The 142,835-nt window shown below is 39.2% G+C and overlaps 10 protein-coding genes across 17 annotated transcripts in view; 5 read left to right on the forward strand and 5 right to left on the reverse strand.

Moving 5' to 3' along the window:
* Window positions 1-6,364: 6,364 nt before the first annotated feature.
* Window positions 6,365-13,845, forward strand: LOC310736185 (vitellogenin-like; the record flags this gene model as incomplete). Its single annotated transcript, XM_083559558.1, has 27 exons — window positions 6,365-6,404; window positions 6,518-6,538; window positions 6,614-6,765; window positions 6,861-7,112; window positions 7,207-7,368; window positions 7,458-7,606; window positions 7,687-7,837; window positions 8,470-8,627; window positions 8,703-8,868; window positions 8,955-9,080; window positions 9,273-9,491; window positions 9,580-9,797; window positions 9,885-9,982; window positions 10,081-10,205; window positions 10,322-10,423; window positions 10,519-10,650; window positions 10,878-11,064; window positions 11,166-11,268; window positions 11,370-11,555; window positions 11,685-11,941; window positions 12,016-12,392; window positions 12,610-12,645; window positions 12,763-12,828; window positions 12,924-13,127; window positions 13,227-13,378; window positions 13,482-13,620; window positions 13,702-13,845. The coding sequence occupies 27 exons, from the start codon at window positions 6,365-6,367 to the stop codon at window positions 13,843-13,845; spliced, it is 4,122 nt and encodes a 1,373-aa protein (XP_083415684.1).
* Window positions 13,846-18,895: 5,050 nt separating this feature from the next.
* LOC310736186 (vitellogenin-like) lies at window positions 18,896-26,104 on the forward strand (the record flags this gene model as incomplete). Its single annotated transcript, XM_083559559.1, has 27 exons — window positions 18,896-18,941; window positions 19,041-19,061; window positions 19,149-19,300; window positions 19,396-19,647; window positions 19,741-19,902; window positions 19,995-20,143; window positions 20,236-20,386; window positions 20,504-20,661; window positions 20,744-20,909; window positions 20,993-21,118; window positions 21,348-21,566; window positions 21,652-21,869; window positions 21,963-22,060; window positions 22,164-22,288; window positions 22,392-22,493; window positions 22,581-22,715; window positions 22,921-23,107; window positions 23,208-23,310; window positions 23,399-23,587; window positions 23,716-23,972; window positions 24,066-24,451; window positions 24,800-24,844; window positions 24,934-24,984; window positions 25,229-25,432; window positions 25,520-25,671; window positions 25,753-25,891; window positions 25,970-26,104. The coding sequence occupies exons 1-27, from the start codon at window positions 18,902-18,904 to the stop codon at window positions 26,102-26,104; spliced, it is 4,122 nt and encodes a 1,373-aa protein (XP_083415685.1). The 5' UTR covers window positions 18,896-18,901.
* A 7,100-nt stretch (window positions 26,105-33,204) lies between these two features.
* ctbs (chitobiase, di-N-acetyl) lies at window positions 33,205-36,476 on the forward strand. Its single transcript, XM_083558606.1, has 7 exons — window positions 33,205-33,431; window positions 34,712-34,850; window positions 34,966-35,174; window positions 35,258-35,429; window positions 35,522-35,619; window positions 35,878-36,039; window positions 36,135-36,476. The coding sequence occupies exons 1-7, from the start codon at window positions 33,318-33,320 to the stop codon at window positions 36,321-36,323; spliced, it is 1,083 nt and encodes a 360-aa protein (XP_083414732.1). The 5' UTR covers window positions 33,205-33,317; the 3' UTR covers window positions 36,324-36,476.
* A 148-nt stretch (window positions 36,477-36,624) lies between these two features.
* Window positions 36,625-41,086, reverse strand: spata1 (spermatogenesis associated 1). The gene is made up of 12 exons (XM_083558572.1): window positions 40,615-41,086; window positions 40,202-40,308; window positions 39,776-39,893; window positions 39,594-39,647; window positions 39,158-39,500; window positions 38,872-39,013; window positions 38,724-38,778; window positions 38,370-38,484; window positions 38,140-38,265; window positions 37,861-38,039; window positions 37,025-37,123; window positions 36,625-36,940 (listed from the first exon to the last, which is right to left on the reverse strand). The coding sequence occupies exons 1-12, from the start codon at window positions 40,648-40,650 to the stop codon at window positions 36,830-36,832; spliced, it is 1,485 nt and encodes a 494-aa protein (XP_083414698.1). The 5' UTR covers window positions 40,651-41,086; the 3' UTR covers window positions 36,625-36,829.
* Window positions 41,087-43,889: 2,803 nt separating this feature from the next.
* On the reverse strand, window positions 43,890-53,701 carry rpf1 (ribosome production factor 1 homolog). Its single transcript, XM_083558609.1, has 9 exons — window positions 53,382-53,701; window positions 49,031-49,087; window positions 48,810-48,890; window positions 48,638-48,733; window positions 48,337-48,490; window positions 47,792-47,874; window positions 47,413-47,594; window positions 44,435-44,561; window positions 43,890-44,329 (listed from the first exon to the last, which is right to left on the reverse strand). Exons 1-9 carry the CDS (start codon window positions 53,613-53,615, stop codon window positions 44,288-44,290), a joined length of 1,056 nt encoding a protein of 351 aa, XP_083414735.1. The 5' UTR covers window positions 53,616-53,701; the 3' UTR covers window positions 43,890-44,287.
* Window positions 52,120-65,559, forward strand: uox (urate oxidase). The gene is made up of 9 exons (XM_083558618.1): window positions 52,120-52,210; window positions 60,120-60,191; window positions 60,326-60,538; window positions 61,138-61,254; window positions 61,432-61,510; window positions 63,225-63,411; window positions 63,508-63,631; window positions 63,722-63,805; window positions 65,196-65,559. The coding sequence occupies exons 2-9, from the start codon at window positions 60,174-60,176 to the stop codon at window positions 65,268-65,270; spliced, it is 897 nt and encodes a 298-aa protein (XP_083414744.1). The 5' UTR covers window positions 52,120-52,210; window positions 60,120-60,173; the 3' UTR covers window positions 65,271-65,559.
* Window positions 54,491-58,671, reverse strand: dnase2b (deoxyribonuclease II beta). The gene is made up of 6 exons (XM_083558610.1): window positions 58,445-58,671; window positions 58,178-58,346; window positions 56,334-56,412; window positions 55,790-55,951; window positions 55,392-55,589; window positions 54,491-54,986 (listed from the first exon to the last, which is right to left on the reverse strand). The coding sequence occupies exons 1-6, from the start codon at window positions 58,546-58,548 to the stop codon at window positions 54,652-54,654; spliced, it is 1,047 nt and encodes a 348-aa protein (XP_083414736.1). The 5' UTR covers window positions 58,549-58,671; the 3' UTR covers window positions 54,491-54,651.
* Window positions 64,928-77,348, reverse strand: samd13 (sterile alpha motif domain containing 13). 3 transcript variants are annotated; one of them, XM_083558662.1, is made up of 5 exons: window positions 77,186-77,341; window positions 70,728-70,853; window positions 69,402-69,444; window positions 67,542-67,653; window positions 64,928-67,000 (listed from the first exon to the last, which is right to left on the reverse strand). In XM_083558662.1, the coding sequence occupies exons 3-5, from the start codon at window positions 69,437-69,439 to the stop codon at window positions 66,857-66,859; spliced, it is 294 nt and encodes a 97-aa protein (XP_083414788.1). In that variant the 5' UTR covers window positions 69,440-69,444; window positions 70,728-70,853; window positions 77,186-77,341; the 3' UTR covers window positions 64,928-66,856. The 3 variants fall into 3 exon arrangements, 2 of the variants coding, with proteins under 2 accessions (XP_083414788.1, XP_083414787.1); XR_014536343.1 differs by lacking the exon at window positions 69,402-69,444 and having other exon boundaries at window positions 65,190-65,560; window positions 65,597-67,000; window positions 77,186-77,348; XM_083558661.1 differs by lacking the exon at window positions 69,402-69,444 and having other exon boundaries at window positions 77,186-77,348.
* A 1,579-nt stretch (window positions 77,349-78,927) lies between these two features.
* Window positions 78,928-95,472, reverse strand: prkacba (protein kinase, cAMP-dependent, catalytic, beta a). 3 transcript variants are annotated; one of them, XM_083558593.1, is made up of 11 exons: window positions 95,012-95,472; window positions 91,512-93,498; window positions 88,972-89,033; window positions 88,761-88,889; window positions 86,295-86,393; window positions 86,126-86,208; window positions 85,909-86,035; window positions 85,722-85,817; window positions 85,495-85,617; window positions 85,167-85,331; window positions 78,928-82,998 (listed from the first exon to the last, which is right to left on the reverse strand). In XM_083558593.1, the coding sequence occupies exons 2-11, from the start codon at window positions 91,690-91,692 to the stop codon at window positions 82,873-82,875; spliced, it is 1,191 nt and encodes a 396-aa protein (XP_083414719.1). In that variant the 5' UTR covers window positions 91,693-93,498; window positions 95,012-95,472; the 3' UTR covers window positions 78,928-82,872. The 3 variants fall into 3 exon arrangements, with proteins under 3 accessions (XP_083414719.1, XP_083414718.1, XP_083414720.1); XM_083558592.1 differs by having other exon boundaries at window positions 91,512-94,918; XM_083558594.1 differs by lacking the exon at window positions 91,512-93,498.
* Window positions 95,473-98,872: 3,400 nt separating this feature from the next.
* Window positions 98,873-142,835, forward strand: part of ttll7 (tubulin tyrosine ligase-like family, member 7) — a 55,612-nt gene continuing 11,649 nt past the window's right edge. For 3 of the 4 annotated variants that reach the window (XM_083558458.1, XM_083558459.1, XM_083558457.1), the window contains exons 1-17: window positions 98,873-99,083; window positions 113,175-113,488; window positions 113,668-113,799; window positions 115,302-115,423; window positions 116,488-116,555; window positions 116,731-116,889; window positions 119,372-119,588; window positions 119,825-119,989; window positions 123,097-123,255; window positions 133,395-133,489; window positions 134,212-134,359; window positions 135,115-135,188; window positions 136,652-136,787; window positions 138,758-138,844; window positions 139,746-139,941; window positions 141,240-141,574; window positions 142,319-142,453. In XM_083558458.1, coding sequence (XP_083414584.1) covers window positions 113,464-113,488; window positions 113,668-113,799; window positions 115,302-115,423; window positions 116,488-116,555; window positions 116,731-116,889; window positions 119,372-119,588; window positions 119,825-119,989; window positions 123,097-123,255; window positions 133,395-133,489; window positions 134,212-134,359; window positions 135,115-135,188; window positions 136,652-136,787; window positions 138,758-138,844; window positions 139,746-139,941; window positions 141,240-141,574; window positions 142,319-142,453 — 2,253 coding nt within the window. In that variant the 5' untranslated portion in view covers window positions 98,873-99,083; window positions 113,175-113,463. Of the gene's footprint in view, window positions 99,084-113,174; window positions 113,489-113,667; window positions 113,800-115,301; window positions 115,424-116,487; window positions 116,556-116,730; window positions 116,890-119,371; window positions 119,589-119,824; window positions 119,990-123,096; window positions 123,256-133,394; window positions 133,490-134,211; window positions 134,360-135,114; window positions 135,189-136,651; window positions 136,788-138,757; window positions 138,845-139,745; window positions 139,942-141,239; window positions 141,579-142,318; window positions 142,454-142,835 lie in introns of all 4 variants that reach the window. The other variant, XR_014536331.1, reaches the window with a different exon arrangement.

Below are 142,835 nucleotides of genomic sequence, written 5' to 3' on the forward strand. Positions count from 1 at the left end.
CAGCTTTGGTGGGCAAGGCTTACATGGCTGCAGGTCAGGCTGCCGGCTGCCTGCACATGATGGCTCTGTTGCAGGCATACCAGGTTGATCTGTTAAGTGAGTCAGACAAGGGGTTAAGTCCAGGGGCTTATGAGGTCATGTTATGGACCTAGCTCTCAGCGCCACAAAGGAGACCGCTAGAGCTGTTGGCCGATCCATATCAGCCCTGGTAGCCACAAAAAGGTATCTGTGGTTCATCCTGTCAAAAATCCCTGACAGGAAGAGAGCTTTCCTTCTGGACAATCCGGTGGTTCCCACTGGCCTGTTCAGTGATGCCATGAGCACTTTCAGGAGGCAAAGAAACAGTCGGTGGCATTCCAGCACTGCCCCCCTCGCCACTCCCATGGGGCTGCTCGGCGTTTGCAGCCTCAGCCCAGCACAAGCAGGCACCATGAAGCCCAGAAACTGGAAACTAGGTCTGATGCCAGCTGCGTCCAATATGGGCCAATTTGAACATGATATCTCTCCACTGGTGGCTCAGAAACAGAGTTTCTCCTGGAAGGGCAACCCACTTCACACAGTGAAGGTCATGCAGCAAGCCCTATGGGCCTTAGACATGTGGAGAGAACCCGGGTTCCTGTTTAAGGGCCCCGTGTTGGAAACTCCTTGTCATCATGAAATGACAGATGCCTCCCTCACGGGGTGGAGCAGTCATGAGTGGGTCTTAGTCCAAAGTCTATGGAGCGAGCTCCATCTCACATGGCACATCAACTGCCTTTGAGAAGCACTTTCTCCCAGACACGAGAGACTGCCAGATGCTGATTCTTCCCAAGGGAGCTCTTCTCTCTTAGGCAGGGGGCACCCTTGTTCACTCCCACCCGGTGTTATAAAGGCTGTGGCTGTGACAGCTATAAGCCGCGGGTCTCTCTGCTGAGGTTGTAGAGATCATCCTCTAATCCAGAGCTCCCTCCATGAGGAGGTTTTACACAGAAAAAAGGTTTCTGTTCACTGTGTAGTGAGAGCACCACTGGTTGGACCCAGTCAACTGCCCGTTCAATTCAGTGACAGAGTTCCTTCAGGGACAGTTCACCACAGGGTTGTCTTATTCCACCCTCAAAGGTACATGTTGGCCATTGCAAGTTCTCGTGCTCAGCTGGTTAAGCAGCAGCTGGGCAAGCACCCTTTAGTGACATGTTTCCTCCATGGTACCCGGAGGCTGAAGCCCTGGGTGTGACCTAGATGCCTGTGTGGGACCTGGCCATTGTTTTAAAGTTTACCCCAAAAGGCATGGGGTTCCAATTTCATGGAACAAATATAAAAATTTAGGTTGTAAATATAGGTTAGTGATTCTGATAGCAGAGAAGGCCTTGCTGGCCCTGACGGCCCACCACTGATTTCATATATATATATATATATATATATATATATATATATATATATATATATATATATATATATATATATATACAGTATGTATGTGTATACATACTATATATACTATATATATATATATATATATATATATATATATATATATATATATATATATATATATATATATATATATATACACATACACATACTGTGTGTGTGTGTGTGTGTGTGTGTGTGTATGGTTCAACTGGTAAAATCTTCTCTCAGGGTAAGAGGTAAGTATACTTCAATGCTTTTCTCTGTTCTGGCACCAAAGTGGTCATCTTTAAATGATGTCCCTTCCACACACCCAAAAGTATTCTTAATAAATAAAAGCATTCATAGAAAAAAAAATTTCTATGGTATTTTATGTACAAATTATTGTCCCTAATGTATCTGAAACAAAAAACAATGATTAGAACATAATATAAAGTAAAAATAAACAAATGGACCCTTTATGTTACCGTTGAAAGGAGAATGGTTAATGCTTGAAAGGAGAATCTCCTTCAATGAGAACACATGTGGTCACAATACTATAGTAAACCGTACATTCACACGAATGCTGCCTGTATGAGGGATACTTGTCAAATAAGAACTAATATGCAGGAAGCTCAACTCGAGCTGCGTCGCAATGCTTTGGAAATGCATCTGGGGTGTCTACGCTCTGAAATAATTTGTGTAATCAGTCAGTCAAAAATGGACGCGTGGCATCACAAGCGGGATGACGTCATGTCTAAGGAAGCCACAAAAGCGCATGGAGTAAAGCTGGCTCCAGTTTCTGTTTGTTAATAGGGCGCTCTGTGTGTATTTCATGTTGAATTGTTTGTCTATTGTTTGTCAAAAAAAAAAACTCCAGCCTCTGGAGCCAGGGAGATGACTGTGAGCACTGTGCTCACGTCAATGCGATTGCTCCACTACCGAACGGCATGGCTCACTGAGGCAAAGGTTTGCACCAGTTCCTGGGGCTCACAAATTGGCATCGCAGAGGGTTTCGAGATGAGCTTGTCTCTTTCTCCAACCTCACCTGCTCAGTCCAGCACTTGCTGCATGATTGCGCCACACTCATTCCGCCGCGAATGTTCTTCTCCCATGTCTATGCGAACATTTTGCTCCCAGAGAGCACTCCTCGAGGGGGGTGCTCTCACTCCTTGTGGTCCTGGACCTGCCCGCTAAGGCGAAGCAGTGCGCTGATACTAGTAAGCGCTTTTTGCACCTACCTCACAAACTACGTATTGGGGTCTGCCTTTTTTCCGAACCTGCACACCGGGGAGTCCAGGTCCTGGCTTAAGCCATAATTGGCCCACCTTCTTCTTTGTCCCCAACGTAGTGGGACTGGACATGCATGGTTATGGATCGATGCCCCGGGTTGAAGTATACACTGGCCAGCTATCTCTCCCCAGATGTCGCATTACCCCTTAAGACCCTGACACTGCCCACCAAGGACCTTTGTAAAGGTGGGTAAGGTGGGGCTGCTCAGCAGGCGCAGTCCCAACCACAATCTCAACCCAGCAATACCCATCGGGAGCTGCAGAAACGAAGCGTCGCAATGTGCTCTACCCCTCTATGGGATCCAGTGCAGCGTTTGGGTCCGAAGCCCCGTGAGGTGATGGATCTTAGGACTGTCATCTTCAATTAGAGTGCTTTGACCAAATGATCCTAACAGGACATTAAGGGGTTGGCCGCTTTTCTTGGTGCCCTCCCGCTTCAGCCCCTTGAAGGACCTAGTTTGTTAACCCTGGCACGAAATGTGCTTCAGGGCATGGCCAGCTCCAGCAAGCTGTCTCTCTTGATGCCACACGAGCTGCAGCAGGGCTTAGTGATGGCTCTAGGCATACCAGAGGTCAGTCTTGAGAGACTGATACTCCTAAGAGACTACGTGGCAGCCTGGCAAGCCTGGTCTCAGTGGTTCCTGCGCACTGTAGAGCGAGGCTATATGATTCAGTTCGGGTCTCGTAAGCCGCATTTCGACAGGGTTTGTCCCAACCGAGCAGGCTCTGGTCATGGAGCCAGAACTGAGCACTCTCCTGAGGTGGTTCCTCCATCAGATGAGAGTCCGGGTTCTACAGCCAGTACTTCATAGTTCTTGAAAAGGATTGTGTTGCATCCTATTCTAGATCTACGTCAGCTGAACCATTCATTAATGTGCCTCAAGATCAAAATGCTGACTCTCAAGCAGGTCATCTCTCAGATCAGATCCTATGACTGGTTTGTCACAGTAGATCTAAAGGATGCATACTTTCATGTATCCATCCTTCATTCTCACAGAAAGTCCCTGGCATTCACTTTTGGGGCCAAAGCTTACCGATACCAGGTTCTTCTGTTTGGCCTTGCTCTCTCATTCTGCACCTTCACGAAATGTGTGACTTCAGGGCCTCCCCATCCTCAACTATATTGATGACAGAGCAGTCAGTGGTTCGTCATCAAGATGTCACTCTCGCACACAAGCCACTGGGGTTTTGCATAAACGCCAAGAAGAGTGTGCTTTCTCTATTACACGAAGCAGTGTCCAATGTTTCCACTACCCTCCATACTATCAAGGTCAAGCGGCGATGCTTAGTGCCTTAGATGTTTAGAGAGATCCCGGATTCCTATCTCAGGGCTCCATGTAGGGAGTATCCGGTCGTCGTGTTTTGCTTACTACACCCAAGGTCTATGGGACGTTACCAACCTACTGTGGCATATCAATTGCCTAGAAATGCTGGCCATGCTTTTAGCATAAAATGCTTTATGATTTATTCTAGCATCTAGAATAAAAACATTTCTTCTGGACCACTTGTTGATCCCGCCGGACAATATCTCAATTGTCTCGTTCATCAACAATCAGGGAGGTCTGCGCTCGACCCCTATACAGGCTGGCATGCCAGATTTGACTGTGGGCCCAAGGGGCATATATCCCGGGCTGGGTAAACAAAGCGGCAGACACCCTGTCAAGACAGGGGTTGAGACCCGGGGAATGGCGGCTCCACCCTCACGTAGCAGAGCAGATTTGGGAGAATTTGGCAAAGCCCAGGTCGATTAGTCGTGTCTCAGGAGACGTTGCACTGTCCCTTACAGTTTTCCCTCACTTTCCCAGCCCCTTTAGCGTTGCATGCCTTGGCAGGCATGGCCGAGGCGTGGCTGAGCAGACCATGGTAAACGGACCTGGTGGCCCTCCTCCATCAGCCTCCATGGGAGATTCCTCTGAGGGATCTCTTCTCTCTCAGGGGCACAATTGTTCACCACTGCCCAGAATTTTGGAGGTTGTGACTGTGGCCCTTTAGGGGCCATAGCTTCGAGGCTCTGGTCTCAACGCTGCAGGCTGGTCCACCCCGCTGACCCTTGTCAGGTTCTATACCCTTGCAACTCCTGGCCCCTCTGTTCTTTGTCCTAGCTTTGCTTATACACACTGGGCAGGGACTGGGCAGTCTGGCATGACATAACTATCAGCCCGCTTGAGCACTACCGGCATTGCCACCTCCATCACCGAGGAACCACCCCCTTCCAACCTGCTGCACAGAAATGGCATCTATCTTTCTAACACTTATAAGGACGCCAGAAACCTTCAATCAGTGCCAGATTGTTTTCAACGCTTGCCCTGATTATGCTCCAGCATATTTCACTGTTTGGATTTATCCTTCTGTTACTGAACTGTTTCCGCCTGACTATTCTGTCCTCTGGCTTCCCGACCGTGCCTGTTTTCCGGTTTTCACTCTCCCCTCAGCGTTATAGTTTGTGGCCCTGCTCGTGCTCAACGTGCTTCGGTTCCCGGCTCAGCTTTGCTCAACGTGCTCCGGTTCATGGCTCATCTCTGCTCTGCTCGCATTAACGCGCTCAGACTTCCGGCTTGGCAACCTCGCGCTCCGTGCGCTTTGGCTCACTGAAACAGCTCCCTGAATCGGCTCCTTGAATCGGCTTCCTGAATCGGCTCTCTTCGCACTCTGCACGCTCTCTTCTCTGGCTTTGCATCCACCCTGCACGCTCTCTTCTATTCTTTGCATCCACCTTGGCTCCTAAACCTGAACTGCTGACGCTGACGCAGTTATGGTTTGTGGCCCTGCTCGTGCTCAACGTGCTTCGGTTCCCGGCTCAGCTTTGCTCAACGTGCTCCGGTTCATGGCTCATCTCTGCTCTGCTCGCATTAACGCGCTCAGACTTCCGGCTTGGCAACCTCGCGCTCCATGCGCTTTGGCTCACTGAAACAGCTCCCTGAATCAGCTCCTTAAATCGGCTTCCTGAATCGGCACTCCTCGCGCTCTGCATGCTCTCTTCTCTGGCTTTGCATCCACCCTGCACGCTCTCTTCTATTCTTTGCATCCACCTTGGCTCCTAAACCTGAACTGCTGACACATAACCACGTTTGAGTGCAAGTTGTTCGCATGTTGTTCGCATGCAGCTCGATGTTCACAATGCAAGGTATTGTTCATAATGCCTGTAAGATTTTAATAACAATTTTTGCTCGTCCTGCACAGCATCCATAAAGCAAGTTACTCATAATCCATGGTTTCACTGTATGTAAATCATCAGGACACCAAACGGAACTTTTACTATGTTTCCACACGGATGGTTTTAATTGGCGGATGTGTGCACCATTGCGGATTTTGGTGCTTGATTTGTGGATTTTATCTTTTATATTTATTAATTTATATTTTCAATAAAAATGGTCAAAGAGAAATGCTTAATAACAATTATATATATATATATATATATATATATATATATAAATTGTTATTCATATTGTTCTTAAAAATATTAGAAAAAATGTACACTTAAATATTGTTTAACAGGAATAAATGAAATTGGGTCTTTTAGACATTTGCTCTATTTTACATGTTGGAAGGGTAGGGTAACCTGACCTGGAATGATTACTTTGTATCAACTAAGATATCTAGTCTACAGTACATTAGGTAATGATCTACTTAAAGAGACAATTAATCAGCAAATTTCCTACAATAAAAAGACAGGCTTTTGGTGAATTCATTACAAACTACGAGCCATGAGAGCTGTTGTGCTTGCCTTGACTGTGGCCCTTGTGGGTAAGTAATAATGTAAATTTGGTTATTATTTGGTGTTATTATTCATTTTATTTAGTAGCCAGTAGAATTAAGTATTTCATAATATATTTGTAACATTTTTGTTTTTTGTTTAGCGAGTCATCAGGTTAACCTTGGTAAGAAAAAAAAAACAATATTAAAGCACATTGTAGCATTTATATTAGAAAAATATTAATAAAATATTTCATCAGTTCCAGAGTTTGCTGCGGGTAAAACCTATGTATACAAGTATGAGGGATTGCTCTTGGGTGGTCTGCCTCAAGAGGGTCTGGCCAAGGCTGGTCTAAAAGTCAGCAGCAAGGTTCTCATCAGTGCTGTGGCCCAGAATTCCTTCCTCCTGAAGGTAAACATTATTTTCTGAATAGAAGTTTTACAAAACAGATGTCTGTAACATGAACCTAATATAGCAAATTAGCTTTTTGTATATTTAATTTATAGCTCCAAGATCCTCAACTCTTTGAGTACACTGGAATCTGGCCCCAGGATTCTTTCGTTCCTGCTGCAAAGCTCACCTCAGCATTAAATGCTCAGCTTGTGATTCCCATTAAATTTGAGTATTCTAATGGTGTGGTGGGTAAGATATTTGCCCCTGCTGGAGTCTCTGCTACTGTTTTGAATCTGCACAGAGGCATCCTCAACATCCTTCAGCTCAACCTCAAGAACACACAGAATGTGTATGAGCTGCATGAGGTAAAAGCCTAAATATGAGTAATAATTAGTATATTACTCTATTAAAATTCTGTTCTGAAATGTCATCTTAGCTAAATAATTTTTATACGCAAAGGCTGGACCTCAGGGAATTTGCAAGACCCACTACATGATCACAGAAGATGTACAGACCCATCAGATTTCTGTAAGAAAGTCTAAAGATCTGGACAACTGCCATGATAGAGTCAGAAAGGACATTGGACTAGCTTACACTGAAACCTGTGAAGAGTGCCAGCAGGTAAATTCAGAGACTATCAGATATTTCATGTCTTTGAATTCTTAAAAGCAAGTATCAAACATAATTATTGAGTTATGTTCTTATCACAGAGGCTTAAGAGTCTGACCGGGACTGCAACATTCAGATACATCCTGAAGCCCACAGATACTGGTGCACTGGTTTCCGAGGCTACAGTTGAAGAGGTCCATCAGTTCTCACTCTTAAATACATTGATGGGAGCAGCTCAAATGAAAGCCAAGTATGATCTTGAATATTTACATAATTCCTGAATATAACTTTTATTTAGACATTTCAATAATATTATGAATTTTATTTCAGGCAAATTCTGAATTTACAAGAGGTTCAGAATTCCCCAATTGCTCCCCATGCCGGTGAATACTCAGTCCGCGGATCCCTGCAGTATGAATTTGCAACAGAACTTCATCAAACCCCAATTCAGCTTCTAAAGATCAATAATGCACAGGCCCAGGTATCATTAAGAGCAAGAGAAAAATAATTGAATATTGACTGATTGATGATTCAACTGTAGGTATATGGCTATAAGTTGTATGTTTTTGTAGAATACAGGGCCCAATATGGCCAAACTTTTTGTTTGCCTTAGCTCTGCTAAGAAATATACAGTAGATTCTAACAAAAAGAAAGCAGACTGGTTTATTTACGGCTAGTTTGGCCAATATTGATTTGTACATTTAAAAGTGCATCTGGTTATATTATTCAGAGAGATTATGTTCATTTATATGTTAATTCAGAAGTTATATTTATAACAAAAACTTTTAATTTGCCAAGTCCATTCAGGATGTTGCTAAACTTACTGTATTATTGGTTTCAGTATAAACATTTGGCACTTCAATTGGAATCTTTGTGGTAAACACAGACAAGTTAAAAAAATGTAATTATTTACTAAATATAAGCTATTATACTAATTAATAATAATATTAGAACAATGCTTGATCATTCAGATTAGCAGAATGGAGTGAACTGTTCTTAAAATTAAATAATTTACTTTCATATATTCAGGAAAATGAAGAAACATATAACTATATAAAAATGATAATTTTTTTTAACCGACAAGAGTTCAATTAAATGTTTATTCTTTTACAGATTGCAGAGGTCTTGCAGCATCTTGTTGCAAATAATGCGGCTATGGTTCATGAAGATGCTCCTCTGAAGTTCATCCAGCTTGTCCAGCTCATGCGTGTTGCTACCATGGGGAATATTGAAGCCATCTGGGCTCAGTACAAGAACAAACCTGTTCACAGGTAAAGTTATTTTTAATATTACCATAAAATTAAAATAGCAGATTATTTGCTTTTTTAAAATCTGTATTTTGACAGACGTTGGATTTTGGATGCGCTTCCTGTTGTGGGTACACACGTAGCCCTGAATTTCATCAAGGAGAAGTTTCTTGCTGATGAGCTTGCTGTCCCTGAACTTACTCAAGCCCTTATAGTTGCTTTGCACATGGTCCATGCTAATCCAGATACCATCCAGCTTACTGCTGTAAGTGCAAAACTTTGTATGTCTCACTTAAGACAGCAGAACCTTGTATAAGTATTATAAAATATTTTAACCTCTTTTACCATTAGAATCTGGCTTCAAACCCCAAAGTCAAGAATATTCCAGTTCTGCGTGAGGTGATCATGCTTGGTCAAGGTTCTATGGTTGCCAGATACTGTGCTGAAGTTCATTCATGTCAAGCTGATCTTCTTAAGGTAAAGCTTCTGTTCACTCATGCGCATATGTTTAAACAATTTAGCAATGTTAAATTATTGTACTGATCAAAAAGTAGTAAATGTAGTTTTCTACCATCTCTTGCTGACCACACAATATCTACAGTTATGGAAGAATTTTCACTTGTGCTGTGATACAAGAGTAAAGATGTGTTTCTTGATTTTGATTAACAGCATATCCACGAGAATGCTGCTGAGGCTATTTCTAAGGCTGATATTCCTGAAATCAGACTGGCTCTTAAGGCTCTGGGCAATGCTGGCCACCCTGCCAGCCTTAAAACCATCATGAAACTCCTGCCTGGATTTGGAAGTGCTGCTGCTTCCATTCCCATGAGGGTCCAGATTGATGCCCTCTTGGCTCTTAGGAACATTGCTAAAAAGGAGCCAAAGTTGGTTAGTATGGAGTGATGTATAAACACAGTAGCTGTTGTAAATGGTGGCTTAAGTTTTTTTAATTATGTTATTTATTTATTTATTTCAGGTTCAGCCAGTGGCACTGCAACTTTTCATGGACAGGGCACTACATCCTGAACTACGCATGGTTGCCTGCATTGTGCTCTTTGAGACAAAGCCATCAGTTGCTCTCATGGCCACTCTTGTTGGTGCTTTGGAGAAAGAGACCAATATGCATGTTGTCAGTTTTGCTTATTCCCACATCAAGTCTCTGTCCAGAAGCATGACACCTGATAATATGCATGTGTAAGAATGCTGTTAATTTTAGTACTACATTTAATTCATAGGTGTAAACCCAATCTAATGGAAATATTTTTTTTTCTGTAATTGCAGGGCTGCTGCAGCAAATGTTGCCATCAGGATGTTGAGCCCAAAACTGGAGAGACTGAGTGAAAATTTTAGCAGAGCCAACCATTTGGATCTTTATATCTGTATGTTTGAATATGTTTTATGATTGCATTTGTATGTTTAAGACAAAAGAAATTTCTTGCAACTACAATTGTTTTTTGTTTTTTTTTCTTGGTCCAAGCTCCTTTCATGGTTGGTGCTGCTGGTACTGCTTATTTGATCAATGATGCTGCCACCGCTTTGCCCAGAGCTGTCATCGCTAAAGCACGAGCTTACCTGGCTGGAGCTGCTGCTGATGTTGTTGAGGTAGAAATAGCATGTCTTCAAAGGTGTTGCTGAATTTGTTAAGATTCTGGAATCATGGTTTTGTCTAGCACTGGCACTGGCATTGGCACTGCCATTGATTAGTTTATTTCAACCAGGTTGGTCTGAGAACTGAAGGACTCCAGGATGCTCTACAGAAGACTCATGCTGCAGATGAAAAAACTGATCGCATCACTAAAATCACACGTACCCTTAAGGCCGTAAGTTTCTTTTAGCAGTGTATAAATTGTTTGCATTTGCTGTGTAGTTTAAGCAAATTTATCATGTATGCATTTTGCTTTGTTTGTACTCTAAGTTGATGGACTGGAAGTCTTTGCCATCAAATCAGCAGCTGGCATCTATCTATGTCAAAGTTCTTGGACAGGAAATTGCTTTTGCCAGCATTGACAAAAACTACATTGACAGAATCATTGAACAAGCAGCACAGGTAATTTTATTCAATCCTTACAAAAAACTGTTCTGTATGGTTAAAATGTAACATAGAGTGCAAATGTTATATACAAATGAATAAACTATGTCTCATATTCACGCTTTTTTTCAAATATTTATTGTTGTATTGTTTATTGGTTTTACTTGATGTACAGGATATACACTAGTGTCTAATTTTAATTATCTTAAAATAAGAAATTAATTAAAATCTAATGTAATGCACAGATAACCACTGGATTACATTCCCGGGAAATGATGAAAGAGGCTTTTAAAGCAATGCAGAAAGGAATTGCCTTCCAGTATGCCAAGCCCCTGCTGGCAGTTGAGATGCGTCGCATTCTACCTACTTGTCTTGGTGTGCCAATGGAGCTTGGTTACTACACTGCTGTTGTTGCTGCTGCAGCTCTCAATGGTATGGCTTTTGTTTTGTTTGTTTGCTATTATACCAATGTAAAACACAAATATATTAGTTTGACAAAATTATTTCCAATTCGAATTAATTCCTTTTAATAGTTCAAGCAGCAGTCAACCCTCCTTTACCTGAGCATCCAGAGACTCTCACTCTTGGGCAGGTGATGAAGAGCAATCTCCAGCTGCAAGTTGAGGCCAAACCAAGGTACACTTTTAAAAAGACACACGACAGATAAAATGTTGGGTTCTATGAAGCTAGTAAAGCTAGTGAAGTTCATCTCCTTATTAGTTTTATTTTGGTTTCAGTGTTGCCCTTCAGACATTTGCTGTAATTGGAGTGAACACCGCCCTAATTCAGGCTGCTGTTATGGCCAGAGGAAAGGTACACACTGTTTTGCCAGGGAAACTGGTTATAAAGGCAGACCTTCCAAAGGGCAATGTAAAGCTGGAGGTTCTACCTGCTGCTGTTCCTGATCATATTGCTACTGTCAGGTGAGAGTATGGCAACTGATTTTTTTGATCTGAATTTTTTTATTTTTTAAATAGAATCTGATAAAAACAACTTAGAATAAACAACTAAAACTTTTTTTTTTTTTTTGTAATTGACTCTGGTTTCCTCAGCTTTGAGACTGTCGCAGTGGCAAGAAATATTGAGGACCTTCCCAATGAGAGAGTCATATCTCTGGCACCTCCAGTGCCATCTGATGCTGCACAGAGATTGATACCTGCTTCAATTCAGAAGTCTGTGTGTACTATTATTCCTCATATTCAAATCAAAGGATGCATTGAAGTTGCCTCCCAGAATGCTGGCTTTATGGAAGCAAATCCTCTGTGTTCTTTTATTGGAAGACACTCAGCTCGAATTTCAGTGGCGAGAGGTAATTTTCAAATATTTGATTGCAATTAAGTTCATATTCAGTTTAAAACATAAAAAATACTGTTTGTCTTTCAGCTGATGGTCCTGCCCTTGAAAGACTGGAGTTTGAGGTACAACTTGGCTCTAAGGCAGCTGAGAAGCTTGTAAAACATGTCAACGTTGTTAATAATGAAAATCAAGAAGAAAGTTCCATCTTGTTAAAACTGAGGGAGATTCTGGAGTCTGGAAGGAGGAGAAATAACTCCAGTTCAAGCAGCTCCTCGTCCTCTGTAAACAATAGCAAGGGTGTGAGAGGCAGTCAGAGAGTGAGCAGCAGCAAGAGTGGCAGCAGCAGTAGGAGTGGCAGCAGCAGCAGGAGAGGTGGCAGCAAAAACAGTAGTGGCAGCAGCAGTAGGAGCAGCAGCAGAAGTGGAAGCAGCTCTAGGAATAGTTCAAATACTCGACTGAGCAAGGTAAAACATCAGTGTTTGTCTGGGGCCTAATTAATTCACTGTATAAAGCACTATATTTAGCAAATGAAAAAATTTCTCTATATTTTTATATCCATTACAATTACAATTATATAATATTTTATATAATTATTATACAATATATATAAAACATGTCTTTTGCATGGCAGTTATGGCAGTTAACAATGTTTTTTATGATTTTTTTTATGAATTTTCTTAGGATAATCGTCAGTTCCAGAAATTTCATAAGAATCAGGTATCTTAAATCCCCCTCAATTATTTTAAAACTGTATACATTGTCATTTGTTGTTGTTGTTTTTTCAAGGATTTATTGAAAAAATAAATATGTTTGCTAAAAATTTTTCCTTTTTAGTACATGACATCACAGGGAACATCTAAAGCCAGCAGCTCGTCTAGCATTGAGGCTGTGCAGAGAAAGGTACAATAATAATAGTAGCATGACATCATAACATCTGAATCTAGCATTTTCTGTATGAATTCCATATTTATATAAGTCCATATTTATAATTGTAGGCTAAGTTACTTGGAGATGCTGCTCCACCTGCTTTTGCTATCATTGCCCGTGCTGTCAGATCTGACCGCAACCTTGGATACCAGATTGCTGCTTACTCGGACAAGTCCACTTCAAGAGTACAATTTGTGTTTGCCTCTATTGCTCAGAATGACAAATGGAAGATATGTGCTGATGCTATATTCCCAAGCAAGCATAAAGTTGCAGTAAGTTGCTATGAAAGCTCTTAAGAGAAGTGTTTGCATTTCCTTTATTCAGATTATTTAATGTTGAACTGTTACACTGACCAAATAATCTTCCATTAGGTTAGAGTTGCTATTGGTGAGCAGTGCCAGGAATATTCTGTAACTGTCAAAGCTGAAACTGGTCTGCATGAGGCACATGCTGCTGCTCGTTTGCAAATGGACTGGAACAGAGTACCAAGAATTGCAGATAATGCTATTCCCTATTTCAAGAGGTATTCTGTCAACAAGATCAAAATGACAAATGTATTGTAATGTAGAAAATTTGACTTAAATTTTTTTTCTGTCTTCTTCTCTTTCTTCTTCTTCTACCAACAGGGCAAGGGAGTACATCTATATAGTAGCTCCCCTGGCTGGATTTGATGCTGATAGAGCTAATAATAATGAGAGACAGATCAACGTAGTTTTTGCTTTACCCACTCAAAAGTCTATGAACGTTATTATTAGGACTCCAAAGGTAAGAAGTACTGTTTATTAAGTCTTTGCATGGTTTATAACTTGTAAATAAATATTTAACATTTTATATTTGTTATTTCAGATGACACTGTCAAAGCAAGATGTGTCTCTTCCCATTGACCTGCCTATTGAACAGGATGGAACCATTCCAGCTCTCAAGAATTTGGACATTTGGGCCATTATTGAGAAAAGTCTGAATGAAATCCAAAACAGATGGCATATGTGATTTTAAATATGTATATTAAGTGAATGAAATAAAGAGCATGAAAAATGACAAAATGTTTTCTGTTTGTGTGTCAAACTTTTTTTCATTAAATTATCTTAGGTTTAGTAAAGAATTTTTTCCATTGCACTTTTTTCTTGTATGACAAAACTTCCAGATCATACAGTACATAGTGATATTTATGTTTTGGTCCATTTAAATGTTCTTTAAAACTATGAAATAACGATCAATGACAGTATATGTCACATTTGCAATAAAATAAGAATAGTAAATATTAAATAAGCATATTGAGCATCTTATTCATTAAATTTGTGAATGCTTTTATTATAAAAGCTATACTTTTATTTAGCAGGTTGTGCCTCAGAACAGATCTGAGGACTGGTTTGTCACAGTAGATCTAAATAATGCATACTTTTATGTATCCATTCCCCCTTCTCACAGGAAGTTCCTTTCTGCATTCGAATCTTAAACTCTATCAACGATTGGATGCGATTAGCTTAATCAGAGCACTAAGTGATCCTGCATCGAGATGTCATTCTTGCTGAATGCCGAAAAGAGTGTGCTTCCTTCATTACAGAGAACCACTTATTTAGGCATCGTATTGGATTTGACACTTTTGCATGCGCAGCTATCTCCTGCCCGCATTGTGACCATCCTTACGGCCATCAGGAGGATCAGAGAAGGGCAGTCACTCACTTTCAAGCAGTTCCAGAGACTGCTGGGGCTTATGGCAGCAGCGTCTAATGTGGTTCCACTTGGCCTCCTGCACATGAGACACCTTCAGTGGCTCAGGACCCTAGGGTTCTCTTGGAGGGGCAATCGGCTCCATACAATCAATGTCATGCAGCGAGCCCTAGATGTCTTAGATGCCTTAGATGTCTGGAGAGTTCTCGGTCCCTCACGAGTTGGGGAGTGGTCATGAGTGGCCGCTCAGCCCAAAGCCTATGGGGAGGGCCCCATCTGCTGTGGCTCATCAAAGATGCTGGCAATGTTTCTAGCTTTGAAGCATTTCCTGTCAGACTTTAGAGGTCACCATGTGTTAATCCGCTCAGACAACAACTCAGTTGTCTCATACATCAACCACCAGTTGGGTCTGCGCTCATGCCTCCTGTACAAGCTGGCACGCCAGATCCTTCTGTGGGCCCAGGGGAAGCTGCATTTTCATGTTTAATTATCTGTGTTTGGTAAACAATTTTTCGCACATTTATGACAAAACTTTCAAATATTAGTCAAATCAGAGCTCTCACTTGTATTCTGCACTCCTACAATAGTAAACGATTGATATAGAGAACTTTTTTTACCATGCACTTTTAGGGCATTAACAGAATTGTGTTGAGTATTTTGTCATGCTGTTAAAAACTCAATTCAATATCAATAAAAAATTTAACATTATCTATTAAATTTAATATTAAATATATGATATTTTATCGGGCATTTTATTAATTAAATCAAAAAACAATTCATGAATAAAGTAGCTCCAGTGCATTAAATGTAATAATCTATATTCAATATTTTAATTGCAAAAATTTCTAAGAAATAAATATTTTCATGTAGCATGCAGTAATGTTTTTTCTAGTGTGTGGTGAGAATATTGTGTAAGCCTATTTTTAAAATTATAATACATTTTTCTCTTTTGTTTAATTAATCTGCTATTCATGATATAGTTAGGGGTGATCTTTTCAGCATTTTCTGATTTCCAGTCTCACACAAATCACAGACAGACAGGAAATAATTTAAAAACACACCAAGATCATCTAAGCTCAGTTGTCATTGCCACAACACAGAACACTTTCTTTTACCCTGCCCATGCCCTTCACCAATGTCTGTCTATGCCTTGTTGCCACATACTACCACTGCCTAAATCATATATAGAGCTACCCAGCCTGCAATCATATTTTCCCAATCCTACTGGCAGTTTCATCCACTAAACTGGAAGCAAACCGGAGCACCACATTTTATTTATATTATATATTTTATAGATTAAAATCTGGTTTCACTTCCTCCATTGCCAAAGCGACACGGGCCACCTCTCTTCATGGTTTGAGAAATTTTTTTTTATTATATCTGCAGTCCCCCCGCCTCTAGTGATGTCCTTGACTTGCTTTATGACCCTTAAAGAGGCCTGAGTATGGGCAATAATATGAATAATTGATCCCCCAATAAAAATTTGGGAAGTCAAAAGGGCCATTTTAATGACTGGATTGATATCCTTGAACATGTAGCAAATTTCTCTGTGTTAACTTTCCAAATCTGTGGAGTACAGTTCTCAAGTCAAGAAGTTCATGTTTAATTTAACATTCATAATGATGTTCATGTTTAATTTGTAAATGTTCCTAGACCCAATTTTCCATTATGACATTAAAGATGGCACAAAGCTTGTACCCATACACATATAACAATTCAAATCACAGTTTCATGTCACAGATCATACTCCATGGCAAGACTGAGCACAGCAACAAGACACTAGGTAGTTATACTGCATCAGCAAGGTCTCTCCCAGGCAAAGTTTTTAGAGAAGCCTGGGGTTTCAAGATATATTTATTGTACAGTCATAAGTCTCCTGGCATCCTATAGGTCATCTTGGATAATTTGTAGGAGGAACCTCAATCAGTAAAAACAAAATTCAAAATGTTCTTGATGTGAGAGGAAAACACTCAATTGTAATACGTGTAAAAGATCATTTAAAGTCACTCTGAATAAGGGCATATGCCAAATGGCATAAATGAAAAAGTAAATATGTGTCAGGGAGCACCCTGCGTCTTCACCCGCACATGCCCTGCCCGCACGGAGCTGCTCGACTGATTACTAACACGGCACACCTGACTTCCATTACCCACACACGCATATAAGCCACTCATGTTCACCCACACTTTGTCCGTTGTTGTTTTCCACAAGTCACACTGTCTGCACCGCGATTCTCTGCTGCTGCCAGCGCCGCGCTTTCCCCAGCGTGGTCCTGTGGATTCTTTACACAAACTGCCGTTATCTTTTACAGGAATATACAGCTTCACTACCAGTGTGTGTAATTCCTGCCTCTTTTTGTTCATTAAAGAACTTTGTGTGCGCATACTTCGGCTTCCGCCTCATTCTCCGCATCACAATATGAAAGTTTACACATTGGGGCTGTCCTAGCTGGGGAATTTGCTACAACACGAGAAAGTCGACCCAGGCTGTAATAGCAGCATTCGGTTACACAAGTTTGCACCGGGAAATAAACTGTTCACTTTGCTTCCCATGTTTAGCTCTAAATTACTTGCCAAGTGGTAAGGGCCATTCAAGGTCACATGACAAGTTGGGAATGTCAACTAAAAGGTCAGGCAAATGGATAGAGGTTGCATGCTGGAAATTGACCACCAAATTATTTAAATTGTGGATCAAAGTGGTTTGCAAGGTTTTAGAGAGGAAAAGGCCCAGACTTGAGCGATAGCTGATATTGGCTCAGTCTACACCTGTACCATGTGGAAACATTCTCTCACTGACCCAAACCATTGAGGGTGAAGAGCTGCAGCAAGTATAATTCTGGCATGTTTTTGCCAATTCCTGGTCACATTAATATATTCAGATGTCACCATCGATAGTGGTGTGCAGCTTCCAATATCTTTTCCCCAAGCACAAAAAGGGAAGGAACACATGGTAATACTTGATATGGGTATAATTGAGGAGTCCCATAGTGATTGGTATATTCCAGTAGTCTTAATGCCTAAGGCAGAGGGTTCTGTCTGGTTCTGTGTGGAAAGAATCAATGTTACATCTAAATTTACATCTAAAATACATATCAAATACCTCACACTGATGAACTGCTCAATTGATTAGATACAGTTTGCTTTGATTCACACTGAATTTTTGATAAATGTATATTGTCAGGTGCTTTTGATTCTAAAGACTAATGACAAATTGACTTTCCACTCTGTTTGGGTCAGTTTATTTGATTAAAATAAATAGATTACTTTTATCAGCTTGTAAAATTTGATAAAAAAAACAAAACAAAAAACACTAAAAAGAATTACAAATAAAATGAAGAATTTTGATCTGAAAGTGAGATCTATGTATAGCATATCATAACACCAAAGACTATTAGATATCATTTAAAAAGAAAAATAATTTTTGTGACTTAAAAAAATGCTACCCTTAACATTAAACATTCATTATGGCTAAGATGCATACAACATGTTTATATTCTACTGAATTATCAATTATCTGAATAACTGCAAAATTTGGTATAGAAATGTACAATAATAACAAAATTATTACATCTGTTGTTATGTTTATTCTTCCTAAAATGGACGGAATGTTGTGCCTTCTGGCAAAAAAAGAATCCTGATTAGGCAACTATATGTTTAATTAAACAGGGCAGTGGTGAGGTTCAGGTCACATTATTCCATGTGTGGTTCAGGTCACTTTACTCCACATTATCTTTCACTATATATCAAGATGACATTGATAATAAATATGTTTACTCAATTATATAATTATTGTTTAATTATATTATTATTAACTATTTATTTAAAAATTATAAATATTGAATCATATGGGTAATGTTAAAGACTGATTGTTGTCTGAATTACTAAAAATTCTGAAAAAAGTGTGACTTAGTTTTTTTTTTACTAAACCATCAAAAAAAAAGTAAATTGCTAATTGATAATGTACACTACATGTGTTTTGAATATTTATTGTAATTGTTTACAATTACAATAAATGTTATGTTATAAATGTTATTGTTTATTACAGTTGTTCACATAACTTTGTTTATGGTTACTGTAAATGTTCAATATTATCAAATCAATTAACATAAAAAAATAATGAAAACAAATATTTTCCAAGAAACAAATAGATGAAAATTTTAATTAGAAATAAAAAAGATTCTGTACATTGGAGCTATCTTTTCATGACAAAAGGCTAAGGCAACCTGACCTAAAATGATTGTATCAGCTGTGAATTCAGATCTAGGTAACAGTACATCAAGTCTAGTTAATAATTTACAGTTCAGGCACCAATTAGTCAGCAGAATTTTTGCAATAAAAAGATGCATTCTTTGTAATTTCATTGCAAACCACCAGTCATGAGAGCTGTAGTCCTCGCTTTGACTGTGGCCCTTGTGGGTAAGTCATTATTATTTATAAAATAAAAATACAAAAATGCGCAATGTTTCACCATTTCAGAATATAAAATATAACATGTTTATTTCTATTTTCATTTAGCAAGTCATCAGATTAACCTTGGTAAGTAATGGTTTTAGGAATAAATTTAAATATTTAGGAATTTTTGTTATTTATTTCACTGAAATTTTCTGTAAAAAATTTCCTCAGTTCCAGAGTTTGCTGCAGGTAAAACCTATGTATACAAGTATGAGGGTTTGCTCTTGGGTGGTCTGCCTCAAGAGGGTCTGGCCAAGGCTGGTGTAAAAGTCAGTAGCAAGGTTCTCATCAGTGCTGTAGCCCAGAATTCCTTACTTTTAAAGGTAAACTTTTCATTTTATGCATGGATGGTGTAACAAAGAGAGTAACATGAACTGTGTTGCAAATAATTATTTTAATTTTAATTATTAACTCTTAGCTTCAAGATCCTCAGCTCTTTGAGTACACTGGAATCTGGCCCCAGGATTCTTTCGTTCCTGCTGCAAAACTCACCTCAGCATTAAATGCTCAGCTTGTGATGCCCATTAAATTTGAGTATTCTAATGGTGTGGTGGGTAAGATATTTGCCCCTGCTGGAGTCTCTGCTACTGTTTTGAATCTGCACAGAGGCATCCTCAACATCCTTCAGCTCAACCTCAAGAACACACAGAATGTGTATGAGCTGCATGAAGTAAGACCATAAACATGAGTAATAGTTACTGCCAATGAAATTGAAATTCTATTCTGAACTGATATCTTAACTAAAGCTATTTCATTCTCAAAGGCTGGACCTCAGGGAATTTGCAAGACCCACTACATGATCACAGAAGATGTACAGACCCATCAGATTGCTGTAAGAAAGTCTAAAGATCTGAACAACTGCCATGATAGAGTCAGAAAGGACATTGGACTAGCTTACACTGAAACCTGTGATAAATGCCAGGAGGTAAATTCAGAAACTAACAGTGATTTCTGTTCTTGCATTTTAATTCTATAAAACAAATTATACTTAATCATTGAATTATGTTCTCACCACAGAGGCTTAAGAGTCTGACCGGGACTGCAACATTCAGCTACATCATGAAGCCCACAGATACTGGTGCACTTGTTTCTGAGGCTACAGTTGAAGAGGTCTATCAGTTCTCACTCTTAAATACAGCAACTGGAGCAGCTCAAATGAAAGCCAAGTATGATTTATATCATTTATCTGTTACATTTGTTAATATCAGAGAGGTAATCGACTTTGCAATAATTTTGAGTTGTTGTTTTTTTTTTTCAGGCAAATGTTGAATTTACAAGAAGTGCAGAATTCCCCAATTGCTCTCCCTGCTGGTGAATACTCAGTTCGTGGATCTCTGCAGTATGAATTTGCTACTGAGATTTATCAAACTCCAATTCAACTTTTGAAGATCAATAATGCACAGGCCCAGGTATCCTTATTAGTTTATTTTAATATATTCTTTGGTTTTCCTGTTTTTTTGATACCTTGAGAAAATTGATACTGGTTTTGATTTCAAGTATTTAGTATTAGTATCTGTATTTTACAGATTGCAGAGGTCTTGCAGCATCTGGTGGCAAATAATATGGCTATGGTTCATGAAGATGCTCCTCTGAAGTTTGTCCAGCTTGTCCAGCTCATGCGTGTCGCTACTTTGGAGAACATTGAAGCCATCTGGGCTCAGTACAAGAACAAGCCTGTTCACAGGTGAGGTTGATTTTAATATTGCCATAAATAAATGTGACAAAAGTAGAGATTGTTTGCTTTTCTAAAATCTTTGTGGTTTCAGACAGTGGATTCTGGATGCAGTTCCAGTTGTGGGTACACAAGTAGCACTGAGATTCATCAAGGAGAAGTTTCAAGCAGATGAGCTAGCTCTCTCTGAAGTCACTCAGGCCCTTCTTGTTGCATTGCACATGGCTACTGCTAATCAAGATACCATCCACCTCACTGCTGTGAGTGGGATTCATTCAACTCAAGTATTTCATGTCTAGCAGAACATGTTTAAATACTTTAAACTATTTCCTTCATCCAACAGAATCTGGCTACAAACCCCAAAGTCAAGAACATACCAGTGCTGCGTGAGGTGATCATGCTTGGCCATGGTTCCTTGATTGCTAAATACTGTGCTGAAGTTCCTACATGTCATGCAGATCTTTTGAAGGTAAAGCTTTTGTTCATTCCTTTACATTTGTGTACTTAATTTATGCAATATTACATTGCTCCTCTGAAAGAACTTTTATATATAAACATTGTAAATAAACAAATAATATAAAATATTTCCTTAAATATATTGTTGTCTTAACGTACACTTACAGAAGAATAGCTTACATGTTAAATACATGTTAAAGATGCGTGACAAATCAAATTCTGCATTTAAACTTTTAAATTAGCCCATCCATGAAAGTGCGGCTGAAGCTATTTCCAAGGCTGAGATTCCTGAAATCACACTAGCTCTAAAGGTTCTGGGAAATGCTGGTCACCCTGCTAGCCTTAAAACCATCATGAAACTCCTGCCTGGATTTGGAAGTGCTGCTGCTTCCATTCCCATGAGGGTCCAGACTGATGCCATCTTGGCTCTTAGAAACATTGCCAAGAGGGAACCAAAGTTGGTTAGTATGGAATTATATCTGAACATAATTGCTTTCATGAACGATCCTGTCCCTGGATCGTAATCATTCTATTTCATTGCTTTAGGTCCAACCAGTGGCACTGCAACTTTTCATGGACAGGGCACTACATCCTGAACTACGCATGGTTGCCTGCATTGTACTTTTTGAGACCAAGCCATCAGTTGCCCTATTAGCCACTGTTAGTGGTGCTTTGGAGAAAGAGACCAACAAGCATGTTGTCAGTTTTGCTTATTCTTATATGAAGTCTCTAACCAGAAGCATGACCCCTGATAACATGAATTTGTAAGACAAAATTACATATTATTAATAATAATAATTTATTTATTGTTACAAAAATCTAGACAAAATTTATATTTTTTTCCACTGATATTTTAGGGCTGCTGCAGCAAATGTTGCCATCAGAATGTTGAGCCACAAACTGGACAGACTGAGTGAACATTTTAGTAGAGCCAACCATTTCGATCTCTACATCTGTATGTTTCAATATATTTTTATTATTGTATAATATTATGTTTCAGGAGGATGAAAAATTTAGTTTTGCCACTATAAATCTTTGTATAATTTTTCTGTCTTAAGCTCCTTTCATGGTTGGTGCTGCTGGTAGTGCTTACCTGATCAATGATGCTGCTACCATCTTGCCCAGAGCTGTCATTGCTAAAGCACGAGCTTACCTCGCTGGGGCTGCCGCTGATGTTATTGAGGTAGAAATATGCCTTTTTACAATATCTGTAAATTTGTTCAAAAAAGTAATAATAATTTCTACCACTGAAATGGCATGTCCTTTTCTCCATTTATTTCAACCAGGTTGGCATAAGAACTGAAGGTCTCCAGGAGGCTCTAAAGAAGACTCCTGCTGCAGATGAAAATGCTGATCGCATCACTAAAATAATATACACATTTAAAGCTGTAAGTTACCATCAGTAATGTAGGTATTTTATCTTTATTCATTCATTAGGTTTTAATTATACATATATGTCCTTTATCTGTTTGAAGCTGATGGACTGGAAGTCTTTGCCATCAAAACAACAGCTGGCTTCTGTCTATGTCAAAGTTCTTGGACAGGAAATTGCTTTTGCCAACATTGACAAAAACTTCATTCACAAAATCATCATCGAACAAGCAGCACAGGTTCTTTTCATATTTTCAGTTATTAATTTCATTTAAGCAAATAACCTAATATTTTATATTTAAGCACACAAACGCTTTATTCAACTAAACATTTAATTAGTAATATGCATAATTTTTTCAACAAGAGAAACATTCTTAAAAATAACTGCAAAAAAAATGTAATCTCATGTTAAATAGAAAAATAGAAAATGGTTTACATCTACAGATTACTACTGGATTACGTGCTCATGAACTGATGAAGGAGGCTTTTAAGGCATTGCAAAAAGGCGTTGCTATCCAGTATGCCAAGCCCCTCCTGGCAGCTGAGGTGCGTCGCATTCTCCCCACTTCTCTTGGGGTGCCAATGGAGCTTAGTTACTACACTGCTGCTGTTGCTGTGGCATCTCTCAATGGTATGGCTTTCTTGATAGTTATAACATGAACTGAATGTCATGCATCTTATAAATAATGTTCACTGATTAACGTTTCTGATTATTGCATTCATTCTTTTAGTTCAGGGGTCTATTACCCCTCCGTTGCCTGAGCACCCACAGACTCTCACTCTTGATCAGTTGATGAAGAGCAATCTCCAGTTGCAGGCTGAGGCCAGACCAAGGTTCGCTTTCTAAAAGAAATTTTACTAATAGTTTAAGTTCTATATAGCTATGGAGCTTATCTACTTATTTGTCTTGTTTTGCTTTCAGTGTTGCCCTCCAGACATTTGCTGTAATTGGCGTAAACACTGCCTTCCTTCAGGCTGCTGTTATGGCCAGGGGAAAGGTACACACTGTTTTGCCAGCAAAACTGGTTGTAAAAGCAGACCTTCCGAAAGGCAATGTAAAGCTGGAGGTTTTGCCTGCTGCTGCTGTTCCTGATCATATTGCTTCTGTCAGGTAAGAGAAAGACCATGTTAAATCTTTACCTCAACATGAAAACAAAATCACTGTAATAGGTGATACATTAACAGCTGACTAAAAAAACAAAAAAAGATCATGCAAGTTAATTGACTTGATTCCCTTAGCTTTGAGACAGTTGCTGTGGCCAGAAATATTGAAGACCTCCCTAATGAGAGAGTCGTATCTCTGGCACCTCCAGTGTCTTCTGACGCAGCACAGAGGTTGATTCCATCTTCAGTTCAGAAGACCTTGTGTGCTGTTTGTCCTTATCTTCAAATCAAAGTATGTCTTGAAATTTCCTCCAAGAATGCTGGCTTTATGGAGTCAAATCCTCTCTATTATTTTATTGGACGACATTCGGTTCGAGTTTCTTTGACAAGAGGTAATTAGTAAAGTCAAAGGAATTGATTATTTAAAAAAAATTTAATCTTGATTTGATAGTAACATTTAAGTAATTCTCTTGATTGTTTTTCAGGTGATGGTCCTGCACTAGAAAAATTGGAGTTTGAAGTACAAGCTGGATCAAAGGCTGCTGAGAAACTTACAAAGGAAATCAGCTTAATTAATGCTGAAAATCCTGAAGAAAGTACCATCCTGTTGAAACTGAGGGAAATTCTGGAGTCTGGACCAAGGAATAAGAACTCCAGTTCAAGTAGCTCCTCATCATCTGTCAAAAACAGTAAGAGTGCTAGCAGCAGCAAGAGTGGCAGCAGCAGCAGTAGGAATGTCAATAGCAGCAGCAGGAGTAGCAGCAGCAGCAGCAGAAGTGGCCACAACAGCAGGAATAACAGTAGAAGTAGCAGCAGCAGCAGCAAGAGTGGCAGCAGCAGCAGAAGTTCCTCCAGTGCTCATGTGACTAGGGTAAGTCTTCACCAGGTCACGGTTTTAGATAGGAGGCATGAAACTTGAACTATGTACAGCATTATATTTAGTGAACAGAATATGTTATCATGTACAGTAACATCTATAGCCTTCACATGCATTTGTAAAAAATAAGATAAATGTTATGTTAAACAGCAACAAAAAGCATTAACATTAAAATCAACAACAATAACCAGCACCCTTGTTTGTCACTTTGAGCTATATAATTATTCAAATATTACATAATACAAAATACTAAATGCAAATATAAATGAAGTATAAAATTTGCAATGCAAAAAAATATATGCGCTTAATTGGTGAAATGACTTTTCTTTCATTCTTTCCTAGAATGCTAATTCATATGGTCAGTTCTGGAAGTTCCATAATGATCAGGTAATTCCAAAAACAATATCTTTTTTATTTATAAAATTATTAAATATATATTAATGTTTCTATATTTGCCTTAGTACTTGGCCACACAGGGTCGGTCAAAAGCTAGCAGTGCCTCTAGCATCGAAGCTGTGCAGAGACAGGTAAAACTACATTTTTATACACACACACACACACACACACACACACACACACACACACACACACACACACAACACACACACACACACACACACACACATATATATATATATATATATATATATATATATATATATATATATATATATATATATATATATATATATATATATATATATATATATATAGGATGTAATAGATACACCCACACTGTAAAAGTACTAAGGTCCATATTTATAATTTCAGGTTAGACTACTTGGAGATGCTGTCCCACCTGCTTTTGCCATCATTGCTCGTGCTGTTAGAGCTGACCGCAAGCTAGGATACCAGCTTGCTGCTTACTTGGACAAGTCTACATCAAGAGTGCAGGTTGTGTTTGCCACTTTGGCTGCAAATGATAAATGGAAGATATGTGCTGATGCTATACTTCCAAGCAAGCATAAAGTTGCTGTAAGTTGCTACAAAAGTTTCTTAAAATACATTCTTTATATATAATAATGCTTTATTGTTTATACTAAGGAAGGACTTTCTCATTAGGCCAGGTTTGCTATTGGTGAGCAGTGCCAGGACTATTCTGTAACTGTCAAGGCTGAAACTGGTATGCATGATGCACATCCCGCTGCTTGTTTGGAAATGGGTTGGAACAGAGTACCAAAAATCCTAAATAATCCTGTCCACTATGCTCAAAGGTATTAAGTCAAAGCAATTTACATTAAAACTTTCAAATGTAATATTGCAAATAAATCTTCTTTCTCTTCTTCTATTAACAGGGCAATGGAGGACATCTCAGTTATAGCTCCCCTGGTTGGATTTAATGCTGATAGAGCTAACAATAATGAAAGACAGATTAACCTCATCCTGGCCCTACCCACTGAAAAATCACTCAACATTCTTCTGCGGACTCCAAAGGTGAGGAAAATAATTGTTTTTGCATAGTTTGATGCTTAAAAATAAATATTTAACATTTCAATTTGGTTTGCCTTCCAGATGACAATGTCAAAGCGAGCTGTGCCTCTTTCTATGGCCCTGCCTGTTGAACAGGATGGAACCATACCCGCTCTCAAGAATTTGGACATTCAGGCCATTGTTGAAAAATGGCTACGAGATATCCAACAAAATTGACTTAATTGATTACAAATACAAAATACAAAAATGTAAATAAATTTAATGAAATAAAGCATATCCAAAAGACAAAAATGTGTTTTTAGATATGTATTTTTTTTCCCTTCATTGTCTGTGGATAGATAAAGGTGTTTTTTTCCATAAAATTTTGTGACACTGGCCAAGTCCTTTTAGAGAGAAAACAAATATCTAAGTAGCTATAGCGATGAAATTTATTATTTTAGTCATATTAAAACTTTAATAATAGTTAACACAAATTTTATTCATCAGATTGATTAAATATAGACTATATTCTAATATTAAAATATACTCAACACTTATCTTAAACCTCAAATATGAGAATGACTGAATATTCCTTTTGTGTTAAATGTGAAAGGGTATTTCGACTTTAAGCTACTCTAAATTCTTTTCCTATTTCGCCCACAGTGGGTGACTCCCAAAGAGCCTTGATGAAATGATTGTAAAATACCTGCAATCTAAGTTCGAAAACAATTGTTGTTCTCTAATAATAAATGTGGACATTTCATGTCTATAAATTCAGTTTATTACAGTAATAAAAAATATATAATTTTTTATTTTGGCATAAAACTGTTTAAAATCTGGCCTGGGTTTTAACATACACAACAAATTACTGCCACTTTGAGAGGACATATCAAAAAATCTTTCAGTGTTCATAAAAATGTATTCTGATTTAGCATATTGATGATGTGGAAACAATGGGCCCTATTGTATATAAAACTCACATTCAAACTCCACATAGAAGAGCACTTCCACAACTCTGACCCCAGACGCATGTGGAAAGGCATCCAGACCATCACAGACTACAAACCTACAGCTCAAACTCAACCAACCAGCAGTGCCTTCCAACCGGACGAGCTCAATCACTTTTTTGCTCATTTTGACCAAAGCACAGGACATTACACAACAACCACGGACTCTTCTACTGCTTACAGCCCACTTTCACTCTCAACAACGGACGTCTATTCAGTGTTCAGCAGAGTGGATGCACGAAAGGCAGCTGGCCCGGATGGCATACCGGAACGTGTTCTCAGAGCATGCGCTGGACAACTGGCACAGGTTTTTACTGACATTTTCAACCTGTCACTGGCCCAAGCCACGGTACCAACATGCCTGAAGACCACCACTATCATAACAGTGCCTAAGCACTCAGCTGCTAAATGCCTGAATGACTTTCGCCCAGTTGCACTCACCCCCATTGCTATGAAGTGCTTTGAGAAACTGATCCTGAATCACCTTACTGCAGGCCTACCACCTACACTGGACCCATACCAGTTTGCCTATCGCCCGAACAGGTCAACAGAGAATGCCGTTTCCACAGCTCTTCATTCTGCTCTCACCCACCTGGATAAAAGCAACACATACATCAGAATGCTGTTCATTGACTTTAGCTCTGCGTTCAATACAGTCCTACCCACTGTACTGATCACTAAGCTCAGTGAGCTGGGTATCTGCACCTCCACTTGCAGATGGATTCTGGACTTTCTCACCAACAGACCTCAATCTGTCAGGTTGGGAAACCAGGTATCCTCAAACCTCATTCTGAACACTGGCATACCGCAGGGCTGTGTTCTGAGCCCACTGCTCTACTCCCTGTTCACCCACGATTGTGCTCCTCTGTATAACTCCAACATCTTCATCAAGTATGCAGATGACACCAGCGTGGTCGGCCAGATTGACAACAATTACGAATCGGCCTACAGGGAAGAGATCCATAATCTAGCAGTGTGGTGTGCCACCAACAACCTGACTCTCAACGCCACGAAGACCAAAGAGCTTATTGTGGACTTTCAGAAATCCAACAGCAGGAGACATCTAAATATCAACATCGATGGAACTGAGGTAGAACGAGTCTCCAGCTTTAAGTTCCTGGGAGTTCACATCTCTGAGGATCTGACATGGCAGCAGAATACTTCAGCCCTGGTTAAAAAAGCACAACAGCGCCTGTACTTCTTGAGAAGTCTCGAAAAAATCTCATCTGTCCACAGGGATTTAAACGAGCTTCTACTGCTGCATCATTAAAAGCATCCTGACCAACTCCATCACCGTATGGTACGGAGGCTCTACTGTGAGTGAACGAAAAGCCCTGCAAAGGGTGGTCAAAACCGCCCAACGCATCACTGGCACCCAACTACTTGCCATTGAACACCTTCACCACAGCAGATGTCTGCGCAAAGCTCACAACATTATCAAGGACTCTTCACATCCCAGTCACAAACTGTTTAACCTCCTTCCATTACGAAGGAGATACAGGAACTTGCACACCAGAACCAGCAAGTTCAGGGACAGCTTTTTTCCATCCACCATCACACTACTGAACTCAACACTACACCGCTAATCACTACAAAACAAAACAAAATGAAACACTGTATATAACCTCTGTGCTATACATGTACATACTACATATTTTTCTATAACTAATTACATCTGCACTATTTTTAATCTATGTATCTTTATATCATTACTGTAGATTATATCATTACTATAGATTATTCTGCCCAACATTTCATTCATTTGTGTATATAACCTGTGTGTATATATATTTACATAGATATTTATATATAGTAGACTGTTTATTCGACTTGCTAATTACTCTTCAATGCCATAGCCTTAAGAACCTTTCCTGTACTTCCTAATGAGGTCCACACATTTCTGCACTGTTACTGCCTTATATTTATTCACTGTACATATGCTCCATATATATATATACTCAACTGGTTATTTAGCTGCTAATTCTAAAATGCCATAATTTTTTAACCTTCACTTCTGCACATTACTCTCTAATGCCATAGCCTCAGAAACATTCCTGTACTCTAAATTGATGTCCACACATCTCTGCACTGTTACTGAATTTATATTTATTCACTCTACATATGTTTACATATTTATCACTTGCTGTAAATATGCCATATATTTATCTGCACTTTTGCACGACTGCTACATTTTTGCACTTCTGGTATGTGCCAAACTGCATTTCGTTGCTGTGTACCTGTACTATGCAATGACAAAGTTCTTTCTTTCTTTCTTTCTTTCTTTCTTTCTTTCTTTCTTTCTTTCTTTCTATCTATCTATCTATCTATCTATCTATCTATCTATCTATCTATCTATCTATCTATCTATCTATCTATCTATCTATCTATCTATCTATCTATCTATCTATCTATCTATCTATCTATCTATCTATCTATCTATCGAGGGACTCGTGACCACTCTGGCGACATCTGCTGGGCGAAAAACGCTAGCTACTTTCACATTCATTTGTCCCTTAAAACCAGACCTCTTTCAGGTTACCAGCAGATGTTTTTCTGAGTAGAGCAAGCAAGTGTTGAACACAAGAGCCATCACCTACACCCCTTGCTAAAAAGACTTTCATGCTGTAGCATGCTGATTGCTAACTCTGTCTAAAGCATCCAAACCTACAACCATATAAAAACTACACTGCTCTCACTCTTTGAGGAATAAAAATAAATATGCAGCAAACAGGAAGTGGAAAATGCAATATATACAGTGGGTACGGAAAGTATTCAGACCCCCTTAAATTTTTCACTCTTTGTTATATTGCAGCCATTTGCTAAAATCATTTAAGTTCATTCTTCTTCCTCATGAATGTACACACAGCTCCCCATATTGACAGAAAAACACAGAATTGTTGACATTGTTGCAGATTTATTAAAAAAGAAAAACTGAAATATCACATGGTCCTAAGTATTCAGACCCTTTGCTGTGACACTCATATATTTAACTCAGGTGCTTTCCATTTCTTCCGATCATCCTTGAGATGGTTCCACACCTTCATTTGAGTCCAGCTGTGTTTGATTATACTGATTGGACTTGATTAGGAAAGCCACACACCTGTCTATATAAGACCTTCCAGATCACAATGCATGTCAGAGCAAATGAGAATCATGAGGTCAAAGGAACTGCCTGAAGAGCTCAGAGACAGAATTGTGGCAAGGCACAGATCTGGCCAAGGTTACAAAAAGATTTCTGCTGCACTTAAGGTTCCTAAGAGCACAGTGGCCTCCGTAATCCTCAAATGGAAGACGTTTGGGACGACCAGAACCCTTCCTAGAGCTGGCCGTCCGGCCAAACTGAGCTATCGGGGGAGAAGAGCCTTGGTGAGAGAGGTAAAGAAGAACCCAAAGATCACTGTGGCTGAGCTCCAGAGATGCAGTCAGGAGATGGGAGAAAGTTGTAGAAAGTCAACCATCACTGCAGCCCCCCACCAGTCGGAGCTTTATGGCAGAGTGGCCCGACGGAAGCCTCTCCTCAGTGTAAGACACATGAAAGCCCGCATGGAGTTTGCTAAAAAACACCTGAAGGACTCCAAGATGGTGAGAAATAAGATTCTCTGGTCTGATGAAACCAAAATAGAACTTTTTGGCCTTAATTCTAAGCGGTATGTGTGGAGAAAACCAGGCACTGCTCATCACCTGTCCAATACAGTCCCAACAGTGAAGCATGGTGGTGGCAGCATCATGCTGTGGGGGTGTTTTTCAGCTGCAGGGACAGGACGACTGGTTGCAATCGAGGGAAAGATGAATGCGGCCAAGTACAGGGATATCCTGGACAAAAACCTTCTCCAGAGTGCTCTGGACCTCAGACTGTCCCGAAGGTTTACCCTCCAACAAGACAATGACCCTAAGCACACAGCTAAAATAACGAAGGAGTGGCTTCACAACAACTCCGTGACTGTTTTTGAATGGCCCAGCCAGAGCCCTGACTTAAACCCAATTGAGCATCTCTGTAGAGACCTAAAAATGGCTGTCCACCAATGTTTACCATCCAACCTGACAGAACTGGAGAGGACCTGCAAGGAGGAATGGCAGAGGATCCCCAAATCCAGGTGTGAAAGACTTGTTGCATCTTTCCCAAAAAGACTCCTGGCTGTATTAGATCAAAAGGGGGCTTCTACTAAATACTGAGCAAAGGGTCTGAATACTTAGGACCATGTGATATTTCAGTTTTTCTTTTTTAATAAATCTGCAACAATGTCAACAATTCTGTGTTTTTCTGTCAGTATGGGGTGCTATGTGTACATTCATGAGGAAGAAGAATGAACCTAAATGATTTTAGCAAATGGCTGCAATATAACAAAGAGTGAAAAATGTAAGGGGGTCTGAATACTTTCCGTACCCACTGTATATAAAATGATTATTGATGGAAAAAGATAGAAAACTGCATTTTTAATTCCTTTAAAAAAAACAGTATAGACTAAGGCAACAATTTCTGCCATTTGTCATGGAGGCAATATGACTTTATCAAGAAGGAAGTATCTCAATTATAGGGGGAGGAGTTACCACTTGTATTTAAGTTCCTAACTTTTGTGTTACCATTTATCCTTCCTTACTGAATAAGAATTAGATATAGATGTAATAAACTAGACATCAGTCTGCAGAACTCAAACACTTAAAGCTAAGCAGGAAACAATAGTAACTATAAAAAGAAGACAAACATTTTTAAAATAAATAAAATTAGGAGTCAGTTATTAGCTAAATATTTAGTTTTTCCATAAAAATGCACAATCTTTCATGATTGTAGCTCACAAACCTCTTTTTAGGTGTGTATCTCCTATTTCTCTTTTGCATGACAGTCTTTAATTATTGCAAAAGTGTAAAGGTTCCTTTTTTTTGCTCCACTGGTGAAAATAGATTATGCTTGCTCTATAGCGTGTATAGCTCAGTTTCCTGAACAACTTCCATATTTTGAACTAAATACTATGTTTTCAAGATGTATCATTTGCCATAACCATTTCAAATTTGACGCAGAAAACACAGAAGAGCTGCACAATACCTATACTATAAAAATATAGTTTTTATTGTTATTCAATACTAACAATTACAATTTGTGTACCAAAATTTTAAGGAAAAAAAAACTTTTCATTTTGCAAACGTTTTCTCAACCGATTTAAAAAAAATATATATATATATATATATATATATATATATATATATATATATATATATATATATATATATAATATATATATATATATATATATATATATATAATTTATTTATTTATTTTTTTTTTACACATTTTGCTAATTATGATAAAAGATATTCAAAAATATTCAGAATTTATTTTTTTTATTGAATGCAAGAATACATTTAATAAAACAAAAAATGAAACACTTTTATTTAACTGGTCTTAGTATTATAATGTGATTTTGCTATAACAGCTATAAAGATTGAATGTAACATTTCTTTTAATGTAAATACAGTTCCACACAGCATTTGAGTAAATACAGTTTCACTCTGCATTTGAGTAAATACAGTTTCACACTGCAGTTTAGTAAATAGTTTCAAACTGCATTTGAGTAAATACAGTTTCACACTGCAATTGAGTAAATACAGTTTCACACAGCATTTGAGTAAATACAGTTTCACACTGCAATTGAGTAAATACAGTTTCACACAGCATTTGAGTAAATAGAGTTTCACACAGCATTTGAGTAAATACAGTTTCACACTGCAGTTACGTAAATACAGGTTCACACTGCATTTGAGTAAATACAGTTTCACACTGCGTTTGAGTAAATACAGTTTTACACAGCATTTGTGTAAATAGAGTTTCACACTGCATTTAGGTAAATAAAGTTTCACACAGCATTTGAGTAAATACAGTTTCACACTGCATTTGAGTAAATAGTTTCACACTGCATTTGAGTAAATACAGTTTCAGACTGCATTTGAGTAAATAGTTTCACACTGCATTTGAGTAAATACAGTTTCACACTGCAATTGAGTAAATAGTTTCACACTGCATTTGAGTAAATACAGTTTCACACTGCAATTGAGTTGGCAAACGCTTTTAAATATGTAGGAACATATATTAATTCAATTAAATATATTACACTCATTCCCGTGGGCTCACCACCTGCAGGAGGGACCGTAAGGGACGGTGCTGTGAGGATTGGGCAGCAGTCGAAGGCGGGGACCTGCTTAGACTGCTGCCCCCGCGACCCGAATTACGGATAAGCGGAAAAAAATGAATGAATGAATGAATGAATATTACACTCGAATAATACTTTTGAATGTTTTCTATTTATAAATGATTGGTTGAGAAACATATTGTCACGTGTGTGAAACGTTTCGTCACCAGTTGCACTCCATATTCGTCACCTTTCGCACTCCATATTAAGGAAGTAAGCAGCGTTTTGGCTGATCCATGATTGCCACAGCTTTGGGGGAGAATGTGGCTGGTTGTGTGGCTTGTGGTCGCCCTGAGTGTTTCGGGCTCATCAGGAGTTTGTCCGTGCAAACAGGAGGATCTCTGTAAACCGGTTCAACAACAACATGAGTTCGAGGTGAAGTTATTAAGGGTTAACTGTTTTTCCGACCGTTCCGAATACATATTATTGTGTGAACAGATCATATATACAGCGTAAGTGATTACAGACGGAAATATATATACATGTCTGTACAGTAACTATCCAATATTAATGTTCATACCAATTTAAAAGGACCAACGCGTCTATTTGTTTGTTTAAATCCCGGTTTATCAGCAGCATCTGCATTAACAGGAAGCGGAAATAACAGATTTTTCTGGTCCGTGTCATTCATTTCTGTTAAGACCAGGGATGGGCGAAACAATACTAAAGTATTAATAAAAGTGATCAGGAGAATCGGCTTTCACAGTAAAATGTTAAGCAAGGAAGTTTATTACTGGTTTCCAAACAAAACATGAGTTGTTGCTTCTGCTGTCATGTGGATGTCATGTGACTGTCACGTGACAAACCATCACATCTCGGATCATATCGGTTTCCTGTACAGATCCAACTGTCATGTTTCACATGTATGTTTATGAGATAACTGTATAGTCCTAAATCACTTAAAAGTTTTGAACTGTTCATGAACAAACTGGAGGCTCTCTGGAGTGGTGTTTCAGTGGTTAAGACACTGTATGAGTTATGATGAGTTCAATCCCCAGCACCTCCAAACTGTTACAGCAAAGATCTTTAACCCAATCTACTTCAGGGCCACTATATCATGACTGACACTGTCCCTTGACCCCAGATTTCTAACAAGATGGGTTATACAAAGATCCATGCAAATTTTGCTGCGCTGAAAGGTTTTAATTATTTTCAGTTAAATAAAGGTGTTGTACGATAGCATTATTATGCTCAGATTACCTGACTATACATTGTTCCTTATAGAATTCTATTACACATTTGTGTTATGATTGCTTACACTACTGTCGTTCAATCACTTGAAATGCACAAGCAAAACGCATGTATCAATATAACTGCACACTGCTGACTCATCTATCGGGTACCGAGCTTGAAAGGTGATTCAGAAAGGGAAGTTTTCTTGGATTTCTTTTTAGTTTGTTTGTTTGTTTGTTTGTTTTATTTAATTTCTCCACACTGGTTAATGTGCTGACAAAATGACAAACATAATAACTGAATGGGGGAAAAAAAAACAAGAAAAAAAGTTTGAATGCAGGAAGATAAAACTGATCCTGACATTTGAACATGTTAATAATGTATCATGTAGTGGTCTATTGTGGTTTAAGACTTGATTTTATTGTGTGAATTAACATTAACATCCACCTAGTACTCAGGTGTGTTTTATTCTTCTTCTACAGGTTTTCGTGTTTGATGTTGGAGGTAAAGAATGGCAATTCTATGACTGGTCCATGGTGACAACAGTTGCTACTTTTGGAAAATATGATGCTGAGTTAATGTGCTACGCTCATTCCAAAGGGGCGAGAGTTGTATTGAAAGGTAAAGGTTTTTGTAAACATGCCACCGATTAGCTTATTGGGAAGCAGTCATCAGCATAGATGAATAATTATTATGGCCATAGAAGTATAAACCTAAACAACTTTTTTTTTTACAGGTGATGTACCCCTTTCAGATATTGTGGATGCTGCCAAAAGGAAAGCTTGGATCACAGAAAAAGTCAATTTGGCTAAAAGCCAGTTCATGGATGGAATAAACCTTGACATTGAGCAGGCTGTAAATGAGTCAACCCCTGAGTACTATGCTTTGACAGCCCTTGTCAATGAGACAGCAGACATGTTCCATAGAGAAATTCCCGGCTCTCAGGTTGAATGCTACAGAAACCACAAAAGATGTCTATCATTTATCATTTCAGCAACTAACATCTAGTAATTTTTTATAATTCATAGGTATCATTTGATGTGGCTTGGTCACCCAAGTGCATTGATGGGCGCTGCTATGACTATAAAGCGATTGCAGATTCCTGCGACCTTTTATTTGTCATGTCTTATGATGAACAGAGTCAGATATGGGGGAACTGCATTGCAACAGCAAATGCACCTTTAAAACAAACACTGACAGGTAATACATATAATAGTTTTTATAGTTGTTTGTTTTGTTGCAATAATGCTTAGTAGCAGCAAAACCATATTCTGTTTTGCTTTGTTTGACAGGATATAATCACTACCTGGGGATGGAGATAGATGCAAAAAAACTGGTTATGGGGGTTCCATGGTATGGGTACGACTATGTGTGCCTGAAGTTGTCCGAGGTAAATAAAAAACAATTCAATATGTAGCCATTGTTTTAAATTTGAAATAAAATCAAATGTGCTCGGTCTGCATCCTTGCTTTCTAAACAGAGATGAAGTGATTAAAACATGACTATAACTATAACCGCACATTTTGATTGACCTTTTAAGCAGGTTTTTGTTTTTCCCAACGGCCTGAAACAGTTTATAGATGAAAAAAAGTGCTGTATTTAAATGTTCTGTTCGAGTTTTTATTCGAGTTCTGTTGCTGTCTTATAGGAAGATGTCTGTACAATATCTAAAGTGCCTTTTAGAGGAGCTCCTTGCAGTGATGCCGCTGGAAAGCAAATTCGTTATAGCTACATAATGAAACAAATTAATAGCTCCATGTCTGGAAGACTATGGGATGACCGTCAACAAGCTCCTTTTTACAATTACAAGGTCTATCGCAGCGAAACACAATCAAACCTTTAAATGTTTTTAATGTCCTATAGTGACATATTATATTCTTAAATTTCTCCGTTATCATTTTACAGGATAGCAAGGGTATGATCCATCAGGTGTGGTATGACGATCCGCAGAGCATTATACCGAAGGCTGCCTACGTAAAACAGAATAGTTTGAGAGGGATTGGCATGTGGAATGGAAACTGCCTTGACTACAGCGATGACCCTGTCGCCCAGGAGCAAAGCGCTGAAATGTGGCGTGTGCTTATTCAAATGTAAAATTCTGTGTTTGACCGTCTCTTTTCTTCTATCCAGATGACTGTTTGTCCCAGATCAACTAAAAGACATCTTGTAAAACTCAATTTCACAGTTTTTTTAATAATCAGTAAAAATAAGATCTTTATAAAAAAAAATAAAAAATCTCTGCATTTGTCATTTTTGCATTAATATTTCTTTAGGTATACAAAGATTTACAATGGATCTTAAAGTTTGAATAAAGAATATTGGGTTTTAAAAACATTCAATTGTAGCGGATTTTAATATTGAACACCAGACATCGTGTATACTTTAATTATGTGCATATAAATATTGTTTGTGTTGTGATCTAGTCCAGTTCTAGTTAGTCTTGTGTAGTTTGCTTTCAGAAAAAGGGTTAAACATTTGTGTGGTACAGTGAGTTATATTAGATTTCTTGCCAAAACTAATTTTAATCAATCAGGTTCACAAAATGTATCTATATCTACAATCAATTTAAATTCTGGAAGTTGCAGGACTAAACATGGACGTTATCCAAGGTCAGAAGAGCATGTAAGAGGTCCTGCAAATGAGCAGTGAGACTTCTTCTGCATTAGTTCTGCTTTCAGGGCTTGAAGTTCTGTGGTAGCCTGGTTCCTTAACTAAAATAAGCAGAACAAAAACTAAACATATATACTCGTACAGGGATAAATCTGTATGTGGACAACATGGAGTAATTTGCATACCTTCATTTCTGTGTCAAGTTTAATTTTAGCATCATCAATGTTTTTCTTCAGGTTGTCTATCTCACAGCTTTCAGTCATAATCTGGATTATCAGGTCATTCTGTGAATATTAGCACTTTAGTTGTTGTTCTGGGTTTGGTTTATGCTAATGAAATGTAATTAATGGAGGATAAAAAATGACTAAATTGTCTCTTTGTAAAGCATGTCTTTTTATCATCCACATTTTAAATACATTTTATTCGTAAGCTTTATCACTTCAAAATCTATATACATTTATATAAAGAACTGAGGCGGATGTTCCGCTGTGGCGACCCCTAACGGGAGTAGCCGAAAGTACAAGATAAAAATGTATTATTGGATGCATCATGGACATGCAAGTTGTCTTTGATAATGTGGTAGAGTTTAAAGTTTTTTTTTTTTTTTTTTTCAGGTTTCGTTTAAATGGCACCAAAATAACCACCACCAGCTGATCTGTGGCTATTCTATAAAACCTTTACACTTTCCAAACTAATACATGTATAAATTCTTGATTTATTGATAAAGAATAATCTTGATTTTCTTGATATGTATTTATCTGAAAAATTAGTCAGTTCTGTACATTAGTAACCTGACTGCCAGTTTATTTTAATATTTTACATTTTATGTTATTAATTGTTTGTAAATCTTGTGTGTATAGTAAATTATAAGCAGTATTCCATTCTATTTTTACGATTCAAATAATACATATACCATGTAGACACAGTTTGATATTTTCCAAATGAATATTTGTATCTCTACTGAAAAACCTAAAATTTTTCCATTTATATATATTTTTTGCTGAGAAGTGAAATAGCTGACCTTTGTACTTAAAAGTTTTCCTGCTCGTCTTTGTTTGTTTCGTCCATCTCTGGCTTGCAGTTGCTGAAACAGTTTGTTGTAGAATGTCTCTAGTTCCTCTTGAAGGCCTTTTAAGGTTTCTTCCAGTGGTGCTGTTGCCTTTTTGGTGTCAAAATACTTTTTCTTCCACTTGTCTCGTGCTAGGATAGGAAATATTTTAGTATATCTAAGAGTATGTGATTTTTACGAGTTCAGTTAGTGCATACCCTTTACCTTATCATTTTAAAAACTAGTGCGTACCTTGGTTCCTACTATGTCTATTCAAAGCTAGCAGTTCTTTTCCTTTTCTTAGAAGTTCTTGTCTTGTTCTTTCTAGCGTTATTCTTTCTTCTTTGGCCAGTCTAATTTCCTTCAGCAGCTCACTCCCTAGGTAGGTAATCAAATTCAAATGTATTCTTTACTATATTAAATATTCCTCATCTTTAGTATTAGATTGAACTAGAAAGATTTAAGATGTTGTATAATCTCACTGTTGGAAGAAAGTTCAGGAGTGGGCTTTTGCATGTGCAGAGGCTGGGAAAGGGCACTAGGAGCTGAATCAGACATACCGGGAACTATAGTTTTGTCTCTACCCACATTGACCTGCTGTGAAAAGGGAAAAAAAAACAACAACACTTTCTGCAATAAAACCTTTCATGCATCTTCATTGCATGGTGCACAGGAAAGAACCCCCTGCTAGAATCTTATCCAGCCCCTAAAGGTCAAAGTGTCTTTACAAGGATCAGGCATTTATGAGTACAAAACTTCCCAGTTCTTCTGGGAAAACTATTCAGAAATGTGTTCATGAATGTTAACTGCAGGTTCCCCCAACTAGCATATTTTACCTTATCACTTTGTTTCTTTCTGGGTGGCTTCAATGGTGGGGACAGTTTGGATGTCCTAAATTGTAGAACATTGTGGAAAAACTTAGAGATCTTTTCAGTTAATAAGTAAAACACATTTTAATACTCAGTATTACTTTTATAATATTACCTTCCTTGCGAGTAAAAAAATCCAGTATCTGGACCCTCCTGCACATCTGGTAATCCAGGATCTTTGGTACCATTTCTTTTGTAACAAGGCTTTATCTCATTTTTCTCAATTCCATTTGGAGTTTGTTTGATGAGGGACAGTTCTGTATTAAAAACATTTATACTGCATTTATTATTTGACATACAAATGTTGGGTAACTATTTAATATAAATTTATTATAACATAAAGAAGCTAAATATGAGTGTTTACAAAATAAAAGCTTTATTCCCTAAATAATAACTGTTACCATGTTGCTTTGCAATGAACTCCTCTTGGACATTCCAACCCTTTTGGGGGTCTTCAGTCCACACAGTGTCTTCACATTCCAGAGAGTCTTCCTCCTTCTCCTCAAAGGAGCTGAAGTTACTCTGATTTTCTAAACTATGGGTTTGGGCAGTTTGTTGGGGCTCTTGTTTGATTAGTGGGAATTTAGTAGGTTCTTTTGTCTGGCCAGGTGCAAAAATGGGTTTAAGAGGGAAACATGTCTGAGAGTCAGTGTTGTAAAGAACAGTGTCTAAGCTTAGAGATCTGGAGCAAAGGCTATTAGCATTCTTATCAACTGGTAAAAGGTAAAGCTCTGGGTAAGGAGACTGAAATATAGGTACAGTTTAAAAAGATATATATTATTAGATATTCCAGTGGTATAAAAAGCTGCACACATGCCCATGTGACAAGATACTTACATAAGGTGGAGCAAAGGATTTTGCTTTTAAGTCTTTCTCTTGTTTGGCTTTGACCTGGTTTTAAAAAAATATATATCCAGACTTTGCATATTAAATACACTTTGTATAGTTTTGAGTAAATATTAATTCAACTGTAAACATCTGTATTTATAATTAAATGATTATTTCTGCAGTCTGCTCACCATTGCTAAGCTTCTCCCAACACATTTTAAAAAGCAATATCTGTCCACGATCCTGTCAGGTCCAAGCAGTGTCCCAAGCTCTTCTCTAATGGCCTTGAGATTTATGTCTGGAAACACTCTGAAATATGAATATTAACTTTAATGTTAGGTCCAACTTGACAGTATTTATAGGTCTTATGGATTTTTAATTACCCATAAAGTCAAGTGACCAGTCAAACAAATATAGCAATAAGAACTCTTTATATTTATTATTTATAACAGCTTTGATAATGAAGGTTTACTATTTCCACAAATGTAATTCAATGTTTGTTTAAAACTATGGTTTCCAAACCGTCCCACATGCCAGCGTGAATATCTAGTAATCTATGCACCTTACATTATATAATATAAAAGTATTAATTAAGCTAATTTCATGTGCCTATTCACCTGATAAATCCTGCTGATATGAAGCTGTCTATGGCTTCGACTGGCACTTTATTCAACTTTGAGTTCCACTGCTCATCTGGGACTAAAAACACATGGAGCTCCAGGCACTGCTCCCAGCATCATTATGCAGAAATAACAAGCATTATAATAATAAATATCATGTTACACGATCCATAAGGATTAAAAAAATCTGTTTATAAATCGTCAAGAAAATATAATCAATTGTACATTTTGTTTTACATTTACTTTGAAAATATTACAGGTCTATAGGAAATCTATGAAAAAGCATTATATTATCTAGTATATTTCATAGAAAAAATGTAACAACCTTACTAACATTTTTTCATAAAAAATATGAACTGTCAGTATTTTGAAATTAGAGTAAAAAACAAGCCTGAGCTCTCATGACATACCTCTGAAGTTGTTTTCTCACGCACGTAACAGTTCATTGTGGTATATTTTCAAAGCTCCTGGATACTCTTCAGGATGCAGTGACCGAATTTGGATTTAACTAGCTGCTACTGAATGTGCCCTGTTTACACACTGTCTCGAAGTGGGAGAGTCCTAAGTAACAATCTTGTGTACTCAAACAGTTCATTTAATGGTCTCTGTCTTTTATTCACACCAGTGATTTATTCATATGGACAGAAGGAAATTGAATTCTATCAAATTTGTTTTATTTAATCTGCCATGTACATGCAATATTGAAACATGTTACAAGATATATTTTTTAATAATGTAATCCAAGTACTTAAATTGAGTTGTTCTAAACAATAAAGAAGAAAGCAAAGAAATAAATATTACTACAACTACTACAACATTTCTGTGAATTACTAAACTACTGTCAATTTCCCTTTGGAATGAATAGAGTATCTATCTATCTATCTATCTATCTATCTATCTATCTATCTATCTATCTATCTATCTATCTATCTATCTATCTATCTATCTATCTATCTATCTATCTATCTATCTATCTATCTATCTATCTATCTATCTATCTATCTATCTATCTATCTATCTATCTATCTATCTATCTATCTATCTATCTATCTATCTATCTATCAGTAGTTTCCTTTTATTTCATTATTTAAAAAATCTTGGCATATTTTTATACTAGTTTGCAAATAATGTTAAATACAAGAAGAATGTGTTCTTTTAGTTTTAACATTTTAAATGTTTGTACTGATATTTTCACTTGATTTTCCCCCTTAGTGAGATCAGGTACCGATGAAGGGTTTGGAGGTCTGGGGTTCAGATGGTGTTCACTAGATGATCCCAAATGTGTTTAATAGGTTTCAAGTCAGAGCTCTTCTTTAAATGCTCACTGTGTGCACAGGAGAATCATTACACTGAAACAGGTTTCGACCTCTTGAAGGAAAATAGTAAACCTTCAGCACACAAATACCGTGCCTTGCAAAAGTATTGACCCCCCCCCCCTTGGCAGTTTTCCTATTTTGTTGTCTTACAACCTGGAATTAAAAAAAGTTTTTTTTTTTTTTTTTTTTTTTTTTTTTTGGGGGGGGGGGGGGGGGTGTTTGTATCATTTAATTTACACAGCATACCTACCACTTTGAAGATGCAAAATATTTTTTATTGTGAAACAAACAAGAAATAAGACAAAAAAACAGAAAACTTGAGCATGCATAACTATTCACCCCCCCAAAGTCAATACTTTGTAGAGCCACCTTTTGCAGCAATCACAGCTGCAAGTCTCTTGGGGTATGTATCTATAAGCGTGGCACATCTAGCCACTGTGATTTTTGCTCATTCTTCAAGGCAAAACTGCTCCAGCTCCTTCAAGTTGGATGGGTTCCGCTGGTGTACAGCAATCTTTAAGTCATACCACAGATTCTCGAATGGATTGAGGTCTGGGCTTTGACTAGGCCATTCCAAGACATTTATATGTTTCCCCTTAAACCACTCGAGTGTTGCTTTAGCAGTATGCTTAGAGTCATTGTCCTGCTAGAAGGTGAACCTCCGTCCCAGTCTCAAATCTGTGAAAGACTGAAACAGGTTTCCCTCAAGAACTTCCCTGTATTTAGCACCATCCATCATTCCTTCAATTCTGACCAGTTTCCCAGTCCCTGCTGATGAAAAACATCCCCACAGCATGATGCTGCCACCACCATGCTTCACTGTGGGGTTGGTGTTCTCAGGGTGATGAGAGGTGTTGGGTTTGTGCCAGACATAGCGTTTTCCTTGATAGGCAAAAAGCTCAATTTTAGTCTCATCTGAGTACCTTCTTCCATATGTTTGGGGAGTCTCCCACATGCCTTTTGGCGAACACCAAACGTGTTTGCTTATTTTTTTCTTTAAGCAATGGCTTTTTTTTGGCCACTCTTCTGTAAAGCCCAGCTCTGTGGAGTGTACGGCTTAAAGTGATCCTATGGACAGATACTCCAATCTCCGCTGTGGAGCTTTGCAGCTCCTTCAGGGTTATCCTTGGTCTCTTTGTTTCCTCTCTGATTAATGCCCTCCTTGCCTGGTCCGTGAGTTTTGGTGGGCGGCCCTCTCTTGCCAGGTTTGTTGTGGTGCCATATTCTTTTAATTTTTTAATAATGGCTTTAATTGTGCTCCGTGGGATGTATAAAGTTTTGGATATTTTTTTATAACCCAACCCTGATCTGTACTTCTCCACTTGTCCCTGACCTGTTTGGCGAGCTCCTTGGTCTTCATGGTGCCGCTTGCTTGGTGGTGCCCCTTGCTTAGTGGTGTTGCTCTCTGGGGCCTTTCAGAACAGGTGTATATATATATACTGAGATCATGTGACACTTAGATTGCACACAGGTGGACTTCTGAAGGTAATTGGTTGCACCAGATCTTATTTAGAGGATTAATAGCAAAGGGTCAATAGTTTTGCAAGGCACTGTATATTCTTTACATACTTTTGGTTATATTACGCATAAAATTAGTTTACATTTTGTTAATTAAATTTCATTAGTTACAATATGTATGAAAGGTGATTTGCAAATAAAGATAATGATAATAAGCACCATTATCAACATTATTTGTTAATTCAATATTATTTCCCACATTTATACTACATTTTTATATCTTAGCATAGAAAATGACAATTGATCGGTTAATAAAGAGAATATTGTTTATAAGCATAGAACACTATTTGATCAAAGAATTTATTCTAAATAAATACAAATACAGATCTGTATTAGCAGCTTATTTAAGAAAGGGAAAACAATCCACTGGGCATCTGGTTGAAATGTGTATCTGTAGTTGACTGTAGATGAGGGAAATTCCCACTCTAAAGTGATGCTGAATTTTTGTTTGCAGTGTTTTTCATGTGTTCCACGAGAAAAAACATTATTACATAATAGAACATTACATAATTCCCCAAATGAGAATTGGTTGCCCTTTTGAGTCGGGTTTCTCTCAAGGTTTCTTTCTCATAACATCTAAGGCAGTTTTTCCTTGCCACAGTCTCCACGGCTGCTCATCAGGGATAAATGCACACCATTTACCTCAACTGTTAAAATTCTGTAAAGCTGCTTTGAGACAATGTCTGTTGTAAAAATCACTATAGAAATAAAATTGACTTAACATGAATCATGTGATTGTTGTCATTAATATAAAATAACTACATAAATACAGAATAATCACTTAGGCTAACATCTTAACATGTAGATAATTTGAGTTGTAGTCTACTTCGTATGCACAATATTAGAATATGTTTATGAATTCAGAGATGTTTTTAATTCTCGTACTAAAATTCTTGACACCACAAATTCAGTCAGTCATTTTTGGAGATGGAAAAAAAAAAACACTAAGCCATAATACTTTATAATACAAACATTCTTTCTTGACATGTAGACAGTCAACATCAGACATGATGATATACAATACAGTGACCAGTTGCTGATCTGAGACACACTCTGCCATCAAACTGCAAGAAATATCTTCAAATTAATTTTACTATTATGTAAAACTCCATCTGACCTGATGATCTGACTTGCATTAAGTGATGAAGTTCTATTTTTGTATTTTTTTTTACAATAACAAGTCGACTGGTTGCACTTTAAATATAATCAGCATCATCTCGTCAGGGTGACGTTTTCTTTTCCATTGTCTTTAGAGATGGAATTTTCTCCTGCTGCTGTCCATTTCATGGCGCTGAAACACAAATGTCGGTTTTTGGTTATTGAAATCTTCTTAAAATATACGACTCAGCAAAACATATGACAAACAGATACATGGCAACGCTCCTTATAAACTCACCTTATGAACCCATTCGTACTCCCCGAACTTGGAGTCAAATGTCCCTTTCTGCAGAGAGCGGAGCTTAAGAGTGAACCGGGGCCCCAGTTCCTGAATACCCACCTTCTTCTCGTTCCTGAAAATGTACCTAGATGAGGCAAGATAAAATGTTCATATAATAAGCGAAATATATCCTAATAAATGAGTTTTGAGAAAACAAACATACTTGCCAGATGAATATTTGCACATTTAGTAGCTTGCTAACAGGATAAGTCTAATACAAATGTGATGTACAGTGGAACCCAGGTGTACGAGGTTAATTCGTTCCTGAAAACCGCTTGTGTTCGCATATGCTTTTACTCGCAAGTAAATTTTCTCATAAGAATGAATGTAAAAGTGTTTACCGTATTTTCCGGACTATAAAGCGCACCCATATATAAGCCGCACCCACTGAATTTGACAAAGATTTTTATTTTGAACATAAATGAGCCGCACCTGTCAATGAGCCGCAGGTGTCTACATTGAAGTGTAACAGAGACTGTTAAAGACTGTCTTTCGTTAAAGCCTGAACTTTACACAGTGTCTGTTACACGGTGTAACGGGTGAAATATGTTGTGGCTCCTTTAAGAGCAGAGCGGTATTTTGGGAATAGCTTGCCGCCACATTTTTCCGATATTACTGCATGTGTGCAAGACCGAGGAATATGTCCTTATTATTTTCTGATGCTCATTTCTAAGTTTCTTTGACTAACCCGTAACGCTGTTGCCAAGAAAAATAAAAAAGCACGAGTTTTGGAAACCTGTCTGTGCTTATATGATTTCTGTTGCAACTGGAGTTAGCGAGCTATCCCTTGACCCTGATACAACGCGTTACGGCTTGTATCTAAACAGTAGCATACTAAGAAAATCATTGTTCACGGTCTTCCTCCTTCCTTTCACAACCATTTCTCTCGGGAGTTTATCTTTTGGCATCGTCGTGTGTTTAAAAATCTCCATCGATGGAAGTTTTTTCTTCCGATGCCGTGCAGCTCAGAACACAGGTGAGGTGCGTTTTTTCGTTTCCGTTCGGAAATTCCATTGGTCTAATGTTATGGGTTTCAGTTTTTTGGCTTGAAGTTTGTGAAACCGGGAAAAACCCAGGAAAAATGCATAAATTAGCCGCTGCATTGTTTAAGCCACGGGGTTCAAAACGTGGGGAAAAAAGTAGCGGCTTATAGTCCGAAAATACGGTAATCTGTTCCCAGAACTCAGGCGAATTTTAGCCCTTAAAAATGTTTTATGCCTAATTTAACACACAAATATACTTGTAACAAAGTATAAACATGAAAAGTAATAAATTATAAACAAAGAAATAAATAACTTTTTTTGTGTTTGTACTTACTGTTGAACTAGACATATTGCATATTGCAGACAAAGCAATGCAATATCATGCTTTCCTACTATTTTTTTTCTTTATTTCAATAATTATTCTTTTTACAACCTTCTTTCCGGAACTATCACTACACATCTTCGGACTTATGATGCTAAATTTATAGTGAAAAAAAACAAAAACGTTTAAAATCAGACTAGAATGCACTTAGAACAATGTCTATGAAGCGACTGAGCATGAAGCGTGGGGATGGAGGTGACGAGCAGAATGTGTGACTGGAACCAAAAGCGGAAAAAAAATGCTCGTCTTCTTCGACAAAAAAAAAAAAAACCAAAAAAAACAGTGGTGGACAGTAGAAGTAATTGTAATATCGTTACTGTACTTAAGTGGTTTTTTCGTGTAACAGTACTTTACTGAAGTGTTTTCATTTGGTGAGACTTTTACTTTGCTGCATTCCAAAGTCAATGTTGGATGTTTTGGGGACAAAGTTAGAGAGGCCTGATTGAGATGGTTTAGGCATGTGCAGAGGAGGGACATGGGGTATATCGGTAGGGCAATGCTGAGGATGGAGCCACCAGGAAGGAAGAAAAGAGGAAGACTAAGGAGGAGGTTTATGAATGTGGTGAAAAAAGACATGCAGGTAGTTGGTATGAAAAAGTCAGATGTAGACAACAGGGGGGGTATGGAGAAGGATGATCCGCTGTGGCGACCCCTAATGGGAGCAGCCGAAAAAAGTGTGATGTATCTTTAACTCTGCCCCTTTTTTTTAAATCATAGGACACCAAAGGACAATAAACAAGCAGAGAAACTATGCATAGGCTACGCAACAGTACTGTACAGTACTCACTATAAATGAAATATTTCTACGAGTTTACACAAAATTCAACTCGCTATATTCTTGCAAATGTTTTCTGTGTGTGTTTAAAGAGTATGTGAGGATGATTTACGGCTTAACCAATAAAAAAAAAATAAAAGCATTTCTAGGGTGCCGTCCATTTATCGGGGAATTTCTTTTTCGCGGGCGGTTTTGGAACGTAACTACCACGATAGACGGGGGACGACTGCATCATTATCGATATCAACGGTACTTGTCTTCAAAAGTACTTGGAATCGGATTACAAATAAAATAATTGCTATCACCCATTCCCACCATTAATGAATTGGTGAGCCTTTATACATAAAGTGAGTTGATAAAGTCTTGTAACAAAAATTATAATAAGAACATTATAGCCATAATAAATTATAGTAGTTTGGATACTTAAGTAAGGCAAATACTTTTGTCCTTTTACTAAAATGAAAGTTTAAAGGGAGCACTTTTACTTTTACTGGAGTAATATAAACACAAGTAATAAAACACAAGTACATGGTTTGTGCACTTCGTCCTCTACAGCAAAAAAAAAAAAAAAAAAAAAAAAGAAGTAGAAGAAAACCTAACATTTCACATTCATTGGATTCCTTAGAATCTACCACATCTATTAATTTTATTATTAAAGAATTTGGATATTTGAACTTTCTACTAGTTTCATCTCTATTCTCTTCAGTGAAGTATGGAATGAAGGAAAGTTTTGCAAGGTCAAAGAATCATCCCTCCATCCATCAAAATATTTATCACTAGTAAGAGGTTTGAATACCTGTGAAACCTGAAGAATATAAAATCTCGCTGGTTGTGGAAAGTGGCGACCTGTCGACCAACAAACTGTGGTTCCTGAGGAAATAATGCCGCAAACATACGGCCGATGCTGTGACCCAGTCTGGTGGTGAAGTTATTCAGAATGATCTCGGGGTAGTGATCTGTTGGGTCCTTTCCCTTTCTCTGTTTAGTAAAGAAAAATTCAAAACAGTTGCAGTGAAATTACAGTAAAATGCTAAAATAGTGCTTAATTACACAAATCTGAATGCAAATAACATTTTTAAAACTTTATATAAACGTATATCGGACTCTTCTAGATGGGGTGCAACTGCAAAAATAATGGTACTTAATGGGGGGGGGGGGGGAATGCAATTACAAACCTTCATCTCTTTTCGGAGTCGAACACTGCTGACTTTAAAATGTGCAGTTGGTCCATCGGGAAGGTGACAAAGAACCAGACCATCTTTGAGAATTTCAGGTTAAGGAATAAAATCACGAGGGTGTGTTTTTTCTTGGTATGCAGCAGAACCATGTAGTCGAACGAGTAAGTTCGTTCCACTATAAGAGAACCTGATAAGCACTTTATTCCTTTGCACAATCATTTCTGCACAACTTTATTTGCACAATTAACTCTGAACTTGCACAGCACAATGCCACTTTATACCACACCACACTGCACATGAACACTTTAAAAACAACCACACTAAATCACGTTAATTTGTATTCTGTCAATATCTGCCATACTCATTCATGTATATACATATATTTTTCGATCCTTTTACATTTTTTTATCCTTATATTCTATTTCTTTTTTTGTGTTTAAATGTTGGACACTCGTATAAAGCATTTCACTGCATGTCGTACTCTGTATGGATGTGTATGTGACAAGATTTGAATTTAAAAATCCCCCCCAGATAAAGGATACTTGGCACTTTTCGGTCCTCATTGATGACCATAAGGTAGGTGAAGTCTCGTGATACACACTGAGGAATGATTCTCTTCAGAGCAAGACCTTTTCTGTAGTACACGTGTGCGTTCGGTATGACAGTCGCAAGCTGCTCACAAAACCGGACAGTTCTCTGAAATAAACAGGCAGTGTATGTTACAGCGTGCAGAGGTCATGTATTTTCCCCATGTGGACCAGAATCGGACATCTTGTGGAAAATTCATGCCTTTACAAACTGGCGCTGGAAATACAGTAGTCGTGACGGCAATAAGAAGCTTACCCCTCTTGGTCTGTCTGAGGTGGTGATGAGAACTTTAGGGTTGACCAGTTTGTTGAAATATGCTGAAAACTCATCAGTCCCTTCATCAAAAGCCACCTGAGAACACAAGCAAGTTTGTTAAAATGAAAATCAACACACCAGAAAGACACAACGCTCAGAGACAGATTTGCACCTCCTCGTCCTCTGGGTCCACTGTCGTCTCATCGTAAATTCTCTGATTTTCAATCGTCTTTGGAACTTCTTTGGGCGGCGCCTGTGTGTTTGTGCGTAGAACAAAAAGGGGAAAAAAAGAGAGAGAAAAATTAAACGGGGATTTTAGTGGTGTATGCGGTCATGGATTTGATGATGAAAAGCGCTAAAAGATTAACATGAAAGTTTAAAAAAGGTTCCTACCTTGTCACCAAGTGCTTCTCTCTCCTGTTTTCTTTTCTTTCGCAACTGCAGTTTTTGCTGAGATGGAGGGAAACACAAAATGTTACTCGCCATCGATCAAGTTTTCAAATCGTGGGGCGATCGCGTTTTCTTAGTGGCGGCTCCCATGATTTGGAATTCCCTCCCTCCTGATCTCACATCTGAAAGAGAATTCTCTACTTTAAAAGCTAAACTGAAGACCCACTTATTCACCAAAGCCTATGTTGTGTAGTAGAGGGTGAGCTTAGGCATCTACGTCCTAACGTTTATTTTAATTGTTGTATTTAATCCTTTTTTGTTTCTCTTTTGTTTTAAGTTCTTACGATTTCATTCTTTTTTTATGATTTTGTATATTTTAGTACTTTTATGTTAATTCATTTGTATCACTATTTTGCACAAGGCCTCTTCACTTTGTTCAGCACCTAGGTTCTACCTGGTGGATGTTAGGTGCTATATAAATAAAAGATTGATTGATTGAAGTTCATCGTTCCTTTGAACACACTCATAGCGGTCACCAGCACATGCACATTTGGGAATTGGTACATACATAAATTATTTCCAGCTTAGTTCTTATTTATTGCAATTTCAAGCCTGTGAAGTAAAACTGCAGTTCAAGGTTCATTTACTCTCAACTTGTTGATCACTAAAATCATGGTGGTGTTGGATGTAATGAGTTGAATTTAATATACACAATATTATTATTTACTCTATAATCTTTAAGATATGGATGAAAATGTTTTTGTTTTATTTTATTTAATGGTATGTTTGTTTTCGTTACCACTTTAAGGAAACGTGTATGAGCTTAATTCTAAAAAGTCATTCTGAAGTACTGAATATGATGTTTTTGTTTTGTTGTGGATAATATTTTGGCTTTTGTTTTTTAGTTGTATTAGGTCTTGATAGTCCACTTGTGATTGGATGGATGTGTGAACATGGTATTACATTGACTTTCCTATAAAACCTATGTTTAGAACATTAATGAAGGTTGCACAACCCTGGTAGGTCATGCCCAGGATACCATGGTTGCCTCAGACCACACAGACCACATGCCTACTGTTGAACTTGCATCACTGATACACTGGCGATAATGCAATATATGAATCCACGGCAACTTAGGCATGCATTTAGGACAGTCTGGTGAACTCTTACAACATCACCTCGCACTCAGACAAGTTGTCAGTCATTATGCTGCTTGGTCTTTTCAAAATAACTGCAAGATAGTTCTTCTATTAGACAGTTCCAATCTTCTATTATGGTGTAGAGTTTTAAAATGCCTAAAGGCAGTGTGAATCATCTGGATAAACTATACCATGATACAAAACTCGTTTTATTTGTATTTTTGTTAATATTCACTGAACCAATCACCTGGAGGCCCAAGAGAACCAAATATTCACTGAACCAATCACCTGGAGGCCTGGAGAACTAAAAACGCTGCAGAAATAGTTTTGATCAGCTTGGTAGAAAAGGCAAAACAACTATTTATCTCACCGTGACCAGAGAGGGAGCAAAAAACACAATGTTTTTGTGTTCATAACAAACCAGTGAGATTCATGACATGCAGTGTCCAGGCATCTCCATTTAAATATGAATGTCACTGCAACAAGGGATTTTGTGTTAAAGAATTCCAGGGATGTCAAACTTTTCATATATGTGACATGCATGTTAGAAAAACCTGCTAGAAATCACTAGGAACTAATTATTGACAAAGGAATTCACCGAAAATGACATGAAAATGCGTTTATTTAGTTTATTTTTTTATCCTGAACCTGCCTGTCTGGCTGCAAGCAACAAACAATAACGAATGCCTCCAATTTGCCTAAAGATTTCTAAAATCTTGTTATATTAAGTGTGCCTCTCTCAAAATTGGATCGGGTCTTTGGGCCGTCACATGCCACAGGGAACCTTACAAAAGCTTAAACAAATCAGCCTGAGCTCTGTTAAAGGACATCAAAGTTTTCTCAACGTTCCCGATCAGTCACGCCGTCGAAGCAAACACGATGTAGAAATGACAGCAAGGTTCGGTCATTTATTTTGTAAATTAAGTAAATCAAGGTAAGTGTAAAAGCAGGCAGGAATTCGTGCTTTTATTTACTTTTACTATCATAATTTACTTTGATCATCAATGAACCGACAAGCCAACCGTGTTCCAGACCGTAATATACAAATCCCTAGCTCGAATGTGACAAACCCAAGCTCACATCTGGGCCTACGTACAATTATATCCGGCCCACGAGATCATAGATCTATTCTTATTGTTATTAACAGATCCCATAATGCACCGCTTCAGCTGCCTTACCGAACGCTAGGCTACCTGGGAACATTCCTGCGTCAATCAATTCAAGCTTCTGTTGATGTATTCCACCCTATTGTAAAGTTATTATGAAGCTAGCGCCTCACAGTGGCGAAGAGAAAAGTTGATTCTGAAAACCGATCGGATTCTGAGTAGATGTTTACTGACACTGCCGGTAAACACGTGTGTGTTATTAGTGGAGCGACAGCCACAGGTATGTGGCTGTAATTAAGGAATTGTGTCCAAGATGGAACTACGAGACAAAACATCAGGGGAAGCTGAAAAACCTGAATGCAGTGCAGAAGATACAGAAAGTAGAAGAGTTAAAGAAGAATCTGACATTTCAGCAGACGTGTTTCACCAGAGCAAAATCACAAAGTAAAGCTGGTGTGAAAGCAGAGGAGAAATCAGAGGCACATCAGCCGGTTATTTACAGAGGGAGAGTTTCTGAAGAGCTGCATGATGAAGCATGTGAGACGTCTTGTGTTTGACTGGAGATATTTTTTATGGAGAGCAAAATATTTTAAGTTATTTAAAGTTTAAGCTTATATTTGTTTTTAATGGCATAAGAGCAAAAAAATCTGATTCTTTTAATTTGTTGTTATTTTAACGTTTACTTAAAAGCACAATTTATTTATTTTTTTTCAGGGTTGAGTTTGACACTCCTGCCCTAGTTCCTGCTTTACTGGTTTAGGGTGCAAGTTGTAGTTTGAGACACAGAATACATGTTATACCAGTTTAGTTTCAACAGGTATAAAAAAAGATCACACAAAGGGGTGCAACTGCGTGCTTGACAGTCTAATGGCTTAATGTACGATTTTTTTGTACCTTTTAAAGGAAAACGAGCCCTGAACATCTGATCTTCAAAACAAGTAAGTAAAAGCATTCTTGAGCTGAGAAAACACTAATTCACTGGATTTACTGAATTCAAAGAGCCGATTCCAGTCCATTGATGAAGGCTGAATCTGAGGAAAATGTATTATTTTGATTCACTGGCTGCTTTCTGAACATCATTTAAAATACAGAAACCTTTTTAGAGTTTCATTGGGAAAAGGCCAATGGAAGGAATCAAAGAGGTTTCGATTTAAAATGCGATTTTCACAATGGATTTCTGTATTTCAATTCACATACTCCATTACAACATGTGCAAAGGGACAATGAAATGATATAATCTACATACTATATTTGCTGCAATCGTCTTAATATGCAAATTACATACCAATTTTAACACGCGATAAGCTGCAAAATGAAAATAAATACATTTATTACCCAAATTGATGAGAGAGTTGTAGAAAAATTCAATGTGCATTTCAAAACGCATTCCAAGCCAAAGGTGTAGCAAATAGTGGGTATAATGGTGCGTGCTAAACTCCCAAGAATTACAGAAACATGGAATTTCTATGGCATTTTGTTTGCAGAATTACTGTTGTTGATCAAAAATATGAATATGATTAATATTAGTAGTACTAGTAGTAGTGGCACTAGAGGGTATTAATGGCACCAGAATTGCTGTGAGGGTAGTTGGAACAGTTCTTTATTGCTGTGCCAACTTGTGTAGACCCTCATATAAAGTATATTATTATTACAATAATAATAATATTAATAATAATAAAAACTAAAGTTGTGAAGGCCTTGAAACAAATAAACATTTATTTTTAGATTTATTTTATTTTACATTTATGGCATTTGGTAGACATCCATATTAAGAGCAATGTTCAATCATCTTATTTTAGACATCTGAGCAGCTTGGTGGTGCTGGGATTCGAACTCATCACCTGCCAATCAGAAGTCTTACATCTTAACTAATAAAATACTGAACTAAACAGAGTGAAAAAAAGGATATATATATATATATATATATATATATATATATATATATATATATATATATATATATATTAGTTAACTGAGTATCTCTATGTATTTTTACACATTTTTGCTCTTTTGATTCACTTCGTGCAGCTCATCCAGAACCATTCGTGTTTCGTTTCGATTCAAGAGAGAAAAAAAGAAATGAAAAAGGAAACTAAAACAACCCCTTACTTTTCTCTTCTCTTGCTTGAGCTTCATGAACATAAGGTGTCTTCGCTGTTTATTTTTGATGTCCGATATGCTGAATGTAGGAGGCAGTGAAGAGTCTGTTGGCTCTGCGGTTTGTGGCTCTTCCGAAATATTTTCCGTCTTTTTCTCGCGTCTTTTCTTTCCATTCTTCTGTTTTTTAACTTTGGTGTTACCGCACGACGCGTCTTCAGACACGGGAACCTCAACGAAATCCATGTTGTGGCTGTTGCTGAGGATCTTCTACGAACGCACGTGAACGCAATGTCTGTTTCCGGGTTGGCCGGAAGTATTCGGGTTGTTTTGTGTCCCGGGTTTTTCAGCTTAGTGCCGCCTACAGGCAGAGTTCAGTCAGACACTCTGCTGTGCTGTGTGTGAACTCATTCACTAATCCGCATATATTTTGCATGGTAGTTAATTTTAATATTTGGGATTAAAAAAATGGTTTAATAAAATCCTGTATAGATTTTGTACAAAAACATTTTAAAGTATTTTTTATTGTTTTACAATAGAAGTTAGACATTAGCCTTATTGCTAATACAGATACATTAATTCATTGTTAAATTTATGTTATTGAAAAAAAGGACTTCCAATCAAACCAAACCACGTCAGTGTCTATTTTAGAAATCTAATCAGACAAAATATGAAGGCAATTTGAGGATTTCAAACATTTATTTATTTAGAAACGTAATGAGGAAGCTGGGAAATAACTTACCAGCTGGAAAACATTGTCTGTTTGAGAGGCTAATAGTTGGACAGGCCAGAGTGGTATTTCACAATTAATTACATGCACTACAAACTGATCTGTCTTTATTATTGTGGCAATGTAGCTGCAAAAAAACCCTCTTCATTGATTACTTGAGCAATAATCATTTGGGGGTCCCTTACGAGGGAAATATCAAGGTCCGTGACGTCGGAGTGGCGTGGGGCCGCCTAGCCATGAGCTCACCACCTGCAGGAGGGACCGTAAGGGACGGTGCTGTGAGGATTGGGCAGCAGTCGAAGGCGGGGGCCTGCTTAGACTGCTGCCCCCGCGACCCGAATTACGGATAAGCGGGAGAAAATGAATGAATGAATGAATGAATGAATAATCATTTGGAATGTGTATTGCATAGGAAAGGCTTCAACATCCCCAGAACGCCTGCCATTCAAATAAATCTGACTGATTGTATTTTCTGAATTGAAATGCTATCAGCAATTTGCTATTTAATGGTTATGGAACTTTGCCGTATATATAACAGTAAATGTCTCGCTCCTAACAACTTTTATACCAGACCACGGCTGAACGGAAAGCCTTGTATACAACTGAATTTTGGCTACAGATGAGTCCACCTCCTCTCCATGCTTGACTGCTCTCCCTGTTTAGATCTCCTATACAAGTCCACTGGATTTGTTTTTTGGAAGAGACACACCACTTGGAGTGGTCGTTATAAGAACTGAAAGTCACAAGCTCAGACAGGGAGACCTTCTTGATGTTCATTGCGTGGTAAGGAAGCGAGCAGTTGGAGGGAAGCTGGTGAGTTTGTCGCTGCCATGTTTCTACAAGCAAGTCTGTCTGCAGTGTCTGTGCTATCCAGCCAGCATAAATATCTGGGACAGAAAGTGAAAACACAAGGGGCAATAATTAACGATCAGGTGACAACAGCTTGAAATATCACAATATGGACATGGACAGAATAGTGAAAACAGTAATAGGGTTTATGAATTTAATGCCAAAACCTAAATTTGAAATTGCATATCTAGTGATAATATTAGACGTACTACATGTCCACCGGGTGCAGAAAACGTGCACATCCTAAAAATTGCCCCTGCCCCTTACACAAGCAAAGTCAATAGTTACTCAAGAGCACTTGAACTTTGGCATGATCAAATATTTTCATGATTACTGTCTGGAAAAAAAATACATGTAATAAATATACAGTATGTTGTCAGTAAAAATGGGTGTAAAGTATCATCATTAGAAAATGGCAGAATAAAACACTAAAAATCTCTTACCATCAACATATCTGTGTGATTTGGCGAAACTAAGGAAAGTCTCTCCCTTGACTGACATCAGCTTTTCAAGCTTTCTCCTGGGAACCACAGACACTGTTTTGCCAGCACAAATCCATGCCATTTCCTTCATATCTGCATAATAGGCTGATGGCACTGAGCAGTTGTATGTATATGGCTTAACATATGATAGTTGCTGTGCTGGGGAAAAAAATGTGGCATAATGTTTATGCATGTAACAGATATTCAGGATTTTGTTTATACTGTTAGACAATGAAAGTATATGAAAAAGAATAAGTGCATTTAAAATGTGCATTTGGTTAGTATGCAGCCATGATGTCATGGTAAAAAGTAGTCCTATGAATGGCTTTATAAATGTATTTCTTGACATGTTTGCTTACAGATTCTTTGGAACTGTTTGTAACTATAGGTTGTACACTGAACACTCTGCCCGAAAAGTTTTCCAGTGGAGGGATAGCCAAACCCCATTTCAGGGAAAGGTGGAAAGTGAGGAATGCTGTGTGTTATCCAGAAGCCTTGAAACTGATCGAAAAGCAGTGCCCCTGGACAAAACACACAAATGACACAGGGTCACACAGGGCATCACTCAATGCAAAAATGATGTGCTAATTACATGATGATCAATCTGATGGTAATCTATGATCACTGGCCATATGAAAGAGAGAAAAGCTTCACATTTATTAACAGCTGGCTGATCTCATGTAGATAAACTTTCATATTTGATGGGGGTTGGGGATTAATCTTAGTCAACAACATTTATCAGTTGTGCTCTTTGTACTTGACTTCAACTCTGTCAAAAGCAGCAAAAAACGGGACAGTATTTTTTTCAAATAGCAAAAGCAAATACTCGTGCATGAGCAGTGGAATGGTATTTGTTCTGTTTTGTTTTCTCTTTTAATTTGGCATAAAAATAGTGAGTAATACCTTTCGTGTGTCCATAATTAATCATATACTTCAGCACCGGAGGAGCATCATTGTAAAGCATGTATGCCGAGCTGTTTAACTATAAAAAAAACAATCCATTATTAGTATAATACATATGACACAATTAAAAATAGATAATGCCATACAGTATATCTGTTATATCACAGCAAAAAATCTGCATGCAATGAATACAATATATTTATGCAAATATTTATAAAACATTTACATTTGTAAAAAATAAGGCATATAATAAATGTAGCAACTTTATGAGAAAGAGTAGTGGAAGCCAGGCTGAGAGAAGAGGTGACCATCTGTAAGCAACAGTATGATTCCATGCCGAGGAAGAGCACCACGGACCCAATATTTGATTTGAGAATGTTGATGGAGAAGTATAGAGGACAGAAGAAGCTGCATTGGGTGTTTATGGATTTAGAGAAAGCGTACGACAGAGTGCCAAGAGAGGAGTTGTGGTATTGTAAAAGGAAGTCCGGTGTGTCAGAGAAGTATGTGAGGGTGGTGCAGGACATGTATGAGGACAGTGTGACAGCATTGAAGTGTGCAGTAGAAATGACAGACTGGTTCAAGGTGGAGGTGGGATCGCTTTAAGGATCAGCGCTGAGCCCTTTTCTGTTTGCAGTGGTGATGGACAGGTTGATGGACGAGGTCAGACAGGAGTCTCCATGGACTATAATGTTTGCAGATGATATTGTGATTTGTGGTGAAAGTAGGGAGCAGGTTGAGAAGAGCCTGGAGAGGTGGAGGTACACACTGGAGAGGAGGAGAATGAAAGTCAGTAGGAGTAAGACAGAGTACATGAGTGTGAATGAGAGGGAGGGCAGTGTAGTGGTGCAGTTGCAGGGAGAAAAGGTGTTAAAGGTGAATGTGGGTGGAGAAGAGTGGCAGTAGTGATTTGTGATAGTAGGGTATCCGCAAGAGTGAAAGGGAAAGTTTATAGGACTGTGGTGAGACCTGCTATGTTGTATGGTTTAGAAACAGTGGCAGTGACTAAAAGACAGGACGCGTAGCTGGAGGTGAAGATGTTGAGGTTTTCGTTGGGAGTGACGAGGATGGACAGGATTAGAAATTTGTTTATTAGAGGGACAGCGCATGTTTGACGTTTTGGAGACAAGGTGAGGGAGGTGAGATTGAGATGGTTTGGACATGTTCAGAGGAGGGACATGTGGTATAAGGGAAAAAGAATGCTGAGGATAGAGCTGCCAGGAAGGAGGAAAAGAGGAAGGCCGATTAGGAAGTTTATGGATGTTTTGAGGGAAGACTTGCAAGTAGTTGGTTTGAAAGAGGCAGATTTAGAGGACAGGGGGGTATGGAGACGGATGATCGGCTGTGGTGACCCCTAACTAGCCGAAAGAAGAAGAAAAAGAAGATAATAAATGTAGCAACTTATTTCCTATTTGATTGGTCTTAACTATAAAACATTGGTCAGAAAGGATCAAGATTTAAAAAGATATTCTTCCTGCTCTATCAATTCTGGTTCCTGAATCTGCTGCATCAGATAACTAAATAATGGTTTTTAAAGGAAAAACTAAATACCCTTAAAAATATTTTTTGAAAAATCTATACAGATATGAATGTTGGTTTGTGTGTTAATTTTACATGAGATTTTTAAATCTATTATCAGGATTTGACCTCTGCATACATATAGACAATTCCCTGTTACTAGCTTTTCAAGGCAGCAAATGTAAATGAGCAAAAAATTACATAGGAGGTTTGCATTTATTATATTCTTCCTCATCTGATGAACGTTTTATTATTAAAACCAACCAGGATGTAAATAATACAATGTATATATACAGCACATAATAATTAGTCATACACAGTCATACCTGGTATCTTTGGTAAAACTGGCTCAGTGTTCTACCTAAAGCCCCTTCACTGGTATTCACTGCATTTTTACTCATCTGCCATTTGGTTAATGAGGCATCCAGGTACATGTAGTCAACTCCACTTCCCAAAGAACCTTGTTTAATTCTTGGCAGTTTGTACATGATGAACCTAAAATTAGGAAAAGAATGAATAGAGAGACAAAGCTCTATCAGGAGCAAAAACTTCACTAAAATGTAAACAATAAAATCAGTTTAGTCTCCATCTACCAGTCAACTGGCTGCCCATCTTCATTTAAGCAGGAGATTTCACCCTCACACAGGGCACCTAAGAAGAAGAATAGCTGAAAGAAAATCAAACAAAACATGAACATTTTCCCTCGGTAACACGGTGAACTAGTTCCTTCTGATGTAGAATTAAGAATGTTGCTATATTTCTTCCTTGTTATTTAGCAATAGTGAGAGTGTCAATATGCAGCTGCATGGGGTTAAAAGAGGAAGCTGGGGAATTTAGTCTCATGACTCTCAACATGGCAGCAATGACTCATATACCCCAGATATATTTACACTTTATTAAAGCTTGTCTTGAGTGTACAGCATGAACTATTAATTTTAGTATGGATTTACACTACTACAGAGGTGGGAAGTAACGAAGTACAAATACCTTGTTACTGTACTTAAATAGAGATAACAAAAGTACACACATTCTTCACTCAAGTAGAAGTACAGATATTCATGTTGTTTTCTGTAAAGTGCCTTGTGCGCCTTTTGGTTGCTGTAAGGTGCTCTATAAATAAAATTTGATTTGATTTGATTTGATTTGATTTGAAAAAAATCTTAAAAGTTGAAGTACAGACTTAAGTTAAAGTAAAGGATACGGACGCTACCATGTACTGAAGTAAAAAGTAGCCATCACTACTACTTTTTTCACTGTCATGTTTGAAACTGGGTTAGGGTTAGGGTTAGGGTTAGGGTTTGTCAATGGATCTCCAACTTCCTGACAGAGAGACCACAAGCTCTACGGGTGGAAAAAAACACACATCATCCTCCATCACCCTCAGTACTGGAGCTCCTCAGGTTTATGTTCTGAGCCCCCTGATATACTCGCTGTACACATATGATTGTGTGGCCACTTCAAACTCAAACTCCAACACCAACAACCATTTCTTACCCAGGGACACTGGGATATGCGCCTGAACTTTGCAAAGGGTCACCTAGATAGAGATCCGAACTTCTGGTCATTCATCCTCTGGTGAGATGAGACTAAACTGGAGCTCTTTAGACATCTGGATATTGCATATGTCTGCCGTAAAAAAGGAGAAGCCTTCAATCCTAACGATACCATTCTAAGGGTCAAGCACGGTGGTGGTCACATGATGCTATGGGAATGCTTCTCTGCCAGTGGTACAGGTAACCTTGTTGAGATAGATGGTATCATGAAAAAGGAGAACTATCTCAAGATTCTTTATGAAAACCTGGTGGCGTCAGCACGCAATCTCAACCTGTAGAGAATTACAAGAAGCTTTTGCAGGCGTCATTAAGAACAAAGGCTTTTCTATTGATTATTGAAACATTGTAATGAAAAAAAAAAAAACATGAAACGTCATATTTCTTGAATTAAATATATGAAAGTATTATAAAACTCATTCATCATAGAAAACATCTCAAAAACACTATAAAAAATACCAAGGGTATGAATAATTTGGAGCACAACTGTATATATATATATATATATACCACCAATCTGGGTGAAAGGGTAAAATTCTGCAGTCATCTTAACAGAAATTCGTGTTTTATAACATCCAACCCTTGACATGGATGTGACCAGTTGAACCAATTGCGAAAGGCAAAAACACACACACACACACACACACACACACACACACACACACACACACACACACAAAAATGATACCACCCCCTAAATATAATCTTCTGTTCTCAGTACATCCTGCACCTGTTGAAGAATAAAGGTTAAAGACATACCTATTTGAGAAATATGGCTACCTCAAACAAGGTGAATATTTTTTTTTATATTTGATTTCTTTATAAATATAAATAATTCCAACCTGCATAACCAATTTGTTTTAATTGTAATGTAATTTCAGTTGCCTCATTTAATGTTTCATTCTGAAATATTTCATTTCGTAGAATGTTGAGTTTGTGAGGACAGGTTATGGGAAGAACCATGTTAAACTTCTGTACATCCGGAGGGAGAGAGATCGACACTACATAATGGAGCTGAAAGCAAATGTGCAGCTTACACTGAACTCTGTGAAAGATTACCTCACTGGAGACAACTCAGACATCATTCCGACTGACACCATTAAAAACACTGTCCATGCCTTGGCCAAGCTCAAAGGAGTAGGTGTAATATTTTTGAGACCTGATTACTACAGCAATTAAGTCATGCAGTATGGGTGTTCATTTAATACTTTAATAATTTAAAACTGAAAAAAAATAATATTTTATTAATTATGCATAGTGAATAACAGAAAGTGAATAGTAATTATTGAACATTTATCTCCATGGGATCCATTTAAATGGTTTTCTTTCTTTATTTAATAAACAAAAGGAGCCCTGCTCTGTGTAGTTGTTAATATTTAGTGCTGTCACAACTTAACTGTGATTATCAGTCAAGCATCCAATGATATTTTCATTATAATACCACAATAAGCAGAAACATCATATTATTACTTAAAGATATGATCTTTTTCACTATCACTATTGTCTTACAAAAGATAGTACATGTTTACCTGTATATGTTCTCCATGAATAAACTTCAGCAGGATTTCAGCTAATCAGAAAATGTTTCTAGTAAAGAATGTTACCTATGAGAACTTACATATTGATGTATCCATGTGAGTAAAGGATATTTTTTAGGGTACACAGAAACAGTATTGTGTGTTGGTGTATTGTATAACCTTATTCTTATTAGGCAAACATTTTTAACTTGTCTGCAGGTGAAAACCATTGAGGTCTTTGCCTTGGACATCTGCAACCATTTCCTGACTTCGTTCAAACATGTCACTCGTGCAAAGGTCAACATCGAGGAAGCTCCATGGAAGAGAATCGAAAAGGTGTTACTAAGTGATCACGAATAGCAGTGTCTCTGTCAGATATACAGTGTTTTAGATAGATTTGATTTTTCTTAGATGTAAAATACGTATACATATGTTTTATATTGAACAGTAAAGACTTTTTATTTATTTATATGTCACAATGCTATTAAGTGCTAATATTCGGGTATTTTGCAGAATGCAGTCGAACATGCCCATGCATTCATCTTCTCTCCTGAGTTTTTGCGATTCTGTGAGGTTGAACAGTACAGAAATGGTGAGAACAACAAATATTTAGTGTTTAGAATTAAGAATATATGTATATATACATATATACATGCCCACTCTAGAGAATTTATATGAACATGCCTCATTAACGTATCTAATTCATTTTGCATGATTTATTAAGCCTTAATTAAGGCATGAAAAAGACTTGTTGATTAAATGTTGTGAAATCAAAAACCTTTCTCACAGACTAATGACTTGTCAGTAGTCTTTTTGTTATTTACTAAAGAGAAGCCTGATCAGAATCAGAATCAGAATCAGGTTTATTAGCCAAGTGTGTTGACACACACAAGGAATTTGGTTCCAGCTGTTAGTGACTCAAAGTACAGACATAAATAAAAACTATACATTCAGCTTGGTCTATACAAGACAAAACAGACAAGACAAGACAATACAAACAATGTGAGATAATATAGACAGGATGAGTAATAAATAGGGATACAGATTATATGTAAGTAATATGTACAGTACAGACCAAAAGTTTGGACACACCTTCTCATTCAAAGAGTTTTCTTTATTTTCATGACTATGAAAATTGTAGATTCACACTGAAGGCATCAAAACTATGAATTAACACATGCGGAATTATATATGGAATTATATACATAACAAAAAAGTGTGAAACAACTGAAAAATTTCATATTCTAGGTTCTTCAAAGTAGCCACCTTTTGCTTTGATTACTGCTTTGCACACTCCTGGCATTCTCTTGATGAGCTTCAAGAGGTAGTCACCTGAAATGGTCTTCCAACAGTCTTGAAGGAGTTCCCCGAGAGATGCTTGGCACTTGTTGGCCCTTTTGCCTTCACTCTGCGGTCCAGCTCACCCCTAAACCATCTCGATGGGGTTCAGGTCCGGTGACTGTGGAGGCCAGGTCATCTGGCGCAGCACCCCATCACTCTTCTTCTTGGTCAAATAGCCCTTGATGCCTTCAGTGTGACTCTACAATTTTCATAGTCATGAAAATAAAGAAAACTCTTTGAATGAAAAGGGGTGTCCAAACTTTTGGTCTGTACTGTATGTGTAAGTAATATAATGTAATGATGCTAATCCAACAGTCATTTCTGAGAAATTCCACATAAGTGAATTTCTACCATCCATCACCTTCCAAAAATGGCAAAAAGCAGTCTGGATCAGCAAATGAGAACTTACAGGTGCCAACAAAGCCTCTAAATCAGGTTTCTCAAAAGTTTGGCTGTTTTGTACATTAACAAACAAGTCAAACATTAGGTACAAATTGAGAGCTGTAAATAAAGATTTTAATTTTTTTTTAAACTTATATGACTGGTCATAAAGCTCTAGGTCCATATGTGCAGAGGCTAACCACTGAATACAGACAGATTACGACCTCCTACCGAAAGTCGGATGTTAAATTGCATGTAATAGCTTTCACTGCTAGTAACTGATCAAAGGTTGACTTTTCTGTGGGAAAATATTTTTATCTGCAGTGGAAAAAAAAGAACAGTTTTACAACTTTAGTTATTAGATGTTAATTGCTATGAAGAAAACGAATCTGCACACACAAATTCTCAAGAGATTTATTCGAGTTAATCTTATTTGGCATGGATTAAAGTTTTGATTAGAGGTGGATTAGCTTTGAATCCTATCCGACCAATCTGGAGCCATATCGCGTAGTCTACTGTAAGATGAGACCAACTAATTAAACAGATTGAATCAAATGAAAATTGGACACTGTGTATCTTCTCAGAGGTTGCAGTGATCCACAGTGGAATTAGAGACTTAAAGGTTCTAAAGACCACGCAGTCTGGTTTCGAGGGCTTCCTGAGAGATCGCTTCACCACCCTGAAGGATGTGAAAGACAGAGTTTTCTGTACTTCTGTCTACGCTAGGTGGCGCTACAACAAGTATAAGGAAGTGAACTTTGACATGGCATGGTAAATGTATATTGTTTTAAAATAAGAGGCCAATTCATTTAAGATTGCTATAAAGTGCTGTAAATGAGATGAGTGTAATGCATGGCGATTTTGCAGGAACTCTGTAAAGGAGAGCATCATCGAGAGGTTTGCCGGCCCCTACGATCGTGGCGAGTATTCACCATCTGTTCAGAATACACTTTACGATACACAGATTCTTGTTCTTGAGAGACTACCAGAGGCAAGTCAGATTGATTTGATTTGATTTGATGGGCAGTGTAATGAACTTGAACTTGACGCAACATTACGCACTTTTGATCTTGTTTTATAGGTCGAGGAGATTGAAATCATCATGCCGAACCAGCACTACTTTACAATCGACATGACTAAATTGGGACTCTCCAATAACGATGAGGTTGGTTTTTAGAAAGCATGTTTAAGTAAATACTATTTATTATTGCCTTATTAGCAAAGAAAAAAACAATGACATGGTCAAGGTCTGTTAATTTTAGCCCACTTAAAGGAATGTACACTTTAGCTAGAGTTTGCTTCTTCATTTGATTGAGATCCATCAAATTTCCATTTTTCTTCATTTGCAACAAACAGATCACCTGAAATAGAAACCGAAAGCATCTGTATTGTGAAAGCATTCGTGTTTTGTTCTGGCACAATCAGAGTGTGGCTTAGACCAAACTGGATTGAAACCTATACATTAAACGCAAATTAAAAAAAAAAGGGTCACTATCCAATCCATTTAATGTGAAATTAGCGTCTTTAGATCTGCAAATGATTATACTTTTTAAAGAACAATAGTTTTAGGACACCTGACTCTAAGATTCATATGTTTTATTTTTTAGAACATCCCATTCCACATTTAGTCCTCATACCCATTTCTGAGAGGATTTTGGAGTGCGCTTGTGGAGATTTGCGCTCATTCAGCTGCAAGGACTTAGTAAGGTCAGGTACTGGTGTAGGGTGAGGAAACCTGGGGTACAGTCCACATCAGTTTATCCAGTGTTCAGTAGGGTTGAGGTCAGAATTCTATAGCAGGCCACTCAAGATCTTTGAGAAACTATGTAAAGCATATTTTCCTGGAGCTTACTTTGTAGACAGGGGTATTGTCATGCTGGAACAAAAAATTCTAAACACACCTAAAGACTATACAATTGTGTGCCCCCATTTTTGTGGTCAAACTTTATATGGATTTTATATGCCTGGAAAAGTCAGTGTCCCAATAATTTTGTCCATATAGTGTGTATAGTGTGAGCAATATCCTGGCTCCTCGATCTTGAACGATATAAAAAAGACAACATTTATGCATGTATTTAAATTTTATATTTATTTTATATATATATATATATATATATATATATATATATATATATATATATATATATATATATATATATATATATATATATATATATTTAAATACATTTATAAATATTTATATATACAATGACAATTAATGCTATTTAGTTCATTAGAACATCAGCAAATGTTAGAGGGGAAAAAAAAGAACAAACACTAATTACAATTGAATAAATGTAGTAAATTTTATTTAAAAAAAAAAAAAAAAAAAAAGAAAGAAAAAAAAAAAAAAAAAGACTCACTTTCCTCAGCGAGCTCACGGAAAAGATCACAAGAATACAACAGCGTCCTCCCTGGAAGTCTTGAGACTCAGATTTATGACTTGTAGTCATTAGGACGAATCTTAGCCTCCCAGGAATACATTTTCATGAACATGCAATCCTTTAAGTGTTATAATACTTCAAGGCTTCCCATATTTTTTTTTTCTCTTTCAGGTCCTTCTACCGCTCGATAATCCGTCGGGCAACATTACAGGAACTGTTTGCAGGAAACCGCAAGCCAAACTGTGAAGTTGTTCAGGAAAACAATTGGGGGAGCCAAAAGATTATTATAAAAAAATTTATACAGATTTTACAAATGGAGTCAATGAATTAAAAATAAATAAAGAAACATACAAGTTAATAAAAAAAAAAAAAAAGACCTGAATTGGCCAGTGTGTCTAAATATTAGCAAAACTGATTACATTTAATAAATAAGAGTTTTAATAAATAATTTGAATGGGAACAGTATATGTTTTACTTTCTGTGCTGCTGTAATCCATCAATTTCCCCCTGGGATGAATAAAGAGATCTCTCGTAACCTTTATACATATATATATATATATATATATATACACATATATATATATATATATATCAGTACACAACATGGTGTAGGGCTTGGTGTAATTATTTTTTTAATCGCTAACTAAAGGTATTTGAAATTAAAAACATAACATTTGTAAAAAGACAAAAAAAAAAAAACATTAAAAAGGTATGGATTTCTTTCATTCCTTATATAATGAAGCAAATTAGCAAAATAGAGTGATTAAAGAAATCGTTTTGGCATCCAATCATGATACTTGCATACAAAGTTTGTAATGATGAGTTATTGGGTTGCCAGCTGTTACTTTTATCACTGGAATGATCGAGGTTATGGTTGAGTCTGTGCCTTTTTTTCATTCAAACGTAATTTATTGCAGACAATCTGACATTCAGTGGATCCTGTATTGCAGACAAATGCGGTCTCTTTGTAAAAATAAACACAAGCGTAAATTCTTAAACACTGGCATCAGAAACACCACCGATTTCCAGCAACAAGCTGCATCAAAGCGAGGGATTATTGGTTTATTAAAACCAAAATAAAACAAAAATAGAATAATTTTGTGATTCTCATTGGTAATCAGCTACCTGTTACACTGCTGAGTTTTTCCTCAAGTATATATTTTAAATAAATCTTTATAAAAAAAAAAGAGAAAAAAAAAAAAATAAATAAACACATGCAGCTGCAGCAAGGTTAGTTTTCACAGCCGGACACGATCATGTGTGTTGTAAGTTAGAACCATTACAGACTTAAATACCCTTAAGGAGAAGAGGAAGCAAGCACCAACAAAAGAATTGATCCGCCACTCCTTTAGTCACTTTTTTTTTTTATATACAGAACAATAATGCAATAAGTTCAATTTCCATAAAACCTCTGAAAGGTCACACCTAGCAACACCTTACACAATAGTGTTTACCGTCTTAGTGCCGTATACTTTCACACGATAGTTTACGTTAAAATTTTTAAAAACTGCAAACAAAACAATATTTGGACATATTTACATGTTTGAAAAGGAGCAGACTGGGTTTTTTTTTTCTTTAAAACAAACTTCAGTCATAACAGCAGTCCAACAAGCTCCACCCACTCCAAAAACACACACACCCACACCAAAAAGAGAAAGAGTTGTACCTGTACAACTATCTTAGAAGGAGAAAGAAACTCACATTAAAATTTGTGTATTTGCCGACAACGATGCATAAAAACGCGCATGAGAAACATGGCTTTGACTTCAGTCTGCAGTGACCCTGCTGTTCCATGGTGTGATTGTCTTTCCAGGCTCGTCCCGTCCGGAGTGCTACGAGGCATTGCTTTTTAAGTGTTGGGTCTGAAGCGGCTTCACGTGGTACTCGTAAATCTTCAGAGCCGGGCCCAGTTTTATTGAGAGTCCAGTCAGGACGTCGTTGCGAGTCATTAACAATAGAGACTTGCCATCGATTTCCTGCGGGAACAAAAGGTTCGGGTCGTATCGGACAAAACCACTAAAGCGATATTCCCGTTTTCATAACGCCATCACGGTCTTTACCACGTTCATATTGGTTTATAACAAAAACAATAGTTGTCGCTCAGACACACGTTTATAACAGCATGCCTAACAACTCTGGGATAATTAATTGCTGTGGTGAAATGTTCTTATTAAATGTAATTTTGCATTTATTAAAAGAATCCATTGGGTCGATTAGTGTAACGCCCAGAGGTAAACATTGAACTTAAAGCTCTGAACGTGGGAACATCTTCAGCATTTGCCAAAAAAGAGAGCGGGAGGAAACAAAATAGGGGGTGGCGAACGAACGGCAAGAACTAACTCGTTTCACGGATTATAGGTTATTATTAGGTTTATTATTTTTTATCCACTAGATTATGCCCACAGATTTGGTCTAAACACATCTTTTGAGGTACTGCACAAGAGGACATTTCTGGAAGTGACCCAATAACAAAAACAAAAAGCCTAAAAACTACACCAATATAACCATATATTCTACCTGATCCTTGAAAGCGTTGGCTTGCTCTTCAAATCCAGTAGCTTTAAAATAATTGACAACATCGGCTACGGCCCAGTGGGCGGGGTCGGGAAGCTGCCCGTTCTCCACCGTACTGTGAGAAAAACAAAAAACAAAACAAACACGTATTGATCAACATTTTCAATCCCGGTGTAAATTATTCAATATATTGTTTATGATAATCAGTCAATTACAGTTCATGACAATAAGGGATTCTCAAGCAATGAATACATTAAAACATATTTTACTTCCATCTCGAAGCAACTACAATTTGTTGCAATGAATGAGTCTAACAGCCGAAGAGCAAGAACCTGCACATCATGGCCACTATACAATATAATTAAACAGCTAACGATATGTTATTGTTTTGCGTCACTCCTGACAGATCAAGTAAAAAGTAAAAATCTGATATTCAGGATTCAGCAATGTTATTGATACTTCTTCTTCTTCTTTCGGCTTCTCCCAGTGGGGGTCGCCACAGTGGATCATCTGTCTCAATACCCCCTTGTCTTCTACATCTGCCTCTTTCACACCAACTACCTGCATGTCTTCCCTCACCACATCCATAAACCTCCACCTCGGTCTTCCTCTTTTCCTTCTTCCTGGTGGCTCCATCCTCAGCATTCTCTCCTCTGCACATGTCCAAACCATCTCAATCTCACCTCCCTCACCTTGTCCCCAAAACGTCCTACATGCGCCATCCCTCTAATAAGCTTGTTTCTAATCCTGTCCATCCTCGTCACTCCCAACAAAAACCTCACAGCAATGTTATTAATACTACAAATAAATGAACAAATAGTTGTAAAGCTTTTAGAGGTAAATTAGGTAAGATTAGATCTTAACATTAAGGTTAGTTTTAGTATTAGTATCATTAATATTTTTTGCACAACTCTCCACACACTGTTTTACAATGGCAACAAAATGTCAGCATCCAAATTTAAACAAATACTTTGGAACGGATGCTAATTTTCCAAAACTTTATTTTTGAGCAACTTGATCTCACTTTATCTGAGGAACGTTTTATTGTCCGGCATACACTATATACAAAAAGGTATTGGGACACCTGACTTTTGCAGTCATTGTGGTAACAGCTGGTGGAAGAACCACATACGTTGGAGACGCACAGATTTTTTTGGATGCGGTAGCATGAAACTTTCCCTTCACTTAAACCTGTTCCCGGGGTTTGACAATGTCTAGCGATCTATATGAAGACATGGCTTTACAGAGTTTAAAATGGAAAATCTTGAGGTGACCTGCTTTAGAGCTCTGACCTCAACCCCACGAAGGCCTTTAAGATAAATTAGAATGCTGACTGCTCCCCAGGTCTCCTCACTCTACAACACCCTTGTAGCTGAATGAGCACAAATCTCTACACACACACACTCCAGATGTTCCATCTAGTGGAACATCTTTCCGGAAGAGGGGAAGGTTATTATAACAGCGAATGAGGAAATCAATGTGTAGAAAACACAAACAGCTCTTATTGTAAGGTGCCCACAAAATGTTGTTTTTATACTGTACGTTCCAGGTTGATTTACAACTGACGAATACTACACCTTAATTTCTTTTTAACAATTTAACATGCCAGACTGCTGACATTCACCAGTAAATGTGAATACAAAAACGATCATTACTATAGATGCAATACAAACGTGTAGCGCAGTTAGATGGTGTATTTACTTATTTATTTTCATTTAATCTTTTATCTACATAACAAAAATTCAAATATCATTCAGGTGCAGGAAGCAGATATTTAGTAAAAGAAGGTGATCATCATGAGGCTGGAGAAAAATAAATAAATAAATAAAATAAAAAAGACACACAGCTCAGTGTAGTACATACCTTTTGGTTTCCATCGAACCATTTGCCTTGGTTTCCATGACAGCTAGAAAAACACAAACAGCCCATTAAGAAGCTGCCAAGACTCCAACTCAACAGTGTGTCTTTGTCCCAGGCAGTGTGCTGTGCTCTTCGGTCACCAGTTAATGACTCAAATTAATCCTCAATTGCTGCTTTTTGCTTCAATCGGACGCAAAAACAATACCACAAATCCCAAAACGCACATTTTGTTTGAACTGTGCCAATTGTTTTATGATCGAGAGAAAAAAAAAAAGAGAGATTCAAGATTTAGACGCATTACATTTTAACTATAAAAAACAAGTGACAAATTCAAATAATAAAGTTCTCGTGAAATCAAACTTTTTCAGCAAAGCAACTCTTAGGAAAGAATATTAACTGATATGCCTCAGGCTTTTTACAATCTACTGAAGATCTTGAGTCGATTAAACACATACCCACGGTTCTACACGGCGACCACATGCGGTTGCTAAGCAACAGGTTTGTTCAGCAACTCAGAATTCAGGTCGAAAGAAAAGCAAAGATGCAGTTTGCGCTACATTGCGCAGGCAGGTTAAAGATATGCACCGGCCAGTACAATATTTCGACAGCAAAGCTGAATCGGATGGTAGTTCGATTTCCTTTTGTCCTTCGTCCAATGACCTTTTGTTTGCATAAAACTTTGTTAATTAGCTTTATAAAATCATGATGAAGATTTAGATCCATGATGAGAAGGTGATAGTGGCCTTGAAAAACATACTCTCACACAAATGTATATGGCTGGTTAAATACAGCTTTTTAACAATTTCCCTCAGTTTGTCATGTGAAAGAGAACCCTGCGGTCACAAAGTTCCCTGTCCTAAAGAATTTCCCAAGCAGGAAAACATAACACACCTAACACCATAGACTCCTTTCATAGACTAAAAATAAACAAATATCTAAAAGCCTTAACAGAGATGATTCTTACGTTATTCTTTGTTAATTAGCGATTAGCGGCATTATTATTGAACTTGTCATTTAAAATACAGATGCCACTTCCTGCAGGGCCATGCTATTGATCTAAACACCTTCTGACCAATCACATCTTAGAATCCGACAGAGCGCTGTGCTACAGAGTCAGACTGTACTAATGTGCTGAAAGTGTGTTCTGGGTGAGCATAATCTTTACGATGAAATTAGCAGCACTACTTGTGAAGAGTTATCAGGTTGACCTGGGATACAATTTATACCATGCATAAAACGTGCCCTAGCTTTTAGAGGGTGAAAAACAATTGTGAACAAACTCGATATTAGAATAAAAGCAGCCGTGGATTGACAGAAGAAAACGGATACCTGGTTGTCAAAGTTGAATGCGACGTTTCATTTGAGGTCCGCAGCTCAAACCTCATGGTACGCTCAGTGCCATTGTTTTGATGCCCTTCTCAGCTGTCTTCAGGAAGGTCAATGTGATGAAACAACCTTCAGAACAGTCAAAAAAAAAAAAAAGGTGAGAGTGTAAATCTAATGGAAGCGAACTTGGAATAGTGCATATTAGTAGAAAACCCACAGTTAATAAGCTGAGCACAGGTTCTAGGAAAGAGAACGGCCTGAAACCTTGGATAGGAAACCTCTGATTCAATCAGCACTTTTTTTGCTATCTTCAATAGACACGTGGTCTGGGAGGAAGGTGCGGCATACTCTTCCTCCTCCATTAATCACGGAAATTACCAACCATCATGGGTAACTCTGAGGAAGAAAACTGTTGGACATTGCCAGAATCATAGCCGTATCAGGTAGTGGAACGATACCCAGAGTTCTGATGTCACGTTATCATATTATATTATATCTATAATCTGGTCTTTTCTAACGCATTCTGCCCAGTAAAGTGGCTCATGCAGTCCTTTCATAACTTTAAGTATTTGAAGTGCATTAAGGAGGCAAAGTGGTAAAGCTGCACTGTTGAAGTCCATCAGGAATATAGGACAATCATAATCCACAATATCGATAATACAGAATACGAACACTAACGTTTTAACAGTATGAGCATCGACCTTATTAGAAGAGTAAACATGATCATCATAAACACTCAGTCAACCAGCAAATCCTGTTTTCTCTCAAGAAGCAGAACAAGAAAACCTGCAAAGGTTTTAGGAGCCATTTCAATATTTATTGTGTATTTTATCTAACAAGAATTGTGTCAAAATGAATCCGCTTGAGACTTTTAGCTCATGTTCAGCTGCAGAAATGATCCTGAAGGAAACGTTCTGAAAGGAAACTGAGTGTGCACAGACATGCCACAGATAAACAGTTTCAGTTTGAACTGATTTGAAAAAGACAGTATTCCAAATATTTTAGGTGCCGGTTACATTTCCCTTGTGCATTAATGTTTGTGGATGTTTTCTGCTTCATTTTTTTCATATCAACATCACAAACAAAGTTTCTCTCTGTGTCTCTGAGAAGGAAAGAGAGAGAGAGAGAGAGAGAGAGAGAGAGATAGAGAGAGAGAGAGAGAGAGAGAGAGAGCGAGAGAGCGCAGTAGTTCTGATCCTGCACATCAGTGCTGTGACATTAAATATTTGTCCATTTGAAACGTGTTTTGCAGGCTTTCTTGTACTTTTGCTTTTCGAGAGTAAACAGAGATTATGTCATGTCTACTCTTCTAATAAGGTTGATGCTTATACTGTTTCAAGAGCTGACTTCAAAAATAAAAATAATAATAATAATATATATATATATATATATATATATATATATATATATATATATATATATATATATATATATATATATATATATATATATATATATATATATTCCAAACAAACATCTTTGTGTGGTATTGTTTGTAGAATTTTGAGGAAAATTATACATTTGATCAATATAAGAATAAGGCTGTAACATAATGTGGAAAAAGTCAGGCACTGTGAATATTTTCCAGATGCACTGAACCATCTGTATATACACCTGCATGCATAACCTTTGTATCGTTGTGTATATCTCATATTGTGCACGCACACACACACACACACACACACACACACACCTCAATAGAAAACTCGTATATTATATAGATTTATCACACACAGACTGATATTTCGAATGTTTATTTCTTTCAGTTTTGATGATTTTGTCTCACATTTAATGAAAACATACCAATTTATAAAAAAAAAAAATAAAAAAAATAAAAAATTATATATATATATATATATATATATATATATATATATATATATATATATATATATATATATATATATATATATATATATACACACATTTTATATATATATATATATATATATATATATATATATACAGTGAGGAAAATAAGTATTTGAACACCCTGCTACTTTGCAAGTTCTCCCACTTAGAAATCATGGAGGGGTCTGAAATTGTCATCGTAGGTGCATGTCCACTGTGAGAGACATAATCTAAATAAAAAAAATCCAGAAATCACAATATATGATTTTTAAACTATTTATTTGTATGATACAGCTGCAAATAAGTATTTGAACACCTGAGAAAGTCAATGTTAATATTTGGTACAGTAGCCTTTGTTTGCAATTACAGAGGTCAAACGTTTCCTGTAGTTTTTCACCAAGTTTGCACACACTGCAGGAGGGATTTTGGCCCACTCCTCCACACAGATCTTCTCTAGATCAGTCAGGTTTCTGGCCTGTCGCTGAGAAACACGGAGTTTGAGCTCCCTCCAAAGATTTTCTATTGGGTTTAGGTCTGGAGACTGGCTAGGCCACGCCAGAACCTTGATATGCTTCTTACAGAGCCACTCCTTGGTTATCCTGGCTGTGTGCTTCGGGTCATTGTCATGTTGGAAGACCCAGCCTCGACCCATCTTCAATGCTCTAAATGAGGGAAGGAGGTTGTTCCCCAAAATCTCGCAATACATGGCCCCGGTCATCCTCTCCTTAATACAGTGCAGTCGCCCTGTCCCATGTGCAGAAAAACACCCCAAATCATGATGCTACCACCCCCATGCTTTACAGTAGGGATGGTGTTCTTGGTATAGTACTCATCAATCTTCTTCCTCCAAACACGTTTAGTGGAATTATGACCCAAAAATTCTATTTTGGTCTCATCTGACCACATGACTTTCTCCCATGACTCCTCTGGATCATCCAAATGGTCATTGGCAAACTTAAGACGTGCCTGGACATGTGCTGGTTTAAGCAGGGGAACCTCCCGTGCCATGCATGATTTCAAACCATGACGTCTTCGTGTATTACCAACAGTAACCTTGGAAACGGTGGTCCCAGCTCCTTTCAGGTCATTGACCAGCTCCTCCTGTGTAGTTCTGGGCTGATTTCTCACCTTACTGAGGATCATTGAGACCCCACGAGGTGAGATCTTGCATGGAGCCCCAGTCCGAGCGAGATTGACAGTCATGTTTAGCTTCTTCCATTTTCTAATGATTGCTCCAACAGTGGACCTTTTTTCACCAAGCTGCTTGGCAATTTCCCCGTAGCCCTTTCCAGCCTTGTGGATGTGTACAATTTTGTCTCTAGTGTCTTTGGACAGCTCTTTGGTCTTGGCCATGTTAGTAGATGGATTCTTACTGATTGTATGGGGTGGACAGGTGTCTTTATGCAGCTAACGACCTCAAACAGGTGCATCTAATTTAGGATAATAAATGTAGTGGAGGTGGACATTTTAAAGGCAGACTAACAGGTCTTTGAGGGTCAGAATTCTAGCTGATAGACAGGTGTTCAAATACTTATTTGCAGCTGTATCATACAAATAAATAGTTTAAAAATCATACATTGTGATTTCTGGATTTTTTTTTTTTTAGATTATGTCTCTCACAGTGGACATGCACCTACGATGACAATTTCAGACCCCTCCATGATTTCTAAATGGGAGAACTTGCAAAATAGCAGGGTGTTCAAATACTTATTTTCCTCACTGTATATATATATATATATATATATATATATATATATATATATATATATATATATATATATATATATATATAAAAATAAATAATACTTCCCAAGACCAATCAAAAAAACATTTTTAGTGAATTGTTGGTCTTCTTGAAAGTATGTATGTTTTCTGTATATGTACTCAGTAGGGGCTCCTTTTGCTTTAATTACTGCCTCAATTCGGCATGGGATGGAGGTGATCAGTCTGTGGCACTGCTGAGGTTGTATGACCGTGGCCTTCAGCTCATCTGCATGTTTTGGTCTCTTGTTTCTCATTTTCGTCTTGACAATACCACATCGATTTTCTAAAGTGTTCAGGTCTGGTCACTTTGCTGGCCAGTCAAGTACACCAACACCATGGGCTTTGGGCAGTGTGGGCAGGTGCCAAATCCAACTGGAAAATGAAGTAGGCATCTCCAAAAAGCTGGTCCGTAGAGTGAAGAATGAAGTGCTCTAAAACTTCCTGGTAGATGTCTGTGCTGACACAGTGGACCAACACCAGCAGATGATACGACTCCCCAAACCACCACTGACTGTGCAAACTTCACACTGGACCATAAGCAACTTGGATTCTGTGCCTCTTCTCTCTTCTTCGAGACTCTGGGACCTTGATTTCTTTCATTTCATCTGAAAAGACGACTTTGGCCCATTGCGCAACAGTCCAGTCCTTTTTGTCCTTTGCCCAGGTAAGACCTCTGACGTTGTGTCTGGTTCAGGAGTGGATTAACACGAGGAATGCGTCAGTTGTAGCCCATAGATACGTCTATGTGTAGTGGCTCTTGAAGCACTGACTCCAACTGCAGTCCACTATATAAATCTCCCACATATTCTTGAATGGGCTTTGCTTCACCTTTTTCTAGCAAATTTTTTTCCTTCAATTCAACTTTCCATTAATGTGCTTGGATACAGCACTCTGTAAACAGCAGGTTCTTGAGCGATGACCTTTTGTGTCTCACCCTCCATGTGCAGGGTGTCAATGATCGTCTTCTGGACAACTGTCAACTGTTTAGCCTGAGACACAATTTAAAGGCTCGGGAAACATTTACAGGTGTTCGGACTGAATTTACTGATTAGAGTGAGACACTGCGAGTCTCCAATATGGAACTCTTTCACAATATTTTCGAATTTTTTGAAAATAAATTGGTGGGTTTTTGTTAAATGTGAGACAAAATAAACACGAAATAAACACTTGAAATATATCAGTGATATATATAATATATATAAAAAGTGTGATGAATCTATATAATATACGAGTTTCACTTTTTGTATTGGTTTACTAAAATAAATCAACTTATGATATTCTAATTAATTGAGATGCACCTGTGTATATGTAATACACACACACACACACAATATTTCTCTACATATATATTGTGCCACACATACATCTTGCTCTAAATTTTCTTTCACACACATTTTATACTTGTACTATGCGATTACAATAAAGTTGTATCTATCTATCCATCCATCCATCCATCCATCCCATCTTTTCTTTCCCGCCCTCAGATACCACAGCTTCCGCTCGGATCTCGGCATGCTTGACAGACATATCTTCATGGATGAGTGCTCATCAACTAAAACTCAACCCCAGCAAAACAGAACTGCTGCTCATCCCAGGTGATTCATCTCCAGATCAAGATCTCCGAATAACTCTCCATGACTCTCTGCTCTCCCCTTCAGCCACTGCTCGTAATCTTGGAGTAACTGTGGACAATCAACTGTCCTTCTCCTCACATGTTGCTGATGTGGCTGGTTCCAGTCCATTTCTTCTCTACATCAGAAGGATTCGACCTTTTCGTCCACACAGGCTGCCCAGATGCTTGTTCACGCTCTTGTTATTTCGGTTGAAGAACTTCCTCTTCCTGAAACACTTAAATTAGCACTTTCCAAGTTTGCTTTGTAAAAATCAAGAGTTGTAGTCTGACTTATATTTAGTTTGTAATCTAGTGTAGCGTATTCATAGCTAGAGACTCAAAGCACTTTTGTATTGATCAAGACTGATCTATCTTTTTTTATTTTTTTATTTAAATAGGGTATTACCAATTAGGATTTAATTTGACTGTATTAAACTGCATTTTTTTTGTCACCCATGTGTTTTTTTATTTCTTTTTTTTTTCTACTTTTGTTTCCATTAAACAGATCCTAAAGAGAAAATGATTCGCATTTACCATATCTGCTCACTTTCCAACACAGAATTATCAGTTTACACAAACACAAAGTTTATTTGTGAGTTTAAAAACAATAATTTGAGTTCAGTCTGTTGATCCACACCATCAGCAGAACTTCTTTCCCCTTCAGTCATGTCACTAAACGGGACTCGACCACAGAACCTTCTCGAAGATTTTATTTATATTATAAAACCTCCAGGTTTGCCGATTCGAACCGCAGAAATTGTAAATATGCACAACATAATAGTAAATTAACCATTTTTTGTGATAAACAGACGGAAATCAGTGGTGTCTCAGACTGATAGTGATGAGAGTTTGGAATTAGCGTAGCAAAAGTCAAAATGTAAAATATAAATGACTTCGCAGGAATATCCACTTACTACGCAAAATAACTTTTATTATCAAAAAAATATATTGTGCAAAAATATAATAAGAACAATAATATTTTTTATGATTGTAATAAATGCCCCAGAAGCTAGGAAAAGTCCTGTTTAAGGTTAGCACGCTAGCTTCAGTCGCTGTATTCAGTACAATAGTAAAAACAGCGAGCGTTAATGAAACTGGAGCTCAGCTTCCTGCTCGAGTATATCAGTGTCGGTTACACACACACTTACACTCACTCACACACACACACTCATACACACACTCAAACACACTTATAAACCAGAGAAGAAGAAGAAAAAAAAATTAATACACACACCTTTATGTTCTGTTTTAAAGTCTATCACACAGCAGGACTCAGATGTTTCCTTTGGCAGCTCGGCTACATTTGACACAAACCCATTTGAACTTCCGGCAAAATCCTTCGACGCACGCGAGCCGTGCAGCCAATCAGACGCGTCCGGCTGGTGCATGCGCAATGTATCGTGGGTCATGTTGTTTCAGTCCCACGTTCATTAAACATGGCCGTCTGGGCAAAGAAAACCCCTGACACACACACACACATTCATTTACTTCCTGTCCCCTACACACGTTTTAATCTGATTAAACTGCACTTCCATTTAGAGAGCAGGGAAAGTACACTTCAGTATCTGAGATTTAGGAACAGATGTGCAGCCCCTCAGCCATTTTATTCTATTAAAACAATTGAATTTAATGTGAATTTGTAATTTTATATATATATATATATATATATATATATATATATATGTGTTTATATATGTGTGTGTGTGTGTGTGTGTGTGTGTGTGTGTGTGTGTGTGTGTGTGTGTTTTTCTCTCTGATCTGTATAAATAGCATTCTATATATTTCAAATCGTTTTTATCATACAAAATCAAAGGCACGATGAAGTGCAGAAGCCGAGAGATCTGCCAGATTGTATATTCCCATTAGAACTGAGCACAAGGTAAAAACATAATTTGACATTCGCAAGTTTATTCGTTAATATTAGCCGACTGAGAACTTTTTTCTTCTCAGTAGTCATTAAACAATACACCATCAGAGAACCTTCTTAAATACTTTACTTTATAACATAACGCACTTATTCATACATGTCCTTCAGAAATTAATTCACCTCCTGATCCCTACACACCCTTTAATCCAATTAAACTGCCAATTAACTGCCAACCACTTTCAGTCAGGAGCGGCTTATATTCCAATAAATAAAATTACTATTTGTGTGAATATCATCAATATAGTGTTTGTTGACCTTGATTTGTCACCACCTTAGTCTAAGTAACTTATTTCACATTTCTGTGCAAACGGTATTTAGGCTTGTTGCTGTCAATCAAACTGCAATAAAAAGTACCATGAAAGACAGCCATTACCCCTGTTGCAATAAGAGCGTGCAAGTATTGATAATTTAATATTTTAATCGCCTTGGGGTTCATATTTGTGCATAAATCTGTCTCCGTCTGCCCAGTGCCTCACCCGCCCTTGACTTCACTGCATGTAACTGTGTAGGACAGTGTTAGGATTGGGAATCTCGGTATAATAAGGAATAAAACCTGACCAGGCGGGCTATTATGGAAAATGGCATGTGATGTGACTGAACATGAAGCAGAGCATGCAGAACACAGCGCAGCCTCGAGTGTTTTCGTCCACTTACATATACAGAGGTCTGACCTGAACCTTATTGAAAATTATATTACGATGCACTGAAAGCCTGACTGCACCCCAGGGCTCGTCACAAAAAAAATTTGCTGAGCTGAAAAGTCCTAAGAGCACAGTGGCCTTTATAATGTTTTGGCTTTGGCTTAAACTGAGCAACCATCTCACAGGAAGTGGTTGAATCTGGTTGAGCTCCAGTGACGATGTGTGGAGAAACTAGCAGACGGTCAACCATTACTGAAACACTTCACAAGTGCCTTTCCAAATCATGTCCTACCAACTTAATTTTATGTATGAAATACAGATTAATAGGAGAATAGTTTTAGAGCATTTTAGCATAACGCTGCAATATACATCAACAAAAAAAAACAAAAAAACAAACACTGAAAACACTGAAGTACAAAGCATTTTCCTTTATTTGTTACAGTGACATATCATTTGTTACATAAAATATGCTACAGCGAAAAAACGTGGACACATCCCTTAAAAATACATGTAGGCTAATAATGTGGGGGTGGGGGGGGTTGTGTCTGCACTGTCTAAATGACCTTTGTGCAAATGATCATACAAACTAAATACATAGACATTGCATACTAGAGCCTACACTGACGAGTGAAATACTAAACCTTTTTTTTAATATATATTTTTGGGAGTATCAAGTGCTGAACATTCAAAATAAGAAATAAAACACTGCCTTTCACAAAAAAAGTTCGAACTTTGAACAAAATGTCAGTCAAAAGGTTTCAACAAATAGAACATTATAAGTTATCTCTTTAACATATGTATAAATAGACTTCATAAAGAGAAACGACATGAAATGAAACAGCTTAGTCAGCAAAATAATGTTTGTTTTGTGCTGAATGTAAATGCCGCAATCTAACATGCTCACGATCGAATGAATAACGAAATTTTGTGGAATGTAAGGTGATGTAGGAGAAGCGTAAAGCAAAAAAATAAATACGAAAAGCACGCGGTTGAGGAAATTGAAAAGTAACAGTGTGAACTGGGGAAGTAAAGTCACAGGTTCACATAAGTCATTCTTATGCAGATGTTGCAGGCCTGTCACAATTAATACATAATAACCAAATCATGATTATTTGAATTATGCATTCGTGCATATGATTGGCTCTGGAAAAAAGTGAAGCTGAATGAATAAGAAATATAGAATAAAACATTGTTCTAGAAAAACAATCGGTGATGTGGTCATGTAATTATGGCCCTGTGCAAACCTGTAACTGTTACCCCAAAGTTGATTATATTCCTATAATTGAAATGTGTAATTTGCAAAGGAAATTGTCCCACAGCATCCCATTGCTACACTCCCTCCACTGGCTCCCTGTACGGGCATCAGATTCAAAACACTGATACTTGCCTACAATGTAAAAAAAAAAAAAAAAAAAAAAAAAAAAAAAAAAAAAAAAAAAAACCCATCAGCACCCATCTATCTCTCAGCCCTTATCCCACCCCATACTGCACCTACACTGCCTCCATTCCTCCAAGACTGCTTGACTGGTCCCACCATCTCTCAGGGAGACATGTTTAAAAAATCTTGTTCAGGCACCAAGAAAGCAGAACAAACTTCCACTTAATGTCTGAACAGCTGAGTCATTTAAATAAGCATTTCTTTACATTACAGTATTTGAATTAACGAAAGAACGACATACTGTACCTTTACACCTTTCTAATTACATTTACCATTGTGGACTGTCGACAAAAATAAACAACTAATTTCTGTTATGTCTAGTGGTTAGGATTCGGGCAGCCGGGGTTCGATTCCCGGTCAGGGAACTGAGCTCTGGAGGGAGTGGTAGCATAGTGGTTAAGGTGCTGTGTTACTGATCGGAAGGTCGGGGGTTAAAGTCGCGGTATCGCCAAGCTGCCACTTTTGGGCCCTTAAGCAAGGCCCTTAACCTTCTGGCCTCAAGGGGCGCCGTATCATGACTGACCCTGCGCTCTGACCGCAGATTCCAAACAGGCTGGGATATGCGAAGAAAAGAATTTCACTGTGCTGTATTGTATATGTGACAGATAAAGGCTATTCTATTTGAGCTAATTATAAACAGCAATTCCCTCACAGCCTCTTAAACATCATATCAATTTGTCATTACATGCGCTTCTGTCACGGCTAGCTTTTAAACTTTAAAGTCAAACAAATCTTATTTAGTTCATCAAATAAAGTTAAAAAGTATCACCATTATCCTATACTATGAGGACGATATCGACAAAAGTATTGGGACACCTGAATTTTCCAGCCATATGTGTTCTTTCCCCAAACTGTTACCACAAAGTTGGAGGCACACAATTGTGTAGGATGCAGTAGCATTAAATTTCCCTTGACTTGAATCAGGAGACCCAAACATGTTCCAGCATGACAATGCCCCTGTACACAAAGCCAACTCCATACCAGAGTTTACAAGTGTTGGAGTGGAGATCTTAAGTAGCCTGAACTCTGACCTCAACACTATTGAACACCTGGAAAGCTGATTGCACCCCAGGCTTCCTCACCCTACATCAGTACCTGACGTTAATAACACCCTTTGCATCTAAATGATCTCGAGTATCGAAAAGTACCAATCTGTAGTGGTCCCCAGAAGAATGGACGTTATTATTAACAGGAATGGGATGTTAAAAAAAGCAAACCTGAATCTTATAGTCAGGTGTACGCCATCTTTTGACCATAATGTGTAAGTAATCATAGGGGAGCTACAAAAACACCTACAAGCAACTTGCATTTGTTGCCTGAGAGGTCGTCCAACATTTTTTTTTATTTTTTTTTTAGGATATATGAATGATATATGTGGTGAGGGAACTTTATAATAAACGATGCTCCCTGTGTTTTTTGTTCGGACTTTTCTTCAGGAAGAAAACATTCCTGTGTTAAGAAAACCCTTAAAATGGCTGAGTCCCTAATTAGTGCCTGACTACTAAATTAGGGAGCTGATTTGAGACACACCCTAACTCCTAATTCTTGCTTCATTTTCACAGTTGTTGCTATCGTACCTTATTTTGCATTTCATATTTTATTATTTATCTCGTACTGCGATTTCCTAAATGGATTTAAATGCAGAGGTAATATTCTATGTTCGGTGTTGATGCACAGCGTAGTGCAAAAGTTTGTATCCCTATCTGGGGAGAAAAAAAACGAAACAAAGAAAATTAGAAGAAAAAATGGTAATGTTTTGTTCTGTATATAGATATTATGAATAAATCAAGTCATATATCGGTTTCTGTGGATTTCTCAGTATATTTTTCGATTTTTGTCTTATTGTTGGATAAACCTTCATTGCTATTTTTAGATTTTCCCTTTTACATCCTTGAAAAGCCCTGAAATCTTGAAAACGAATTTTCCTCCCTTAACTAAATGGTCCTATTTAGACTACTGTTATGCTTTTATTATAAAAATGGCATAAAAAGGAAATAGTAAACCTTAAATAGTCAATTATTTAAATGCTGATTATCAGCCAGAATTTTAGAATCGTGACAGGCCTAGCTGGCGTACCAGTCTTATAAATGTAAAGAGCATCTTTTAGGCTTCATGAGGAAATTACACACAAAATTGAGGTAACATTTTTATATATATATATATATATATATATATATATATATATATATATATATATATATATATATATATATATATATACACTATCTGCTCTGGCTGTTATTGAAAAAAAAGTGTTAAATAATAATAATATTCAGAAAAATAACCTTCACAATACTCATTCAGTAGGCTTTTTGCACGCATGCGCACACATACACACGCACGCACGCATGCGCGCACGATCCACCCACACAGTGATACACAAGCATACACACATTCACTCTACGTAGGCGGGAAGTGAATATGTCACGAACAGCATAAAGCTTAAGAACTGAATTAGCACGTAACTGATGTAATATGTTGCTGGCAAGAACAAGCAGCACCAATCCTTAAAAAAGTGCAGTATCACAGACTGATAGTAATCTTCTTAAACACAAGTTAAAGTAGCTCTTCATTCGGTCCAATAATAAAAAACAAAAAATACTACAAATAAAATAATTACAAGAAGAAATATAACAAAATAAAAAAAGAGAGAACCAAACTAAGAGTGTGTCTGGTGCTTTGTGATGCAGCCCGAAAGAGAAACTGCGGTTTCGTGCCGAACTTCATCTATAGCTTGGTGCGATTTGCACACAGAGATCACGGCACTCATGTATCTCTCGTAACCTTTGTGGAATGAAGAAATGTGAAACACACATGAAGGTCGGAGCTTCGCCTCTCACCTTTGAAGGAGTGCAAAGTAAAGGAGAAAACAAAAATCCGAAAATGTACGAGCCCTTTGAGAGCTCTTGTTTCAACTAAAACTCCATGAACTCCTTAGCGCACTTCTCTGTGTCTGAGATCCGGATCTCCTCCTCTTCGTAGTCGTCGAAGTTGCTCGTGTCACCTGGGCCTCTGCACTTTGGTATAATGGGAGCCTCAACCTGTGAACAGAACAGATGCCAAGATTTATGTCAGGAGAAATGTTCTGCCTTCTTTGCCTGGAAAACTAAGCAATCCATCAAATGAGGGTCGGGGACCAACAGTGGCAGCTTTTTGGTGCTGGGACTCAACCTTCCAATCATGACATTCCACTTTCTCATCGGCTAAGCTCTGATGTGACAGGGAATAAAGTATATTAATGCAGACTGAGGAAAATGATTAAGTACATCGCCCTCTTTAGGGTATACCTGTCTAGCAACACTCCCTGTTGTAAGAAAATCATTTAAATCCTGCAAATGTCTTCTTATTTTCCACCAATATGTTAAACACGCAAAAAAGCTCGCAGAATAAATAGCTTTGTCCTGTCATTTATTTTCTCGATTTCATCAGTATGGGGAAACCTAACCGTCACACTCACATGTGCACGATGCAAAACATCCCATTCTGAAATGATGGGCTATAACAAACCTATAGGTGTGTGACTGTAGAGAGTGTTAGTGAGATCAGACAATCATGTTGTGTGAGGAGGACCGGAGTGCAGTCGGTGTTCCAGTTCATCCCGAAGGTTTTTGGTTCGGGTTCAGGGCTCTGTTCCTCAACAACCTCAACACAACCATGTCTTCTTAGAGCTCGCTTTGTGCTCAGTAGCTTTGGCATGCTGGAATGGGGTTTGGCTTCTTCCGGTGGGAAATCTTAACGCTTCAGTGTACAAAGAAATCCTCTAAAATAGTGTGCTTCCAATTCCGTCGCAAAAAATGTGAAGAACCAAATATGGGTGTGAAAAAGTTTATTTCTATATAGTGGATTTGCGTCTTCCTGATTTAGAAAAGCACTGAATCACACCTCTACCACATCCTGAGGTACAGTAGATACAGGGTTTTTTTATCCAGCATCATATTGCATGTAACGAATTAACTTAAATATATACATTCATTGATTCATTTTGGAGGGTTATTTTCTTTCTCTGGTTCTTTTTTGGTCCTTAATGATTTGCACATCCATGATAATAGGCGCTAGTAGCCATCTACTTTGAAGTGTTGGTTAGGGGCATAGACCACTTTAACACATAGGCTTCGGTCACACTAGACCTTTTGTTCCAATGACTTCCATTCATTAGCATGCGAATGCTGAAACCCGGAAACACAAGCTTTAGCGGGAAGAGGTTTTGCATTTTGCAGGTTTCCACAGTTCAGCCAAGTCTGGTAAACTGGAAATCCGTATCACGTGTAGAAATGTGACCGATTGAAGATTGATATCAAACAGAATGGCCGCTTCAAAACATACAAGATGATGAACATAGCCGTGTTAAAGCGTTGACATGACATTAAAATACTGTGCATCTCTACACTGGCACTTGATTCATGATTTCTCATGCTGAAAACTACAGCCCAAGGAAGCAAGTGTGATAACAATTGTGACATTTGAATGATTATGTAATTACTTAAGCCTGGCACGGATATTGCTTCTTTCATGCCTGTGTGCGCTCTGTCAGGTTTGAAGACATGCCCTAATTTATACTGAGCGCTAACCATTAATTATCAGTCTGTTTGCTAGCAACAAACAGAGAATTTGCCATCCTGTATAAAATAAATAAAATAGAAATCGTTTCCCTTTTGTTTGGGCTATTTTGTGCCAGTCTATTGGTTTTCTTCTGAGATATTAAATTGTTTTATTCCATTTCCTTTTACATGGAAGAAATCTTTTAAGGTGAAGTGCCATTGCGTGAAATTTTCACAAATCTGAACACTTTATTGATTTAATTCCATATTAATATCATAGCATTCTTGTACAGTTAGGGTGCAGTTTCAGAGATGATGTTTGCACCATTTATGGCAAACACAACACTAATATTTATTGTATTTACAGACGATTTACACACGAGATCGAGTAAACACAATTCGATAGGTACCTACTCGAGTCCTTCTCATTTTCAAGGATGTGGAATCATAACTGCAAGCTGACATTCTCTTATCTCCCCAATTTCCTCTGTGAGTAAACAAATCTTTATCTACATTAATCTTCACTCGCCACAAAATGACGCCTCCCTCGTGAATTCGCCTCCAAAACTGTTATTGGCCGTTTAACCAAAAAGTATTTCGAAAGTTTATTTCGCCTCAGAAACGACTTTCTATTAAAAGGTCTCGAAAATGTAACAAACGAGCCGGCTTACTTTTCTTTCATAAATTGCGATCCAATCTGTCGCAGCGAACCACTTGTGGTTTTTAATGTCGTTGACGCCGTTTTTCAGATTGCCGAAGCGTTTGGTGAGATCAACCTGAAGAAGATTCCTCAGCAAGTCCTTCAGATCTGAAGTGAAGTGAGAAGGGAATCGGACCTGCAGCCAAAATGTGCAAATTTGATATGTCATATTGGATAAAATGGTTTGATGGGTCAAGAGAGAAAAAGAAATAAAAACATGCCAGAAAAGTAATTATTAAAGCATATATATATATATATATATGCATTGGAAAAATGCCTGTGCTTTGATAACTGATTACCTTTCCAGATACAATTTTCTCATAAATTTGGATTGGCTGGTCAGCAAAAAAGGGTGGGTATCCTGCCGCCATCTCATAGATCAGAACACCGAGTGCCCACCAATCCACAGCTTTATTGTAGCCCTAAACACAAAAAAAAACAAAATATAGAACAATATCTACATGTTAGTAATTGTATTTTCTAGAGATATGTAAGCATTGTGGATGATATGCGTCGTCGGCTTCACCTTGCTAAGGATGATCTCTGGAGCCAGGTATTCTGGTGTGCCACATAATGTCCAAGTTCTTCCTTTTACTCTTTTAGCAAAGCCAAAATCTGTAACCTAAGAGACACATAATATGGCATGTATCAAAAAAAAAAAAAGATACAAGAAAATAAAGGATTTTAGGAAATTAAGGACGCAACTGATTTACCTGGATGTATCCATGCTGGTCGATGAGAAGATTCTCCGGCTTCAGGTCTCTATAGATGAGGTCTAGCGAGTGAAGGTACTCGAACGTGAGCACGATCTGAGCTGCATAGAACTTGGCATGCTGCTCACTTTGGGCATGGAGAAACATTGAAAGTGAATTAGTCCAAGCCAGTGGATTAATTAAGTTCATTGTTCATTGTTCTTGTTGCAGTCCTCACCTGAATCGTCCAATTCGTCTGAGGTGTGAGAACATCTCTCCACCAGGAACATACTCCATAACCATATATAAGTTGGAGTTGTCCTATAAAAACAGAATAGCGGTCAATGTAAGAACTAAACACATGAGGAATTGCACACGTTGACAATATCATCCAGCCGGCTATTTACCTTGAAAGAATATTCCAGTCTGACGAGGAATGGAAAAGAGACGGCCTGCAATATTCTCTTCTCATTTAGCGTGTGTTCTATTTGTTTCAGCTTCACCACCTTGGGGAGAACAAAAGCGAACACAAGAAATAAATTAGCCGAATGGCGCAAAATTACATTAATAACGTTCATAAAATACATGACTATGTATTTTAGAGATCTATTGAATAGGGAAGTTTATTTTTGTTTAGAATCTAGATCAACAACCCCCATGACTGTGGGGAATCTGACACATTAAATGGTTTTGATGCTGATTGCTTATTGCCATGTTTAAAAAAAGTCACACTGTGCTGTTCCTGTGGTTTGCATAGCTCTAACCGCTAGTCTAGTAGCGAAGCTCATATCTGCATTCTGAACGTTTTCAACATCAGATTATAGCCAAATAAATACTCTAAAATGAATTCTAAATGATAATACTGTAATATGACCATGACAGCATGTTGATTAAAATCAGTGATGGACAAAGTACACAAACCATCTACGTGCTTTAAAGTAGAGATACACTAGGCAAAATATTACTCCAGTAAAAATGCTGCCTTTAAACTTTCACTTGAGTAAAAGGACAAAAGTATTTGCCTTCAAATGTACTTAAGTATCCAAATACTATGGTTTATTACGGCTATAATGTTCCTATTATCATTTTTGCCACAAGACTCTTTCTTAATCAACTCAATTTATGTTAAAAAAAAGACTCTGTTACTCTTAACACAACAATCTATTACTAGAATAATATTAATGATTCACACACTGATATCTATTCAAATTATAATGAGCGAAATCTTCTTTTCAAATACTTGAAAAATACTGGTTTGGACCCAACCTAAAATCCAGGTTTAGGTTGGGTCCAATCTAAATTGTAGTGAAGTTAAAGTCTCCCGAAACGGAAATACTTTGATTAAGTACAGATATGCGAAAAAGCTAATTAAGTACAGTGACGAATTACATTTACTTCGTTACTGTCCACCACTGATTAAATGTAATCAATGCTACTTCTGACTATTTAAACACTGTGATGCATCATGGGTACCATTTCTTTTTGGAAGAAGAAGAATCTTTCATTTCTCACATATACACTATATGGACCAAAGTACTCAGACGCCTGAATTTTTCCAGCCATTCTTTCCAAAACTGTTGGCGGGACACACTGCCTACCATATCTAAATGCCTTGAAAATGGATCCGAATGGAAGCATAACATTTCCACTTCACTTGAACTAGGACCAAACCTGTGACAATGCTCAAATCAAGCTCCATCAAGATACAATTTACATGGGTTGGTGTGGAAGATCTTGAGTGGCTTGCTATAGATCTCTGACCTCGAGTCTTTTGAACACTGGGATGGAACCAGTATTTTGGAACCACACTTCTGGAAAACACTTCATCTACTCAATCTACTGGAACATTTTCCCTAAAGCCTGGAAGTTATTACAACAGCAAATGTGGAGGAAATAGGGAATGTGATGCTCAAAAAACACATTCAAATCTTACAGTTACGCGTCCACAAACTTTGGCCCATATAATGTATATTACTGCAGGGTAAAATTATTTTCTTCGTATATCCCAGCTTGTTAGGAAGTTGGTCTCACAGCGCAAAGCATCCATGATACTCCGCCCATGGACCAGAGAGGGTTAATGGCGTTGATCCCCTGACTCAACAGTGGCAGCCTGGTGGTAATAGTACCCATGCAAACCCTAAATGCAACAGTATTGCACTACTTTATATTTGTGCATGAAGCAAAATTCCAGTTCTAACAAACAAATATAAAAAAAAATATTAATGTATTGTTTTAATCCAATTTTACCCAAGAGCTTTAACTTGTTCATGGTATAAGTGGGAAAATCCTAAATGCTTCATATTGGGTGGTTCTATATGCCTCTACCTCATGCGTTAACACCATGTTACATACACATGAAACATGTAACATGTAACTTACAGCACCCTTGATTTAAAGATTATACTAAAAGTAGTAAGAATAAATTTTTTAACTGTAAAGCTAATTTGTGAAATAGTAAACATACCATTGGGGTTTAATGTCCTTGATAAGCACTATGTAGTGCGTATTTCTTAATATTCAACCACCAACCTGCAATAACTAATAGCTAAAAAGTAACATTTTTTTACATTTCCGCATGCTTAAAAGAGAAGAACTCAATTTGATTTTAACAGCGTTCACTTATCAGCTCTACTCACCACCAAACTGAAAACTATACCCTAGGTGTGGTGAACGTGTGTGTGTGTGTGTGTGTGTGTGTGTGTGTGTGTGTGTGTGCGTGCGCGCAGTGTTTGCAATAGTGTGTGAAGATGAAGACTGAAGAAGACTGCATGTGTCTTCTTTAAGCTTTTAAATTGAAACTAAATGTCGTTCATGTAGTAAGGCTGAGACTTTTCAACTAGTCACAGAAATATTTGATCTTATAATGCACTTACTTTTTGCTTGTCCAGGATTTTCATAGCATAGTATTGCTCTGTGCCTTTATGTTTCACTAACATAACTCTTCCAAATGAACCGGTGCCCAGAGTTTTCAGTCTTTCAAAGTCATCAAGGCAGGTTGTGCTCTGTGGAGATTCAAAAGACGTAATGTAGACAGAAAAAAATAAATAACAATAAATCAGAAAAATCTCTATTAAGATCCTTTACCTGGGGTGGACACTCCCATTTCCTCAAGAAATCCTCTCTAGCTTTGGCTAAAAATTCTTTCACTGAAGGAAAAAAAAATAGTTTTTTAAAAAAAACAATCATTTATTATTTTTTCTGTTATACATTTAATTTGCATGCAATAACCTAAAATATTAACAAATCACAGTTCAAAACTATTAGAAACTAAAGAAAAACGTTATAAAGGTAATCCATGGAAATATAAAAGTTTTTTTTTTTTTTTTTTTTTAGCTAGCTGATGCACATGCAAAGTAAACACAGACCACAACAAACGTGCAGCTCTCCTGCACAGAACAAGCATCCGCCCTTCGGCCGTTCAGAGACCGCATGAAATTCCACTGAAAACGCCGCAGTGTCGCTGAGGGACTTATACTTTTAGAAGATTCCTTCAAGGTTTACAACAAAGAAGAAATTCTTTTTAACTTCTGATTTACTGATAGGATCGCAAAGGATTTGAACACGATTTTGTGGATTGATTCGAACAGAATTGTTGCAGTTGGATCTTCGTTATCACGGACGCTCTCGCAAAAAAAATGGTTTTGCCAAAACGATTCTTGTCTACTTCAGTGGGATTCATTTAAAATGCATATACTCATCTTCAAAAAGAATTCATTCGATTCCATCAACACTATATGAACAAATGTTTGTGGACACCTGACCATAAGATTCCTATGTGCTTTATAAACATCTAATTCCACATTTAGTCTTCGTTTGCTTTTATATTAAACTCCAGATATCTGTGCTCATTCAGCCACAAAATCAGGTACTGGTGTAGGGTGAGGAGACCTGGGGTGCAGTCAGCTTTTCAATTCGTCCCAAAGGTGTTTAATTGGGTTGAGGTCAAAGCTTGATAGCAGGCCACTCAAGATCTTCCTCTCAACCCATATAAACCACATCTTCATGGAACTCGTTTTGTGCACTGTGGCATTACCATGATGGAACAGATTTGGTACTTTTCATTCATGCCGCCACACCCAAAGACCCCCTATACAATTGTGTGCCTTTTTCTTGGTGGTAACAGTTTGAGGAAGTTGCTGGATAAAGTGTGGTGTCCAAATGCTTTTGTCCATATAGTTTGAACTTTTAACACTACATTCACATGCATTACGTTGAAGTATAACATTCTGTGAAACACGGGGCAGTATGTGAAACCTGAGCATACCAAATGCTTCTACAGTGCACCGAGGATTGCAGGAAAGAAAAGAGAAGAGAAAGAGGAGAAAAACAGGAGTGGAAATGAAAGTTTAGGTCAAACGAGGTGTTCAGTTTTTAATCCGCATATCGCATTCTAAAACACGGCTATAATTAAAACAGGACGATATTCTACGATCAAAAAGCAGCCTGGAAGACACGACGTTTAAGATCCATTACAGAATATTACAAGAAGTTTCGTTTTTATTTGAGCGCACGAAAAGGAAACAGAAGTCTTCCTGTCGGGGCGAAGATAACGCTGTGCTGTAACCACAGAAAAATAATTAGCAGATCAGAGGACCAGAGGACGAGGCTGAGAGAGAACTCAAGTATATCCATTCAGACCAGTCAAGATTTTAGTGCGTCGCACATGAGAAAAGGGATAACGGGGCTTTAATGCAGCCACGGGACAAGAATACGCCACTGGAGAAAATCAATTGAAAATAAAAACAATTTTAATAAAGAAGCAAAACAAAATAAAAGTATTTAAAAATGCTTATCATCTAATCTGCTCCTATACAAAGAAGCATTATTACATGTAATAACAGTGCATAACGTATTCTTAGATTATAACGGTAAACGTGACTGATTTGTTTTTAATATAACTTTTAATATTTATGCTCCCTTTTTTGTCCTCTTTAAGTGCCTTATGTTGCTCATTTTAAAGGTTATACTGTGCATGTAACTGTTTATCGCTATTATGATTAACAAAATATAAGACTGCATGCAGGCACTTTCTAGAGGAAATCAAAGATCAGTTCTTTTTTTTTTTCAGCTTAACAATTGCAATCATGTACAATCCATACCGAGGTCCCAAAGGTGATAAGGAGGCTGTGACGAGAGACGAATGTAAAAAAGTAATGGAAAAGATTTAAAAAAAAAAAAAAGCTCTGAGGTTCATGCCAAGCTGCTTATTAGTCAGCTGCTCTATAATCAGCCTGGGGTTGAAGTAAATCCATAAAAAAAAAAAAAAAAAAGCCAAAAGTTAGACATGTTCCAGGATGTTTACCTACAAAACTGTGGTCACTTTGCACTCGCAAATGAAAACATTTCACTGATTCGGTAAACAACATAAAAATGTTCAAATCTTTTGCCTTCTTTTCATTTAATTTCCCTTTCAACTGTGTTGCCTCATGTCAAGAAAGGAAGTCATCTCTGGGAGCCAATTGTACCTTCAAAACTCACATTTGCTCATGCAACAAGCTCAGTTTATTCATGCTAAATTGTTTTCTGTTCGACTCTAAAAGCAGGTGACTCGAGTTGCCCTTTTTGCCCCTCGCACGATAATCCAACACGAACCTGCACTGCCACGCCTGCTGCATTTTACTTACTTGTTTCATCCCAAATGACGGTGTACCCGGAGACATGCGGCCCATCGCTCTCATGTGATTTGTCATGGGTTCCCTTGCGGTTCTTGAAAGGAAGAAAACGACTGGCCAAATTGTCCAGCTTTTGGAGAGCCGAGTTGGTGCCTATAGAATGGCCAAAGCTTTGATCCCTTGCGTGGGCCATTTCTTTTTGTTCTTTTTTTTTTTCTTTCTTTTTCCCCCCACACTACAACTGACTGATACGCTCAGTGTGCATCAGGGCCCTGAAGAATAACAGACACTTTCTGTTTGTGATACTTATTGCAGCGTTGTCTGCTTTACCGCATACAAAGCTAGTTCCACTTCCTGTTCATGTTAAGCAGCTTCATATTTTCTTTTTATATAGCAAGTACTGGACAGCAGTTCTGCTTGTTTAAAACAATACCCTGCTTTATAATGGCTGAAAACAATGTGAATCTGAAACTTACAGTCAACTCTAGAATTATTGGCACCCTTTATGAGAACTAGCTCCAAATAATTGCTGTATAAATTTTTTTTTGTAAAAACTGTAAAAACTATATTCAGTCATGAAAATTTTTCAATCAATTTCCTCAACCTCCCATTTTTTTTTTTTATGTTTTTTCTTTCAGATTTTTTATTTGTATTTCCTCTCAAAAATGTATGCTCGTCTTACTGACAGCACTAAGGACATATAAAATGAATACAATTACACCCAGGGGCAATCAAAACAAAACAGATCCCAAACCCAAACACAAATACAACATACCTTGAATTACAATCACAACCAGGATATCAACGATTCAAAAGTCTATAACAGGAGGCACAAGTTTTGATCGTAACAAATATCGAGTACATTCAAGTCAACAGAGAAGCGATCACGAAAAACGCAACAATCCCTTCAGCAATGGCTGAGCGCACTAAAGAACAACCCACATGCACAAATTTACCTTTTAATAAAAAGAAAAAAGAAAAAGGTAGCTACTAAACGAGGTGTGGCTCCTGCTCGGGTGAAATGAAAATCTGCAGCCACGCCAGTGCTTTGTGGACTCTACTATGGAGGCTTTACCACATTAAAAGCTGCTTGCTGATTGTTCTAAAAACCAACTGCACCAGAAAAACAGGGCACTAATACTTATGGAATAAACTGTAACATGACCCTTGAATGTAGGACCACATGAAGTACTAATATATCAAGAAATGTATACATCACTGCTGCCTTTAAGCCAATAAAACCCCGTGTTTATATATTTCTTATATATTATACCACGCTGCTGCGGAATTCTCAAATCTGATTGGTCGGCTGGCTGAATTTTCGGGATGCATTTACGTTCCGTGATTCAAAAGATGAAAGTCGCTCTCGTTTGTAATCGCTTACATAGTAGCAACTCATTCATGTGTAGGTGCTTGTGTTTATATCGGAGATGTATATCTGCATGCCCTGAGGAATGTGTTGAGGAAGAAGAAAAAAATTAAAATAAGAAAAATTATACATTTGGTGAAGATTTTATTTGACAGAATTCAATTCTTTTTCCACAACAGTAAAGTCTTCAGTTTTATTATTATTATATATAATAATATATATATGAGAGAGAGAGAAAAAAGGGATTCTGATGAGGAAACATATTTATAGTTGATATAATGCAACCAAGTTGTTCAAACATTAAATGCGCCTGTTAAACTGTTATAAAAGCACCATTAATAAATAGGAAAGAATATAATCGCTGTTGTTAGAGAGATCAAGAAAAACTGAAGAATTCAATTTTACCAGCACATCTAAAGTGTATTTTTGATGTGAATAATATAATAAAAAAAAAATTTTTGTGCAATGATTGTTTACGTGGTTCTTGTGCATCCACATGCATGATGGATTCTACAGATTGGCATAAATACCGCTGTCACATGATCATCATTCTGCCATTGCCTTTCTTTCCTTCGTGCCTCGTACACATGCTGAACCTCAGAAATGTCTCTGAGCAAATGTCTAAACTCCCTGGAAGCAGAGAAAAAAATAACAGCTGTGTTCACCGTGTGGGTATTAACTGTCAGAGAGAGAGACGCAGTCTCCAGTTTAAACATACCCCCTCTGCCGTCTGTGCAGCCACGACACTGCTGAGATGTTCACGATTTGGAGTTGAATTTGACTCGAATGAAGTGCTAGCAGGAGGACACCTAGGCCAGGATGCCGAACAGTTCTTCGCTGATCTGGTTTCTAAATGGCGCCATGTTGTTTAACGTGAATTGACTGGCTACGGTGTGTGTCAGGGTCACTCTGTGGCCATAGCAGATCTGGAAAGAGGGGCATGGATTGAAACTGCACCACTATAAAGATCTGCAATTGTCACTATTAATCCAACAGGATGTCAAATATCCCAATGGTGCTCTGTTCCTTCTCAGGTACACAAGAAAACTTCTCAGGTAGGCACCCTCATGGTTAATGATGACTAATAACAGCACGTCTATAAGGGCAATATACCGTATATACATAAGCTGTGAAGATATAAGTGTATACACTTGTGGCGCGGCTTCAGCAATCGAGTCATACACAAGGATCTGGTCAAATTTAGGGCATATTCAATATTCCCTGAGACCTTCTATTCCACTCCTGAATACCCTCGTAGCTTTCTGGCCCGAACACAGCTAAGTGTTGGAACCTTCAGCCAGCTTGCCTGCACCGACAGCTTTGATCCCTTTGACCCAGGAGGAGCAAGAAATCCCAACTATACAGGTCAGAACACTGTTGTGAGCCTCGTTAGAAAGACGGGGAGCGGCACGTACATTTTTGGTACCCCATTTCGTTCCAGGTTCCTCCTTGGTGTCTGAGCCTAAGAAACACTCTCAAAACACAAGACGTCCTACTATACAAGCCTGATACATTCCACTGTCAGGTGATATATGCAGTGAGCTGTGAACCAGGGACTGCACCTACAGTGGCATTCCACTCTATGACTAGTGTCGCCCCCTCGTGGATATTAGGTGTGCTGCTCCAGGGAGTCTGCACAGATGCCTTCTCAGGTCCAGGTCCTACCAGGTAAACAGCTGTCCATCATATAGTGTCCACCCAGTGACACAAGATTCAAGTTCTCGGGAGTTTAATCCTAAGGGACGATGGTGTTTATAGATGGTGATTTTATGATTATGTTGACCCAACCATGGATGAAGTTAGCTACTGTGATGACTTCCTTTTGACAATCAAAATGAAAAATGTGCATTAAAGCTATTAAAAATATATATTTATTATGTTTATGATTAAAAGCTAGCTTTCCTTTTGAATGTTTCTACATTTGATGTCTTCCTTATCAGCTACACTTCAGATCTAACCCTGAGATCTGAGATTCTCCATCCAGTGAATATCTGCTGGAAGGCCACCTGAGAGTGAAATGCTGCTGTTCTTCAGGAAAACATCACCAACCCTAATGGAATATAATGATTTATACACGTGTACATTGTATTGATGTTGAACACCGAGTGATTTGTGTTGTTTGTTTGTTTATTTATTTACTCACCGCTTTCTAATTCGTTGCCTTTCTTGGCAGCAGCGGCGTTTCCCATGGTCAGGGACACGGAGACACTGTCGGGGGATTGTGGCTGTGACACCAGGGGACTCCCGGGCTGGTTAGCTGGCCAGCGAGCGCTCTTCCTCGTCTCCAGGTGGACAGCTGGCCCTGTTAGCTAGCTGTGCTCTTCAGCTCGCTTTATAGTGTGCATTAATCGTGTTAGCAGGCTAGCTAGCGAGCTGTCAATGGTAGCCCAGGACCGGCAGCTAATCGGCTGTGCAGCTTTCGGCGGAGACACCGGGTGTTGTCTCATAGGCGCTTAGACATCATCGGGAAATAGTTCTGTTGATGGGGACATTCATTTGGGGTGCGCTGTCAGAGGCGTGCGATGTAAACCGGTGCAGCCGCACAGGAAAACCTGCTCCTGGCCAAAATAAAAACAAACAAATCCCCAGCATCAGCCGGATATGACGCGACATGCGTGGCACCGCGTCGGGACTCGGAAGGAGCGCCGTTCAGTGGGGGAAAGGGGACATGACCGTGCAGCAGGACCCTCGAGAGACATTACTCGGGACATCCATCCATCCATCCATCCATCCATCCATCCATCTATCCATCCATCTATCTATCTATCTATCTATCTATCTATCTATCTATCTATCTATCTATCTATCTATCTATCTATCTATCTATCTATCTATTATTCATTTAACCAACTACCTATCCATTAACTAACTCATTCATTAATTCATTCGTTCGTTCCTTCGTTCGTTCATTCATTCATTTATTCATTCTTTCTGCTCCCCATTCATTCATTCATTCATTCATTAATTCATTCATTTGTTCATTCATTCTGCCCCATCCATTAATTAATTAATTCATTCATTCATTCATTCATGCATTCATTCATTCATTCATTCATTCATTCATTCGTTCGTTCGTTCGTTCGTTCATTCATTCATTTATTTATTCTTTCTGCTCCCCATTCATTCATTCATTCATTTATTCATTCATTTATTAATTAATTCATGCATTCATTTATTCATTCTGCCCCTATCCATTAATTAATTAATTAATTCGTTCGTTCATTCATTCATTCATTCATTTAGCCACCATAATATTAATTCATTCATTCATTCATTCATTCATTCACCCACATATCTATTCATTTGTTTATTTATTTAGCCACCAATTTATTCATACATTCATTTTGCCATACATTCATTTTTCTCTATTCATTTGTTCATTCACTCTTACTTTTTCGTTTTATTCATTCATACTCTCTTTCTTACATATATATATATATATATGTATGTATGTATTAATCTATGGAGGTGGTAGGAAGTTTGGGGTTTAAGCCCTGGTACCACTAAGCTGACACTCTTGGGGCCCCTGAGCACGGTCCTTAACCCTCAGTGCTCCAGGGGCGCTGTAACATGGCTGACACTGAGTCCTGACCCCAAAGTCCAGAAAGAATTTCACTGGACTGTAAAGTCCATTCTTAACCTTTCTTTTTTATTAATACTTCTTTCTTACTTTCTTTCTTTCTTTCTTTCTTTCTTTCTTTCTTTCTTTCTTTCTTTCTTTCTTTCTTTCTTTCTTTCTTTCTTTCTTTCTTTCTTTCTTTCTTTCTTTCTTTCTTTCTTCAGTATCTATTTAATCCTGTTCAGGGTTGCAGCTAATCATATTGGCAGAATAAACCCTGTTTGAAATTGCAGTGATGTAGTGCAATGATTCTGTACCCATGATAGGATGATAGAGTTCTGTTTTCTGCTTACCACAGCTGTAAAATTGCCATTACTTGCAATTTGAACCAATCTGGTATTTTTCTCTGACCTCTACTGTTTTTCACACCATTCTGTATGCACTGTAGAGACCATTGTATGTGAAACTCCCAGGAGATCGGCAGATTCTAAAATACTCAAACCAGCCCATCTGGCAGTCTTTCTTCCATTCCTGATGTTTGACATGAACATTATCTGAAGCTCTTGATCTGTATCTGCATAATGAAAAACTATAACGAATTCTAAAAGGATAGATAGAGCACTAGCGTTCACATTAGCTTTCACTGATAGTTACATAACAATAGTGTATTAATTATATATATGGGTAATACTAATACTAATAACAAACTCATTTTTGGATGTATTTTGGCTTGTTTGCAAGAACTTCATCAAAATGGAGACCCACTGTTTTTTTGTGATGCTTTTCCTGGCTTGTACAGCAGTTTTCAGTTGTTTATTGTTTTATTATTATAGGTGTCTCCCTTCATTCCTGAGGTGAAATTCATGTCCAATTGGGAGTTCTGGTGATTGTCCTGCTTCATGATCATAATTAGATGTATTTCTCTATACATTTGACAGAAAAAAATGTTTTCATGATTGGCGAATCTGTTCTATAAGCAGTTCTTCAAGCCATAAGCCATGACACTATTTATATTAATACTAGATATTACTGCTAGACATTAAATCCAGCATTTATGTCTCTCATCCCTGTATTTCTTTGCAAATTTCAATCTGTTTTTTTTCAAGTGGTTTCCATCTTGTGCCATGGTCTCAAAATGTTTGCTCTCAAAGTCTTTCTCAAATGGTGAATTATGATATCTGTGGAAACTTTTGGTGATCTCACTGGCTGCTGATTTGGTGGTTTTCTTCACATCTCTCTGTTCCTGTTTATCAACTGCTGTTCTTTTCTATGGTCAACCTGTTTAATGGTCAGCCTGTTTTTTAGTGTGGGTTTATATGTATGCTCAATGTTTGTGTATTGATTTTCTTACTCACAAGCCTCGAAATGACTTGCCTTTGGCTTCAATAGTCAGCCTTCTGGCCATCATGCTGGTTTATCTATTTTAACAACATATGGAGTGAATATTGCATTAATGAGCTACTTTTATCACAATATCAAGACTTACACCATGAATATGATAGTTATATCTGTATTATGACACATTTTACTATAAAACGCTATAAAAGTATTATAAAGGTCAGACACAAAACATTTATTTCACAGGTGTATGCTTGATTTAATAGGTAACCAAACGATAATTCAGTTTATTTCTTTCCAAAAGGCTTTGGATCCTCCATGACCCTGACCAGGTGTCACTGATGCTGATTGAATGGACTGACTCGTTCTTACTCATTTGGCCTTCGGAAACTAGGGTTTATTTACTTGTAATATTTAAGTGACATTTTATTCCTCCTTGGTGAAACAGAGGAGGGCATTTCCTGTCCCACCTGGAGAATTCAAAGACTAGACTCCCAACATCTCTGGTAGCTATGCGACATATGAAACTACATCGATTGTTGATCAGTCATACCATAAATCAGGTTGGGAAAAGAGGTGTATGATTGATCATGTTGAGTAATTTGGCCACACACCATTTCCTTTAGACGTTGCACTGATTAAAACAGGGGGGTTGAGTTGTCAATATCATTAACACACACAGGACTGGCCATATGTGCATTTGCCTTCTGTCCATTTTTGAAAAGATGAACTTTTTAAATGAAGGGATAATTTACAGCAACATTAGGAATGATAATAAAAATCAATTAATTGAAATCAAGCACACATTTGGGATCTCAGGAACACGAGTGAGCAGATTTCTTTAATTCACCTCAGTTTGTCAATGTTGCTATAAAGCGCTCTCTTGGAACGTGCCATATAATAATTATAGGGAAGCAAGCAAGAGCGAAGTATATTGTACATAAAATAAAAAAAAGTCGGAAAATTCAAGACACGTTGTTATAAACAGGAAAAATATACAACAATCGAAAACTATCAAGACTTTGAAGTACATTTTCGCCCATGACTGATCTATGGTCAATAAAAAAAATGCGGATCCCCCTATTTGAGAAATGGACTATTCCTTCAACGCGTTAACCCCTATACGCTTGTGTTGACTGCGCGCTACAGGACAGGTTCATTCCATTCAGCACTGTAGATAGCTAGCAATAGTGTCAACTAAATACAATAAGGAAGGGGAAAAAAACACACACACCATTCTGTTAAAAGGTCTTGATGTAAATTAAAAAAGGGAAGAAAACGAAAGGGATACCGAGGAGAAGCTGGAGCAAGTGTTCAGGTAACATCCCCCGACGCTATCACGGTTTTTTTTTTTTTTTTGTCATTCTTTCACTTGCTAGCTGAAAGCTAATCCATCGGCTAAGCAACTACAATAGGTTGAATTCGCACTGGTCATTGTTCTCGTGAAAGCGGTAAATAAACGATGAATTAAACAGGAACATATTTATATAAAGATGTAGAACAGAGGTATGGAGCTCTAACGGCCCGCTCGGGTCTCTCCCACTGCATTATGGGTGAAAAATCTGCGTCCAGTGCAAGAACCTGAGCAGAAATCCATCCTGCACACGATCCATATAGAGTCGTCTTTTTATTTCTTTTTTATTTTTAATGCATAGATATTTGATTTGCAGATCTGGGACATAAGGATGCCTTCAGATGACCTTATGTGTAGGCTTCATCCTCATCATAAGGCATTATAACGCAAAGATGCCCTTTTTTCACATCCTTTATGCATTTTTATGACCAGATCGCTTTCATCAGACGTCCTTCATAGGACAGGGATTGCAGTCATGGACCTAGTGGACAAAATAGCCTTGTTGTTTCTGGTTTCAGGGGAAAGTAGCTAATCAAGCAAGGGTCGCTGCTAGGCGCCGGATGATGTCACAGCCTCATTTGCATCTCGGTTGCGTTAGCATGATCATTTGCATAATCATTTGCATATTACACCAGGGATGCCCTAACGCTGGGCCGCATCATTTGGTCCCGGGCCGCACAGAGAGCATAAAAAACAAACTTTATTTACATTTTATCGTATTTCACGATCTGCAGGGAGTTTTATTAAAATTAATAAATAAACTCATCAATTCTGCCTGTGCTAATTTCACGTATCGCAGGTTTTTTTTTTTTCTGCGCATCGATAAATGAAGCTCGGCCCGATTCTGTATTACGGTGAGTTACATTTTCATTATAACTGCAATTAAATAAATTATTCAAAATGTGTTACTATGTAAAATAGTAATATTAATCCATGTGACAATAAACGGAAATGGGGTTCATTGTCTTACACGGACAGTCCCCGTCAAATCAAAACGTTTCGTATGAGCGAGAATTTGTAATCCAGTGTGTGCCAATGATCAGAATCAGAATCAGGATCAGGTTTATTGGCCAAGTGTGTTAACACACAAGAAATTTGGTTCCAGCTGTTAGTGACTCTCAAAGTACAGATATAAATAACACTATAATATGATGTGATATATGATGCAATGTGATATGATGATGAGAATATATGGATTCAGAATGATCATTCTCTTCTCCATAAGATAGATAGATAGATAGATAGATAGATAGATAGATAGATAGATAGATAGATAGATAGATAGATAGATAGTTAGTTAGCTCGATAGATAGATAGATAGATCGATAGATAGATCGATAGATAGATAGATAGATAGATCGATAGATAGATAGATAGATAGATAGATAGATAGATAGATAGATAGATCGATAGATAGATAGATAGTTAGATAGATAGATCGATAGATAGATAGTTAGATCGATCGATAGATAGATAGATAGATAGATAGATAGATAGATAGATAGATAGATAGATAGATACTTTATTGTCATTGCATTGTACAGGCATCTACCAGAAGTGCAAAATGAGCAATCGTGCAAAAAGTGCAGATAAACATGTAGCATATTTACAGCAAGTGATATATATGTTAGCATCTGTACAGTTAATAAATATAAAGGCTATAACAGTGCAGAGACGTGTGGACATCATTAAGAAGTACAGAAATAGTTCTAAGGCTATGGCATTGAAGAGAAATGTGCAGAAGTGGAAGGTTACAAGATTATGGCATTTAAGAAGTTAGCAAGCTGAATAAACAGTCTACTATATATATATATATATATATATATATATATATATATATATATATATATATATATATATATATATATATATATATATATATACACACACACACACACACACACACACACACACACACACACGTTATATACACATAAATGAATGTGAAGTGTTGGGCAGAATGTACAGTAGAGATATAAAGATACATATAGATAAAAATAGTGCAGATGATATACTATGTAATATGTACATGTATAGTACAGCAGTTTCATCCTTTTTTGCACCACAGACCAGTGTCACAAAAGACAATCTTTACACAGTTAGGATTCGGGGGTGTTGTCACACGCATAAGTAGACACAATAACATGCATATTATATTATTGTTATACATCGATATGAATTCGTTTTTTTTTTTTTGCTATATAAAATTATATATATATATATATATATATATATATATATATATATATATATATATATATATATATATATATATATATATATATATATATAAAACCAGAATGCAGAATCAGTGTGAGCTTCATTCATCGATGCATAGAAAAAAACTGAAACAATTGCGGGATGTTGGCATAGGCGGAAGTGGTCTTTATTTCTTTAACACGAAACACTGTGCAGACCACGAAACTCGATAAAGTGGTAATCAAAATCAAATGTCAATGTTTTTATTGTTTCTGTGCGGCCCAACCCCTGCTCTAAACCACAGATACGGATCAGCAAGTTTTAATCACATCATCACGTCCTTCAGCTTTATGTCGAATCAAATGCTTTTTAGAATCTGAATTGAGCCGCTTTCAAAATTCACAAAATCACTTTTTGATGTTGAGCGAGAGAAAGTGAACCACAAATGTGTATTTCGCCTTCAGAATGCTTGCCTTTTTTTCGAGATGTTGATTGGTTAAGAAAGAAATGGCTTTAATAAAATCCTCAAGTGACTCCAGCACATCTCTATCGCTTGGACTCGTGTCCGGGGTTCTTGTCAAGCATGTTAATCCCAGGCTGTGAGCTATAACTCTATAGGCCAGTGGTCCTCAACCCCTGGGGTCAATTGGTACCGGGCCACAAAGAAAGAATACATAACTTAGATTATTTCTGTTTTATTTATTATCTGATTCTGAACGATGTTTTATTTTGGAAAATGACCGGATTCTCTCTGCCACATCTGTCTATGACTCACTTATGATGCATGTCATTATGCCTCGGTCACATGTCTTACCTCCATCCCCTACCTTCTTAAAGGGGCTCCGGCCGCTAACACATAATACATTACTGCTAAACTGAAACCCCCAAGCGAGCAAAATGAACAAGAAACACCACAGTGGATTCACGTTTATTATATTTAGAAAATACCAGTTTTTATGCCGGTCGTATCATTTTATTTTGTTGTATTTATCCGCCACACCTTAAAGGCCGGTCCGTGAAAATATTGTCTGACGTTAAACCGGTCCGTTGCGCAAAAAGGTTGGGGGCCGCTGATCTATAGGATATTTCAAAAAAGCAAGAGGAGCCACTTGATAAATTCCACTATGGCTTCCGGTTTCATTGGCTATTACCCCAGCACATCGAGTGACCCTTTATGTTTCAGGGTTCGTCACTGGCGCTTTACACCCTATCTGGACAGAATTTGGTCCTGTGCTTATTACAGCATTTTAATCGCATTTTTGTTATTTTCAGTCAAAGTTTCGCCAAAATAAACCGTCATATAATATTTATAGTGTTATGATACACATCTTTGGGATTTTTTTCTACACGGTTGTTATTGATTATTGTTGGGAAAAAAAGCGTTTATTTTTTTTTGTTGTTGTTGTATTTAGCATTTGTTGTATTTAGTCTCCTAGCACTCTTATCAGCGACTCTTTTATAAGCACTTAAGCACTTCCCAATCCTGAAGAGAAAAATGATTGTTTTCAAAGAGACACACAAAAAATATACATGGTGGTGGTGGTAAAAACTGAACCTGAACATTCAGAGTTCGTTTATGTCAAATATGAAGTCATTATAATTTCCGCTACAGCTATAAATCATGACTTTATCTTCACAGACGCACAATACCGTCACGGTGTAGTGTCCCATAAATCAATAGTAGTTGTATCCCTGCCAGTTTCTTAAATATCTAATGTTAAATAATAATGAGAAACGAAACCTGTTAATGATGTTTATATTCTTATATACTTTTGATCATTAAAGTTAATTTACCAGCGTTTGATTAATTACGTGAGATATTTCTGTACCTGACCACATGAACCTGTCCTGTGATCAGTGATATCACATCCCCCGGATAGACTAATCCAATTCAAATAGTACTTTAAAAAAGAGATTTATTAGAATAGAAAATAAAAATGAATAGTTAATGTCTTATGTAGATCAAAATTGACTTCGGTCACTCAACCACAAATTATTATTTATTTACCTTTATTTAAATTAAACTGTTTGTGTTTACAAAGAACTTTAACTAAGAAAGCAGACAAAAAACACCAAGAAGTGTTAAAGTTGAGTCAGACAACGGTGACTATTGATTTGTTGTGAAGGACAAAGATGATAAGTGATTGGTCATTATGAATAAAGGTGGTCATTGATTGGTTGTTGGGAATAAAGGTGATCATTGATTGGTCATTAAGGTGATAAGTGATTGATCGCTGAGATTAGGGCTGCATTCATCGATTATTTTCAATATATATAATCGAGTAATCGGATAAGAAGTACTTTTTCTTTATTAAAGAGCAATACTAAATATATAAAAGATAATAAGACAGTTCTCTTAAATAAAAAAGTAAATTCCTTTTTCAAAAAGTAAACCCTTTTATTGCTGAAACTGCATACAAGTAGGTCTGTGAACTAAATATAATATAAATAAATATTATGAATATAAATAAATCAAATAAATATTTATATAAACAAATATAAAAAACAATTGCAAAATACTCTTAAATAACTAAAATCTAAATAACTAAAAAAATGTTTACCAAGATAATGTTGAAAAAAGTGCAAATATATATATAGTGGACATAAATGTATTACATCGAAGTCAATAAAATGCATTTGGCTTCGAATTGGAAATGCAAAAGTAGCAATGAATAATGCAAGGAAGAGACATTTTCAGGAAAGAAGAGTGGTGGACATGAAAGATGACCGCTTTCTGTTTTTTCTTTCTATCGGAAAATGAGAAGCTGGGTTTTTTTTTTTTTTTGTAAAAGTTGAGAGAAACGAAAAAAGTGAGAATAGTGGAAGAATATGTTCATAGCTGCTAAAACATTAGTATTCAGATGAATTAAGTTTGAATGGGCAAAGGGTAATCGAAACTGGACATTTTAAGTTTTTTGTGAGCCTGTGTCCACTGTGTCCTCAGTTTCCTGTTTTTGCTGGACAGCAGTAGAGCCTAAAGTTCTGCATTCTGTGTTTCATGGTTGTAAAGAGTAGTTGTTGTAGTAGTTGAAGCTTTTTTGCCAGCTCAGACCAATTCGACCATTCAGCTCTGATCAATCATTTCACCACATCGTTTCCTCACACAGAAGTGCCGATTTCAGGGGTGTGTGTTTTTTGTAATGCACCATTGTGTGTAAATTTCAGACACTGTTGTGTGAAGATCTACTTTTACTATTTTGTGATTGTGACCAATATTTATATGTAGATTGATTTCTCCCCGCTGAACCATTTCTCAAGCGCGTTCTCTCAGCACCACTGCTGCTACATGAATATGAAGTATCACAGAACTACGGAGACCGAGACATGTCCTGAACTTCACATAGAATATAGATTATCATGGCAGAGGTAGAGCTGCATCTTTCTGGGGACAGAACAGAGAAAAAAACTCAGATTTTATGTAATTTATTTTCGTTCTTTTTTTTTTTTTTTTGCTCAAAGGCCTGTTTGTGAAAAGGCCAACTATCTGTATCATATTGAATTGTATAGCATCATTTTTTGTTCCATCGCATCGTATCTCTTTGAATTATTGTGTTGAATCAGTAGAAATCGTTTCAGTGGCTGTTTCATCTGTATCTTTAATGTGTCATGTCGTTGGTTATGCATCGAAATGTGCAGTTATTAAAGACATGCACTCCAGCGGAACTTGACACAAACGAGTGCGGCACGGAATAAGATTTGATAGTTGAATGCAGGTGCGGGTGGTAAAATACTTGTGTGTGTGTGTGTGGGTCATAGGACAATCATTTGCGAGACTCCTGGTAAATGCTTTTAAAAATAAATAAATACATTACTAACAAATAAAACGTTATGTATCTACTGCACAAAAGCAACAACTGCAACTAAAATAAAATAAAACGATCTGCAGGCACAAGGTCGGAAGCAAACTCTCTCATGGTTCATGCACGGTAGACTACTAGAGCACACCAAGGCGCAATGTCTGAAGCACAAGTCAGGAGAATTGCTGAGTGCATACAACACAACAAAACCTTGGCCTGTTTTTTTATATATTGTTTCAGTTAATGTTCTGTAAAGTTCCTTGTTCATGTCCATGTTAACCAGATATACAAAAAGTAAATCATGAGCGGAATTAAAATGAAACGTTTGTTAGTTTTCTGTTTCTTTTCCATTCATATTCATAAGGAAAGTCGGTGAAACTAAAAAGCAGAATAGCGGGAAGAAGCGGTCAATGCAATGATATAAAACTACTTACCTGCAGGCTTTTGCGGGTGGGAGAGGGACAAAACAAATATTGTGGACGGGAGAAGGAAAAAAATAACATCTCTAGATTACCTATGTAACCCTGGTTTCCAGAGGGAACAAGACGCTGCGTCAACAACGCTTTGGGAACGCTTTTTGGCGTTGACTAATGGAAGAGTGCGACGTCAACAACAGGGTGACGTCATGACCAGTAGGCTATAAAGGCACATGCAGTGGAGACTAGCTTCAAAGAGGGAAGAAATGCATGCATGGGTGTGGCACTGAGGCGCAGCCTCTCATTCCCTCAGGGAGCCAGGGTTACATACGTAACCTAGAGACTTTCCTCTTCAGGAACTTGAGCTGCATCAACAACGCTTTGGAAACAAGAGTACAACACTGCCAGACCGGCAAAACCCTGCCTAGTTTGGACAGGCACAGCTAGGACTGAGGGTCTAGGAGTGACACTAAGGTCAAGGCTGTAAGACCTGATGAAGGTCAGAGGGGTGGACCAGCCAGCAGTGTTGCAAATATCCTGGAAAGAAACCACAGATGAAAAGGCCTTAGAGGCCACTACACTCCGGGTCGAGCGAGCTCTGACCTCGAAAGGAGCAGGGAGACCAGAGGACTCATAAGAGGAGTGGATAGCATCCACAATCCACCTGCTGAGGGTCTGCTTGTTTGCAGGAAGACCCCTCTTATACCGACCGTAGCAGACAAACAACTGGTCCGACTTCCTCCACAGAGCAGTTCTGTGGACGTATGTGTCCAGTGCTCGCATACACCCAATTAAGCTTCTTCTGGTTGGGGGCCCGAAAGGGTGGAGGACAGAATGCCCGGAGCATACCCCGGCCTAGGATAGAGAAAGGCATTGGCTATGCCTGGGTTAAACTCTAGACAAAAGGGAATCACGGAAAAGGCCTGAAGGTCCCCAATAGCGACTGCTCAGCATGCGGAGCATGATATGGCGCAGTAGCAGACACGTAAACTTGTAAGGTGGAAGGAGACAACCCTTTGGCAAACTCTTTCTAAAGGAATTGCAGCACTGGGCCAACCAGGCAGGTTACTGGTTCTTAATGATGGTTCTCACATCATATAGTGAACAGATGCCATTTCACAGTATGCAACCTCCTTGTGGATAGCGCTCTGGACTGGATGGATGGAATGGTCTCTACAATCCCATCTGAGAAGGGCTTCCAGGTCCACAAACCATTGCCGGCCCACCCAGCAAGGGGCTACAGAAGGAGATGGAACTCTGTATCCTGGCGAACTCTTTCCAAACCTACAGGTAGCAGCACAATGAGGGGAAAAGCATACAGGCGTAGCCTCGGCCACGCCTGCACCATGGCGTCCAGTCTGAGAATAGCTGGGTGAGTGAAGTAAAAGCAGAGGAGACAGTGCAAGGTCTCTCGAGTCGCAAACAGGTCCACTTGTGATTTGTAAAACTTCCTCCATATTAGCTCCATCACTTCTGAGTGAAGCCTTCATTCCCCGGGCCTCTGCTCCCTGGTTTAGGTGCCCTGGAATATATACTGCCCTCAGTGAGAGCAGCTTACCTCTAGCTTTTTCTCTGTTCTGTAAGAGACCACGAATGTGTTGTCTTTAAGGATCAGCACATGATGACACCTCAGGTCTGAGAGGAAATGCTTCAGCGCTAGAAGCACGGCCAGCATTTTCGACTCAGTTGATGTGCCACAAGTGATTGAGAAGACACTCATAACCACCCCCAGCCCATGTAGGAGGAATCTGTCATTAACGTTACACGGTGACAAGGAGCTTGCAACATAGGGCCCTGTGACAGGAACCCAGGACTCTTAAGGTCGGTAAGGTGTGTAAGGCGGAGTGGGTTGCCCCTCCGGGAAAAACCCTCTGGTCCTGAGCCACCACTGCAGGGGTCTCATGTGCAGGAGGCCAAGCGGTACCACGCTGACCCAGCAGTCTTTGACACTGCTTCACAGTGAGTGACTGGCCTTCTCTCACTCTCTTGATGGGCCCGAGGATCGACCCTATCCGAGCAGGAGACAAATGTGCCTGCATTGTGGTCTTCTGTATTGGAAAAAAACATACTTTTCTTGGTGTTTGGTCTTAACCCCAACTCTTTTATGTGGGCGAGAACAACATTTCTATGCCAAATTGGCAAGGGCTCTGATTGAGCTGATATCAACCAATCGTCGATATAATTTAGTATGTGGATGCCTTGGAGTCTCTCTGGCATGCCTTGAGCGATGCCCTGAAGCTGTTCTAGAGGTTCTGTGGGAGGAGGCGGGCCCTCCAAAGAGGCGGAAGCTAAGGGAGGCACTCACTGGAGACCGCTATGCTTTGAAACACCAAGGGTGGCAGGGTCAATTATCTCCTGAGGCCACTAAGGAGAGGTGAGCACCGTGTGCTGAGGCTTGGACTCTGTCTCAGGACTTCACGATGTGAGATTGTACCTGGCTGGGGCTGCGCCTGCTGAGCAGCCCAGTGAGATCATTGAGGGAGGAATAGCTGGAAGGCCACCGACAGCCTTTTGGCCTACTGGAGTCTGTCGACAACATTAACAAACGAACAAGCTAGTTGGAACGACAGGGTTGTCCAGGAGAAAGTCTATCAGGGAGATCAGAGAATGTCAACCACAAGTGCCTCTCAACGGCCACCAGGGCTGCCATAGACCGGCCAGTAGTCCCAGCGGCCTCCTTAGAGGCCCAAAGATACAGGTCTGTTGCACGACATAACTCCAGGATGTCGTTGTATTTAATATCTTTTCCTGAGTCCTGAGCAGGTCAGCCTGGTATTCATGCAAGACTGCCATGTTGTGCAGGTAGCCCCCGACCTGACCCAGCACCATGTATGCTTTGCCCACTAGAGCCGAGGAGGTCCGAAGGGGCTTGGTAGGCAGCACCAGGGCCTTAATGGACAATGCAGCGCTGGGGAGAGATAGCTTGCCAGCATCTCTTTGACCCGGGTAATTGTCCCACAACTGCACTTCTTCAGTCACACTACATTAGAGTAGAGGGTAACATTGAGGCTGAAGAGGTGGGCCGAATAAGGATTATTCCAAGACCTAGCAACCTCTGTCCAGATCAGGAAAGACAGGTGCTGCACCCTCTCCACGGGGATGAGAAACTGGCAAAGCGTGGGCTTCCGAACCCTAAAAGAAGGTGCCAGATCTGCCTTAATTACCTCTTCGCCTTGGCAGAAGCAGGGCCAGAACCATGAGAAAAAAAATAAAATAATGCAATCTTTCAGGTCTGAAAAGTGTTTTTTTTTGTGTTTTTTTGTTTTGTTTTACCTTTTTACCTCTACTTACCTTCCAAAGGAAAACACAGCTACACACAGAGTGCTTCCTAAACAACAGAAGCTGGCGTAGTTTCCACTGCATGTGCTATTATAGCTTCCTGGTCGTGATGTAACCCCGCTAGTGATGTTGCGCCCTTCTGTTGGACAGATTACACACGTGGTTCAGAACATGGTTACGCAGAGGCATTCCCAAAGCGTTGTTGACGCAGTTAGAGTTCCTGAAGGGGAACATATATTTTTACGGGAGCAAGCGGGATCGGGACAAAACCTTGCAGCGAAATCTGTCCTGTGCAGGTCTCTAATGCACATCCCTGGTGTATATAGATGTTTTTAGGCTGACTGAAGTGTCTAGTGGTTAGAATTCGGAGCTCTCACCACCGCGGCCCAGGTTCAATCCCTGGTCAGGGAACCAACCCCAGTCATTAGGGTTGCACAAGCCAGTGCACTCCTAGTGCAGGTCCCAAGCCAGGATAAATAGGGAGGGTTACGTTAGGAAGGGCATCCAGCGTAAAAAAATGTGCCAAATCGAACATGCGGATCTCAAATACGGATGATCCGCTGTGGCGACCCCTAATGAGAGAAGCCGAAAGAAAGTTTTAGGCTGACTGATGTGTGCTCAATTATTTTTTTCCCCATCTTCAGTCACATGGTGATTTGGGGACAGTTTCTTTTTAGGGGTATTTGTACAAGTCAAAGTTAGTGTCTCTGAGTTGCCAGGATATCGCTTAATCTAGTATACTGCTTGTGGCATTTCAGGACAAATAAACTGCAGAGTTAGTTATTATGTTGACTAATGATGACTAATTCGGTACAGTTCTTGTCCAAACAGCTGGACTGCTGCTTTTTTTTTTTTTTTTTAAACAGAAACAGCTCTATCTAACATTTGAATTATTGTCGCTTTCAATATAAATCCTTATTATAGGTTGTTTTATAGCAGTGCTGTATATTCTGTATTCTACTGGGCTCAGTGTATTTTATATTGGGGTTGATATATTTTTTATGCTTTTTAACAATTCCTGGTTTCCTAAGTCTTGTTTCAGCTGTAAAAGTTGGTCCTAGATGAAAAGCGACACAACACGACATCCGTACGAGTGCGTGCTTGTCATCACTTTCTAAGATCATTAACATTGCTGCTTTTGTTTTATTGTTGATGGAATGCCTACTGTCCTGGGGCTGTGTAACATGGTTCTACACTGGGCTCTTTGTGGATCACTTACGAGTCATTTTGTTTCTCTGCAGCACAAAGAGAGAGAAAACGGCTGTCAGAGAAACGCTTGTGTGTGAGTAGTGCTTTAGTAGTAGTTAGTGGGTGAGTAGTAACTTAGTGGTTAAGGTGCTGGGTTACTAATCGGAAGGTCTGGGGTTCAAGCCCCGGTATCGCCAAGCTGCCACTCTTGGGCCCTTGAGCAAGGCTCTTAACCCTCTGTGCTCCAGGGGCGCTGTATCACTTTGCTGTAATGTATATGTGACAAATAAAGGCTAATCTATTCTAGTGGTGCAACAGATCACATTATACTTTTTTAAATTACAGATCGGATCGGCAAAAAAATTGGAGGAGACAAATCTAATTTATTACAAGAATAGTTACCACTAGGAAATGCTCCCATACATGCGATTTGAATGATGCGGGAGTTCGCCTGCTCCTCCGCTAGCTATCGTTGTTGACTGATTAACACGTCCCGTTCTTGTGAACAGATGACAGCTCTGTGTAATTACTTCAAACGCAGTCTTTTATTCTTTGATTCTTAAAAAATTCAGATTAAACTGCAAGAAAACCGAAGCAATTAATCCGTGTTTAAGCTCGTGCCAAACTTAATTTTAAGTAGTATTTCCTAAACTCTAGTTTAGGAAAAAATAGCAACAAAAAAAGCAGTGGATGTAGCTGGTCATTAAACAAGCTAAGTGGGCAGTTTGCCTGTATGTAGTCCTATTCGAGTTTTTGCCATATCATATGATTCTTCTGAATCGATCAGGCATGGACACAGCTCTGTACAGAGCACAGTATTGAATAACTGTCAGGTAGGCCTGCGTTCCCCTAGAAAGCCTTTTATGCTGAATGGGCAGTGCTGGGATAGGGTGAGGTGTGTGTGTGTGTATGTGTGTGAGAGGGGGATAGTGCTGGGGTTTAGGGTTGGTGGTGGCAGTGTGTGAGTGAGTGTTTTGGAGAGAGGGCTTTGCAGTAACTGGTATTTGCTGAGTGAGCAAATTATGCTACAGATCACAGCACATTCAGGTTATTGAGTAGTGCAGTGCCTTAGGGATGACTGGACTCATGCAGCACCTCCGCTTTCTTTCTGTTCACTGACAGGTGGGTTGGGTTTTAATTGTTGCAGTATGGATTTGTAGTCCTTTTACTGTCACACTCCTGATGTTTTTCAGTAAACGCAGATATGAACTTTTTAGGGAAGAACCCTATCATGCCCTAATGCGCTTCTTCCCAAACTGCTGTCACAAAGCAAAGGAATTCGAAAATCTTTTCCGAATATTAAATCTTTGTATGCTCTAGCATTGTAATTTTCAGTTTGGTGGAACTCCAGAACTTGTTCCAGCATGATAATGCTCCTGGGCACAGAGTGTACTCCATAAAGATATGGCTGAAATGTCCTGCACAGAGTCCTGACCTCAACTGAATAAACACAAACTCTCACAGTCCCGCCTTGAAATCTAAGTAGAAAGTTTTAGAAGGTCTACATCTGAAACGAGTAGTTTCCAGAATTTCATTTGCCTCATAAGTAATTAGTTTGGCTGATTCTTCCAGTCTTTTGCGGATAGCACGATAGACCAAAAAACCTATAAGGAATTAATTCTATGGAGTTTTATTTTGAAATAATGAAATTAATATCATAAAAATTTAATTATTAATTAAAAAATGAAGTAAAATGTTAATACAGTACAGTACTGTATACATAAAATAGCAATTTTGGGGCAGTTTTGGAACATATTGTGTGTGTGTGTTTGTGTGTGTGTGTGTGTGTGTGTGTGTGTGTGTGTGTGTGTGTGTGTGTTTGTTTTACTTATTTATTGGTAACCCTATACATTTATGTAAGTAAAATATATATGAAGTATGTTCCAATTGATATTTTACACTTTTCAGTACACCTGGGTGACAAGTAACAGGAAATTGTCTTATCATAACTTCCTGTTTCAACAAGAGAACATCTCTATTAGAAGTTAGCAGGTTAACAGATACCTTGTTTGAAACTTCTATAGCAGGACAGTGTTCCAAAACATACATCAAGATCTATGCAAAAATGGTTTACTGACTACTTAATGGTTTTCTTCCATGGCCATCCCAGTCTCCTGACTTGAACCCCATAGAAAACTTGTGAAGTGAAATAAAAAGGAGAGTCCACCAGCACAGACCTTGAAATGTGAAGCATCTGGAGAGATTCTTTATGGAGGAATGATCTCAGAGGCGTTGCCATGTATTTTCCATCCTATATGATTGACCAAAAGGGATCCAATAATTGTGTCACACATATTTAAGAAAGATGTACATTTTCTAAATACTGTATTGTTTATGGTTTTTTTTGCTCACATTTACCAAAAGGTGCCGATATTAATGGATGGCACTGTATATTTTATGTTTTGTTTTGTCAGTTATATGTGATATTTTCAGTATTGGACCTTTTAAGTCCATTCTCGCCATTCAGCATGAAAACACGTCAAACTGTAATTCAAAAGCCGACGAAATATAGACAGAGTAAAAGGAAAAATCTATAGAGCTATTTCTTACTATTGATATACTGTGTTTGCTACATATTTACAGCCATATCTGTTACTTTTAATGGAAAAAAAAGGGGGAAAATCCGTAAATCCGTTATTTGCACAAAATGCCTTGTTCGTCTCATCATTTTGAAACGAGTGTATTGAGTCTTTTCACACAGCTGTACATGTACTTCACAAATGAACCACAAGAGGTCACACTCGACCAGCAAATGCATCCCACACAGCCACTGGATCAGGTTAACAAAAATCCAGCATTTCGAAGTAGCCATTCAGGTCCAAAATACTGAGATGCACAAATGACAACTTGTCATCGGAGACCTCGTGATTTATGACACTGATTGCAATGCTAAATTGGAAAAAAAACAGGCACAAACAGAAGCTGTTAATAAGACAGCTGCATTAATGGATTATGAGATTGACAGAAGACAGAAAGTTGTCATCTGCTCTTAACAAGTGACGGATCCTCACTCAAATGTCAGAGGGCGATCGGCCAGGCGAAACTGCTTGTGTCAGGTTGACTGATATGTTTTAGAACAGTTTGAGTGATGCAATTGCCACCTCTAGCCCAAAGCCTCAATCTTTCTCTCTATCTGACTTTTTTTTTTTTTTTTTTTTTTTGTGCTCTCTCAACAGGCAACTTGTCCATTCATCTATCCATCCACATAAATGCACTGTGGTTACATTTTTTGGGAGAAGAAGCCCCCCTTCCCTTCCTCCTCCCCCCTTCCCTTTCGTCCTTATTACTCAGATAGAGAGAACCAGATCCAGGAGGGAAGGTGAAGGCTGATGAACGGGCAGTCCGCCGCTCACCACACCACACTGACAGGACAGACTTAAGTAGATCTGTGGAAGGTTGCAGCAGGCTGTACTGGCGAGTCCCAGAGGCCTGGTGGAGGAAACTTCTATTCCACCCATCCCTGACATGCCATCGCTCCCCAACGATGGAGGTGAACATCGGAACATAAGAAACTTTTTATATACTATGTGCAGTAGCATCCAGTATAAACGATACATTACTCAAATACAGTCGAAACATATCGAATGTAATTATATCCCAGTTAATATTAATCGTTACATGCGTAAAGACAACGCATGCCAGCAAACTCTCACTGGATTTTTCCCGCAGATGATCAAAAGTCATCCCCCGTGAACCTGCCATCTGCACTGTCCAATCAGAACGGCGTCAAGAGAAAAGTGCGCACCAAGAAGAAGAAGGGCACCATCACTGCCAACGTGGCAGGAACCAAATATGAGATCGGTAAGAAATCCAGCGCTATTCAAATGTCGAATGTGAATCAGTTGATCAAAAAAGGTAAAACGGTTGCTAATGAACTAATTTACATGATGAACAGATGTATAGTAAACAACCCCCCCAACACACACACACACACACACACACACACACACACACACACACACACACACACACACACATATCACTGGCCTGATTTTTCATATTACATTATATACATATACAGTATATATATATAAAATGAAGATGCTGCTGCAAACTGTACTTTTTCAAATGCTGCCATTTTGTATATTTACCACTGAGGTTTTTGTACCAAAGTAAATGAGGCTGAACAGGACCATTAATTAGGACCGTGCTTGAGTTAGTTATTACCGTACCACGTCTCACATTAGTGTCCTTCTCACAGGCCTCACTATGGCTGTTTCCTTAAACACACCACAAACAAAACAAACTGAAATTTGCCCATCAGCGCGATCGTATCTGCAAACATGGCGCTAATTGGACTTTATAGCGCTCTCGTATAACTGTAATGACAAAACGAGGTTTATCGGCTAAATACCGATTATAATTCAGACATCACACACCAACCAGGTCGAAGCACTAACACTTCTGGGACTGAACACTTAAGTGCGTTATAACCAAGTGGGAATGACGCAAGGAAGCCGTCACCTGGCATTAGACGTAACCCAGATTTAAACGGACTGCAGAAAGAACTAATCTCCCGCTTCATTTCATTCGACTTCAGTGGATAGTGAATAGTCATCGGCGTACAAAACTGTGCCTATCCCAAAAAAGTTCAGCTTTCCAATGCAATTAAACACTTTAGAGTTTGGAAACACCATTCTGGAGACTGAATACCACTTAGAGCACTGCTGTGCATCTTCAGCTGTAGTTACTTATACATATACTTTAGTGCCAGCTGATTACAGGAAAAATAAACAGTATGACCACCTGGCTAATATTGCGTTGTTCACCCTTTTCTGACCTGTTGAGCATTGACAGCTTTAAGTTTCACACGTGCATCACATGACCCTGTTACCACTGTTCCTTCCTCGGACCACCACTGATAGATACTGAACACTGCAGACTAGGAAAACCCCACAAGAGCTGCAGTTCTGGAAATGCTCTGATCCAGTCGTCTAGCCATCGCAATTTGGCTCTTGTCAAACTCACTCAAATCTTTACGCTACCATTTTTCCTGCTTTATAACACGCCAACTTTGAAGACAATATGTTCATTTGCCGCCTAATAAATCTATCCACCCACTAACAGGTGCCACGATGAAGAGATACTCAGAGTTCTTTACTTCATCAGTCATCATGTTAGAATTGTCGTAATGTTATGCCTAGTCAGGGGAAGTATTTTAGGACATGTACATACTGAAGGATCTCCTCCTGAAAAAAACGTTCAAAATTCTAAATCGCATCATTGTGTCGTTAGCACACAGCGTATAATGTTGAAGATCGCGCGACGCGCTAATTAAAATCGACGTCTTTTCTTTCCCGCAGTTCGTATAGTCATCGGGGAGATGGCCTTCCACAAAACCCGAGACGAGGACGAAACGGCCAACCTCATATGGAACGACTCGGCGGTGCAGCACGATAAAATCGCCGAGCTCAGGAACTACCAGGTGACGTGCCACCCATCAAGCGAGAGAAACGAAGCCAGTCATAGACTGAACGCCACTAAAGGAAGCGTGTAGTCTTTCTTTGTGTGTATGCATGTGTGTGTGTGTGTGTGTGTATGTCAGTCCAAGCATAAGGGTGGGCGGCACCCCAAATTTTTTGTTTTGTTTTTCTGCAAACCCTTCCAACTTTCCCAACTCTCGCACAGTGAGTCTGCCGTATCCTTTTTGACACTCACTTCAAATCCAGCCTTAGCAGCACTCTGAGTGGCAAGAGCTCATCTCATGAGCAAATCTCCTTCTTAATATACACCTAAAGATCGCAGGCGATCCCCGTAATGTAACGCTAATTGAAATCAAATCAAAATAACTAGACGTCGCACGGCCCGGTCTCTATAAGATGCAGGTGATGCGGAGAACAGCAGTCCTTCTGGTAGATAGAAATCCTTTTATCAATTCATCACATCGCTCAGGATCCCGGCGAGACAGAACAGCACCCCGAAAAGTTCAAATGGTTTGATTTTCAAGCCCGCGCCATCTTTCTCTCGCCCCGCTGTCGATGTTCCCCCTCGTTATAGCTGTCTCGTCCGGATAATCGCAAATTCCTTTTACACTCGCGTCGTTCCTTTTTTCCGTCTTCTCCCCTCCTTCATTCTACACAGCGATTTGCTCGGAAACTTTGCTGTCAAGCCGCAGTTCATACGCTCCTAATTAATGGCCCTGTTCTGCCTCATTTGCTTAAAGAATACAGAAAAGCCCACTTTTCATACTCCTTTCCTCTTCCCTCTTGTTGCATTCAGAGACAATTCATTCATCTGTCACTACCTACACTCGCAGGGGCTCTGATGCAGAACCAATTAATCTGGATCTCGCAGATGAGATCGATTGTCTATTTTTTTGTGTTTGCATCTTAAATGATCCGGTCGTGTGAATAAGGGTCGAGGGAAAGGGGTCGGAGATCGGCTTTTGTTTTGTGTTTGTAATTGGGCATAAATGTCAGAACCTCGTTGTTCCACTTCATGATTTTTTTTTTTTCTAAAACTCCTTCGGAATGTGATTGCTTTTCTCAGAGAATTAACCACTTCCCGGGTATGGGTGAGATCTGTCGGAAAGACTGTCTGGCAAGAAACATGTCTAAGTAAGTCACTTTCACCTTTAACAGCACGCGCATAAATATCACACCCGATTAACCACTTATTTATCGAGCTCCATCCTCCAGGCGCTTCCTAGTCCAAGCTGTACAGCGACTCAATTTTTTTTATTCCTGTCGTTCCTTATTTTTTTTTACATTTTTGTCTCCTCCTTCTTTCAAGGATGATTAAAAGCCAGCCTCAGGAATACAGCTTCATTCCCAAAACCTGGATCTTCCCGGCGGAGTACACTCAGTTCCAGAACTACGTGAAGGAGCTCAGGCGCAAACGCAAGCAAAAGACGTTCATCGTGAAGCCCGCAAACGGAGCAATGGGTCATGGGTAGGTCACAGTGCGAAAGAGTTGCCATCGGAAATAACGAACCTCTCCATGAAAAGGTCACAATTTCCAGAAATCACTTTGTTAGTCATTAGAAATAGATTTTTCTGTTTTTGGTTCTACATCGATTGAAGAATATATCAGTCATACAATCAGATAGAATCATATTGTGTGGATGTTTTCAGTTTACGCCACTGGTACAGGCTTTTATATCGTTTATGCTTCATATCAATAACAACCCTAACATTCATGAAAACGAGGCTTATGGCATAAAAATGACTAGTTTCCTTTTGCCTGGGGTTTTATAATAATCAGCTTTTCTGTAAACCTGACTGGTTGTTTTGCTGATATGCCAGCAGATGGAAGTATTGACACAAATAAGGCAGGAGAATAACACTTTTTTTTATTATTATTATTATTTATATATTTGTTTGTTTATTTCTGCTCATCTTTTAGGTATACGAACGCGCACTGCTTACGGCCGTACGCTACAAGTAAGCCGGTATTTATTAAAAACTAAGAGTCATCAAAGGTTGAATTATTGGCGCGCGTTATGAAAGTGAAAGAAGATGAGCTTAACTCGGCCACGCGGAGGGGGGAGAGGCGGGAGATCCGATTTAAAAACGCTCGGCGTGACGCAGGGAAACGAAGTTATATCTTCCTCCGTAATTTATTTTCCACTCAGAAAGTTAAACTCGTTGTTTGGGTCTGAGCTTACGCATGTGAAAAAAAAAAAAGGAAAAAGGGGAGCAGAGCGTCAGAGGCGTAAAAGGAGAGATCCCCACCGGTGCCAAATTAAACAGTTGGCTAAAGTGGGTTTTGATTATCTGCCATCAGAGCTCATCAATCATGTCATATGATTCGCCGGTACAGCCCGCAAAACGACTTTAACTCGGTCTGGATGCGCTGCAGCTCAGGGGAGCAGAGCCAGATTTTAAAAACTGTAAACGTTCAGACAACGGTATATGCCGTAGCACTACAACTGGGATAAGCAACCAGTTTTGCAGTGTTATTACACACATAAAAAAAAGGCTGTTTGCCCGAATATTATTATAGGAAGTGGTACTGATTATAGACGCAATAAGCCTTTAACCATCTTCGCATTCTGTTGAGAAAACGTTCTCTTTATAACATAATGTGTTTATTATGGTGATTATTTGAAGGAGATATTTTGTCATGAAAAACTCCCTTAAACCGCTTCAGTTTGCGAACGAGTAGCAACCGATGTCATACCTTTTTAACCATTCAGAGTTCAATGTCACTTTTTCCCTTCTCTCTCGTAGTTTGTGACAAAATAATGCAGCCGACAGAGAACCTCTGCGCTGAACACTTTCCTGTGGCGGAAAACTTTCTGATCGTTACATTGAACTGAAAACCTGTGAAGGTCAAACAAAAATAAAAAAACGATTTATCTATTACATGTACAGTTTGTCCTACATGTCCCTGCTGATGCTATAGAAATGATACAAAATTGAGATCATTAATATAAACCTGTAATTTGAATATTTATAGGATATTAATGAAGACTTTCTGCCCAATCAGACTGAAGAACTCACCGGGGCTCTTGTTGTATATGTTGATGTATTTATTTATTTTTCTTGTTCGATTTATTTAACTAGTTCTCTTTAATTAAGTATCTTGGTCGGGATGCCGTGTGAGGTGTTCGCCAACTGAAATAACAAGATAACAAGATTTAGATTTATGTTTATTTTTCCCTGCAAACGAGTTACGCCGGGCCTGAGAAACAGCTGCATGCAGAGTGCCAAGAGCCAGCGTAATGTTTAATTTGATTAGCTTATTAATCAGTTTAACGCTTTCTTTGATAACAGGCCTGAGATGCAAAGAAGCGCGACCTTTTTTTTTTTGACGTATCATCGGATGGCGGCGCGAAGAAAGTTCCACGTGTCTGACTCCTAATAGGTCGCAGAACAAATGAACTGTAACTCACAAATCCTTTTTCCTCCACTCGCGAGTGGCTTAGTGCCGCAAAGTTAGAGCCTGGGCTAAACATTTCAGACTCATGTAAACCAGAGTAGGAAACGCATATAACCAATTAAGCTAACCTTTCCTGATGTCAGTATATTTTACTGCCTGGAGAGGTTTTTTTAAGGCCTCCTGTTTGTAAAATAGCCACCAGTTCACTCCATCATGCATTCTTCCACCGGCGCATGTACCCACGACCGTGTGCCATAACGCCTGAGTGGCGGCGACAAGCTCCCCAAAGCAAATAAATGATTGCAGAGGCTGAAATGGTCCGTGATGTCTGATCCTATTAACCTGCACCTAGTCATGGTCTAGAAAGCAGCAGCAGAGGCAGTCAGCTTAATAAAGCCTGGCTTTTCTGTTGTACTATAGAGATCCATAGTCAATACAAGCACACCGAACAGTTTCTTAAATATGTATGGAGCACATATCAGGACTGATTTGTATTATTTTTTTTTCTTTCAAAAAGTAAAAAAAAAATTGTATACATTTTCTCTTGCAGTATATCATTGATTCGGAATTGCGAAAAACTCCCGGCACAAGACCACTTCATTGTGCAGGAGTACTTGGACAAGCCGTTTTTAATGGAGGGCTACAAGTTTGATCTGCGCATTTACATCCTGGTCACTTCCTGCGACCCGTTAAGGATCTTCCTCTACAACGACGGCCTGGTGCGAATGGGAACGGAGAAGTATCACGCGCCTAACGAGTCCAATCTGGTGAGAACGCAACGCGATAACGCGCAAACCCGGAAAAGGAAACAGTGCTAGTGTTTGTCCTGGTTTTCCCGTCCAGTACTAGTTTGTTGGACTTTATCCTTCGCAACAGCTTTATAGGACCTAGAAATGATTTGAGGAATGGAAATCAGAAAATGATCCTTTGTTGTAAATACTAGGTCACGTATTTCGTTTTAACGGATGCCAACGTTTTTTGGCGCTTTCTGTCTTTCTCGTAGAGTCAGCTCTACATGCACCTGACCAACTACTCGGTGAACAAACACAACGAGAATTTCGAGCGCGACGAGACCGCGGACAAAGGCAGCAAGCGATCCATCGGCTGGTTCACCGAATTCCTCCGCGTCAACAACTACGACGTCGCCAAATTCTGGGGCGACGTTTCTGTAAGTCGTTCTGCGTAAAAAATAAAAAGGCGGGTGATCTGAACATCTGAACAAGGCGGATGCGGGGGCCGTGGGGTCCGCTAGGGTTCTCCTGAACCGAAATGTGTCTTTCCTTCATGGAGGAAAATTATAATGTAGTTTGAAGGAAAGGAAATAGCATATGAAGATTCCATTCAGAGGCATCGATTATCCACCGAACCGTTCAGTAAACCAGCTCCTTCTCCCCATGACCTTTTTTTTTTTTTTTTTTTTTTTTTACACAGAAAGTGTATTTAGATAATAAATAAAAATCCCTTTTTTGTTTACAATATAATTATGGTTTCGGAGCTGAGGTGTCAGAGCATGATAAAGGCAGGAAAATTTAATCAGTCAAACGTTTTACCTTTTCTTTTCTTTTTTCTTTTTTTTTTTTTGGCAGTTTTCCCAGACCACTTCACATAAGCATTTTTTTTTTTTTTTTTTTTTTTTTTTTTTTTTTAACAATATAAGACATTACAGATCACACAGAAAATGTGCATTTGTGTAATCTCTATACCCCCGTGTTGTCAGTGCATGTTCAATTAAAGCCGCATTACTCACGAATGTGTATCTATCCTGATCTTTCCTCATGAAGTGTCCACTGTTATTTCGATCAAACCTGCCCATATGGTTCTGTGTAGCCACTTTAGCCTGACACTTTGGCTACACACTATTCCACTTGACCCTTTTTTTTTGTATTTTTATTTTTTTTTACCCCCAAGGGAACTTTCTTGTCTGTGTTTTTATTTCAGGCCGCAGTTTGAGCTGTCATTCTTTTTTTTTTTTTTTTTCTTTCGCCATTCTATTTTGGTCCTGGGCTTCTGTGTTTTACAAGCTCATCTGTCAGCGCTGCGGTGTCTCAGTGCACCATTCCTACCTTTAGTAGATGGCCTCAGCCTGTCCCACTCATGTAACTGCCCTTCTGACACCTAGCGTTCCGACGATCGTGAATATGCAGCCATTAGCGATCCTGCTTTCTGTATCTCTTCTGCTTTACCGGGTTTAAAATCAGGCCGGATTTTATAAATGACCATCAAACAGGACTAATTATTTTGTCTTCGTTTATCGTGTTACTCTTTTCTTTCACCATTTGACTGTAAAGCACACAACATGGACAAAGATAAGGGACAGCTGACTATACGTGCTGTTTGAACATCCCATTCTGCATATTCTGTAAAAAATAACCTGCACTCTTCTGGGAAGATGTTCCACTAGTTTTTGAAGTGCGCTTTTTTTGTTCTCATTCACCTACAAGGTCTGTGCCGCAGCCCGTTAATCCCAGGGGTGTTCGATAGGGCTGAGGTCAGAGCTCTGTAGCACTTCTGATCCAACCCATTCACACTATATCTTCATGCTATCACGTCCGAAGTTATCCTGTTGTGTTCCTTCAACATTAATGCCCAAAAAGGTCCGATGTCCCGATACTTTTGCACAAGTGCACCGATTTCCAATCAAAATTCCTCTATTTCAGAAAAGAGGAATATTTTGGAGGAGTGAACTCCACCCCTATTAAATTGGCGGCAGGTTCTTGCTATTTCCTCCCTGTCTCGTTTCGCGTACTTGCGTCCGAACACCAATCACCGGACGAATTATACACTTATTAACTTTCCCACAGGACAAGTCTGCATTTCGGTTGATGTCGAGAAAATGGCACCTAATAGAACTGAATCCCAAATGCATGACAGGCTGTTTAGCGGGTTGGTCCTTCGAAGAAAAATTCCGCCCCGAAACACAATAAATAGGGTCGTATTAAAATATTTGTCATGTGCTCAGCGAAATCCGGTGTTAATTTGTTGGCGTATTCCCGCAAGTCGTTAGCAATCGCATGCATTTCGCAGCGTATTAATGGTTGATCAAATGCAGTAATAGTGGGGAGAGTAAATGTTGGGCTCAAACTACCAAAATATTCCAACCGTTTGCACCCGACACATGGCCCAACGTGTGCTATCACTCCTTTACTATGTCTTAATGGAGGCAAGCGCACAGAATCCAGCTTCTGAGAAAGATAAGAAGCTTAACTTCTATTTCAGTACTGTTCTTGTAGCATACCGAGAGACTGGGAACAGTTAAATAGCACGTTCACTCCTAATTATTAACATAACCGCTTTCAGTAGAAAGATGAGCGAAAAACAAGAGTGCGCTTCGCCCACAGCCCCATTTGTAAAAAAAAAAAGAAAAGCGACCCCACGTGAGGTCGCAAACTCCTTGTTTGGGAAGCCCTGAAGCTATAGCTCATGCTTTTCATGCACAACTTGTGTCAATGCTCTAGTTCTTCTGGAGCGTCATTTTCTGACCGCAGGAAGCCGTTGGCCGGATATTTTTAACTTCTGGACTCGATACGTCTACCAGCGCCAGACACACACAAACATATTATCATCATGATGCACCACCCAAATAACATATGGTCAGCAATGGGCCTCTGGTGCTTCCTTTCTATTGGCGGGTTCATTTTATTAATGTGGGAGGGGGGCACTTTGTGCATAGCAACAGATGAACTCATAGTAAATTTGTATCTAAAAATGCACCAATATGGGACCCTTACTTGATATAAGTGGTCATTGAAGGTAGCAAGGAAGGTTTAACTGGTAATTAATTTATGCATATGACATACACAAACACACACTGGTGTTCTGATGAAAGGCCAAAGAATCATTAGTACGTCTATTTAATGTGCTATTTACGCGATTTCGAAGACGTAAATTAGTAGAGAAAGAGTCCTACTTTAGAGTGCGCTGCAAAAAAAAGAAAAAAAACCCCCATAATCAGGTAAAAATCTGAATGATCTAGTGTTGCTTATTATAAGATCATTACTTACTCATTTCAAGCTTGCAGTTTTATTGTTCTGTTGTTCAGATCATTTTGATACCTTTTTAACGAACAAGCGCTTAAAACGAGCCAAATCATCTGTCAAGATTATTTCAAGCTTGAAATGAGCTGAAGTAGGCGCAATAATCGTGTAATAGGAAATACTAGAAATACACATCCGGCTATATTCAAGGTTTTCCGCTTCATAAAAATGTCTTTTCTCGCAGCGGGAACGTCGTTGCGGAATCTGAACCGTGTACGTTTTGCGTTTTCTCTCTCGCCAGGAGCTGGTGGTGAAGACGCTGATCGTGGCCGAGCCTCACGTGCTCCACGCGTACCGTATGTGCCGCCCGGGACAACCGCCGGGGAGCGACAGCGTCTGCTTCGAGGTCCTCGGCTTCGACATCATCCTTGACCGCAAGCTCAAGCCATGGCTGTTAGAGGTACAAGTCTTATTTGCTTACAAACCTAATCTCAATATCTTTTGGTCCAAAGGATGTGAGTGTGGAGGCAGGGCAGGAGATTCCAGTTAATGTCGACATCATAGATCTGTTCTCCTTTTTGATTCGTCCTGTCTTTGGGGAGTTTTTCATGTTCTCCCTCATGTCTGTGTGGGTTTTGTCTGGGATCTCCAGTTTCCTCCCACTTTTCGAAAACATGGGGGTAGGTGGATTAGGTATGCTAAATTGCCCCAGGAGGGAATGAGTCTGTGAAGCCGTGTGCACATGGTGCCCTGCATTGGCATCTCATCCTCCCTACTGGGTCGCACTCGGTGTTCCCAGGCTCGGATCCGTGCCCATAATGAACCCGCAGCCACCGAAGATGAATGAATGATTCTGCCAGTGTTTATACTAAATGTTTATAGGGAGAAGAAAGCCGTGCGGCATCTAATTCATTTAGTTGCTCCAATATTGCTCATGCACATGGTAGGAGTGGAACGGTTACGCACACGTGTATCGAACGCAATCCTTTTTACGTGCGGAACACAGTTCAAATCCGAGTTCCCTCAGGAACTTATTAAGTGGCGGACCGCAAGTTTGTTTCGTCTCCGCCTCGCACTTTAAGCGCTTTTTTTTTTAATCAAAAAAGTCGGGGGTATAAAAAAGAAACTAGAGTTAGTAGCTAGAGCATGTAAACGCTAAAGAATCTGTAGCGCTAGCGTTAGCCGCTAACCAGGAAGTGGATATGGATTCTTTAGCGTTTTATGTCAAGAATTTGTCTTAAAAGGAAAAAAAAAATCCTGACAATTCCACATATCAAGGGAGTGAATGATGGAAGGATGAAAGGAAGTTTGCTGAAATAAGTAGAACAGGTAAATCTTTAGAAAATTTTATATTATAAGCAATATAAGTGTAAAACACACACACACACACACACACACACACACACACACACACACACACACACACACACTTACATGCGCATCTGTATTACTCAAATGGGGTCTAACAGATGTAAATTATTAAATTACATTTTCCAATTTATTTCATCAATTTAATTTGTGCCAGTTTAATTGATTGCTTAATTTCATCAAAATAATAAAAAAGGGTATTTCATTAATTAGATTTATTATTTATAAAAAAAAAATTTTATATATAGTTTAACCAAGAAGGCATTTTTAGTTTTGCCTTTCGCCGCAAAAATACCAGATATGTAGTATATTCAATCTACTCAACAAAACGGATATATAATAACATTTTACTTATTCTTTTCGTCAACTCCTCGAGTTACGACGATTTGATCAGCGATTTTACAAAATGACCAGGTGTAACTATGTGTTCATCAACATTATGGCCACCTGCCTAATATTGTGTTGGTCCCCCCCTTTTTGCTGCCAAAACAGTTCTGACCCATCGATCATCAACAGCTTTAACCTCTTCAGCAGTTTCAGCTACAGAAGCTCGTCTGTTGGATCGGACCACATGGGCCGGCCTTCGCTTCCCACACGTCCCCATGACCCTGTCCCTGGTTCACCACTGTTACTTCATTGGAGCACTTTTGATCGATACTGAGAACTACAGATCAGGAACATCACACTGCAGTTTTAGAGATGCTCTGATCCAGTCGTCTAGCCATCACAATTTATGCCAATCACTAAATTATGTTTTGTCATTAGTTAAATTATTAACAGATTACTACTATATACTACCCTATACTGATCACCATTCTTTACGATTCCTGGGAAGCCTTGGCCATGTCTCGACAGCGTCAATGTAACGCATCTCCTCAGTTACAGGACTTCCTGTATTTACGGTTTGTGCTTGTCCATTACCAGCGATTGGCTGGCAATCGAGACACATGCGCAGGAGTCCAGTTTCTAGCGCAGTGTTATACGTATCAGACAGGAGACGAATGTGCAGGTGTAAGAGGTTTATGAATATCCATACCACCCCAAGATTCCAGAAGAAAGATCGTTCATTAGCTGTGCAGTGTCTGGAAACTTTATGTACTATGCTAAAGCTTTTACTACATCCACTGTAGTACACTGCAGTTCTTTTCCTAGCTGCTTAATCTTTATTACATCTGCTCCTATATGCAATTCTACATACACACTTACTGAAGGAAGCGCAGTTGAACACGAAAGTGATAAATGCACCGTTTTTCACTTAATGTTGTTTCTATTGAGATTAGTGCTCTTCGATGTACAGCAATTCCGCCGCCTTTGGCCGAACCGAACAAACGATAGAAACGGGTTATAATAAAATTCAGCGCCTGAAGAGCTTTTATTTAATGATACATTTCTAATCTGAGATGCGTATGTACGAGCGGTAAGGCTTCAGGTGAGATCCCGAGGATTAGAGGCAAAAAGGCCGTCTGGAGAATCTCGAAAAAAAAAAAAACACAAATAAAAACGGTCTGTTTTAACACTAGAGATAAACAGGAAAAGGCTAAACACCTAAACATGAGAGTAATGCTGCACTATGTTTTACTCCCTCTCTCTCTCTCTCTCTCTCTCTCTCTCTCTCTCTCTCTCTCTCTTTGACTCACAACAAATGTAGGTCAGGACTGTAATTCCAGCAATGGCTGAGGCCCACTATTGCTAAAATTCTTTCTTTTTTTAGTTTTGTGTGTGTGTGTGTGTGTGTGTGTGTGTGTGTGTGTGTGTGTGTGTGTGTGTGGTGGGGGGCTGTTGAGGGGTGTTATGGATTTATGGAACGCTTGTTTCCAAGCGTTCCATGTCAGGTTTTCTTTTCGTCCCACACCGATTTCAGGCAGTTAAAGCATGACCCAAATCCTTTAACCCAAAGTGCTTAAAAAAACACGCTACTTTTTTCCTTTTCACCTCCAATTGACTCCAAACATAAATATTTTCTATTATTAAAAATAAATAAAAAAAAACAAATTAGTTTTTTTACTGCACGCTCCTAATTTTTTATTTTTATAAACTCCCAATAAATCCTTTATAGAAGCTTAAAAGTTTAAACACGCATGAAGCGTTTCTCTCTGGTCTCTTTAGCCAGAGGTCTCCGACTCGGCCCTCACGGCTCAGCGAATGAGGAAAGAGTTCAAACAGTGGTAGATACAGTTGTTCCACTTCGGCGCTAATGATTTCTTGGTGCTACTTGCAGCCCAACGCAAACTGTCATCAATTAACATCCCCGCAAGTTCCGCACAGAGGGGGAAAAAAAAAAGCTGTTTCTCTTTCACGCTACATTTACAGCAGTACAAATTTATTTCCCAATTCGAGAGATTAATCAGGAGACACTTCCAAACTAAGTCTGAGTCGATGTAACTTTTCGGAACGCCGGGACGCGTTCACGTCAGCGCCGGAATAACGGATAAGCATTGCTACAATATTCCGATTTATTTTAGTAATGAAAGTATACATGGATTTATATAAAAAAAAAGAAAAAACAAGAATAATTCATATTATGTAATTAATTTATTATTTTATTATGGTTTGTAATAATACAAATAAAATACCTTCCAGCATGAAAAACTCCTGCCACCCACTACATAAAACACTGGTTTTAACATCTGTTAAACAGCTGCCCCACAATAGAAATATAGGCGATATAGAAATAGTTAAAGAGTTTCATGCCACACTTAAATTAAGTTCATATCCTGGGCAGTTTATGTGCAACAATTTCAGTCATTTTCAGATCTAGAATAACTTTTATAGGGTCGTAGTCTGACTTTTTGAGTTTCACTGCTGCTACACATTTCATACAGTGTTTTTCAATAAGAATGGAAATGCATCGATTGTACAGCATTAACACGTAACACATAACTAAATACCTACATTTTCTTTTAAATTGCTTACAAAATATATTTTATTTTACTTGATTTTTTACTGCGAGCAACTGCAACCCAACAATTTCCCTGTGGGCGAGAATTATTCTGATAATAATAATTACAATTCTGATTCTGATTATTATTATTATTATTTTCAAGGCGTTATATATGTATTTCTCCTTTTCCTCGTGCAGATGGTTCCCATCACAGCAGTCTCGGCTTCGCCTGATTGGTGTCAGTCGAGATTAGGCAGCCGCTCTGATAGGAGTCCCAGCCCTGAGCCTCTAATGGTGTTAGCAAGGCCCCGTTTTCCTGCCTGGCTTCAGACAGCCGGCGAACTCCCGAGTGCAAGCGAACCTAACGAGGGAGCAAAACGACGTCCCAAATCAATTTTGCGCACGTATGCACACTCATCTGAAAAGCAGATGATGTATAAATGTAGAACAGGTTTCTTTTTTCTTCTCTTCTTCTTCCTCCCCTCTTGCATGACACATATTTCTGGGAAACGTCCTTCATGAAAAATCCGGAAATTACGCTACAATTCATTCTGTTTTCCAGCTTTATAGGCTCTATTCACATTTATGTCTCAATATCAGCCATTATGTTTTGTGTGTGTGTGTGTGTGTGTGTGTGTGTGTGTGTGTGTGTGTGTGTGTGTTTGGAGAGCCACAAGAGACAGCACTTCACATAGCAGTGCTTGAACTGAAGGCAAAAAGAATCTAAGCGATCGTATTTAAACCACATTATAATGTTTGCGCCGAGCTTCGAAGAGGATTCCGTAGCGCTTCTGCGTCCGTCAGAAGTACGACGGGAACACGATAGGAGGCAGAACAGCTCTGCGCACCGCGTCGTGCCGGGCGGAGAGAGAAAAGGCGGCTTTTGTTACGATCCTTATCTTAATTCCCAGGTTTTTCGACAACCGCACTTTTACCTCCTTTTGACATTCAAAACATTCGGGGCATTTACACGAAACAGTGCAACTCGAGAAGCATCGCTTTCTTCTCTAGATGCGATCCGCTGTCGTTGTTCGGCTTCTTTAGTGACTGCTGCTGTTTTGCATGCTAATTTCCAGGCCGATGCGATTCAGGCCTATGTTGCTAGGAAGGATAGCCCCCTCCAGAGGTCAGGAGGATTCCAAGGGGACGCGAACACCCATTAGTCAAATGCTGCGGTGCAACACTGATATCATTGCCCCCTGGGCCCACTCTGTTTTTTTTCTTTTTTTTTCTTTCTTCCCCTCTTTTTTTTTTTTTCTCCCTCCTCCAAGTCTTTGCAGAAGCCGGTCACACTGGAGCTGTTAAGCTGGCACTATGAATAATGCAAAGGCGAAAGGAAAGGGAGATATTCGGGGTACACAGAAAGATTGAGGGACAGAGGAAGATAGACAAAGAGGAAGAAAGGCTGGAGAGGAACGCCAGATAAAATATACATTCACAATAATGGGTCCCAGGTCCATGAGGGCGGACTCCGGCTGAGGGGGGGTTTATTATGGTTATGAATTTTGCGTGGTGGTTTTTACAGGCCCTGCCGTACAGAGCTGCTAGACCCCTCGCAGCGTTCAGGCTCATTAAGGCACAGATTACTTTGCTGAATCCTAACACACCCACACACACTCACACATGTATATACATATACATATTTGTGTATATATATATATATATATATATATATATATATATATATATATATATATATATATATATATATATATATATATATATAAAATTATATATTTTATTGAACCAATGCAGTAATTATACCTGTGGGCTGGTCTAAGTCTTTGTGCTCTGTCCCAGCAGGGTGCCTGTTCATGTGTGGCCATTTTGTTCCCAGCAAGATATAGCAAGATACCCGAACCCCCCCCCCCCCCCCCACACACACACACACACACACACACACACACAAACACAAATTCTGTCCTTCTGAGGCATTTATCAATATAAAAAAACATACCCCCTGTCTCACACACACACACACACACACACACACACACACACACACAGATCCACAAGAACGTCTTACTATCCTTGCCACGTCCTTCTTTTTACATGATTATTAATGCACCTAATTAATTTATGCGTTTGTTCATTTTTATTATTATTATTATTATTATTATTATTATTATTATTATTATGATTATCATTATTCTTTTATAAAAGCTGCAGTTTTGGTCAAACTCTGGGAGACCATACAGATTTCTGCAGAAGATCAAATCAAAGTTAAAAATATAACCAAGTGCACACACACACACACACACAGACACACACACACACACACACACACACACACACACACACACACTGATTTTCAGTCAAGGGCCAGAGCGCATGACCTTTAGTCACCACATACTCAATGGCAAATAATAATGTGTTGCTAGGTTTTGTTCCATGGAAACCATGCACAGTTATTAGGACTCGTTTTTTTACGAGACGTGGCCTAATTGGCGTCCCGCAGCGAGAGGGTGTGGCGCATGTTTGTAGGTGATCGGCAAAGAAAAATCCGCGATTTCGAAACCTTCACAGGGACGCTGCCAACCCAAGGGCCAAAGTTCCTCCCGATCTCATCTCATTTCTTTTCTTTCCTCTATCTCTCTTTTTCCCTCTCTCGCCATTCCCACCCCGATCATTTCAAGATGAGCGTGGTCACCTTTTCCCTTGAAAGGCGACATAAGCCAGACCTCGGCTCTTTCTTCCCGCGCAGCGCCACCGATTGAATGGAAGTGATCTGGATCAGAGCGCGTACACAAACAGAGGCCCATTTGAAGGTGCACTCAGACAAGTCCGTTTGATCTCGCGCCTGCCTCTGCAACCTTTTGACGGCCAATTCCCCGTCGACGCAACATGCCCCGGACGTGGGCGCTTTCAGACGACGCATAGCTACAAAGTTGACACATTCTCTCAAAGAAATCGGAACCTGTGTTTCGCTCCATGTGTCTTTTATGCAAACGCTCGAATTTGTTCAACGCTAGTGGGGAGTGGGCTGAAGAGAAGAGAAAATCGTTTTTCCGTGACAAAGCACTAACATTTTGGAATGTTTTCGTGCTTTCTGGAGATGGCGAAACACCCCCCCCCCCCCCCCCCCCCCGTCTCCCCCAACCCCCCCCCAGTCCACCTCAGTTCCTTTAAATACCTGACATTCTTGGGATCAAGCACTGATCATTAATTATACAACAAGCGCATGACATTACGCTGGAGATATTAACGAGGCCTCGTTCCTATTTCTGTACGTGTATTTTGCATTGAATCTATCAATTCCTTTCCTCAGCGTTGGCTTGAATTCATGTACCCAAGTGGCCGTGCTGCGACACATGATGAGTTCAGTAACTCTAGATGGCAGTGTTTAGCTTTCCCATGTGGTGCGATCGGGAGATTTATTAAAGTACGATAGCAGCCATCCATTCATCTGTCTGTCTTTATCTCCACTCACACAAAAACTAAATTACACTTTTACTGTACTTTCTGAAGAGATAGACACCTTAAGGATGGGCAATGCAGCGGAAGAGCCATGACAGTCATGCTGCCATTTATCATTAGGCCATGAGTTGTTGAGATTGTGTGTGTGTGTGTGTGTGTGTTTATCCTGGTGTAAATGTATGTGCAGAAGCTTTCCCTGCCGTATGGTATAGGTGACCTCCAGGGCTGCAGGTTGGCTCGCTCGCTGACCTTTCAGATGCACAGGCGGCAGCTATTGAGTTTCAGTGCTGGATTTAGGCACTCGAAATGCGGCCAAGGAACAAAAAAATGATTGATAACGCTGTGAAACTGGAGCCGCGCAAGGTTTTTTCGTAGAGCACCCGGCTGTAGCGGCCCCCTCTCGCCATTTGCATCGCAGCAGTCGGTCCGTTTGGCAGCCGGTATTTCACTACAGTTGTGCGCTTTTTTGCTCCCCGAGAATCCAAGAAAGCAACGTTTGTTTATTCACGTGGGCACTTTCCGCAGATAAATATCACATATCAAGTGAAAAAAAAAATGAAATAAAATGAAATACTCCTCCGAGAGCTTTTGTGCTCCTCGCAAATATTTGTTTTCACGGCGCCTTTCGGCGGTTTGGGGCGTGCAAAGATCTATGCCTGCGTTTATTTCTTTGATTCGCTCGACCCGGAATATTCAAATCAAATCGTGTAAAATTGAGCTCACGCCGCGACTCTGCGTCGGCGCCCGAAGAACACTAATCAAAATCGTTAGCCCACTAGTAGATCAAAGTAAACTCGAACCAAAAAGCCCTGTGCACGTGGGACTAATCGCGCTGAGAAATTGAATCATTGAAGCCTCGTCTCTCACCGCCGCTCCCTGAGATCGCTGACAGGTTATTTATGCATCAAAGACAGACATATTCAGGTGGGGAGGTGGAAACTAAAGACTCAGTCAGTATAGTTTACCCCTAAAGTGTGCTGCTAATTGAACTGGGTTTTATTATACAGAATGGGAAAACAGCCAAAAACATTTTTTTTATCGCTGCTCGTTTCTTGTGTGTTTTTGTCCACGCAAGCTTATTTATTAATTTTTTTTAATTAGGGAAATAAAAGATTAACATCTTTGGCTTGTTTATTGAATAGCATGTCAAAGGCGGCCTTTAAACCCCCTCCCTGCTCGGACCTCCTTGCGAGCTCTGGGCCTGCTCGCGCACTGATAGATGCGGCCTATGAAATAAAGGCGAAAAGAAGCTCAAATGCTCTGCCACACACAATCTCGCGCCGTGTCTGACCTGAAACACTACTGCAGCCTTGGGAGCTGCTGTGAAATCCACTTTTGTTTCCTTTCCTTTCTTTATTTGAACGATACGCAAGAAGCATAAAATTCGGGGGGGGGGGGAAGAAACGTTCTTTACACCTGACATGGTAAATGTGCAGCACACCTGGGTTGCCAAACTTGATGAACCCCTCTTTGTTGGTTTGTGAGTTGAGCCATTTGTGTGGGTAACGTTGCATAGCGCAATGCCTCCACAGAGACGAGAGAGAGAGAGAGAGAGAGAGAGAGAGAGCTGCTAAGGTTACATCTGGTACAGTAAATTCGTTGATTTAGCCCACCATTGCCGGGCTTCTCTCCTTTTATTTGCGCCTGGCACTCAGTTGTGATGTAAATATTATCTTACAGCTCACTTCTAAGCTGGACACACATCAGTAAGCACCTTTGTGGGATTAGCATCCAGCCAGGGCTTGATTTATCCAGGGAACTGGAAGGCTTTGTGTAGCCGTGGCCGCATAGAAGGAGGGATGCAGCTGGGTTGCTCTTTTCACCATTTCTTTTTTTTTTTCCCCTCTACCTACTCTGTGTCCCGATCTGCCGAAATGCACTGAACCCGTTTTGAAAAGAAAGATAGACAAAAAATAGCCTGTTTATGAAGGTTTTTTTTTTTTTTCTCCCTCACCCAGTCTTGAGATGCATTAAGAGAATTTGCATTGACACAATGAATGGATGTCAGTGCACTCGGTACGCTCGGATCCAAAAAGAAATATTTTTGTTTCTTCTACGTTGTTGTAGTAGAAACACTTTTGCCATGTTGTGAGGAACTTTTTTTCTTTCCTCTTGAAGAATGTGTCAGATGGTGGTGTCTTAGCTCTTGTGCTGAGAGGTGGCACTTTCTGCTGTTATTTGACCTCGCTTTTTTTTGTGTGTGCTCCCCCCCCCCCCCCCCCCCTTCCACCGGCCAGCAATTCAATCAGCGGTCCTTTTGTTACACCGAGCAGCTCTCGGGCCATCTGGATGGACAGAGCAAAGAATTGATTTTGGCATGTTACAAATAACACTTGATACCTGATTTCATTGGCTTGACAACTGTTTACCTGCTAAAAAGAAAAGGAAGGTTATTATATGACGAGGTTTTGTGTGAGTGTGTGAGTGTGTGTGTGTGTGTGTGTGTGTGTGTGTTTGTGTGTGTGTGTGTGTTGGGGTTATCACCTTTCATGGCCCCCTTATTAGCAGAGCACATGATTCAGTCTCCTGATATAGTAGTTTCTTCTGTGATGCAGATAGCACCTCGAGTAGCAGTTGGACTCTAAACAAGGATGTTGAGAGTAAACAGGAGGAAGAGAGAGACAGAGAGAGAGAGAGAGAGAGAGAGAGAGAGAGAGAGAGAGAGAGAGAAGGAGAATAAAAGAGAGATTGAGTCTATGCTGCTGACTGACAGGAGATGCTAACTATCAAGTGACAGCTGCCCTCAGCTCGACAGGATGTACCCAAAGACGAGGTCAAATGTCAATTCAACCCCAAGCACCCTAGTGAAGTTTCTTCTCCACTACAGGGTTGCCTACTGTTTTGCTTGGAAACGTAGGGAAGACACACACACTCACACACACACTCACACACACACACACAAGATAAAAATCCACTCCTGCATTTATTTCCAGATCAATCGAGCGCCGAGTTTCGGGACAGATCAGAAGATTGATTATGACGTGAAGAGGGGGGTTTTGCTCAACGCCCTGAAACTGCTGAACATCAGGTAAGTTGTAAATTGTCTCACTGCTCCCCCGCCCTCCCCCCACCCAATAGACGTGTTCAATGGAGATGAGAAAGCGAAGTAAGAAGCACACGTTTGGCCGTTCTTGTGTATTATAGGGCGAGTGATTCCCCAGCATTGTGTTCTTTAACGCACACGAACTAATAATTCATATGTAGCATTGAACATGTTCGACTGTATACATGTATGAATGAGTTGTACAGGACGTACTGTGTGTGTGTGTGTGTGTGTGTGTGTGTGTGTGTGTGTGTGTGTGTGTGTGTGTGATTTATCCACGTTCGTATGTGTGTGCGTGCGCAAAGACAACAGTCCCCAGGTAGTAAACACAGTGCAGGCTGATTGATCATCTCAGACCTGACCTCTATGCTCGGACTCTTTTGTCCTAAATATAGCCCTCCGAAACAGCACTCGCACTACATCAGGACATACGAGGAGGCGAACGCTTGGATCCTGCAGCTCACAGGATCGCGTTTCAGACGCATACGAACCCAGACCCTTCTGTGATCCCACTGCTGGAGAGGTTGCGTTCTAGCCTCTTTAAATGATTAGTGCAGCTCTGCGGATTTATAGACACGATAGCCAACAGGCAGCATGTCTGTTTAATATCATATATAAATGTCGGCATGACGTCGGTGCACTTTAAATAAAAGAGAATCCGAAAAAATTCAGTCTTGAATACAAGACGGACATTGTTTTCTACTCAGAGCGAGCGATAAGCGGCGAAACCTGGCACAGCAGAAGGCAGAGGCACAGAGACGCCTTTACGGCCAGGGCACCATGAAGAAACTTTCAGCCGGTTCGTCCGAGTGGGAAAAGCAGCGCCTCACCCTGGAGCGGAGGAAAGAAGAGCTGGTGAGGCGTTTTGTATGCATATGTATATATAAATATCTATATATTTATATTTATTTATTTATTTTTTATTTATGAATTTATTTTGCATTAACTTTCTGTAAAACTTCTCCCCAGGCACACGCTCAATGCTTCGTTGGCAGTTCGGGGCAACAATGTAGTGTTTAATTATTCATGTTCAAAAATTACAGAGGCGATACATTTCAAACTTTTAAGTGGCAGTTGGGCGAGACGCGCTCGCTGCTCTGGTCTGGCTCTTGATTGGCCTATCGGGCCAAGCTTTATTGTATGAAGTGATGAATGAATGTAAAATTGCCGCAGGTAGGTGGTATTTTCAAAGGCCAGGGCGAAAAGTGCATAAGAGGGTAAGAGCGTGGGATCGAGGGGGAGGCTGGAGGGGGCTTGGGCGCACGATCATGTTCTAGTGTTTAGCAGAGATCAGTGACTATAATTGGAGGCACCCCGCTGCGCCGCTGCAAATTGACCATCTGACCTTTTCACAATTACCGTTTTTGATGTATTAAAATGGGAACGTGGGACTTAAATCCATATGAATCATGATCCGACTCTCCGTATTAACAAGTGTAAGTCAAAGGGGGCGAGTTTTGCATGCAGCTCTTTGTTCCTGCTCTGATACTTGACTTCATTAAGGCACCTCGAGCAGAGTAAGGAGACGTCTGCTGTTGTTGTTTGTTGAAATGAGCTCATTTGAGTCGATTGGTTTCTCATGGCCTCACCTTAGTGAATTTTTGTTTCAGAAAGAGAGGTTGGCTCAGGTTCGCAAGCAGATCTCCAGGGAGGAGTACGAAAAGCGTCATCTGGGGAACTACAGGTAGGCCACGGGAGCATCTCTTCCTGTGGGATGCTTCTTACATTTATAAGGTCAGCTAAGGAGCAGGATGATCCCAGGAGAACAAAAGTAGAGCTGCACGGCCCAGTTCAGAACAGGAGCCGGAAAGCTGGAGAGGCCTGAAATGAGAAAAGACAATAGCCAGGGTCTGAATTGGAAGCCCCTTGGTACGCACGCGCACTTAAACATGCACATACACAGACCCACGGCATGTTATGCCAAAGTATCAGGAGCTTTTCACTCACGTGAGGCCACAGAGAACAGGGATCATCAATTTTTAATACAGGCCTGTCAGATGAGCAGATGCCTGCTTCAGAAGACAAGTCAGGGGTGGTTTGGCTTCATCTTATCCTTTGCTCATCGCCAATGCTCTTTTGCTTAAAAAAAAAAAAAAAGAAAGAAAGAAAGAATAGTGCTTGCTATACGCCATGGCAGTGCCCTGGGCTTTATTACCATTGCTGCTCTCTGTTTGTTACACTCGAATGCCGAGCGTCTGGTGCAGCCTAATGAAGGACACCCCCCCCCCAAACGGGAAGCGGCACTGGGACTTGATTAAGGCGCCCCTCATTAGATGAGTCTCCCAACTAACCTTTTTTTTTCATTCACTGAACCGGAGTTCAGGTACCGGAAGCCTACTTCAAAGAGGGCCTAAAGCCATTTAGTGTCTTCAGCATTTATCACACCGCGCGATGAGTAATTGTGACGAGTCGCCCTGGAATAACGCCACCACTTAAAAAGCACCGAGGAAGCACGGGGAGTAAATCTGGTTCTTAAATAGGTTGTTTTCCAGCTGACGTCATTGCAATTCCCTACATCTTTCTCCTAAAGACAAAAACAAACACCCCAAAAAAGATGCTGAACCATTAAAAAAATCGCTCATAAAGTATGTGGGGCAGAACAAGATTTAAACATATGCCATACGAACAACGCGGCTCTAATGGGTTTCCGCTGCCACACAAGTTATAATCATGCGCGCGTACGCAGGCCTTAATGGATTTTCGAGCTTTATTCAAGGATCTTAACATTTACATTACTTGATCCATTGATTATGCCCTGGCTGGCTGAGCTTCTAACTCAAGAGCATATGCAAATGTTAGCAGAACTTGTTACCATGCAAAAAAATTATAATACAAAAATAATAAAAATCTAATAGATATTAGTTATCATGCATACCGAGTTTATTTTTATTTAAAAATTAATGCCATGACACAGGAAGTTTGCGTAATGCAACAAACGTGTGACGTAGATGAAATCGAAGGCCTTCCTTATATTAAAACCTTCTGTAGCTCCTTTAAATATTAGGAGTCACAGCAACAAAATCGCATTGCTTTAATACTCAAGAGCGTTTGAGAATTGTTAAAATAATATGATAAGCAGGTGCATTCTCCTCACTCACTCACTCACTCTCTATCCTTTATCTCGCTTTCTCTCTCTTTGCTTTACAGACGTATTTACCCCCCAGATGACAAGCTGCTCTTGGAGAAGTATGAGGGCCTCCTCTCGGTTGCCTTTCAGACGTTCCTCGCTGGGCGAGCAGCCTCACTTCAAAAGGAAATGAATAATCCTCTGAAACGAATGAAGGCATGTACCTGAGTCTCAGCTGGCTTAGAATCCCCCCCCCACACACACACATATACACACACACACCCTTCCTTCTATATCTGCTCTTTCTCTCTGTGTCTCCTTCCTTCTTTCTTTCCTTCTCTGTATTTAGAATTTTCCTTTCAGGTGGAAAATAGCAAGCGAAGAAGGGAAATTTTGCAAGATACCGTTGTGGCTTCTCCTCGTGTTTCCGGTCACGACCTCGTTGCCTGAGCGTGAGGTTTTCCAGTCCCAAGACCCGACGCAACCCCTTTGTGTCAGGGTTACGAGTTCTTGCCTTTTTATATTTTTTTATTTATTTTGTTTTTTCCCCCCAGTTTGGCCTCTGTCTACATTTCGCCTTCACCCCAAGTTCATCGCTGTAACATGCCCCTACTCAAAAATATGTTCAAAGAGGATTTTAAAGGCACGACCTTTTCAGCTCAGGCACATCAGCCGTGCTGCATTGTTGGACTTTTAAGTGCTGCTCATCCACACTCTGTAATTTAATGGAATTTGAGCTGCCTGTGGTGAGATCGGAAACGGCGGACACGGCCCGCGCATGGAATTCTTATCGAATGGACTCTGTGGATCCAACTTATTTGGGGAAGGATCAGGATCGCTGAAGCATGCGCTATTGACACGCCTCATTAGCGCCTCAAACTGCTTTCACATTCGATGATCAGTTTTTAAATCGAAGGAGGTGGTACCGAAACGACGTTTCCAAACAGCGAGAACCCTCACCAGCAGAACGCAAGAGCTTGCTGCTCAAACAGCGCATTTTAATTTCGGTTTGGGAAGTAACACGTACACGCGTGTGTGGGGGGCGGCTGGGGGGACGGAACGGAATATCCGCATCCGCGTTAGCGCCAGAGCAAATCAGCGAAGAGCTCACCTTGTTCTGCAAGAGCTTTTTTTTTTTTTTTTTTTTTGGTGGAACAGCGGGCAGTATTTCTCATTATAAACCTGCCAAGATGGCTGGAGACAAATGTTCAGCTTTTTTGTGATATTTTATGTCAAGGATGTTACAGAAATTGTAATTCCTTGCGTTTTCGAACCATTTTTTTATTTTTATTTTTGGGGTGGTGAGGAACTCATTTATTCAGTGTACATTGTCTGTAGGTGATCTCAGCCCTACTTACTATTGAAAAGCCTTCTTCATTCGTCACACAAACACAAGATTAAGTGTGTTTTAAATATGCCACACTAATGTAGAGAAGGGATTATAGGGTTTATAATCACTCAAATTGCTGATTTCGCATTAGTGTGTAAACTCTTAACTTTTGTAACATTAGCTCACGATGCAAATACACAAGAATAGGAATCATCCACAAATCACGTGTTCACCCGGACACAGCTTCATTAAGATCTTGAGTAGAATAAAACCTTCTCTAATTGTATTATTCAATTGTCTTAACCAGGAGTCACCAACCTTTTGAAACTGAGAGCTACTTCTTGGGTACCGATTAATGTGAAGGGCTTCCAGTTTAATCGAAATAACACACAAGTTCTGAAATAACGAATTTGCTTAATAAAAATTTTATTATTAATAATTAATGAAATGTATATATATCTAGTCATCTATATGCTAATATTGTCATTTTCAAATTCTTAGAAAAGGCCTGCGGGCGACTCATGTGGTCCTTGCGGGCGACCTGGTGCCCATGTTGGTGCCCCCTGGTCTAAACTTTGATAGTACTTACACTATACGTCAAAAGTGAACCACCAGTTATTATATTTTTAGGCAAATCTTGTAAATCCGGTCCAGATGTCAATTGACTGATTAGCTTGTTAGACACACAATAAAAAAATATACAGTATAATCAACTATGTTACTAAGTTAAACTCTAAACCATTGGCAGGGAAAAGAATGGATTGTTGCCGGAGACGGGTTCGTGTTATTTACATGTTTTCTTGGATTTAGTTCATCAGTATGACCACGTTTTTTTTCCCGTGTTGTATGTACATAGGAAGAAGACATCTTGGACCTGCTGGAGCAGTGCGAGTTGGACGATGAGAAGTTGATGGGAAAGACATCCAGGCAAAGAGGAGTGAAGGTAAGTCGCCCTTTTCCAATACATCGTGCTCACCAGGCTAACTGTTCTTTTTTGCACAAGCAATTGGCATCGTTTGAAATTAATTTGCGCCTGTCACTTCTTAGTATGCTTTTCTTCCTTGACAACCCATATGCCCACAGCGCTCAATGATCTGATGGATAGACAGACTCCCAGGGGTGCATTATGGGCCATCTGGAAAAATCAGGGCAGAAATAGAACATTTGAAATACTGCGGGATTCGGTTTTAAGCATTCCCACTTAAACATGCCACGGAGAGCAGCACAATCAAACGGAGATAGATGTCTGAGTTCGTCTCCGTCTCTTCAGTCACCTTCTCCCTCTTCCCTCTAATTGATTTGTTTAAACCCGCGCTCGCGGTAGCTTCCCAAGTGTTAATTTTGCAAAAGAAAGCCGAGCTAAATTAGCTGTTGAATAACTGATGTGAATGCTTTATTAATGCTAACAGTGCGCTCCTTCCTGAGCGCGGGACAGGCGTTCACTTCAATTAACTCGGCTCCCTAATCTTTCCATCTCGGAAAGGAAATGATAAATTAATATTCCCGAATGCTAAGCGGTGAAAGGTGGTATCCGGGCAGAGTTACTTATACCGAATTAACGCATCTCAGCTGTGACATTAATCACAGGCGGGCCCACACTGTACTTGTCATCAAGGCGCATACCAAGGGCCGTGTCACAATCCTACTCCCCCTCCTTTCTTTCCCCGTCACTTCCTCCACCCACTCTCTCCACTCATGTCACCTTAGCTACCGCTGATGACAAATGCTAATTGGAGTCAGGATGAAGGCTATATCCGCCAAGCCGCTGACTCTGTCTAACATTATCTTTCCACCCCAATGTCACTGGACATCATTGGCTTGGACATGTCTTTCTGTCTATACAGGCCTTGTCCTCCATGCCCGAGAGCGCCCAGATGCCCAGGAGGCACAGGGACTATGAAGACAGCTCGGGCAGCTGCAACAGCAGCAGAACGTCAGGCTCGAACACTGAAGAAGAGGACGAGAGCACCAATGACCTTCAAGAAAAGAAGGTCTCCATTGATGTCGGGGAGAGCCGACAGAAAACCTCGGAGCGTTCCAGTAAGTCCCTGTGAAGGAAATGATTCTTTATTAGTGCTCATCCGGGGCCTGTTAGGACCACCTCCACTATGCTGCACTCATTCTCCTGCTTTTCTATCACGGCCCCTCGCCAGGAAATCATTCCCTCGACGCTTTTCATACGACCACGAAGGCTTCGTAATTACTTAAACAAACTTCTGCCATTGTCACAGACATACTTCCACACCCTCAAGCCTTTTTTTTTTTTTTTTTTTTTTCGCTGGCCAGACCAACTCTAGACACAATTATGCAATCTAGTGGTGTCAGCTGCAGCACTAACCTCAAATTACAGATGTAAATCTCGTTTAATGCATTTGTTTACCTAATTAATACATGAAACAGGCAAAATCCATCTTTTTTAATTAGGGTCACAAGGATCTGATGGTGCAGTCCAGAGGCTGTTAATTTGACTGGCTGGCAGTAGTGGGTGATAGCTTGAGAGCTCTCTCGACTCCCATAGATGGTGGCTTTAATGAGCTTTTTTGATGTGTTTCAGTCTGCTAGTCAGTAAGGAGGCCCAGGATTTCATCCTGAATCAGGGAGCCTGACTGAACTGGGTTTACCTTGTAAAGAAAAGCAAACAAACCTGAAAAGGTTAGACTTTACCATTGGGGTCTACCAGTGAACATATAGTCCTTTATAACCGTAATTTCTCCTCTTCACCTGCCTTTCTGATGCCTCACTATCACACCATGCCAGCGTGTATGGGAGTGTCACAGGGCCAGAGCGGATTGTTGAAAGATTTTTTTTTTTTGCTCGAGCAAGCGGTCAAACCCTCCAGTTTTTCCATTAGCTCCGGAATGAAGGACAAAGCCGTGATTTGGCTGAAGTTTGAGGGGTGAGCGAGTCGCCGAGGCTGGAGTGACTTTGACGCCCCGTCTGGGGGTGGCCTAAGCTAAGCCCCTATAATGCGCACGACTTGGCAACTTCCTTCCCTCAAGACTCGCAGGCAGAACACAGAGGCCGGCTGGCCTGTGGACAAGCTGGAGGTCGTTCAACACTTCGGCGCGCGTGCGGGCAAAAGCTGCTACGGCTCTTAATCCGGAAACTGCCGAGCCAGGCCACTAAGACCAGCACATGCCTTGTGTGATTAATGGAAGCCACAGTTGTTTTGTGTTGTGTTGTCAGGGAGGGGGGAATTCTGACTTCATACACTCCTCAGCTCAGGTTTATCAAGGATTTTGTGTGTATCTAAGAGACAATTATTTGTTTAACTCTCAATATTATCATCTATTCTGTCAGGAACATTAAAAAACTTTCTTTTATTCTTTCTCTCTCAGGCCGTGTGCACTGGAAGCCTCCTCCCAAACCGGAGAAAGTGGGCTCAGTGTCTTCGCCATCGCTCTCGGGACTGATCCGCCGCTCTGTCTCGTGTCCGCGCTCCATCTCTTCGTTGAGTGGACAGTCGCCCAGCAGTGACAGTAAAGGCACTGCGAACAAAAGTTTGCCACAGATGGGAAGCACTGGTGTAGCATCAGGCCATGCAGGAGCTTTGGCTCCGCAAACATCATCGGTTCGGCCCCACACAGCTCTGCGCTCGCACTCGCTCAGCCGCAACAGCTCTGCCCACAGAATGCCCCACAGCAGCAGCCTGGGCACGATCCACTCCACCACGGCAAGTGTAAAACACACGTACACACACACACACACACACACACACACACAAGCGTTTCTGCTTTTTCCATACCAGATATTTTAACCAGTTACCATCATGAACCAGACCAATAGTTTTACCTGCTGTTATAAATACATGAAGCAGGTAATGTCGTTTGTGTATCAGGGTCAGTGGAACACAGTGGGCTTTTGTATGAAGGGGGCGAAGACACATCGACACGTCGCTCGGATCTGCTCCGCATCTCATCGTAACACATGCACATCCCTTAACACAGACCTCATTTGCTCCCTGTAACATGTGCCCCAGCTCACACACACTCTCTCTCTCTCTCTTCTTTATGCTAATCTGACTAGCCCCTAAACTCCCTCCACTCAGCGGCGCGCCTCTCTTTAAGCACTCTTTGTAACGAGCGTTAAGATGTCCCACAGTCAGAGCAGCACTGGCACTTTTACACTCCGTCTCACAATCTGACAGTTCTGACACGCTGAGCCAACCTCCAGTCACCTGGGCTCATCTGGCACAGCAGGTACCTCTGGGATCCAGGCTGGAGCCGGCAAGCGATCGCTCGCGGCTGTGCCACTCTAATTGTGGCATCCTCGCCTCGCCTCGCTCTCCGGGCCTGCGGAGAGCGGAGAGGAAAGGAAAAGCTGATGACGGAAGGAGAAAAGGCGGCGTGCACTAATTCATCTTCATTGCGTTTTGTGTGTGTGGATGTGTGTGTGTTTGCGTGTGCGTGCGCCACAGGGAGAGTCCCTGCTGAACGCGAGGAGCAAGGAGCAGGAGGCGGAGCTGACGCGGCAGACGCTGGCCGCGCTGGGGGAGTTGCGCATACGATTCCCAGGGAAGAGCGAGGAGGAAGCGGAGGCCGTGCTGGACGAGGTGAGTTAGTATACCGCTCTCCTCTCGTTCCCCCAGCTCATTTGTGGAGAGTGCTGCCTGTAGCACCGACTCTCAATCGTTCTCTCTCTTTCTCTCTCTTTCTCTCTCTCTCTCTCTCTCTCTCTCTCTCTCTCTCTCTCTCTCTCTCTCTCTCTCTCTCTCTCTTTATCTATCTATCTATCTATCTATCTATCTATCTATCTATCTATCTATCTATCTATCTATCTATCTATCTATCTATCTATCTATCTATCTATCTATCTATCTATCTATCTCTTTCACTCTGTTTAGTTCTGTACGTAGTGTCATTAGCCGTCCACCTGTATGGTTAATGAGAGCGATTAGCTGGCACCATGGAAAACGCATCTGGGCAGCAGCACCT

The sequence above is a fragment of the Silurus aristotelis genome (assembly GCF_946808225.1).
Source record: "Silurus aristotelis genome assembly, chromosome: 13".
Lineage (NCBI taxonomy): Eukaryota > Metazoa > Chordata > Actinopteri > Siluriformes > Siluridae > Silurus > Silurus aristotelis.

Excerpts from the sequence above, each read along its gene's own strand:
- ctbs (XM_083558606.1), top strand. The coding sequence starts at position 33,318 with ATGTGGCTGGTTGTGTGGCTTGTGGTCGCCCTGAGTGTTTCGGGCTCA. Across the intron at positions 35,175-35,257 it reads GAGAAATTCCCGGCTCTCAG|GTATCATTTGATGTGGCTTG; the intron begins GTTGAATGCTAC and ends TATAATTCATAG. Across the intron at positions 35,430-35,521 it reads TTTAAAACAAACACTGACAG|GATATAATCACTACCTGGGG; the intron begins GTAATACATATA and ends TTTGTTTGACAG.
- spata1 (XM_083558572.1), bottom strand. The coding sequence starts at position 40,650 with ATGAACTGTTACGTGCGTGAGAAAACAACTTCAGAG. Across the intron at positions 40,309-40,614 it reads GTGAGAAAACAACTTCAGAG|TGCCTGGAGCTCCATGTGTT; the intron begins GTATGTCATGAG and ends TGCTGGGAGCAG. Across the intron at positions 39,501-39,593 it reads AATCCTTTGCTCCACCTTAT|TCTCCTTACCCAGAGCTTTA; the intron begins GTAAGTATCTTG and ends CCTATATTTCAG.
- rpf1 (XM_083558609.1), bottom strand. The coding sequence starts at position 53,615 with ATGGATTTCGTTGAGGTTCCCGTGTCTGAAGACGCGTCGTGCGGTAAC. Across the intron at positions 48,734-48,809 it reads TGGACCCAGAGGACGAGGAG|GTGGCTTTTGATGAAGGGAC; the intron begins GTGCAAATCTGT and ends TTGTGTTCTCAG. Across the intron at positions 47,595-47,791 it reads GACTCCGAAAAGAGATGAAG|AGAAAGGGAAAGGACCCAAC; the intron begins GTTTGTAATTGC and ends TTTACTAAACAG.
- dnase2b (XM_083558610.1), bottom strand. The coding sequence starts at position 58,548 with ATGTTCATGTTTTGTTTGATTTTCTTTCAGCTATTCTTCTTCTTAGGT. Across the intron at positions 56,413-58,177 it reads AGTTTTACCAAAGATACCAG|TTAAACAGCTCGGCATACAT; the intron begins GTATGACTGTGT and ends TTTTTTTTATAG. Across the intron at positions 55,952-56,333 it reads TAATTATGGACACACGAAAG|GGGCACTGCTTTTCGATCAG; the intron begins GTATTACTCACT and ends TGTTTTGTCCAG.
- uox (XM_083558618.1), top strand. Across the intron at positions 63,412-63,507 it reads GTGAACTTTGACATGGCATG|GAACTCTGTAAAGGAGAGCA; the intron begins GTAAATGTATAT and ends GCGATTTTGCAG. Across the intron at positions 63,806-65,195 it reads GACTCTCCAATAACGATGAG|GTCCTTCTACCGCTCGATAA; the intron begins GTTGGTTTTTAG and ends TTTCTCTTTCAG.
- samd13 (XM_083558661.1), bottom strand. The coding sequence starts at position 70,783 with ATGAGGTTTGAGCTGCGGACCTCAAATGAAACGTCGCATTCAACTTTG. Across the intron at positions 67,654-70,727 it reads CATTCAACTTTGACAACCAG|TACGGTGGAGAACGGGCAGC; the intron begins GTATCCGTTTTC and ends TTTTTCTCACAG. Across the intron at positions 67,001-67,541 it reads CCAACGCTTTCAAGGATCAG|GAAATCGATGGCAAGTCTCT; the intron begins GTAGAATATATG and ends TTGTTCCCGCAG.
- prkacba (XM_083558593.1), bottom strand. The coding sequence starts at position 91,692 with ATGGCCCACGCAAGGGATCAAAGCTTTGGCCATTCTATAGGCACCAAC. Across the intron at positions 88,890-88,971 it reads AATGGGAGTGTCCACCCCAG|AGCACAACCTGCCTTGATGA; the intron begins GTAAAGGATCTT and ends GAATCTCCACAG. Across the intron at positions 85,818-85,908 it reads ACCAGCATGGATACATCCAG|GTTACAGATTTTGGCTTTGC; the intron begins GTAAATCAGTTG and ends TGTGTCTCTTAG.